The 131,951-nt window shown below is 39.2% G+C and overlaps 3 protein-coding genes across 4 annotated transcripts; 2 read left to right on the top strand and 1 right to left on the bottom strand.

The window, feature by feature from the left end:
- The first annotated feature begins 16,555 nt into the window (after positions 1–16,555).
- On the top strand, positions 16,556–50,606 carry SLC9A2 (solute carrier family 9 member A2). The gene is made up of 12 exons (XM_058831716.1): positions 16,556–16,965; positions 22,433–22,896; positions 28,154–28,404; positions 34,940–35,157; positions 36,537–36,739; positions 39,273–39,362; positions 40,645–40,715; positions 42,154–42,315; positions 42,900–42,996; positions 43,922–44,053; positions 46,005–46,095; positions 48,111–50,606. Exons 1-12 carry the CDS (start codon positions 16,680–16,682, stop codon positions 48,479–48,481), a joined length of 2,436 nt encoding a protein of 811 aa, XP_058687699.1. The 5' UTR covers positions 16,556–16,679; the 3' UTR covers positions 48,482–50,606.
- Positions 50,607–54,868: 4,262 nt separating this feature from the next.
- MFSD9 (major facilitator superfamily domain containing 9) lies at positions 54,869–63,907 on the bottom strand. Its single transcript, XM_058831730.1, has 6 exons — positions 63,464–63,907; positions 61,436–61,523; positions 60,132–60,175; positions 58,809–58,938; positions 58,198–58,407; positions 54,869–57,675 (listed from the first exon to the last, which is right to left on the bottom strand). The coding sequence occupies exons 1-6, from the start codon at positions 63,905–63,907 to the stop codon at positions 56,888–56,890; spliced, it is 1,704 nt and encodes a 567-aa protein (XP_058687713.1). The 3' UTR covers positions 54,869–56,887.
- On the top strand, positions 63,870–92,225 carry TMEM182 (transmembrane protein 182). Of its 2 annotated transcripts, none has more exons than XM_058831753.1 (5): positions 63,870–63,916; positions 73,041–73,140; positions 74,554–74,652; positions 83,026–83,163; positions 91,165–92,225. In XM_058831753.1, the coding sequence occupies exons 2-5, from the start codon at positions 73,122–73,124 to the stop codon at positions 91,386–91,388; spliced, it is 480 nt and encodes a 159-aa protein (XP_058687736.1). In that variant the 5' UTR covers positions 63,870–63,916; positions 73,041–73,121; the 3' UTR covers positions 91,389–92,225. The 2 variants fall into 2 exon arrangements, with proteins under 2 accessions (XP_058687736.1, XP_058687727.1); XM_058831744.1 differs by lacking the exon at positions 63,870–63,916 and adding an exon at positions 72,292–72,650.
- The last annotated feature ends 39,726 nt before the right edge of the window (positions 92,226–131,951 follow it).

Below are 131,951 nucleotides of genomic sequence, written 5' to 3'. Positions count from 1 at the left end.
AAATGTCCTGGGGTGACTTTATGATGCTGAATTGTATCCCAAATCATCTGCTTATGCTGGATATTGAGTTCTGTACTTTTAAAACTAGATCTGAGAGCAAAGCCGGGGAGAAGGAAAAGCGGTAAAGCAGTGGAATTTTTTCATGGCTGTATTCAAAACATAGGGATAAGAGCTTCAGCTTGTTCTCATGTGCTGTGCTGTCTGCAGCACAGACAGCAGGAGAGAGCTCTCCTTTGGTTTTAGCTGGTTTTTTTAGTTAGGTGAGGTAGAGAAGTTCCACAGACTGTGGCTTTTATTTATTTTTTTGGACCTGTTCAGCCCTGCTCTGGACTAGAAAACCCAGAAAAACACTGTGAGCTCGCACCTGTGGTCCACCAGGGCCTGGGAAGTGGCATTCCAGCGCCGGAAGGACTGGGAGACACTCAGTGAGCTGAGAAACAGCCATGGACAACTCTCTCTGAACTATAGAGGAACTTTCTGAATTTGCCATCTCTTCAGAACAGTGAAGGTTTTGTCATTTATTATTAATTTTTTATACTTGTGAATACTTTCCTTGTTAAATAAGCAGTTCTTTCCACTTTTCTAGAAGGAGGTTTATCTTCCGAACAGGTGTGGGGGAGGGCTGCTCAATTTTGCCCTTTAAGGAATCATCCTTTTGGAAGTTGCCTTCCAAATTTGTCCCAAATCAGGACAGTAAATTTCCTATCACAGAAGCTTGGACTGGTGAGAAAACAATATATAAATGCAAGTCAGTTTCCCACATATATTCAGCTTCAATGTTACATGATGATGAATATTGATAATATTTGCTGTGGTGCACAGTGTCTTCCAGGTGCTGCAGGTAGGCAGAGCACAGACAGTTTAGTCCTGGGGCATCCTGAGATTTATGCCACTGTTAAAATCCTTTGTGTGAGGTAGAGAAACTTGCACATAAAATGAGCCATATGTACATATAACACAGGAACAGTGCCAGGAACAAGAGACATTGGTTCCTTGACCCCAAGTTTACCTTTACTTCCCTTTAGCCTTCAGGTTCTGACTGAAACCTATAGAAAGGAACAAAAGAACAGGCTGAAATTTTTCATTCATCTCACAGCACAAAAAAGGAAACAATTCACACAAATTTTTTGTGCTCTGCTTCAAACCTGACATTGGGACTTGCTGCTTACCAAGACTCACTGTCCTAAAACATGCCATAAAATTTTGCCATACTTAAGATAATTAAGATAATTTTTTTCCTTGTACATTCACTGTTGTTCCTTTCAGAAAAACTATATATGTTCTGTATGTTTTGCTTAGTTCCAAAAGCTGGTGACATGGTAGGAAATGAATATAATATGGCAAATACACTTTTTCTTGGAAAATAGAACAGAAATTCTTGGAAGCTGCTCCTCTTCCATTTTGGTCTGATGGGGATGGGAAGCTGGAGATGTTTAGCACAGGTGTTAGAACTAGGACAAATCTCTTAGGCCTAAAGACACTCAGGGCTAAGGCATACACAGATGCCACAAGCCGAGTTGCCACATTTGGCAGAGGAACCACAGAAGCACTTTGCTCCCTGGATCAGAGCTTAGAGAGGCCCCTCAGGGCACCTTTAGGGCAGCTGGACAGAACTCCTGGGGCTGAAATTGTTGGGGACCTGCTCAAGGCAGCCAATGGCACTTAGGGCATAAACCCTATGAACATGTGGATGGCTACCTTGCAGTGACCTGAGAAACAGCTCTGCCTCCACTGACTCCAGTGATTGCTTAGACACATCCCCCATGTGCAGACACCTTAGTGGTGAGCATATGGATGCAGCTTACTGTGTCTGAGCTAGTATTCCACTGACCTGATGCTTTTGGCACTTATGAATGAAAAGTGTCCTTTCAAAGAAAGGCATTATGACTGCTTTGTCTTTGAGACAAATCTTCTTTTTCTCTTCAATAAATTAAGCTATTTCTACATGTACACATAAAGCATATATACACAGATATAAATATAAATATACATATATATATATAAATATATATATTTAACAGTGTCTCACTGTGTGACTGTGCAACTCCCACATTCTCTCAATTTCTAAGACTCTCTGTCTGCAAATGTACTTGACTCTGTCAGCTGTAATGGCTTTAGTGATAGAAAATTGCAAAGTTCACATTACTGCAGCCTCAGGTGGACCCTTTGGCTTGAATTCCACTTAATGATAAATATTCCAAAATCATTCCTCATCATTTTCATAAGCAGGCAAACATGGATTCAGATGAAAGTGATGACGCTGACAAAAGTCTTAGAAATTTGAAGGAGCTTTTTCATGAGTTTTTTTCTTATTTTTCCATGGTGTAGAAATGCCTGATACCAATTTACCAAGAACTGCAGAACAGATAGAACAGATAGAATAGCTCAAGGTCAGATGTACATGTCTTGTTCCTAGGTAATGTAAAGAAAGATAGATGTAGTGACCATGCTCAAAACTTCATATAAGCAAGTTTGCATGAATTAGGCTAAGTTCCAAAGCTCAAATGAGCTCATTTGATTATTATTGTTGTTGCTATTGGTGGGGCTTTGTTTTAGTTTGTTTTGATTTGTTGGGTTTTAACTTTCTACTATATGCAAATTTTCCTGTACTAATTTTTCTGTCTCTAAAATAATGGATAAAATAAACTTCTGCTAGATGATATCATTAATTATGCTTTATCTGCTGGAAGAGGAATACTTTCACCAAAGAGGAAAGGAGCTGCAGTGACCTCTGTTGATGGAATTAAGCAATGTGTTTAAAGAGACAAAAAGGAAAGGTGACATATTCAAATCCTCTGATGTAAATCAATAGAACAAAATGTAAGCTGTGCTAATAAGAAACAACTTTCAAGCTGAATATGAAAAAGACTGACCACCCACACCTAACAGCCACTGAAGTCAGAAACCATATCAGGGTAGTTGCCTTTTTAAAATTATTTTTAGAAAATTTATTTTGTTATTTTGTTTCTTTTTTTTTTTTCTTCTGTGTGAGATTAAAAACCATTGGCATAAAGACAGAGGACATAACACAGAAGGGAGATGTGGGGTTTTTTGCAGTGCTATAGTGCATTCCAGGAGTTTATATCACCAAAAGAAAACATCGTGCCTCTATGTATTACGTGATCTGAATTTAGTGACCTGTTCCCCATGCCAGACTGACACACGGTATTCTTGAAGTTTTGAGGCAAAGAGACTTTCCAGTTGGCAGGCTGCCTGTGGAACAAAGAAATATCTAGGAACTGTCATGCCTTTATGACCAAGAATTTGGAACATGTCTTTATGGGCTAGTTCTGATACAGGAAAAGAATTAAACATGTAAATACCCACAAGGATCTGGACCTTAATGCTTAACTTCAAAGTTAGGAGGAGCCTCATTAGAACCAAGCATTTAAGGATTCATCCCTTGTGAATAAAGTTATTGAAATCAATAAGAAAGCTTCCACTAAGAGCTAAGTAGTTTGTGGGAATAGGAGTAGTATGTCCTTAATTTTTTTCACACTTGGGCCTTTGCTAAGGACTACTCAGTATTAAACAAAGACATAAATGAGGGGCAGGGCTTTGTGCTTTTAAAGTTATTTCATGTTTCTGAGCTGCCCAGTAAACAATTGGTACCCACATTGTTTGTTTTTTCCAGGAGCCACAGTGATAAAAATTGGTATCGGTTTCCTCCAGTGTCAGGTGTTATGGTAGGTCTGATTATGAGCACCAAGATGGAATTCTTCCCAGGTATTTCAGTTTGATAATGCCTCCACCAGAGCCTTAGAAGTTGTGGTTTTTTTTAGTTTACCTTACAGAACTACTCCTGTGCCTAAAACATTCTTTTCACAAGAGACAAATGGATACTGCTAATGATATTTCACTGGTATCTGCTATGGTTTTCTCATTCAAGATTTGTAGAGAATGATTTCTGCAAGTGTAAGGAGGGAAAAATACCAAGTACATTCTGGTTTTTATAAAAAATACTAGAAAATGTACATAAAGAAATACCTTTGATATATTGATTTATCTATTTTATAGATAAATATGAACCCAAAATAAGTGCACTAGGATATCATTAACTAGCTATTAATTGTATACTTGGTCTGCCAGTCTAAGAATATCAAGATACACAAAGTGTAAAGAATTAAAACCTCTCCCAGTTTGCATATATTACAGATGCCATAAATATAATGGTGTCTTTATGCAAATTTCAGAGTAAAGCCAAATATTTATAGCTGTCTCTTTGAGAACTACATGCTGCCAGACATTAAGGAAGTATTGATGTATCTTCTATATATAATTAATTATCCTGCTGAAGATCTTCATTGACTGCTGGGAAATTATGTCTGGATATTGTCTCTGCATGAGTCTGGCAAATTTTTGTGCACAGTGGTCAGGATATGAGGTATAGCTGGGTGGTGTGTTAGATCAAAGATTTCTTTGTGTCAATATATCATCATCCTACACAGACCTCTACATGTTACCAATTCACCATGCTAAATATAAACCTAGAAAAGACTATTCCTGGAAGAGTTTATGTATTAAGTAAATTAATTCTATGTTGGAAAACCACATAGAACCATTCTATATAAAGAATATTTTTTTTCTGCTAAATGTTATCCAAATTTGTTGTAAGAATTTTTTTTTTTTAGATTGCTTGACATAATTATAAAAGGAACTTTTCTAATACTGTACATAGTTACAACTTTTGTACTGAGGCTGAAATCACCTATACTCTGACATCTGAGGTAAACCTGAGCTTTGATATGTATTAGCTTTGTGACCTCAGGTATCATTTTAAGAACCAGGTTGTGGCTTGAAAGGAATCAAAATATCTTATTGCTGCTTTCTACTGTGCATTCTTATTACCCAGCATTCAGGATTTATAATTTAGTTCTTTTCCAGTTTAATTTTATAGTGCATTTATGAACAAGTTCCTGAGCTGTTATTTATGTACCAGTCTTTAGAGGTCATCTCTTTTGGCTTATCTTATAGAAGAGAAAGGAAAAAAGTCAGCATTCATCTTTTTTTACATCTGCAAAAGTATCTTTTTCATACAATTATAACTGTTTGACAGGAATTTTCTCAAAGTTAATGAATATCTTTGGATAGAGATTAAAAATGGAAAATTACATCTTCAGAGATGTACTTTTCTTTAAATTACTAGTATGTGAAAACTGTTTTGGAACTTTAATTGCTGCTACAGGCTTACTACAAAATAAACTTCGCAATAAACCCTGGCTGATCCTTATCTATAACCAAAAAATCTCCACACTGGTAATAGCACAATGTAGGATGAAATCATATTTGGATTTGGAATTTTTTTGCAAATGAATTCAAAAAAGCAGGATTTTCTCTTCAAACAGCCCCAAACTTCTCCTCTCTGTATGTAGAGATTATCTGGATCCTGCAGTAATTGCTGGTTTGGTCAATTGCTTGATTTTCTACACTGAGGAGACTTACATACTTTCTGGTTTTGGCCTTACACAGAAGAATTTGGGTATGATTTCTCAGGGTAAGCTGGACAGTTCAAACCCAGAATTTGAGTGACCTCCTGAGTTGGAAGCCAACTTCTCTGCTCAGTGCCAGCTCTGAATCATAACAATTATGCCTGTTTCCAAAAACTGCATCTCTGAACCTGCCATTCTTTTGACCCTTGTGATTTTGGCAATTTGTATCTCTCTGTTCATCCTGTTTTAGTGTGATACAGGTGAGAGAATCCTGAGTCCCAATCCCAGGAGAGAAGGCTTCATCTAATCCTCCAAGAGAGGCAACCACTACAAAGGTGATAGGTAAAACCCCTTATCATCATGGAATCACAGGATTGTTGAGGAGGGACCTCTGAAGGTCATCTACTCTAAATCCTCATCTACGATTCCCCTCTAGTGAGTAGACAGCTGGAAAATACTGGACAATGCACACATCTAGAAGTTTCTTAGAAAGGGTCAAAACTCATATTCCTTCCCACCATTGTAAGAAAAACTTCAGGAAAAGAGGTACATGCAATGAGCCATGAAGGAGGAGGCCCCCTGCCTAGGCTGGCCTGTGATATTTTAGTAGTAGCTGTGGGAAAATGTGGGATTTGAATCTACCACATTTGGCTTCAGATGTGTGCCCAGCTTATTAAGGTGGGGCATTTTTGTGCTCAGTTCTAGGAGGCAGCATCTACAGGCAGTGATTGATGGGCCTGGATAGCACCGGGCAGGCCTTTTTGAAGTGCCTGGTGCTGCTTTCCAGGAGCCCTAAATAGATCCCTAGGTGCCATTGCTACAGGACAGATGAGGCACCCTAAAAAAAAATTATGGTAATATTTTCCTAAGGAGTTGAAGGGTGTTTAAGAGATTTTGGTCTTTTTTAGACCAGCATCTGAACGCATTTTATGTGATGCTAGGGCTCAACTTGAGACCAGTTGTTAAAAAACATGCTGATACATTTTACTCTAGTTCTGTTCCAACATACTTGAATGGGCTCTAAAAAAGCAGTATCTAGAATCAGAGCAGCTGTAACATCATCTGTATCATGAGCTCCATGCCCATATTCATTTAAGAAACCCATCTATTTTGCCTTAAGAATGCTTATGGTCACATGTGTGTGTGGTACTGAGCTAGTCTGGGAATCCTGCTGCTAGGACTGGACTGCATGCAGGATCAAAAATTTGTTAGCTCCTCACTACTGGACTTCACACTTCTTCGAGTTTCAAGGTATTTATTTCTGTGTTAGAAAACACAGGTCAGACAGATTCCTCTTTCCTGTCTAAGGTTTTTCTGCTCCAGTTTATTTCAAACACTGCGGGATGGTGTTTGCTGCCATTACAGGACTGGCAGCAACATGCTGGTCCAGCTGAGATGAGATCCAAACCGCTTATGTGACAACTTTGCTTCACCACAAGACAAGCAGAGGCTAATCACACAGGGCAGATATACAGCCTCTGCACCTCTCCTCAGAACCGGCATTTCCCATGGCACCTGCAAATGGAAAACAGGATTTGATTTACTTCTTTCTAGGTATCAAGTGATAAACCTTGTTGCAAATGATGTAAGAAATCTTGCTAATTCTGTATTTTGGCAGTGTGTTCCTTCCTCAGAAGGTATAGACAGAGTGTCATGCAGGAGGAGTTAAAAAAATACCGGTAGTTAATGACTGTGAATGTAACTGCTCCACCTTTTCTTTCCATGACGCAACATTCCGAGAGAGACTGTTGCATAAGAAAGTAATCAGAGGCAGGTTAAATTACAAGGAAATGGATACAATCTTCTCAATAAAGTAATGCTCTCCTAACATGGCTTCTATGAGTAAATTTGTTTGTTGTAGGCATCGGACACACTTTACCATTCCTCTGCACTTTTCTGTTTGGGTATTTAGGATGGTTTTCTTCAAGGTGCAGTTTCTTGTTTGTTGGGGTTTTTTTGTTTGGTTGTTTGTTGTTTTTTTCCTTTTTCTTCCTAGAGTTTTTTGCTTGCTTGTTTGCTGGTTTGTTTTTTTTTTTTCCCTGTACAGCTTTTTCTCTGATTAAAAAGTATGTTCACATTTTGCTGACCAAATGTAGTTGTGGGATCAAATACTACTGCATTTTTATGGCTTTTAAATGCTTGCAATTAAGTAGAGAACCCTTAACATTCAAGTATCTATGCCTAGCTGAAATTATTTTTTAAATTCAGGAGCAGATTCTATTTGCAAGATCTGCATTCATGAAAAAAGGGAAAAATAATCTCAAATATAGGACTGCTTATTAGAGCTAATTACATGGAGGATATATAAAATATAAATAAAATTATACTCATATCTGCATGTATATGTGCATGTGTGTTTGTGTGTAAATGTATTGATACTAAATATATATAAAAGGAAAAGAGGCTGTTAGTCATTGAAGAAGCAGTAAATTTGTTCTCTACTAAACTGTTAGCATTTGAGAATAATCAAAACCAGGGTATAGATAGTTGAATAGGGTATGGGAGCCAGTGATACTGTGATTACCAAAGGATTGTCAATACTGAAAATGTTCATCAGATCTTTCCAGTGGTATGTATATCTTGCATTTAAAAAGTTTCTCAAATGCTGAGAAAGTTGACTGAAATAATTTCACTGAGACAAAGAAATCTGACATCTTCCTCATTATGCCAATGTGTCTGGTTTTTTTCTGTACCAGTGAGCAACCATTAGTTTGCTAAGAAAAATTTCCACTCTTCTCAAAGCTTTCCAAAGAAGTGTCCACATTTTCCATTCCTGAAAGCTCCTGTATGCATCTTCCCAGTTTAAAATGCCATATAAATCCTTTGAGAAGTTTTATAATATCACCAATTTTTCCTATTACTTTTTTTTTTTCCATTTGGAAAACTCTGATAATGAACATGTTGTACCTATTTCTCAATACTGTTAAATGAATTGTATGGTTCAATAATACTATCTTTGAAATAATGAGAAGGCTCTTTCTAGGGAAAAAAAAAAAAGATGCCTGGCTGCTGCATGCTCTAAGCACTGCAACTTCGCTCTCTTAACACCACACACTGATGCTATTCCACTTTGGAAGTGCTAAAATCCAGGCTGTAGGCTGGGGAGGGTTTCTTGTGCAGCTGAATGTCATACCCTTTATCTCTGGAGTGCAAAGGCAGAATTTAACAGCTGTAGTCCTTTTGACTCTAAATTTAGGACGTCTTTGATTCAGAGGCTTTCTTCTAACAGCCTCACTGACTATTCCACCAAACATGCCTCTTCTTTAAGGGGCAGTGGGAAGGATGGGCTTTCCCATGATATGTCTTACTAATGAATAAATAAATGATTTTCTTTAATTTCTTACCTGATTGTTTTGTGCTAACTTTCCCAAGGATGGGATTAGGTGAAGAAGATTTATTTTTACACATGAATCACAGGAACAATGAACTGAACTAGTTTTTATTGAAAACAAACCACACATAACATTCTGTGTAAAATCTAAAGCCAAACTCAACCAAATCAAGTGGAAAACCTAAATTCACACCAGCTGCCTTTTGGTCATAGAGCCAAGCAGCTGAGATAAGCACTGAAAGATTCCACAAGCATTTAAGAACCTTCTGCAGTGAAAATATGGTGACATAATAGATGCAAGCAATGGCTAATTGACTTCAGTGGGTAAGCTGGATAAAGAGAAGTAATTAATGGAAAACTGAGTAGAGATAAACAAAACACAAGCCAGTGATAAAATGGAATTAATCAATTATTGAAATTCATCTTTCTGAATCCTAGCAGAAAGTTATATATAGTCTATAAAAATTACCATGTATTCTAGGTTCATTTTTTTTCTAGTTAGCGAATGCTTACTATTTAAGTCCTGCATACAGGGCATCAGTGTACAGACAATTCATTGGCAGACCACTGAAGAAATTCACAAACTACCTTTCAGTGCAATTCAAACTGCAAAACACCTTCTTTGTGTTGAGGCTACTTCAGCTGCCAGGAACACTTCCCTGGCTCCGGTGGGATACATACAGCATCACTCAAGACAGAGTCAGCTTTGAGGTTTGTAGAGAATCTAAGGTAGTTTTTTATGTCTTTGCTAAAGGATGGTTCCTTGTAGCTGGTGATGGTGAGGAAACATTGGCTGCATCTATTTGTATTTGGCAGGTGGGTTCCTGGGATAAGGAGGAAAAACAAGAGGGTGTCAGAAATAAAATACAGATGAGAAAGGGGCCATAGGATGAACAGCTCCCTATACCACGTATTAATGCTCTTCTAGTTACTGTCATCAACTGACCTTCATCACTGCCACAGGATGGCATTCTGTAAGCATCCCAGAAGATATTTCTGGACTCCTGTTTCAGATCTGAGTCCACTTAGAAAAGTTCTCATCAAGGGCCTAAATGTGACCAGCAATGCCTATTCAAACCAGCTCGTGTCAGTGAAAGGGGAAGCAGAGTTTAGGCTGTGCCTAACTAAGGATAAGGTGGTAGTTTATTTCCTTCGAGACAGAGCACAGCCTCAACACATTTTTTGCTTGCTTCAGAACTGCTTGAGAAACATTGTAACTGTTTTTTAAAAATGAAACTCCTTCAGGGAAAAAATCCACAACCCCTCAGCATTTTTGAAAGCAGCCCTTGTTCAACACATTTGCGCCATTAATCTAGTGGCAAAGACTGAGTCGGAAATGTAGCTTAGCAGGATTGGGTCAGTCTTTACCTTGCCCTTTGCAAACAGAGGTTACACCTCTATGCTTCAAAGGTTGTCAGAGTTGTAAATATGGGCTGCAGCACTAAAGGAGTCACTTCAGCCTCCAAGTTCAACACTTGAACTCATGGAAAAGCATTAGGAAATATGTTTATCATATCTGCCATGATCTATCAAACTTTGCTTTCAAAGGAAAATTCTCATTGTTGTTGATGGCACTGTAAGGTTAAAACTGGAGGCATTCTTTTAGTCATTAACTTTTTTTGCCCCCGAAGTTAAACATTTAAATTAGTATTTCTGTATTCATGGCTGTGACAGGTGCTAAACTTGAGAACAGTGGCTACTTTTGACAGCCAGCGTGGGGACACAGCCCCAGAAATCATTCAATGACTAAGTGTCCTGGTGCAGAGTGAGCTAAAGAGGGGATTTACTGTTTAAACATTAAACATGTTGTTTAGCTATTAAACAATTAGATTGTTCTAAGCCTTAAGAGAAGGAGGCCAGCCTGTCATCTCAAATTCTAGATTTTCAGCAAATCCGCTGAAATCTGCCCAACAATGTAATTTTTCAGTCATATTCAGATCACCTGAAACAGAAATAATAAAAAGAAACAGTACAACCACTCTCTGGGCAACTCCTCTTGATTTTGCCTGTCTTATGAACAGAAGGGCACTTTACTTTGAAGTAATAGCAGAAATTAGCTTCATGGGTTATTAGTCTTCCTGGGTTATATATGTCCCTCTGGAGCTAGTAACATCACTTAGCTCTCCTGCAGTAGTTTATGACAGGTCCCTTTTTTGTTCTTTGGGATGATATTTAATTCTGATGCCCTGCAGTGCTGCTAAAACCTCTCTGTTATTTGATATGAGGCACAAAAATCTCTCCAGAGCTTCTTGGCTGAGTCTGCTAGAGATGCTTACTCATGGTGAGCAGAGTGCTGTGTACACACCTGCTGGCTGGGGAAAGCTTTAGGAAAAGCCTTCAGGAGAGTGTTCACATGGGTGCAATTACTCTGATACCCGGATTAGCCCTGGCTTTGGGGAGGTGGTTGCCTGTAATGCACGGAAGCAGCAACACGGTGCTCCCTCAGGGCTTCACCCTGGAATAACTGTGACTGGTGCTGTGACTGATGCTAAGTGTGGAGACCCCAGAAAAGCAGAGTTCATCACTCTGAATTCAGCACTTCCTTTATGGGGCTGCCTTTGAAGATTGAAAAAATGGCTATGCTCCTTCCCTCATGTTCTATAGCCAGGCAATCTGCTGCTTCCACTATTCCTGGAGTCCTGGAATATTTGGTGGCTGAGGGTACCTGTCCCCTTTCTCAACTCTTTCCAATTAAATAAAACAAGTTGTGCAGACACAACAGCTAACAGAGCAAGGGCCTTAAAATGGCTAACCTAAGCTCAGACCTGCTGAGCTAAATTGCTGCAATTAAAGTGCCCACATGGGTAAGGTATAATGCCTCTGGTGGACTTGGTTTATGGGGATGGTTGCTAAGCAGTCCTGGAAAGGTCTATGGAAAAACACATCCTCAATGGAATATTGATTTCAGATAATAAATCATTTGATAGTTGAGATAGTCATTCACTAATTAATGGATTTAGAGACAGAGTTATTCCGCCAAGGCCCTGATGACACAGCCCTTATAAAAACAGTCAACCCCTAATGGAATAGGTTTTGAGAAATGATTGTTAACATAATACATAAGCAACCAGAGAAAACCATTCTCAATCAAGCATGTTTGTATTTTATAATCCTTAAATCTTCAACGAGGCTACTTCTACACAAGTTAAAAAAAAATAAAAATCCATGTCCCCTCTGTAGTGTATGTTTTCACTTAACTCCTGGAACATACCATTGCATGTACTAGAGGCAGAGGCTTTCCTTGTGTAATTGTGATTCCCATACAGCTGCGGATGTCAAGACGAACCACCTCTTTGCCTGATATAGCCAAGAAACTTCCTTCCTTTTTCTAATGGAAATACTAGATTTTTAAACAAATTTATTTTAGTAACACACTAATGTATTTCAGGAAGGTGGTCTGTGTTTAAGACTCCTGTGCCTTAGGGGAAAATACTTTTGGGGAAAACTGGAAAAATCTTTGGCTGTTTTGGAGAACTTACTAAGAAGAATGGTGAAATTAATACTTGTATTCTGAACAATGAACACAGATTTTATAATACTGCAATATGGACTGTGTCAGGGAAAGTTTAAAGAGTATGCAAGAGTAAGCTTCTCTGCACAGGGCTAATTTCCATCAAAATAAAACATCAGCAATAGAATATAACTTTTTTTTTTTTTTTTTTTAATCTGTTGAAATTGTCTGTCAAACCAGAACAGAAATGAAAATTACGGACAAGTATTTATTGATGTATTTATGCTTTTCCCTCCAGCCATTTTGATTTTTTATCATATCTAATGGAGAAGACCTATAACATTTCTTGTAGGGGATCCAGTTACTTTAATAGTCATGTTAACATTCCAGAATGCTTCTCTGGTGACCAAGAAAGGTCAGAACATCAGGTATGAAAATATGACTTCATGCTTTTTAGGGAATCCCTAGAATATGAAGCTAAATTTATGATACAGTGAAAATCCTCATTTTTTCCCAAATTACTTATTTTTCTTTTTATTGTGGAAGCAAAAGTTTTGTAACGGCAATAGACTGATCTTTCTTACTAAAAAGATAAAGCTGGATTAATAACCAGAGACAACATACAATCCCGGAACTCAAAGCCATGTTTAACAATGAGAAAATCCCAGTGACTACTCCAACAAAAGTAGAACTAAACTGTCCTAACACCTGTTAACAGTAACAGCTCAAGCTGCTGCAAACTTGTGTGGTGTATCTGCCAATGCCTCCCTGTCCCAAACAGCGCTCTCTGGGTACCCTGGGCAGTCCCTCGCTCTGGTAGCAATTTCCAGTAATAATCAATAAACGGATTAAAAGGTAAGCAAACTGAATCATGTGAGTTAGCATCTTGATGTATGAAGTAACATGCACTTTGTCACGTGAAATGCTGTTAGCGCTGTATCTGGTAGAACAGACGATGCCTGCGAGCGGAATTAGAGAGATGAAAGTGCAGCGGGCGCAGATGGCAGGGCACAGCGCTGGGGGCACTGCGGGAAGCTCCCCTGCGGATCAGCTGGAATCAGGCAAGTGCGGCGTACGTGCTTTCTGTTTGTGCTATCACTGAAATGGTGCGGAGCGACCTGACAGAAAATTGTTCTCAAGTGGAAGCAGATGCATTGAGCTGTCAGGCGCAGAGCCATGACGAGACACCGCGGCGCCAGGAACACACCTTCACGTCTCCTCTACAGCTCTCCCGGAGCCCCCTCCCTTCCCTTCTTGGGCAGCACTGAAGCTCAGGGGTATTTTCCTCTGTGTGGTGCGGTGCCCAGACATGGCTTCAGGAGAAGCTGCTGCTTGCACAGATACATGCAGGGCTGGGCACAGTGCGAGGGGCAGAGGAGGGGAGTGAAGCTGCTGCTGCTCTCACACGGCCTGCCTGGGTGAGGCACAGGTAGTAGGAATATCATACCCCATTCTGCTGTCTTAGGCAAAGCTCTCCCTGCATTCAAAGATCTCCCACCCGTGGTGAAACCCTCAGCATCTGTGGCACCAGGGCCGGTGGCAATGAAAAGCGGCATGTGTCAAAATATCTACAGAATCTTCACAAGCACTTCAGTACCTCATACTATGCTGAGCTCCACTGCAACCATTTCAGCTAGGTCCAGAGTCAAATAGGGTCCACTCCCCTGCTGCATCATTCTGTTCTGTAAAGGCAATTCCTATTCAAATGGTGGATATTCTTACCTATACAATCCATCCATTAAATATATTACTTTGGTGTAATAGTAAGACTATTGTCTCTAAAAATTAATCTCAATTCCCATTTTCTTTATTTTCTCAGTGTTTTGGGATCTGTGTCAATGTGTTATTTCGCTTTTACTGGCACGTAAGTCTCCAGGTTCAAGATTAATGACATCTTCCCCCCAGTTTTTTTATTCCCATTTACCAGCTTCTCATTTTCTTAATATAAAAACAGAGTTAGCCTATTAACCAGACCCAGAGCAGTGTCAGAGCTAGAAGGATTTATGCTGTCTGTGCCCTTTTGAGTTGAGGAGAGTAAGAGGACAAATAATGGCAAATATCTGGATGGTGCCCCAAGGAAGTGTCTGTTTTCCCCATGTGTGGGTGAAAGAACATGACCTGGGTGCTGAAGCATCTCTCTGTCCCTGCCAGAATTCAGCAGCCGTGTTCTGTCATCCTTCACTGCCTGTAATGAACAGGGCAGCAGTGAGGAACATTTTCCATGAGAAGGGACCTTCCTCCACTTCTGTATGACTCAGTCTTTTCCCACTCAAAGTCTTCCTTCCCCTCTTATGGCAAAGTCAAATTCCTCAGGCCGCTCACAAATTTCCAAACATTGGTCTGGCGGCTGGTGCACCTGCAGAGCTGTTGCACAATGGCTCAGTTGCCTGTTCTACAGTGTATTTTGGCTGTGTTATCGGATGGGGGTATGAATTCCAGCATAGATCAGAATCACAAGGTGGTATTAGAGGAAAGGGCTGATGGGACAGCTTGCTCTTGCCAATGCTTGACACTATTGAAGATAAGTCTCAGTTCAGTGCAGCATCCTGCAGGTAGATAACTAGAAAGGATCCTAGGAGAGCAGGTAATGATGCTTTCATAACTGTATTTTTCAGAAAGGTTTTCTTCATCTACAGAAAAGGGCATAAAATGAGGCATGCAAATACCATTACAGATCTTGTAATTTTAGACTGAATTAAATTTATTATTTATAATAAATAGTGCTATCAACTTCACCTGAGGGTTAGACTTCTCTTCTTGTGGATAGTCTGACTGGGACAAGGAGATTCAAAAATGAAAGGCCATTTTCTTTTTGTATTCCTTTTCCATATAAAGGAAATGTCCTCAGAATTGGCAATATTTATGTGTTTCTCCAATATCAGGGAATCTAATAAAACAAATAAAATAAGATATGAAGATATTACATTGAGCTAGAGAGTTAGATGGCGTGTATACTGGTTTGATATTAAAACATGTTTTCCTGATTGAACTGTAAATAAATAAAAACCTTTTTTATTAATATCATGTCTTAAAATTTGTCATTAAAACCACAGGCTTAGTGCCCTTTTTTCAGGTTCTGAAGATAAACAACAATCGCAGATATTCAGCTAAGTAATTGTGAACTTTAACACCCTACAGAAACAGTAGCCACTGACAAATTTGTGGAAAAAACAAATCCTACTTCCTGCTTTGGTTTTATTGGAAGGCAAGAAAGACATGCTTTGCTATAGAGGCATGCAGAATGGTCTGCTCTGAAGATTTTATGAGTTTGAGCTTTGGAATACTGTCTTACTCATAAGTGGTGAAGTCATGAGTAAATCACAGGTGAGATTCCATTCTTTCAGGAAATACAGAAACCTGGTGCTCAGCAGAATCTGATGAAATCAGATCCCCGTGCCTTCAGAAACAGGATTTTGCCAGTCACATGTTCAATATTTGCAACACACACTGACACATACATAAATATATTATCAGTTGTATATTTATATACACAAATATTAGAATATATGTATGAGAAATCATAAATGCTTATACAGTGTGCAATTCTAACTGCCTGAATTAATATAATATATCTCTTAATTAACAGAAATGGGATTGTGTCTATCACGTGTTTGAGAGGGGAAAATATATAGAAAATATATATTATTTTATACATTACATATATAATATACAACCATATATAATAGAGTATAAAATATCTATATTCTTTTTCAGGCATATACATACATATTTGTATACAGCGTGTATTCTTTTAACTCTCCAAATTAACGAAGTTTTAATTAGTGTGAAGAGAATACTGTCTTTCATATATGTGGCAGAAACACCTTTTCTGCATTTGGTAATAGCAAAATACATATATTCATACACGCACATAGCTTTGTAAAAATTACTTTAATTATATATATATTATATACATACACATATATATAACATATACATTCAACGCACATATATATATATATATATACACACACACATTTTCACATACATGTATAGATGTACATGCATGCATATAAAGTCCCTAAATTGCTTTTCGATACATGTATTTAAAGACTATATATGTATCCGCAGGCGTATCCATATAGAGTGTGGAAATACTTTAGTGTATATAAATATATATGCGTGTATTTATATGCCTGCATACATATCCCTCTCTCAGAGCAATCTGCAGTTCAAGGAACGCCCCCCGGCTCTGCCTACACCTGTGCAGCCCCGTTCATCCCCGCAGGTGCTGGGTGGCAGGAGCACAGGAGCAGGCTCCGGCCCGGTCCGGGGGCGGCGGGGGCGGCTCTGCCCGGCGGGGGCGGCCCCGGGGGCGGCCCGGGGGGAGCGGAGCGCCGCGGGCAGCCGGCGGCGGTCGGGGCCGGCCCGGCACGGGGCAGGAGGCGGGGCGGCGGTGCGGCAGGTGTCGGCGGTGCGGGATGGTGGCGGCGGGCGGAGCGGGGCTGTAGGGCAGCAGGGCAGCGCCATGGGCAGCGGCGGCCCCCCGCGCCCCGCCGCGCCTCTGCTGCCCGCGCTGCTGGCCGCGCTGCTGGCCGTGTTGGCGGCGCTGGCGGCCGGCGCGGCGGAGGCGCGGGCCACCTCGGAAGGGCAGCTGCCCGGCGCCGCGGCGATGGGCACCGGCACCCCTCCGAGCCCCAGCGGCACCGCTTTCGAGGAGACGCGGCTCCACGTCTTCACCCTGGACTACCCCCACGTGCAAATCCCCTTCGAGATCACCCTGTGGATCCTGCTGGCCTCCCTCGCCAAGATCGGTGAGCGGGGCCGTGGGGCGACCCTCCCTCCCTGCCCGTACCTGGGGCGCGGGGGCGCGGGGCGGACGGAGCGGGGCTGACGCTCCTCTGCCGGGCGGGATGCCCGGGAGGGATTTGGCTGGAAGAAGTCGGGGTCCTCTCAGTTAGAGGAAAGGTGCGGAGGAGAAAAGAGACGGGTAAAGCCCGGGCTAGGAGGACCGTAAAACTCGGAGTTCACCCGGTGCATGACTGACTTTTCTTGATCGCTGCGCTGTCATTTGAGCACGGTCTTCTTTTTCTTAAAATAACGCCGGGTATAATGACAGTCTCAAAGCAGAACAACGGATCGATGAAAAGCAAATATTTATGAGGATAGAGTATGCCTCTTCCTTACTTTGCTTTTCCACCATTCACTTACCTCCCGAGAAATATATAAAGACAGCACTGTGAGAGTAAGGAAGGCCACCTCTTCCCTCGTGTGGAAAACATTTGCATTGCATAGTTTCACTGAGTTTTATACAGCTTATATGTCATGTTTTTAAGCTAGCTTCTATGTACCAAACAGAGAAATGAGGACAGCATAATAATCTAAAGAATGTCAGGTAATGGTGTGCTAGATAGGTATTTAAAATCCAGTAAATCTCTGCTGAATTATGAACTTTGTATCTTCTTACCTAGAAGATAATATAAGGGCTAAAGCTCTGGGAGCAAAATAAGCAAGTTTACCCACACTACAGTTGTTTCATTCAGAACTCTGACTTTGCAGCACAGAGTATCATAAAAAATACCATCGTGCTCATTCTGATAAAACATTTTTATCAAAGTTAAAACTTTTAACCTCTGCTTGTGACACTTAAATAGACTGTGTCACAATTTGGTTAGTGATCAGGTAATTAGGACTCTGAAAAACCAAAAATTTGTACTCACCTCCTGCCATGTCTAATGTTGTAGTTGGGGGCCTGATCCTTGACCCAAGTAACTTGGTCTGCTATCATTACCTCCTGCAGAAATACTGTGTTGCAGCCATTAAGCAGACATGCACCCTGATGCAAGTGTCTTAATGCATTAAAGGCGCATGCTTGGTCTTAAGTATGCATCTAGGTGTCTGCAGAATCAGGACATATCTTTGAATATGACACACTTAAATATATCATGAACTGTAATAACCAGGAAATGGGGAGTTTGGTAGAGAATTGAGCCGGCTGAGTACTGAAAATTGCTCTGGCTTCTGAGTTTAGAGAAAGCAAAAACTCTTGAATAAGCTAAAACTGTTGAAAAAGTTTCTGTTTTATTAAAGTTTTTTATTAAAAGGGAAGCCACTTGAAACATGTAAACATATACAGACACAATAATATATAATTTCTGTAAAACTATACATTATGACTATCATGGTATTTTGCTAGTGCATAGGCATCTAAAAAGTTTTTTTTTTTTAAAAAAGTTGCCTGACTGCTTTAATTTTTCAGTCTGATTCTAGCAAGTAAGCAAGCAAACAGCTTGAACAGGTGAAGAAACAGCAAACAGGTGAAGAAAAGCACCTATAATTCTAAAATCCTTTCAGTTACACCAAATGAAAGCAAGTGTGGCTAATCTAGGGCATGCTGTTGTCAGTGCGTGTGCGCGGAGCAATGAGGGCCAGATCCAGGAGTGGCCCTAGGTGTGGCAGTGCTCAGCTTCACCACACCTATCTGCAGGCGCCCTGACTCCAGGACTGGAATTAGGAACATCCAGTTCTTGCTCCTGGAGCTCTGTCTGTGCTTATCCAGTGGGTGCATCAGGTAAACCTTCCCAGGTCAGGCTTCCATTACTCCTAAGTCACATTTCACATCAAATTTTCATTGGTTTATGCCTTCTTTTCTATTGAAGGTAGTCCCGATTGGCAGTTTTGAAACACCAAGCTACCTGAATGATGCTCTGCCATGTCCTACTGGTTACTAGGAGTGAGCCACATGTCTTGATTCAAAAGGATGGTGATGGGCTTCCCAACCCATCTCATGGCCTGTGGCCCTAAGGGGAGCCCTCTGAGAGAGGAGGCTCTCTGATGCCTTCCTCTTCTCATTTCCTGCTGGGCAGCACAGGCATCTTGCCCCTGACATGCCAGGCACTGTGAAATCCACCTCGAGACTCCCGCACTGCCCAGGAAACTTTGGTGCTTAATCTGGCATCACAAATTCCTTTCTGGGGCTAGGCACTGAATGCTTACATTTGGCACTGTCAAGTTTCAAACCTTCATGGACAGATCCCTAAGGTCTTTTCAGCCATGAGGAGCTCAGAAGATAGGGTCCTGTGTAATAACAGCTCTCTCATTGTGTGAAAGATCCCAAAGAATACTCAACTGCAGCACCTGGTAATGAATCTTTTAACAAATATGTTTTCAGAGAAGTGCATTTTCACCAGAGCTGACCTGTTCCAGCACTTGCTAATTTTTATAGGGAGTTTACCTGAAAGGATTGTCTGATCCTGCCTGTTACCATGTCACTGTAAGCTTGGTTTAGAGGGAGCAAGAAAGGCAGCATAAGAAAGGAAAGCCTGAGGTTGTCAGGCAGAACTTGAAAATTTTGACCAAGCACATTTTCACAAGAATTTTAGGAACATGGTGATTTTAATTCCAGTATAGGAATATATAAGCACAGTTTGAAATCTAATAGATTGCTTTGAGTGGAATTATTTTATGACTACCTCTACTTATTTTGTATTTTGTGTGCTGGTACTGGAGGTGTGTTACTCACATGTGGATAGACTCCATGAGTATATTAGATGGGACCATTGCACCTGAATATGCTGGAGTCTCTAAGCAGTGACACTAATCTACATAATCCCCATTTGCTTAATTTTCCTTCTCCTAAACCTACAAAATATTGTGTAGCTGATCCAGATTCCCATTATTTCTATGTTTAATCACAAATGCACAATGAGAAGTGTTTCTTCTAGCAATTGAGTGGATACCCTTCCAGCCCTGCTCTCCTGAAAGGTTTAAGCTGTTCAGAGGTACTCAGTGGCATTTCTAGCATCAGAAAGCACTATAATTCACCCAGAAAAAGAAGGAAACTGTGATTCTAAGGACTTTTATCTTGAAACATACTGAACTTGACTTTATATAAGTGTCTTACTGCCATTTTTGCCATGATATATGAAGGATGCTTACTCTACAAGCATCTTCCATACTGTTGAAGCTGAGTCACTGCATAACATGCAGCCCAAGGACAGGGTCAGAGGAGAAGAAAGCAGCTGTAGTCTTGCATTCAGCATGCAAGTCTGAGTATTCCTGTACTGCAGGGGATCTGCTCCCAGGTTGATCCTGACCCCGTGAATCCATCAGAGCAGGGAAGATGTTTCTCATTGGGCAGGGCATCTGCTACTGATTTGACATGAACTGGATTCTAAATCCTAGCTCTCTGCCTTCAAATCAGGAGCCATAGCCTGTCCATAATCACCCATGAATACTTTTCATGTAGGCAGGAAGTCTTCCAGGAGTTTTGATGCTGTTTACATGAATCAAAAGCATATTTAACTTAGTGGGAGGCTTTTCATTATCTTTAAGAATGTGGTGGTATCCCAAATCTCTGAGAGGCTATGAACTTTCCAGAGTAATTTGTAAAGAAGAAAATATTTTAGTTTTTTATTTTATTCACAGTAGACATTTCATTGCCATTGTATTACAACAGGTTGGGATTTTTTTTTAATTTTTTTGTCAAAAGCTGCATTTACAAAATTTTCCTTCTCTTGAATTTTTTATTGAGGAAATGATCTAAAATTTAATTTGATGGGTTTAAAACCTACTTACTCAGGGGAAACTTCCTGACCATTGTATTGGAATTGTATTTCTGCCACTGCAGAAACTAAGGTGAATCATAAAATGTTTATATGGAAGCAGCTGAAAGGTGAAGAGTCAAGTCTCCAACTGCAAATTCTTGGTTTTTCCAGGATCATTATCTGTACTGCCAATGTAGGACATTGGTGATTCTGGTTTTGAAGAATGGCAATGAGTTTGACAGTCCTTCTAATGAGTCACATAGGCTGTCTTTCTAATTAAAGCAGTCTGTGTTCATTCCAAAAGGAAAAAAAAATGCAGCTTGAGCTGCTTGCTTTTAAAAGTAGCTTTAATAGTTACAGAATATATAAGTAAAAAGTCCATAGATTAAACCAACTTTCCTCTTGCTCCTTCTTAGCCATTTGTTTTCCTAATTACAAGGTCAGACTTTCTTTTAACTAGGAAAAAAAAATCCAGGGTGGAAGGGGAATTAACAAAATAGATGTTACAAGATACATAACTCTGAAACTGGGAAACTGGATGTAAACTATACCAAGATAGCAGTAATTTAACTCTTTCAACTACAGGTGTGATTTTTTACTGAAATAGTTCTACTGAAATAGACGCCCGTTATTACCACACCCAGTGTTTCCGTGCAGCTCCCATTTAAAATAATTTAAATGCTTTTTAGTTAGGCAGGGATTGTGGGATCTTGTGGGTGTGGATCAATTTCTATATAATTATATGGGCCAAATATAGATAAGGAGGAGTCTGAAAAAGATTGGCATCGCTGGGACCTGGAATGTGACCTTGGTGCATAAGGTTGATCATTCCATTAGATTGGCCAGAGTAAGTTCCTTCAAAACTTTTCCCATTCATTACCAGAATTGTCCTTACAGCAGCCATCTTCTATAAGTAATTGGAATCTTTAAATCAAAACTGCATGGCTTTGAGAGTTTTAGAAGGCTAAGTAACATTCAACCACTAAAACCTCATTCAAAACCTTTTAAAATTAATTTCTTCAGTACTTTGCACAGACTTTTATGAGAGAATCCTGACTACTACAATTCATATGATACAGAAGAATGAACATAATAATACAGGGTACAGCTTATTGCCACTTTATGAAAAACATGTTGATTCTTGTAAAATTAATTTGGAGGCTCCACTAAAAATAATAATTCTGTCTGTAAATGCTTCGTCCTGGTGGTAGGGGAAGTGATCATGGGTGATGGGGTGGAGGTCACATGTGCTAGTTCCCTTACTAGCTTGGAGACTCTAGAAGTAAAAATGAAATGAAAGTACTCTTTAAACTCCTTTGTGAAGCAGTCCAGAGAGGAAGCAGTGGTTAGTATGATGGTTTTTTTCTCTATCTAGATGTAATTTACCCTAGAGAAGTGTTTGGATTGTGTTTCTGGAGGTTTCCACATTTTAACAAAAGCCCCACTGTTTTACAGAGAGAACCCTTGCACACAGTTGTTCCATCCAGCCTAGCTGTTGAGTGGAATGTCTCTCTAGAATTTCTCTCTCCATCAAATCAGTTGAATTAACTATGCTAGCCAACATATTTGCCTTGACCCATTGTGGATGTCTAGTTCAGTCTTTGCAGTGAAAATGAAATTGCCCTGCAATTGCTGTTTGTTTAATATAGAAATGACAATAACAGAATCCAGAATAATCTTACGGATTCTGTGCAAGTAACCATTTCCCTTTCTTGTGTTTGAATTTCCTTTGAAGGCTTTCATCTCTATCACAAGTTGCCCTCAATAGTACCTGAAAGCTGTCTCCTTATTCTGGTTGGATTGCTTCTTGGTGGGATTATTTTTGGAGCAGAGGAGAAGTCCCCACCTGTAATGAACAGTGATGTGTTTTTCTTGTATCTGTTACCACCCATTGTACTCGACGCTGGATATTTTATGCCAACTCGTCTGTTCTTTGAGAACTTTGGTACCATATTCTGGTATGCTGTTGTGGGCACACTCTGGAATGCCATCGGCATTGGAATTTCCCTGTATGGAATTTGCCAGATCAGTGCATTTGGTTTGACTGATATCACTTTGCTGCAGAATTTGCTCTTTGGCAGCCTCATTTCAGCTGTGGATCCTGTGGCGGTGCTAGCCGTCTTTGAAAATATCCATGTCAATGAGCAGCTTTATATCCTGGTGTTTGGAGAGTCTTTGCTGAATGATGCTATAACTGTGGTAAGTTACTTGATAAACGATTAATTGATAAAAATTACCAATGATTGTTTACATGCCAGTCCATTGTGTCTCTTTGTATCTGGTTATTACAGTTTGCTACTAGATGGAAGTCAAGGAGTGCTAGTGTGTCTAATTCTTTAAACTTTAGATTTAGAAACCGCAATAGTCTTACTACGTGAGAGTAATGGACGCATACTTACTGTAGAGATTTTACTACTGGTCACTCTAGTTTCTGTATCTTTGTAATTCTATTACTTCTATAATTTGAAACTATAGGTTTTCCTCACCTGCAGAAATGCTGTTGGACAGGAAAGGGAAAGGGCCAGTTGTGGTGTGTTAATGGGGAGGATGGAAAATAATGGAGACAGCACAAGACCTTACTGGGGTTAACATTTTGCATATGCCCATCCACTTGGAACTGCCCTGGAACCACCAATACATGTATCCCAGGCTACAGATGAGATAAAACAGCCACCTGGAGGCAGTAATTTCTAATCATTAACTAGCTGAACTGGGGTTGTGGTGCTGACCTGAGGACAGCAATCTGCAAATTCCATTATCCTCCCCAGTGTCCCTCATATGTACCTGATGACACTGTCTGGGGTATTACTCCCATTTATCCATGCCTTGAAATCCTGCCCTTGCCAGCCGTGTCCTAGCATGCTTCCTGTTTTGTGAGACACAGAAGTACAGTTTTTCATATGCTGGAAAGATCAGAAAGATTAATGAATTGGGTCTGCACTTTCCTGTCTCTGTCCCTGGCTTCTTACTCCCATCCCATTCTATGCAAAATAGTCCTGTTTTCCCCTTGGACTTTGCCTCACCTGTTTTTCCCTTTCCATGGACTTTCCCTCCCCTGCTTAACACATGTAATAATTTATTCTGAGCCTTGGTATTGATAAATTCCTGTGTGTGTGGGGGAATACTATATTATTTTTTTCACTTACAGTGCATGCTTTACCTGAATCTGTTGCTATCCAGTCAGCTCAATCACATCTCCTCTTACAGGCTTGCCTTAAAGCCTAGCTTTTCTCCTTAGCTTGCAGTTGGAACTGCCTGCCAATGCTAAACTGGTACTTTAATCCAGTCCTGTAAATAAATAAGTGTGCACACTGAGATTCAAAAGGCTTAGCAGTTCAGTCATGGCTGGGTCTGTCTCTAGTCACTCTAATGGCCACTTGTGCTATGGATGTCTATTCATACTTTTTTTTTTTTTTCTGGGGGAAAAGGATCTGGTTATTTAAAACTTATTTGGTGAGCTTTTACAACCAAAATCACTTTTTTCAATGACAAAGTCAGCCACTGGGGCAGCAGTTAATACAGCATGATTTGTTAGGGAAACTCTGCATCCTGATCACTGGCATATTCATATGTGCTATTTCCCAAAGGCAAATTTCTCTAAACCACCATTTTTATAAGGGCTGGCATGGCAATTTAATGTGTTGCTTTCCTGTAGGCATCAATATTGCCTTCTCTGGAGATTTCCTTATGGCCTGCCTCCCTAGATGCCCTAACCAGGGGGAAGATAATCTGAGCAGTCTGTAGGGACAGTCCAGTAATGTACTGTCCTTACATATATTTATGAAGGAGTGGAAGGAATGTAGAGTACCTTTGGTCTTCCTATCGCTTAAAGGTAGCACTTGGACAGAGATCAAGTTGTTTCCACATGCACAGAATTGGTCTGCTAATGGCTCCTTGTTATGTTTTTGCACACCTGCAGTCATGTGATTATACCTAAAATGTGACCCAGGCTGTCACACAGATTCCTGGGGCTGTCCTCAGGGGACCTTGCCTTCCCTGCCCACAGCAGATGCTTGCCCTTGCCGGGCCACTCAGCCCTGTGCTTGGAGGAGGTGATGTTTTGTACTCTCCCTTCCCCTGCCTTTCTTTTACAGGGAGCTGACAAGACCAGCAACCAGCAGAGCTCAGAACCTTCCAGCTTTCATCTTCTGGAGCCCTTGAGTCCCACCTGCCCTGGCAGGGGCCTGCAGTGGGAAGTGGGGAAGTAGGAAGGGAGTTGAATGCAGGTTGCCCATCTGTGGAAGCTGTCTAATTCCTGTGGCCATTGCAATATCAAAAAAACAGGGCTATGCAGATAGGCAGAGCAAAACAGAGTGGCTTTATTAAATGTGTTTTTATTAGAATAGCAGTGTCGTCCGTGCTTTCCAGAGAATATGCTCTCACACCTTCATTTTGTACACAAAAAAAGGTGTGTTTTCTCAGGAGTGTGAGTTCTGCTGCCTCTTTCAGGTTGTCTGCCATGCCTAATAGTTTTATGATATGTCTGTGCATTTGAATGTTCTTTTTCCCCCACTGGTGGAATTTGGGAACTTGATTTTGGCAGAGGACAATGTTTGACAATTGGATTCTTGATCAGAGTTGGTGCTTTACTGAAAAATTGAGTCAGATATAACGAGCAAGGTGGTAACAAATTATAAGATCACAGCTGAGTGTTAGCAGTTCGAACTCCAATTCTGGGCTTAAAATCAGAAAGAAGGACACAATATCATTATAATAATACTATGCCTATGTTAGAAAACATTACAACAGTACTTTGTACTCTGAATATGCTGACAACATTATTTTAGAGTGCTTTAAAGTAATATTAGAATTCAAAACTTAACTGAGAACTGATGAAAATAAGCAATTAGTGTTTCAGAGATGCTCTGAGACAAGATTAAAAAGTGATCAGTGACTAATATTTCTTGGTGTGACCTTCAGTGAGTTCAGCTGAAGGCTATTGAATAAATGAAAATCTTGAACTTCAAAAAATCCCTCTGTTCTCACACCAAATATATTAAAAATGTGACCAGAGTTGGTGTTTGGTGCACCTGGAAGTTTAGAGAAAGCTCAGTAAAACTGAACTGCTGTAGAGTAAAAGGGAAGCGAACTGATTTTGATCTCATTTGCAACAGTGTAAATAAAAAACAATAGGAATGAGGTTAAAGTCCTTCTTCATGACATTCCATAGTTGTAGCTGCTGCTTTAACCATGGCTGAGGTAGAAAGGAGAAAATTGCTTTTCTTCTTTCAAATAATTTATGGTGTTAGACTTGATATTTCTGAGGATGTCTCCATGTGGAGCAGCAGGCTCCATTGTATGTGCAGGGTGAATACTTTGCTGTGAAGATGAAGTGACATTATGGAAAGGCTTGGATAGATCAAAATTCTCTGCTTCTTTACAACAACCCTGCGGTTTTCTTACTTTAGAGACTAGCCTGGTATATTTTATAGTTACTTTTTAAAATATGAAAATTACTATTTAAAACTCTAATTAAATAAAATAATAAGCTTTCCTAATATGTACCAAGAGAGTATTTTGCCAGGTCAAATTCTGTAGGTGTCTTAGAGAAAAACACAAATCTGGGATCGTCCCAAGTTTCAACAAATGACTCAGGGAAACTTTGCACACAACACAAGTCAAAAGTATTCTTCAGACTGTGATTAATGGAGTCCTGGGCGTCTGTGGAATGAGAGGTCCTTGTAAAGTGACCAGCAGAGGCACTCCTACTGTCAGTAGGTTTAATTCTGGTATACTTCTCTCCATGCAAATCCACAAGATCCGCAAATCAAAACAGCTGGAAAAACTGGAGCCTATGACATTACTTTCCTGTCCTGCACACTACACAGTAGCAAGGAATGGGGAAAAAAAGACTGGGAGACTGCCTCAGAGCAGCAAGGGGTTTGTCCAGAATGAAAAACAACACTTCTCCCAGGTGGACTCATCCTGAGAGCATCTTTATTATCAAATAAATAGTTAATGATCCTGCTCTTATTGCATTTGCTGCTTTGTAATGAAAATTGCTGGTGACCATTCTAGGTTTGATTTAACCTTCTATTTTCATGCTTGCTCTGGAATATATTTTCTCTTTTCTGTTTCAGTTCTTTCCTTTCACTTAGCCCAAAGGACCCATAATAAGCCTTGTCTTTGCATTAAAATTTTAGTTCTGTAAAACTTACCCAGTTTGGACTAAGAAGGGCTGAACAGCTTATGTTCTGTCCTGTGAGAGAGAACAAGGCTGCAAACATGAAAAATCCTTCCACAGCCGCTACTTGAACACCTACTTTGTTGGCACAGTGCAAGTACTGATAAAACATTGTTCTCTCAAATAGCATTCCTGATAGAGAAACCTGTTTGGTGTACTAAGAAGTCCAGAAAAAAAGCAGATATTTAACTCCTGCAAGCTGTCTAAGATGACTGGGCTTTGCTGGCTTAAATCTGTGAACCCACTGTGAAAGGAATAGGTGCCTATGACCAAAGTTAGCTCTGAACAAGGGGACAGTGTAGCCACTCTGGTACTGCAGGGCTGGGAGCATACCTGCAACCCCAGGGAATGGTTAAATCTCCTAAGTGGATCTGCAGATGGGGCAACCCTTAAAAGATTCTTTAAGAGTAACTGATTCCATTGGTTTCTGTTTTGGAGAAACTAAAATACTGGATATTAGAGAAATGTGGAGTTTAAGTTGTTCTGTTTCCTGTATAAAACAAAAAGAGTCTCTGGCTAAGAAAATGTGATAATCTCATTGACCTAGTTTGTTTTGGAGGATGGTTAAAAATACTTTGAAAATTAAACTGGGAAAACACATGGCAACAGGTTTTTTAATGGCAATGAAATCCAAATCTCTAGAAATACTCAATATTTTGAACAGTCTTTAAGTCATTGGGTTCCTAATGGTTAAAATTTTGAGAAAGAACATTGTCTTAATGAATATCACATCTCTTTTACTCCTTGAGGTGGTCACTGTCCATCCCCAGCCCCCTCTACATTCCCTCCTACCCTAGCAGTTTAGATGAATCTGTGGTCTAGTTCAGTACTCTATCTCTCAGTGTCACGTAAATCAAACAGATTTGAAAATAACCTGGTTTTTCACTGGTTATGAAACTGGGTTTATTTTTCTCGTTTTGTTTTATCTTTTTAGTCTGGGGAAAATCTGAGGTGGACATTTGTCGAGAAATCAGGAGCTCTGTAAATAAATGATTTTAAAGAAGAATTAGATAGATTTATGCTCTTGGCACAGGTTAAGAAATCTGTCCCATTTTCAAAAATGGGAGTAATTATATTCATTTGTCTTTGTGTATCTCCCTGATATATATGGATCACAAGTAATATGCTAGACATAAATAACAGCATATCTAAAAAGCAAATTCAAGATAGATAGAGAAATTAAAAGTTCAACATTTAAGCAGAGGAACATAATGACATGAAGGGAAATTAAGAATAGTTCAAAAAGATAATGTGCTTTCTTTTTCCTCATAGGTCCTGTACAATTTGTTCAAGTCTTTCTGCCAGATGCGCACAATTAAGGTTATTGACATATTCGCTGGGATTGCTAACTTCTTTATAGTGGGGATCGGTGGAGTATTGATTGGAATCCTTTTGGGATTTGTAGCAGCCTTTACCACCCGTTTCACCCATAAAATCCGAGTGATTGAGCCACTCTTTGTCTTCCTGTACAGTTACTTGTCATACATAACAGCTGAAATGTTTCATCTCTCGGGCATCATGGCGTAAGTACCCCAAACTTCAGTAATCTTAGCATCCAAGTAAGAATGCCAAAGGAAATTGGAGAGAGGATCAGATTTTGCAAACTTTGCCATGTGGCATTGTTCCACAATGCATGGCAGAGTTGCTGGCTTGAGGATTTCCGGCCTCTTCCCTCCCGCTTCCACCCCATTCTCTCAGCTTGCCACCACACCAGCTGTGTCACTAAAACTGCTCATGGCATCTCATCATAAGCTGTATCTTTGAAATGTTCCAAGTTAAAAATATTCACTTGTATTTTCAGTGGGCTTATTTTTAACCCAGGTCACTTTGGTGACCTGTGTCCTAATGTGACCCTTCAGCTAGTCATAAGGGCATGGGTGAGGAGTGGCCCATGGTGATGTAGGGGCAATGGTGGCAGGGAGGGAGTGGCAGTGGTAGCAGGGAACTCCATGAGCTGCCTTCATTTCTGATGCCAATATATTGTGAAACTGTGTTTAACAGTTAGTCATGTGAGCAGCCAGTAGGTACCATTCAATGAAGACAATGTATATATATAAATATCATTAAGGCAAACTTCTGCTGGATTAGAGGCACAATAAGGATTGGGTGAATGTAAAATTTGCAGTCCAATGGTAATATAATCCTATAGTTTAGTATCTTGATACGTGTGCCTGTGTGTTACAATGTTCTCTGTATACATACATCATCATGTATAAAATAATATTTTTCTTCCCACTTCCAACAGATATAAATATTTTCACTTCTGGTTTTCCACTGCTTGTCTTCAGTAAAAAAAGAGCACAGCCTCTCTCTTCACTCTGTTTATACTATAACAACTTCAACATTAAAAAGAGCCTTTATGACATTTGAGAAAATTAAATGTTTTGCTCTGGTTCCAAGTAATATTTTTAAAGTCAATTTTCTTTAATGAATTTTTATTGTTCTAGTGGCAAATATGAGTCATTCAGGCATGAGGAGCAGAGCTTTTTGTGTAAGCTGAGATGTAACTGCTGAGTGTCACTAATACTCGATAATACCTCACCTGATTATTATCTTTCAGGCAAATGAAGATAGGTTTAATATCACAGTCATGCCAGTATAAAGTTTTCTGGGGCTGGGAAGCAATTTACAAGGAAATTTATGGGTGATGATTTCAGTAGTATAAAAATATGCCATGAAACAACAGGGGTTGGAACTTTAATGTAAGTAAAAAATTAAAGATTGCATTGGTTTCTTTCTCTGATATGAGCCTAAATAAAGCAACATATGCATCCACTTTGACCGAGTTCATAAATGTGCCATCTCTTTTCATAGCTTCTATTCATAGCATTTGTGTGGTTTCTAGTTTCCTCCACCTCTTAAGCCAAATGTCCTTGACATCCTATGATCAAATACTTAAAGGGTTTCTAAACCAAAAGCGTGTGGCTAAACTGTACATGGAAAAAATTGTGGCAGTGTTTATGAAAACACTGATTTGGACCTGCTGCATCCAGGACCCAATGGAAAGGGCATGGTGGATCTGCTGGTGGGTCAGTGGACCCACCACATGCCAGTGCCTGCCACCAGCACACCAGTGCTTCCCACAGCACTACCAACCTATTCATTTTCGTTTGTGCAGTGGCCTCTGAATGGGTGCAGAACAGAAGAGGAAACACAAAGTATTTTTGCCCTCAAACAGCGTGATAGAAAATGAGTTATCTTTAAAATGTTCTATCTGTTTTTGTCTCTAAGCATAATTTATAATAGCTGACAGAACTGTGTACAGCAGTAACATCCCAGCTGGGAGGGAAGGGCTATCTGCTGCCATGTAGAGTCTCAGCTGCTATAAGCCATAAAACTCATCCCCTTCCAGCAGTGCTGCTGACAGCCTTGGAGCTCCTGTGATCTCTGCATCCCCTTGGATTAAATCTACCCCGTTCTTGTCACATTTCTTTGGCCTTTGAACTACAGAAAGTAATTTGCTCTGTGTCACAGTGCAAAAACACACACCAGTGTGGAGTTCCCTGTTGTTTTCTGCAGCTACTGACTCGTGTAAGGATTGCTTGAGTCTGATTTACAAGTCAGCCCTCCTTTGAGCTGGTAGTTGGAGCAAATGACCTTGGAACGTCCCTTACAACTGAGATTATTTATTATTTGCTTCTGTGGCCATTGACAGTTCAGCCTATGAGGAATAATTGCCTGGTCTCCCCTTTTTTACCCATATCCACATTAGCCTGTTAAACTACTGATTCCCACTTCTTTCATAACCAGGTTTATAAAGATGCTCAGTGAGACCTTGTCGTTACATGCTGTACCATACTTTAGGGGAAGGACATGAGCAGGAATGTACAGTGTTACCAAATAAATAAGATACTTACACAGATTGTCTCATTCCTGAGCAAGTAGGAATTCACTGCCAGAGGAATAGAAGGGAATGAAAGGCACTTGTCCCTCTTCTGATAAGTTTGTGTACTTATTCTAAGGACAACGCATTCTTGAAATGTCCGTATATAACCCCTGCACAGGTTACTTGGCTGAAATAGTGAAGGGACTGAACCATGTCCCTGTGAGCTGCAGTGAGAAAATCCTCTTCAGAAGGAGAGGAAAGAGTTTCTACTGTAGCTAGAGCTGGGCATGAATGAGGATCCCAGATGTAAAACGTGCAGATCCGAATCTGAACTTTTTCCACTTGTTTCCATTTCTAATTATAATGCTGCATTTTCTGCTTACTAATTTCTCATAAAGGCTGTGAAGTAGCAGAACTTTTAATACTTTTTTTTGTTTTTTTGTTTTTTAACAATGAATTAGCTGGCTGAAAGGAGCAAACATTGAAACTACTGTAAATTTAGTAGGTCAAGGAAACTTGAGGATTGAACCCAGTGGCCTAGTTTATTGCAGTCCTGACAGAAACAGTACTGTTTATACAGTGAGACTTTTATTCTTCAGAAGTACAGAATGTTGCAGGTTAATTGCAATGAAATTTTTTTCCCTTCCCCTTCTTGACCAAGACAGCTACTCAGGTCACAGAATTGGAAGCCAGAATTAATGCATGTGGATTAGAAATGTAAAATAAAACACATCTAAGCTTTGTCTTTGATTACTGTGACAGTAAAAATGGAGTTTGTGAAGAACTTATTCTAATAATGTACATTAAGTCTTGTAAAGAGACATTGATTTTATATTAAATTCTAGCACTATATCCCCACACAATTTTCAAATGAAGGAGACTTCAACTTTTTTTCTAATGTAAATAAATACTTTAAAGAGATACCTGATTCAAAGTGAGCAGTGATTAGCTGTGGAATATTACTTACCTGAAGAGTAACATATCATGTGCGTCTCAATTTCTTATAGCATTGAACCAACTCTTCAATTGCTTGAGACTAATTGAATGAATGCAAAATGTGACTGAAAATAAGAGTGTTGTCCCTTTAAATTCTAGTGGTTAAGCATGTTTTAAGTTACAGCTTACAAGGATTCTGATTAATCTGGTGACAGATTCTTATCAGACATCTATTTACAGCGTCTCCATTACCTCAGGTTCCAAAAACAAACCATGTCCAGAGCATGATTCCCCATTCCCCATGCTGCAGGGCTTTCCTAAATTACTATAATCATGAAAACTATTTTATTTTAAGAAGGTAATAAAAAGCACTGCGTGTTTTGTTGTGCCTTTGATGCAGACCTGACTGTCCTAATGCTTCAGGGCACTAAGCTGCTGCTTCAGGACTCTAAAATGACTGTGGGCCTAGAAATGGCTGTTTTCCAGCCCACCCACTGCCTTCTTGCTCTTTTGTGTTTGCTGCCCCTGCACTTGCCAGCTCCACTGAGTGTGCCATTGGCTGGAGTAGCTGGGCTGCATCAGACTTGTTACACTTGTGCAGATAAGCAGTGTACACATGGGAGAGCTGTCAGTGCAGAGAAGAGATGGTTTGCCACTGAGTACGAGGCTTTTGGAGGGTCAAAGTGCTAAGCAGACTTGAGAAGATTTGTGCATGTACTTTTGTGGTTGATCGTCAGAGCTGTGTGCAAACTGAGGAACCTGGGAGTGTTTGACAGCTTCTGGGCTTGAGTGTATGTCCTGACCAAGTTGCTGCTTCTTGTCAGGAGAAAATCCATGTGTGTGTCAGGTCCTGTCCCACTTTCTTGGTCGGGCACATAATGTGGGATCTGTTGTAAGTCCCCAGTCTGGGTGACTGTAAGATCAGAAAAAGGAGGAAAGCTGTTAGAAGCATCATCAGTTTGTCAGTATTGGCAAAAAATTCAGGACCTTTGTTATCCTAACCACATACTCAGACTACAAATGTTACCTTAACTGCTGAGTGTTTCAGGGAGAAAGCTTGCATGTTCATGAAATCTACTTTATATCTTCCACCGTTTATCTGTGTAACCAGGATGAGCTCTGCTCCCCAGGCAGCATGCTACCTGTGGAGCACAGAGGATTGTTCTGCTCAGGACCGGGCTGAAATCAGCTGACAGCGAGGAGAGGGCTGACAATTATATCAGTACTAAATGTAGATGGGGGTGTAGGATAGTCTTAGTGAGGTTTTCCTCCTTCTTAGACTTGGAGTTTGCTTAGGGTTAGAGCTAGTCTTTGCATGTCAATGGACATTTTATTTTGTGCTGACTAGGTCCTTCTCCATCAACAAGTATAGGTGGACAAAAGTGCAGGGTGAAGGCCAGGTTAAATGCACTATTCTGCCTGTATTTGTAAGACACTGTCTGCCCCATCAAACTGCATCTGTCCCATGTGATATGTGATACATCACATCCTCTTTCTTGGATTTTATTCACTCTGATGTATGTTCAGGGCCTCTGCTGCTTGGGAGAGGTCAGTAGAGTACACTGTGTCCTCTCCCAGTGCCCACATGTCCTCCCAGAGTTGTCCCTCAGAAGTACTGTTGCCCAGACTCTTTGGGGATAGATGTGGCTCCATGTAAGAGAACAAAACTTCTAGACAAAACTAACTTCAAATAATCAAGAGAAATGTGTTCTGTCTGCCAGTGACTACAACCTGAGTTGCTGCTACAGAATCCCTCTTGCAAAATGCAAAGAGAATTCACTGCATGAAGGTCGTTTTGAAGTTACTGCTGCTTCTGGGATTCCTCCTACTTTTATTTTAAATCCCTTATTTAGGAGAAAGAGCCCAGGCATGTGTGTTCATAATGTCTGTGGGGTTTTTCTGAGCTCTGTCCCAGTCTGCCTTTCCATGTACATTCACATTCAGGGATGTTTGGTTCAGGGTGGTTCAGAGATGGGGCTCTTGGCTTAGAGGCAGGACATGCTTAGCAGAAGAGTTTTTGCAGTGAAATCTCCCCAAAACTTGGGAGATTTCAAGAGAAATTTTCAGAGATGCTGGCTAACCTGCCCTTCTCCCCCATGAGAGAGAGAAGTGTAGTGATTTCAGCATTAAGAAATATCCCCTGTGTTAGCAAATAATTATGTCTGAAAACCTGGTGTAACTGGAATAAATAACCTTAGACAAGTGGCTATATTCAGAAAGACAATGTAAATGCATCTCTCTTTGTTTAGGTTTAGTGTCTGTTTGGGTTGGTTTAGGTTTGATTGAAACCCCATACATGGATTTGTATAATATTTTTATCTGGGAAATCAGAGCAGATATTGTTGCCTGAGACAGTAGAACCAGGAATGACAGCTGTTTCACAATGTACCTTTCCTTAGGTGTCTTCCCTGATAATTACTAGACAGCCCAGACTGTCCTTCCCTACACTGAGACACCACCTTGAAGTTATCCTCCAGCCAGCTCTGCTAACTACCCTTAAACTTGTAAATGTGTAGCTGAGTGGTCCTCAGTACATCCCTGTACTGTAGTAATGCCATTCTTTGCTTTTCCTGAGGATTAACAAACTCTGTTTACTAACACAGAAAATGGACCTGTAGATGCATTTGCAGTAAGCCCTTTCTTTTCTCTCATGTGGCAGCTGAGATGTCCATTTCATTCATTTGTAGATGCTTTAAATGTGCAGCAGCAGCAGCACCAGTGTGATTTCTCTTGGTGTTTTTCTCCTATTCAGCCCTATCTGCAGGCAGAGCAGTCCTAAACTGGTGAAGGATGACAAATTGTCTGTAGCCTTGCTGCTTACTTTGCTTGGAAAGAGGAGCTGGCTACTGTCACTGCCATTGAGGTGGGACAGCTGCTGGTAGGGAAGGAGGGAAGTCCTGCCTTGCACCAGGATATGCACTTTCCACCCTGTCTGACATCCCTTAGCAGCAAGAGATGCACCAACTCCTGTTTTCCAAGGCTGTCCCTGTCTCTCCTGATCTCTGCCCCTTGCAAAACAGAGTTGGATTGACCTCTGCACAGATCATGTGCATTTAGTATGTGAAAAAACTCTCCATACACTGATGTCTTCTCAGAAAACTTCCCATTGCAGAAAAAAACCACATTGTGCCCAAAATTGTAGGTTCATCAAGCCTGTAAATTTGAGATTGTTTATGGAATAAATTATGCTTTGCATTTTAAAGAGAACTATAGAAAATGAATAATATTATGTAGATATAAGAGAGGCTAAAAAAAAACCCAAGACAATGAAATATGGGATAATATTTGACTTTCAGGATTACATCTTGTGCCATGACCATGAATAAATATGTGGAGGAAAATGTTTCTCAGAAATCCTACACAACGATAAAATACTTCATGAAGATGCTGAGCAGTGTCAGTGAGACTTTAATCTTCATCTTCATGGGTGTGTCTACGGTTGGGAAGAACCATGAGTGGAACTGGGCCTTTGTTAGCTTCACCCTCCTCTTCTGTTTAATCTGGAGGGCACTGGGTAAGCAAGTCAAAGACTATGGGTCAGTATTCTTTGCAAGTGAAATGTTTTATCTCTTTTCATGTATAAAATGCCAAAACTTAGATACCCATTAGTTTCTAGAATAGTTTTTGTATTAGTAACATGCCCTATATCACAGGGTCAGCTTCTACCTTTCCCTGAAATGGAACATAAAAATCAGTTTTGCCCTGATCTTGTTCACCTAAAGCAAGAGGCAGTCTGCTTGTTAATCACAATACATATATTTAAGTAAACCGTTATTTACAAATAAGCAAATTTTGGTAAAAAGAATTAGCAGTCATACAGTAATTAAAAAGGTTGTGTTTGTTTGTTTGTTTGCTTGTAGGATTTTTTGTGGGTTTTTTGTTGTTTTTTTTTTCTTTTGTTTTGTTTTTAATGTATGTTTACTAGCTTTTTGATTTTCACAGTCATTGACATGAATAGTATCAAACCAGGAAATGTTGTAATTGAAGTGTAAAAAAAAAAAACCCTGTAAGAAACTGATATCCCTCCTGAATTTACAGTAGTAGCTCTTTTTCTTTTACCTAGAGAGCTAAATGCAGAGCAGACTAGTAGGTCTTAAATCTGCTCCTGTCCCCAGCTTCATCTCTAATGATTCAGTCCCTGCATGTGTAAAGGTGGGTCATGCTCTAACCCATGTCCAGCTCCCAAATCTCCTTTCGGAGCAGAAAACTGGACTTTTTTCCTACTGCATCTGCAACCCCACAATCAATACTTTATGCTGAAAAGTAGCCAAACAGCCTGATTGCCACCCAGCTCTTGAACCCCATGCTTTCTCCCTTCACCTGCCTTTATAGCTTTACTCCAATCTTCCACATTCCTGGAACCTTTTTCCAAGGTACACCAGCATGCACTGGTGTCTTCGCCCCCCATCCCAGGCTCTGCATCCCTCCTGTCTGTATGAGTAAAATTGAGTGAACAGGAGTTTGCAGGGTTCAAAGGACAGGTTGGTGGAGGGGACAGACCAGTTTTCAAAATCACCTCAAATTCTGCTAAAAAGCAAGTAGGGATCTTGGTCTATACTGACACAGGGGATTATTGCTGTTCTAGAGGTGTAGACTGGCAGATAGCTGTCTTGTGGTGATCTATTAGCTGCTTCATAAATCCAGCTGACCTGAAGTGTTTAGCTCACTAAGTATGTTCAAAATTACGTTCTTAAGGCTTTTTAATGTAATATTATGGTATTTCAAGCTGCTAAGTAGTGTTTAATTTCTACAATAATATATATTGAAGAAGCAAATAAAAGGTAAGAAGCAAATTGAAATGTTTTTAAACAAATATTGGCATCATGTGTAAGCTGTGTAATTTAAGTTTCCTTTTTTCCCCTTCCTCTCTGTATTTGTGTTTCTTTCCCTCAGGTGTTTTTGTTCTGACTCAGATCATTAATGTATTCCGGACAATACCTCTCACTTTTAAGGACCAATTTATTATCGCCTATGGAGGTCTCAGAGGAGCAATTTGTTTTTCACTTGTATTTCTGCTTCCTCCTGCTGTGTTTCCCAGGAAGAAATTGTTCATCACTGCTGTTATCGTGGTGATATTCTTTACCGTTTTCATTCAGGTAGTACCTTTCTTCTCCTGAACTTCTTTCTCAGACAGGCTGTAAATAAGCCATGGGTAGAAAAACAAATGTTCTAACTTACTGTAAGGAACATACTTGAAAGTACTCACCATAGTCAGAGTAGAAAAAGTGTTATGCATACCACAGGCAGGTAGCAAAAGTATGCCAGAGATTAAGTACTTATGCTAACGTATAAGTAGTATTAAGTATTTAGGACTAGTGAGGTTGGAGTACAGACAAAAGATAATCTGGATACAGTTTCAGCACTAATTCCTTTTTCTAGAGTGTTTAAACTTGTGTGTTTACTCAGGAGTTGTGTTGGATATAGTGCACAGTAAGCTAAAGACACTGAGGGTTCACACAGGTGAACTGGAGTCTGGGTGTGAGGAAGTGATGCTGCAAACCAGCTGGACATCCCTAAAAAAGCACCAGGTGCGTGTTAGGACACAAAGAACTTGTTTCTGATGATCACCTGGACATGGAGGCCTGGTCAAGGGTGACCAAGAGACTGAAACCTGCAAAATGTAGAGGAGACCAAGCCCATCAAATAAACAAATCAGACTAGTCATTATCCAGAGCAGTGAGAGAGATATGAGTGGCTATTAATGAAATTTTGGGTCTGTGGAAAAAAATACAGAATTTTGTTGTTCTGCCTTTTACATGGAGAAAGGTGCATGTGGGAAACAAGTATCTTTGCTCATGCTTTGGAAAATGAGCAAGGTGGAAGTCAGTTTGTTGACTTTAAGTGTGAAAACTAGTTTTGAAGGAGAGAATAATTCAAAATATGGAGATAAATGGAATGTGCTATGAGATGCAACATGATTTATCAAAGAAAAATCTGGTATCATTCTTTCAGGATGCAATTTATTTTCTAGAGTAAAGTCATTTAACTGGACTATTGTAAAATCTTTGGGGAGGGGGCTACAGAGAAGATTGTTAGTATAACTACTCATTAAACTGAGATTTAGATTGACAATAGGATGACTGTAAAATGAATGAGGAAGGAGTTTAGTGTTCTTCCTTTAAACAGAAATAGAAGCAAATGGTCCTTTGGTTCTCTAGTCCTACCCTGTGCACAAAGCAAGGCCACCCTCAAGTTGGATCATGTTACTCAGGCCATGTCAAGCTGAGTTCTGAATAAATTGATGGATGGAGATACCTCAGCCTCTCTGGGCACCTGCTCAAGTGTTCAACCACCCTGGCCAGATAATAGGCTAACGAGATATTATTAAAGGAATTCCTCAAGGATAAGTTAATACTCTTGTTCATTGACTGTGGCACATAAATGCAGGAATTTTTGTTGCTTGTTTCTTGACGACAGATTTTGAAAAGTGTTCTCACGGTGACAATGAGATAGAGTATCCTGTAGAAGGAACTGAGAGCCAATATGAAAGGAACAGAATGAAACTGAACAGTAATGTGTGCAAACATGTTCTTGCAAGGACTTTCTTATTAGGAATTTCTCTTGTGAAATGGGAACCTTTGATTTGGGAAAAAATAGAAAGGGGAAGAAATGCAGGTGTACTAGTTGGTAATGGGGTGGATTTTAAGTCAACAATACAGTGGGGACAGAAGAAACGCAAATCTGATCTTAGGACACCCTGAGACAGGTATTTCCATTAGAGCATAGTGGCACGTTCTGGAGTGATCATGGTAAGCCTGTCATGGGAAAGGAGACCAGGATGCCTTGGCCTTAGCAAGATGAAGGAGAAGACGGACTATAATTACTGTTTATATGAGGGAGTGAACACTGTTTAAACTAAAAAGACAAATATTGGCACAAGAACAAAGTGGTACACAGTGACCATGATGCAATTAAGAAGCAGCTTTCTAATTATTGGAACAATAAGGTTCAGTATGAGTGTTCCATTATGAGCAATGGGGCAAAGAAACCTAACTACTTTTAAGATAAATCTTGATTCATTTACAAAAAGAAATGTGACCTGGGTGTCTGGGATAGTAGGGACTGAACTCAACACCAGAGGAGATTCATTCCTTTCCCCTGTGCCAGTGTGTCTGTACAAGTAAACAAATTATCTTAATTCTTCCACAAACAATTGTTGAAAACCATTATATCATTTAGGCATAGCCAAACCTTTTTGTTGTTTCTCTGAGAATGGCCAGGCAAGGATACATATTTACAAAAAACCTTATTTTCATCATCTTAGATATCAATAATATAACTGTTTCCATATCTTTGAATATCTATTTTGGAAATAATCACCAGAAATGAGGACTTTGCATGTTCATTTTGAAATTTCAGGGAATCAATTTATTAATTAATGTTTTTCTAACACATAACAAAACTGAAAAAAAAAAGTTTAAAATTACTGTAGATGGTGTACGTGATGTATTCCAGATAGGTTCTGTTAGGCTGACCCTCTTGGACCTCTCAGTTCTAGGATGCCCCTTTCTTCCTCCTGTTGCATTAATGGAGTCTGAGCTGACAAGGACCTCATAGCTAAGTGCAAAACCTGCTAATCAAAAGAATAAATTCACTTTTATAATTATTGTGTTCTTTTTTTCTTCACAGGGAATAACAATTCGCCCACTAGTGGAGTTTCTTGATGTCAAAAGGTCAAATAAGAAGCAGCCTGCTGTCAGTGAAGAGATTTATAACAGGGTATGTTGGAGCTTCAGTATCATAGGTGAAAGCCTTGTATAGATGAAATTCCTAGTCACATTCAGACAGACATTCAGCATCAGTATTATGGAGAAGTTGTACTAGATTTCTTTTTGATAGCTGTTATAAGCACAATAATTGTAAAGTTTATATTTAACTTTTGGCAATTACCGAAATTAGTGTTACGTATAATTATTTTGGAATCTCTCACTGTCTTAATTGTTCAGATCCAGAAGTAAATTAACTTTCTGTAGTTTATTTCACACATGATATATATTTTTTTTTATAATTTGGCTCCATCGGAAAACCTTTGGCTTTATTTAATTACATTATACTGTATTTGATTTAATCTAGTTAAACAAATGCAAACTTCTCTTAAACACACTCTTAAACTTATTTAACTTTTACATCATCAGTCTTTTTATGGATATATGTTCGGTATATGTGTGTCTCCAATTGTTGCAGATTATTAGCCATGCATCTTCTCGAACGTATTTCTCCTTGCAGCTTACCTGAGGCAAATGGTTTGAAATTTCCAAAGTGAGGAATAGTAAGGGCCACATTTGGGAAAAAAGCCAATCTAGGCATCTGCAAGTGTCCTTTTAGAGCTTATCCTTTGGACATGTCTACCGGGGTTTTTCCCTGAGACTGAGAGGCCCCTATGATGGTTCCTGAATTAAAGGCAAACATGCTGCCTCTGGGATCAAGTGAGACCTTAGCTGAACTGATTCAGTTTTTCATAATTGATAATAGACTCAGGAAGAGTGTGTTTCTAATATTAGGTGGGCAGGATGCTTTAAGATGATACAAATTCCTAAAATAGGAGCTCAGGACCTAGTGCTAGCTCTCAGTTCTGTGTGTGCATCCTGAGGAGCTGGCACTGATGTAGGAAGCTTCTGTCCACTGAGATTCTCTTCTCCATAACGTCAGGCACTGTCAGGCCTGGGGAAGTTCCAGGCATAGCAGTGAGTGGTTAGGGAATTTCAGATGAGTGAAAAGATGGGAAGAACCTTTAGTTTCAGACAGGAACTGAGCAAGATTGACACTGAGGAAATTAGCAACTAGTTTCTGTCCTTTTGTGGCTGTGAGCTAAGGAAGATTCAGGGGAAAGAAACAGATTCTGTCTTTGAGCTTGGTTTGGACTGCTTTTGGTAAAACTGAAGCATTATCCTGAGTTGTGAGTAGATGTTTCTGTTTCAAAGTAAGGTGGAAACTAATAAGGTCTAAGGACAAGCCAAGTGAAGTTTTTAAGTTTATGTAATGAACCAATGTTTTCCTTCAGTTCTTTGACCACGTGAAGACTGGAATTGAAGATGTGTGTGGACACTGGGGTCACAACTTTTGGAGAGATAAGTAAGAGTTGCATTTGAAACTCTTTGTTATACAAGAGAGGCTGAAACGGCTCTGCAGCAACAAACAAAGGCTGTCGGGCATCATATTTCATTTTCAGCATTTATTCTTGAAAATGTATGGTTGTTTTTAGAACATGTGGGTTTCAAAGGGAAACTAGAAAAACAATGTCTTTTACTAAACCACAAGCAAGTACAACAGAGTGTCCTGCTGGGAAGAAAGGCAGCTCTCTGATCCCAGGGTGAAGTATGGTACCTTCTGAGGTTGCTTGTTTCTGACTGTTGCAGAGCATTTCCTGTGTGTCTGCTGAGCCTTTCATCCCACCCAGCTGTCTTCCTGCAAACTGTATTTCTTAGGGCAGTTAAGTGATGGGTTAGTTTCCTATTTGAAGGTAAACATACAAAAGCTATTGGATTTCTTCTAAAAAGATCAAGGCAGCAGCTGGCATGAGATACATGAGAGATCCTAATGGCAGGCAGCTCCTCAGGTCTTGATGGTATTACTTAAGACTTAGTATCAGTTAAGAAGATTACCCCTGGCATTACCTGAATAATTGAAATTTTTACTTTATCTGCTGAATCATCATCATTAGGTTGGATCTAATTCCTTTCACACCCAAATTCTTTAGACCCAAAGCATGGTCACTGCTCACCACCCTCTAGTCTCTGCTCCAAGAAGAATTTAAGTTTTTTATGAAGAGAGAATAGCACCAGCAGGAATGGCTGAGGAGAGCCCTCTCCAAGTGACTTGGGGACAACACAGTGAGGACAATTTCCTGACAGATGCGTGACACTGGTACAACTTCTGTTTACTCAGCCTGGTTCTCCTCCAGTCTGTGTGAGATCTTTAATGAAAAGGGTGCAGAGCAAAGGAGAGTCCCACCTCTTCATGACCTTCATACCCAAATTCAAGAATAATTTCAGAATGTCTGGAGGGCAAAATATTTTCTGACAAACAAAATCAACACCAGCTGTAATCAATATTTTTTCACTAAGCATCCAAGGAGGTGCAGTTGCTTTAGAGAAAGGAAGAACTTCTAAAGTTTTACAAAAGCAGGCTAAAATTTCAAAGAAAAAGCAGTTGATGCAAATTTTGGCCTTTTACTTGTTATTACAGTAAATATTTAATGTTCTCTTTTCCTTGGTGAAAACAGAGAATTAAAAATAATATTTTCTAAGAACATAGAATACCTAAAAGCTTAAAACTGCTTCTAGGGAGACTGCCCATTAACATATTACCTAAAACACAGCTTATGACTGTCTATCTGAAGTAAAGCTGAAATTGACCCTTTCTTAGGTTACTCAGCATTAGGTTGTTAACATGAACAGACACATTCCCTGACAATAAAGTCCTTTAAAATTTCATTAACTGGAATATATTGGCTTTCCTTGACTATGCACAGTAAAAATTAACTGGTTGGGCTGGTTTGCCTCACGTACAGGTTTAAAAAGTTCGACAATAAATACCTGCGAAGACTTCTAATCCGTGAGAACCAGCCCAAATCCAGCATTGTTTCTTTATACAAGAAGCTAGAAATCAAGCATGCCATTGAGATGGCAGAGAGTGGAATGATAAGCAAGGTCCCATCATCGGTATCTCTCAGGTAAGCAAGCGATGCCGGCATGGACAAGCGTCTCAGCTGGGTCACACACTTTATTCACAGCCTGGGCTGTCGGCAGAATAATCACTTTGACTTAGGGTACTTCGTGTCCTAATGTCACCAGAACAGTAAGAGGATGTGAAACAAGAGCCTTTTGCCTGTAGCTTCAGGTGAAGTGCTGTGTTTTTCCGGGCTGTGCAGTTTCACTGGGACAGCTGCTCACTGGAACATTGATCTGCCATGTAGGGCGGAGGTGGACTTGAACATGTGCCTGCCTGTCTGCTGAGAATAGCTCACAAGGGAACCCTGAAAGGCGTTTAGAGTAGCACCTAAGTACAATGGACAAATTATTGTAATTTTTATCACATTTTGTTTTCTTACCACAGATTTAAATGAAATCAAGATTTCATTTCTGCATGTTACATTTTCACCTATTTTGTGGTTGTTTTGAAATGTTGTTTCCACCTCTAACAAAGGAAATAATTGAAATGTCATTCCTGACCATTAAAATATAAACATTCTCTCTCTCCCTCCCTCTCTCACCCTCCTTCTCCCCTATTTTCCTTTTTTTTTTCATTCTTCCACAGTGACTATCATGAAGGAAAGATAAAGCCCCTTTCTCCCACTGAAATGGAAAACATGCGAGAAATATTAACAAAGAATCTCTACCAAATACGACATCGAGTAAGGATGAACTTTTGCCTACATAAATATCCCACTGCTCTTGTAATATACTGATTATCTTCCTAACACATCTTTGAGCTAGTACATCTGCTCCACCACATAATAGCAAATAATGCTCTTATTTACTTCTGTTGCCTTGAATCTATATCTTGTCATATGTACAGTAGCATATTCACATTCCTTTGTGTAAATACTTACTCAATCTTATACAGTTGATAAGGCTTAGTGTTTTTGTCTTATTACCTCTCATGTACCTGCAGCATTAAAGTAGGATCATAGGTACCAATTCAAGCCAACATTGTCTTCTTGTATCAGTATATTGGTCACTGCATGATATGGGATTAGATTTTTTATTTGCCTCCAGTTGTAAAGTTGTTTGTATTAAGAGCAGAGATGATGAACTGGAAAAACAGTGAAATAGAAGCAAAAGGACATTTCACATTTATTCTCCTGTGGCTAAGTAGTTTGAATGCCTGAGCCCTTGGAAAACATTCAAAAATTGAGCAAGCTTCAGATTGCTGGAGGTAAAAATGACTTCCCTCTAGGGGACTCATCACTTTCAAATGTGTGTCCTCTACTGACATACTAACCAAGCTACTACAGTGTGGGGGTAAACATGGTAGTAAGCCAGCTTTTTCCATTTTGTCTTTCATTATAAATATCAGCAGGTTAAAAAAAAATGAACCAAAACCAACCAAAAAAAAAAAAAAAACCAAACCCAAACTAAACAGGTGGCTGTGAAGCAGATAAATAAAAACATTCTTGGCATAATTATTGTTCTTGTTCTTAATCGTCTGCAATATGACCTTGTTCACAAGGATTTATGATGCTTATTAAAGCAAAAAGCCTATTTTTCCTTGTTGATATAGTCCAACACATTTGACATCATGCTTTCCAGGCTGTGATCACTGCTTTTCTATTTCAGACAATGTCCTACAACCGACATAGCCTGGCTGCAGATGCAAGTGAAAAGCAGGCCAAGGAAATTCTGATCCGTCGCCGGCACAGCCTTAGGGAGAGCCTGAGGAAAACCAACAGCCTGTCAAGGGAAAGACCGGTACTTGCATTTTGTGGTGTTTTTTTTGGTTTTTTTGTCTGTTTTTATTTTTTTTTTTAATTTTAATTTTTATTGAAAACTACTCTTTGTAGCTAACTGTAATGCAGAAAAAGAAATGTTCTGAAATGCAGGAAAAAATCCTGAATTTGGAAGACAGCTGCACATGTAATATCACACACCGTGAGTTGTACCCAGGAGCCCCTTAATTTGTGTTGACACCTTCAGCAAAGGTTCAGTCTTGCAGAATGTGATATGGGAGTGGGATCTGCTGCCATAATTTTACCTCAGAGAAGCTAGAAAGGCTCTGTGCACAATGTAGATAGGATCAGTAATCTCTATCAGTATTTTGATGAAATGTGGATGATTAAAGGTTAAAAATGACTTTGAGATAGAAAAGCTACTTACAATAAGCTCCAACATATAGGGGAGGACTTTTGACCACATCAGTCAGAGCAAACTCTTCACTTGAAAAATATTTTATGCTCTTTAGTATTCATAAAATACTAAATAATATAATAATATATAATAAAATAATATAATAATAAATACAGTCAGGCTTTCAGATTTTGACACTGGTTAGGAAAACTCCCTCCACTTACAAGGATTGCTGTGGCATGATAATATTTGGCTCTTTGAGGGATTCCTGCAGTAGTAAACTTCCAACTGTACTGGAATGGAACACCCTAATTAAGCAGGGAAACTTATCCTTTGGGTCATATCAGGTATCAAAGAAATTAGCCATCTTGTGTATATGTATTTTCATGTTATAGGAATAATTAGTGACTGTTGTCTTCATTGATACAGTTGTCCTTCAGCAGTCCCAAAAGGGCTGTGTCTCATAGGTGATCATTACCAGAGCTACTGTGGTATTAGTTATGACAGTGAGACTGTTCCTGAATTATTTTTTTTTCCTCTCAACCATAGTTACATATATTATCTTTTTCATACAATTAAATTATTTACTGTGTGGAATAGTGAGGAGACTCAGAAGGACTTTTGGGGCAGGAAGAGAAAAAGGATGTCTGATAACTTTTTAAAACACACTGGCTATAATTTTAAGAATAATTATCCTTGGGTAAATCCTCCACAGAGGGAAGAGGAGAAAGAGGAAAATAATAAAAATCCAAAGAGGAAAAATCTTTCAGGGAAAATAAATTTCCTTACAGGTTCCCTTTGGGTCTGCCACAAGTAATGGTATGAGCAGAGGAGAGCTGGTAGACTGTAAAGATTTTAAAAATCTTTGTAGCAGATGTAAGAAAGGATGTCCTTGAGAAACTTTTGAATTTTAAAAAAATCCAACTTGTCCTGGAAAGTACCTCTCATGTTCCAGGAAGTATGAAGTGTGGTGTGTTCCCAGACCCTTTAAATCCTGGTCTGGGGAAAACAAGGATTTTATGCCCTGAACTGGTAAATGATCATGCTGGTGCCTGACTTCCTCATCAGCTGCAGTGTGACTAGTCAGCTGTATAAAGCCATTTATATGTATAAAGCACTTGCTGGATCAGAATACAGATTAGTTCTTGAGCACAAGCTTCAGTCTCACCCAAATTTTTTGCAGCTGACTAATAAAAAGTTTTAAACAAGTTTTAAACACGAAGCTGCATGAAGTGCCATGCTTGCAGCATTTTCCTTCCTTAGGAAAACCTGCACAGCCAAGGATGAGATTAGAGACCATACATTTATTAACCCTGATCTCAGAGGGCATATCACTAGGCTTTCATTTGATTAAACTGCTTGAGATTATTCAGTCTTTACCCGAGTTAGCACAGACTTCAGCCAGCAATCAGCACTGAGTGTGTAGTAAAAGATCACGTATTACCTAATCTGAAACTACTCGCCAGCCCTTTAGCTACATAAACCTGTTCAAGCCTCAGCTGTGTATCTTAACATGCATTATGCAGGTACACTAGGCTGCAGTGACTTAAAATGTTCTGGTTTTCTTTGTATGCAGGCTGCAGCAAATACTAAAAGATTCCTTTCACTTCCTAAGAACACTAAACTCCCAGAGAAACTACGAGTGAGAAATAAAACATCTTCCAGAGGTAATGAAATTTTTCTGCTTTTCTCTTACTGTGCTGCAGTCATTTTGCTTACATAGAAGGAAGGTTTTTCCAGGGATGATGTAGAGAAATCAGCAAATTAGAGCATTTAATGCAGTGTGTCCTAAAGCAGAAATGTGAGTGTAGAGAAATGCCCTGACCAGCAGGGTTTTGTGGGGCTTTCTCACTTTCTATTCCATTCTGGCATAGTCCTCCCAGGACATCTCCTCATGTCAGCAAGCAGCAGCTGCAGTTCTGCACCAGGAACACTGCCATGGCTTATTCTGCTCATCTTTATTCCATAATGTCCAGATATCTCTCCTGGATTATGAGCTATTTGGTTCTTTTCTCTCTGGGGCCAGGGTAGAGGACACTGCTCTGAGAATCAAACCAGAGAGGGTAATGTGGACAGTAGATCTAGTTTACTGTTTTCATTAAGAACTCAAAATGCTGTGGTGTACAACCAAATTGCAAACTTTTTTCCCCTGCCTAAACTCACAAAGGCTTTATATTGTAGTTCTTGAGTTCTAACAATAACAAAAAAAAAATCTGTTGGAGCACAAATATTTGATATGAAAACTTTTCCAAATTCTATATATTCCTTTTGATTGTTACTAGTTTCATTATCATGCTTATATTATACTTGGGAGCATTTTCTTTATGGCAAGCTGTCATCAAGTTCTCTTGCTGGGAAGAAGAAATCTCTGCAGAGTTGCTAAAATTTCCTGATCTCCACCTCAATTAGTTTTCCACTATTCCAAATTAATTTAACAATAGACTGTGTTTTTGTCTGTTAATGATATCTTTGCTCTCCTGAGTGTAGGATGCCTTTTGTTCTGTAGTTAATCTGCAGAGGTCACCTACTGTCACCTAGAATTAAAGAGAAAATATGCCTCCAGATTATTCAATTGTCAAAAAATATATTATTTGACATATTTAGAAGGGAAAAGCCTGAAAACACAGTCTGATGAAGACCTTCCTTGATATATAATTATCTGGGTGAATGGACAATTACATGGTGATATGTTTTGTTGACCCCTTCCTCACCTTTTTAAAAGAAATAACATGAAGGCTACTAATCTTAGTTGTTCTTATGGCAGTTGCACAATACACAGTTGTTTACTTATATATATTCAAAACATCATATCTGATTTAAGGCTAAGAAAAAATCTGAGGCATTCATAAACTGTTGTTAAAATTTTTATCAAATGACTCAAGTGTGCAAGTTTTGAGGAAGATGTTAATTCTTTTTAAAGAAGTTTGCTGGGGAAAAATATATGCACACGTGCACATCCAGATAATCCCCAGCTTGGTTTACCTGGCAAGGATCATTTAAGGGCATTCTCTAAACAATTATGCCAGCTTTCCCTAGAGCATATTCTACCCTGCTGTGAGTGAGAGGACGAGTCTGCAGCACTTGCAACCTATAAGATTTGCCCTGTTTGATTCTGTTTCATGTCCTGCATTCAGCCTTATTAAAGATTGGATATTTCTACCCATTGACATTGAGAGATCCTCTGCCTGGTAGAGTATTGATGCTCCTTTTCCAAAGTCAAGTTTCTGCAGCCCCTGTACATGTTGTGCTCTGGAAATGCCTCTAGGTTTAGATTGCATGACATGTGAGGCTGAGAAATCTAATTTTGGTATCCTGCTTGGATATAAGCACAGACTAGACCCTAAGATCAGAGAGACAGTTTTTTTTCTGCCTAGAGAAGTGGAAATTTCCCAGAACTGGGGAAATGTCACTTCAATCAGGGGAGCTCTTGGCAATCAAGAAGCAGCTGAGTGAGGCCTTTCTATAAATCACACTTTTGAGGATAGAGATGTTTTTAAGTTAAATCTATCCCCTATTTTGGCAGAGTTAAGAGGCTGTTACTGGGGCTAAGAAAGCACTGAATATAGAAAAACATGAGGAAACTTTGTTCTGTGGCTGCAAGGGCTCAGTGTGCTGTTACTCAAATATTCCTGAAACAGTTATATTCTACACCTAAAACTATACTTTTGTTTCCAATTAACAGTGGGTGACAGCAGTGACTCTGATTTGGATGCTGCTACCACAGTGCTCAATCTAAGGCCCAGAGCAGGGAAAATCTTGAGAGAGCAGAGACTGAGACAACAGAGGCCACTACCTGAGTTTAGGGTGGAGTGGAAGAACGAAGTTGATGGGAGCCAGGACGGACGAGGAGAGCAGCAGGACCCAAGCATCTTGCCTCAGCCATCCATTGGGTTCAGGCAGCCACTGCTGACGAGACCAAGATTTGGCACTTTGAGCAGGGAAGATCTGACTGCAGACCACGGGTCAGCAAGACCCATGCCACCACCACGGTTAGTTAGGCAGGCATCGCAAGGGGACAGGCAGAGAAATAAGCCTGAGAACCAGCCTTACTGAACATAGCCAAAGGAGAACTATTGATAATAAACCATGGACATATTGAACTAGGATTCTCAACTATCTGATCAGACTATGGGATCCATCAAAATAACAAAACAAGCCTCAATCTGGGTTTAACCACTTCCATTTGTGTTAAATCAACTCCATTAACTAAGTGAAAGGAATGCTGGAGCAATTGCAAAGTTAAAGACATTAAAAAAAAAATCTCTTTTTTAAATAACTTATGGAAATGCTTTAATTTAATTATGTTATTTCCACTGTTAAAATAGTATTGAAATGTGCCTTATGATACCATCTCTCATGGAACCAAGTCATGAAGGTTCAGTACCCAGTTTTCCATTGAAATAATTGTTGAAAGTCCAGTGATGAATGGATTCTTTAAAAATACCCCAAACTTGTGTATCATTTCAGATTTTATTTATAATCAATAATACTCATTTTAACCAGAGCTTCAACATGAATAACACTGACAATTGCACAATGCACCTATCAAATAGACTTCTAAAGAAGAATAAATGTATTCCCGAAGCCTAGTTTGTGTGAATACCTCTGATGCAGAAAAAGAGGAAGAAGAGAAGAAACAAGCTGCAGGGGCAGGACTGCAATTACAGCTTGTAAAAAGGACTTGCAACAAAGACCTGAATAGCTTGAATTTTTACTTTCTGAATTTTTGGCAATATGTTACCTTTGAAAGGTATTAAGGATCACCAAAGAAAAACTGAATTACCTTGGCTTTCACTTTCTCAGCAAGAACTGAGAGCACTTAGCAGGACACCAGAAGGCCTAAAACCAGAAAACTTCAAGTGGATAAATAATGTTCGGAATCAAAATTGCTTTTTTGCACCTTAGTTACTTGGTTGCAATGTAATGCAAACACAGCAGTAGAATAGTTGCAGAGCACTGCACTTAGGCAGAGCAAGCAGTCTCCTGTTTGAGTCAGGGACCACTGAGACTCAAGAAAGCTCATTCAACTCATGCTTGTGACGCTGGTTAATTTGTTTTTCTTTTTTTTTCCTCATCTGTAAAAGGGGAAAGATAATCTTTACTTTGTCTGAGCTATGCACTCCAAGGAACAAAACTGTTCCATCTAATTTGCTTCTACAGAAAAGTAGCACAGTGGGGCCCTGGAATCAGCTGAAGTCACTGTGCACCTTAATAACATGGACTTCTTGATCCTAGCATCAATGGTTGCCATTTGAGGGTGTATGGGAAGGGAGGGTACATTAAAATAAATGATACTTAACTGTAGCTCTCAGGAATTTGCACTTTCTGTCCCACTTAATCTAAATACTGAGCTTGCTTTAGCACAGATACACATTTCAGTACAATGCAGAAATAATTTTCTTTCTACTTGTTACAAAATTGATAACTTTCATTGAAGAATGTACACTGTGAAATCATAACTTCTCTTTCATTAGCACATTTCTAAATCTGTGGGCAATAAGATTAATTTTTTTATTTAAGCTTGTTTTGAAAGAACTATTAAAAATCAGTTTCCTTTTAAATCCACAAAGTAGATTTCTTTCAAATGTTCATGGGTGGGGGCTGATAAATGGGGATGTAAGGGTTCCCTTCTTCTAACAGGATTTCCAAAATATTTATTTCATGTATGTATTTGAAATATCAAACCTTCCTAAACTTTTCCCTTAGTACAGGTCCTTTAGACTTTTTCCTTTGTTCCAGCTGTGAAAAATTCTGCTGTGTGGCAAATGCAAAGTCTAAGCTGCAGAGGAATGGCTGTGTGAACCCTATAAATCTCAGCCAAATGTTCATGGCTATTCTCAACAGATGATTATTGTGTAAATCAATAAATACTTAGCTGTCCTCTAATGATCATCTCCTGGTTGGAAATAAAATTGGGTTCAAGCAAAGCCAGCAAGTTTTAAAAAAAATTCAATTTATCTTTCAACAGGAAAGTACTTTCATCTGTAAAATTGTCAGGGAATGCTATGTCACTGCATTATTTGGATCATGTTTGAATAAGAAGAAAGCCTCGAGTTTTGATTTCAGTTTTGAGACAACATCCTCCTTACGGATCAGACTATTTAGACTAGCTGTTTTATATTAAGCCGATCTGAAATCTGACCCAGTAAATAAATAAATGTGAAATGTTGCACATCAACATTTAGTTTATTCTCCATGGAGTTTTCTTGTTCGTGTGCTGGTAATGACCAAGCACTTGGCATCTATCTGGGGAGAGCTGTCTTTCATTTTTTTTCCAAACAGTTGTTATTTTTTATGGCACAATTTTAAATAATGAATGCAGGTTTCAGGAACACTACTGCTATGCTGGTTGCCCATTAATGCAGGGCATGCTCACATTATTTGTGCTTAAAGTGGTGCCCCATAGTACAAACACATCAAATTGAAGGTCGTTTTTATGAAATATAGTCTTAAGCTCTTGGTGCTCCAAAACATGATAATATGTTTCTACCTTTCCAAAACTCTTTGAAATCCATAGAATTCGAGCATCAAGGCACATCTCCAGCATGGTCACGCTGTGAAGCAGAATTGCAAATCTCCTGGGACTTTGTGTCCTTGTGAGTTCCCTCTGCCTTCCTCACCTCTGCTATTCTTCCCACCCTTTTCAGGCTCTTTTCCACCACTGCTGAATCAGACCCTTGCCATGTCTGGGAACTGATTTCTGGGTCCTCTCCTTTTCAGTAGCAATGACAGCAGCAGGTGACACAGGCATTGTTCTAGTTAGCCCTTATCATTCAACTCTTACTCTAGTTTGGGTCAGAGGTTTACCTTTGTCCTTTTCTCCTTTTCCTTTTCCTTTTCCTTTTCTTCACGTGAGCACTTTTTTTGAGCCAGCAGAGGAGACACATGCTTCATGTTGTATCAGTGTCTGCTAGAGAATGAAATGCCCAATAAATCTGTCCTCGAGCACCATCTGATGGGGAAAGTCATGTATTGACTGAGGACAACGTTCTTTATCAAGGAAACCAGATCTTCAGCAGTGACTGGGAAATTTGCCAAAGCCACATAGAAATATTTTGTTACCAGATGGACTCCCCAGTACACTGTACTATAGATATTTTAGTGCATTTTTGATGAAGAAAGCCCAGTTTTAGGGAGAGCATGAAAATACAGTTCCACTCTGAATTAGGGTTTTCAGGATTTCCCCTTCAGTTTCTGAGAGGCCTATAAATTGAAATAGGATTAGAAAGTGGGTATAACAAGGCCTGGAGGAGATAGACACCCAGTTACCTTTTTTAGGCAGATACTTGAAAAAAACCCCAAGAATGATTTGCCAAAGAGCTAAAATTTTAAGGGCAGTCCTACTTTGTACTAAAGTATAATGCAAATCCCACTGAAACCAGTTCAACAAAAGAAAACCTTGCTGCATAACAATTTAAAATTTTGAGAATATCCTTCTGTACTAAAGCCACATAGAAATCACATGGAAAAACAAAGTTAAATTTTTTGCCAAAACAACATGCCTGCAGTTATGAAGGGTATCTTGGGCTCTCTGGAAGCAAACACACTGTACCCTGCACCAACTTTTTCAAGAGCTGCCAAGTCCACCAATTCCAGACATCAGCTGACATTCCAAGAAATGCTTTAGCTGGTCACCATTTCCAGAATGGTCCAAGTTGTGTCAACATCCTCCAGCCCTTGAAGAAAAGATGAAAGATTTTGAAATTGGATGTTGGAATGGTTTTTGTACCACAAGAGCTCTGATCCAATAAAAATATCCTTGTTAATGTGCATAAATATGACACCCTAATTGCCACAGGTTTTGTTTCAAAAAGTAATTTTTTGCCACAAAAAGGAAAAGAAATTCTGAATACTTCAGCTTACTTCATTTTTCATCTCTGAGACCTCCTATTTATTAGATATTTGACAGAATGGAAGACTGGTTCTTACTCTGTAGCACATCTCAAAAAAATAGTTCTTTGGTGCTGAGATAAAAAATAATTAAAAATTTGAATTAGTTTATCTTTGTAAATTAAACCAGAAGTTTTTCTTTTCTTTTCTTTTTTTTCTTTTATTTTCTTTTTTTAAAGACTTCACTTTAAAGTAAGCTATATACTCTTGCATTTCTAAAAGCAGTCTGACCTCAATTACAATCATTTGATTCTCAAAGTTCAGGTTTCATAACACTCTCACAAGATTCACGATCTTACAAGATTCATGATCAGATCTTTGTGATTTAATCTTCAATATTATAGCAATAACAACACAGGCAAGTCTTCGGTTTTCAAATGCCGAAGTGCCAGGCTATAAAGGATCATTTACCCAAGGGTATCCTACAACACTCGTAACCATATTGGCACTGTCAGCACCCACAGAGGTTCCCAGGAGCAGGAATGTAATGGCACTACAGAGAACCTGAATTAATGATCAAGCCAAATCATAAACAGCGCTTGTCCTATTTTGTTGCTGCATTATCTGCTCAGTAATCAACTTGCTCTCGGAAGATGAGAATGGTACTGACCTCTGTGATGGTGCTGCAGAAGAAAGAAAATGACAAGAAATGGAAGTCTGCAGAACTGGTGAATTGGGTTTGCATGGCAATGTTTTGGTAGCAGGGGGGGATAGTTGTGGCTCCTCTGAGAAGCTGCCAGAAGCTTTCCCTTTGTCTGACCGAGCCAATACCAGCTGGCTCCAAGATGGACCCACTGCTGGCCAAGGCCAGGACAATCAGTGTCTAACAACATATTAAAAAAGGAAAAAATAAGTTCTTTCACAGAAACAGTTGTGGCCAAAGAGACAAATGAAACAACCCTGCAGACACCAAGGTCAGTGCAGGAGGGGAGGAAGTGCTCCAGGCTGTGGAGCAGAGATTCCCCTGCAGGCTGTGCTGAAGACCATGCTGAGGCAGTTGTGCCCTGCAGTCCTTGGAGGTCCACAGGGAGTGGATATCCACCTGCAGCCTCTGGAGGACCCCATGTCGCAGCAGATGGATGCCCAGAAGAGGCTGTGAGCTCATGGGAAGCCCACACAGGAGCAGGCTCCTGGCAGGACCTGGACCCATGGAGAGGAGCCCACTGTAGAGCAGGTTTGCAGGCAGGACCTGTGACTTGGTGGGGAACTCACACTGGAGCAGTCTGTTCCTGAAGGACTGCACCCTGTGGAAAGGGACCCATGCTGGAGTGGTTAGTGAAGAACTGCAGCCCATGGGAAGGACTCACATCGTAGAAGTCCCTGGAGGACTACTTCCTGTGGTAGGGACACCACGCTGGAGCAGAGGAAGGACTCATCTTTGAGCAGCATCAGAAACAATGTGTGATGAACTGACCGTCTCACTCATCTCCCTGCACTGCAGCAGGGGAGGAGGTAGAGCCTGGGAAGGAGGGAGGGGTAGCAGGAAGGTGTTTTTAGAATTTATTTTAATTCTTATCCTGCTCTGATTTTGATTGGTAATAAATTCAATCATCTCCCCAAGCTGAGTCTATTTTTCTTATTACAGTTATCAATGAGCGATCTCTCCCTGACCTTAACTCAAGTCTTTTGTTAGATTTTCTCTCCTTTCCCCTGTCCAGTTCCAGAGGGGTGTGGCTTTGGTGGGTACCTGGTGTGCAGCCAGGGTCAACCCCCCCACAACTGGTATGTTTATAAAGGATCTCTTCAGAAGTACACAGCCTACCCCAACAGGAAAAAAAATCCCTTAGCTTCATCATTTAAAAGCAACAAAATCAGTATGTATACACAGCCTCTTCAACATGAGCTGATCAAAACCATCAGAGAAGTCACTTACCAAAGGGAAAATTTTGAAGGGCAAAGACTAAAAAAACCCAATAAACCAAACCAAAACCTAACCCTTCCTACAGGCCCAAGAAAACCAACCCAAAATAAAGTAACAGCAAGCAAGAGAAAAATCTTAATTTGCAGTGGTTTGCTGGCAGAAATTGTTTTCCTTTAGTCCATATTCAGATCTGGTTTGTTACAGTCTCCTACAGAAGATACTACAACCGGATTCAAGAAACAGCTGTGTAATTCAGTAGTTTGCCCACTACACTGTAGCCAAAATTAGCTGCAACTGCTCCTCCCTCAAAAGGGGGAATCACATCTCTGTATCTGCAGGAATGTCATTGACTCTTCACTCTCTGAACTTGCATGGTTATAGCAACTAAGAGGCAACACAAAGGGTGCAAATGTGGTCTCCAGGCACAAGGAACACTAGCTTTAAGGACTTCATCTCAAAATTGCAGAATTCTCCATTTTATATGATTTCTTCTTTTTCATTCACTGCCAAGCCACTTCTTGGTTGAATCCTTGGTTCCTGCACCCTTTATGAGAAATGTAGGTAAGTTCAAATTATTTTAACCACGGCTTGAGGAAAAAAAGTAAAGCATCCACTTCATATTGCCTTGAACACTTATATTTTGTGTTGTAGCTTCAGCAGAGGAAGATGGGGAAAAAACCACAGCGACATAATGATGTATGTGGAATGTCACTTTATTTCTAGTCCTTAAGGAAAATAAAATAGTGCAATTTTTCTGTACCTGAACAGAAATGTTTCTGTGGCACTTCAGGAATCATTTTGGCCTCCAAGAAGTAAAAATCTTCTGTAAAATGTGTTGCAATGTGTCCCCAAGACCACAGGCTTCCACAGATTTCTCAACTGTGAGGCTTTTATAACCAATATTCAGTAGGGTATGTATTAGGATAGATGTTCACAAAGATTAAATCAGTGTGGCAGTTTAGAAGGGTAAATGTTATGTTACATCATATAACCAACAGGTATTGGAAAAATTACTAAATCACTCATACATATTAATTTTTGAAGCTTTTTTTTCAACCCTTTTCCTTAACCCCTTGCTAAAGATGCAAAACAGAATTCCCTTACTTACAGAAGCATGGTTTTAGGTCAAGAAAACAAACAAACAAACAAACAAACCTAAAAGATGGAAAGAAAGAAAATAAGAAATTTAGTGCAATAATGTTTTGGGCATCTACCAAGAAAGGCAAGAGAAGGTAAGAGACTTGAAAATGCCTCAAGTTCCTAGGGACAAATGAAACACATAATACTGTAATAAAAAACTCTGAGGATATGTACTGAAATCACAGTAGGAATAAGACACTGATTATGTCAATAAATAAAATTAAAACAATTCAGAGGTTCCATATATGAATTCCTATGGTGCTGCCACTGGAATCACTGAGGTTTCAAAAAGTATTTGAATGCTAGTAGGCAGTCGAAAAAGGTAAAGAAGGAAATGAAAATAAAAAATGACCATTCATGACTCACCTGAAGCAGGAAGAGTGTTTGCACTGATGTGTTCAAGGAGGTAACTAAATTGTACAAAAACCCCCTAACCAAACACTCACATAGCTGACTTTGTACCTTCATCAAGTAATATAATGAAGATCATAGAGAACATTATCAGAGCAAAATACATTTTTCCCATGTTTCATATGAAATACAAACAATGCTGACTGGCAAGTAATGAGCTTGAACAGTAAATAGCATAGGAACGCTACAACTCTGTTCAGCTAAGCCATGCACACAGATGAGGACTAAAACACCAACAAACCCGTATTTCTCTTGTCACCAAAGTGTGATTTATGCCTGAGATGAGACAGTATGCATTAATCCAGTTCCTTGAACTACTGCTAGATGCTCCTTTACACTTTTTACAGTCATTTGAGAGAATTAAGAAGGAAATTTTTCTTAAAATGAGGGTAGAAAGTTGCACAGGAAATATAAATAAAGAAATTATGACATAGTTCCTCAGTAGAAACTATTACTAAACAGAAGCCACCAGTTCAAATTTTGATAAAACTTAAATTCAGCCTCAGTATCAGTCTGAATGGTCTTGTATTAATCTCAGATTAGGTTTTCTAGTACATGAAGTTAGCACATACCCAATTCTGTTACTTGGGAAAGACCAGGAATCAGCAGGGTTTGCATGATTACCCCAAGGTGCCTAACCATGGTCTGCAGAAAGTTTTGTGGAAAAAATATGCTACACTGCTATACAAAAATCACATAAGCAAACATACTATTATATAAACTACTGTCACAAAAGGCAAAAGAAAACAGACCACAGCATAAGAAATTAAGGCCAAACACAGCGCAAATTCTCCTTCTGATTACATAACAAAAATTCACCTTTGATTACCCTTTTTTAACCATCTTTCAATCTAAACACTGTTTCAAAAATGAGCTACACGCAGGATTTGTGCGTTTCCTGACATTCTTTTTTTCCCCTCCAAAAAGGTTAAAAATCCATTTTAAAAATCACAACTGGTACAATATAGCAACATCTGCCCCTCTTAGAAATGTCCTAGTGGTGCCTGTTAGAATAACATCTGTCTAGACTTAATATCCCTGCAGCAGAAATACATATATAAACTTGCTAACGTGGGAACATGATGTGCTTTAAAAATCATGTAATTATTGTACAAGCCTGGCAGATGAAAATACATCTGTGCAATCCAAAATTTTGACTACTGATCTTTTAACTTCACACTTCCACGACTACAGTATTTTTGTTTGTTTGCATTCATTATCACAATAGCAACTAATGCTAGTCCCACAGCTAGACTTGGAGGGCCACAAGGACTGAACTCCTGAGCAATTCCAGAAAGGAGTGGGGCAATAATACGTCCCACTGATGTCACTGACTGTCCAACACCTAGCAGTGTACCGCTGGCCTCGTTCCCACCAACGGTCAGTTCCAGATCAATGATACAGGTACGGCCTATAGTAGTGGAGAAGGCCAAGAACGTGGAGGACAAAATGACCATCCATATGCTCAGTGCTGAAGCATACAGGAGAATCAGCACGCAGGTAAAAGTGCTGGAGTGCAACAAAAGTCTGTAAGTGTTGTGATGATAGAGTCTTGTTATTGGTCCAAGCAGACAACCAGCCAGGACTCCAAGTGCACTGCTATAGCTCATTAGGTATCCAGCAAACAAAGGTTTCACCCCAAATCTCTCCTCCAAGGCCAGAGTAAAATTACTATAGTACAGCAGGATAGCAACAGACATCAGGAACCGCACTAAAAATACATCCCACAAATTAGAGCACGCAATTCCTTTAATCTTCTTCAGCACTGTTGCAACTTGGATCCATGGAGACTGGAAAAAACTACTGTTTGTCACAGCTCTACTAGTTGCTGATTTCAAGTGAAGGTCGTGATTTGATTTTGCTGGCAAACTTTTTGTTCCTTTGTCTTGGTAATGGCCCCTACTGCTAGTGTTTTCTTCACTCCAGGGTAACATCCAGACAAGACCTATATAGATCAAGAAATTAGTTGATTTCATTCAATTGCATCAACTTTACATGGAAGACATTAGTTTGATTGTAACAATTTAAAAAAGATACTTCAACATACTTGTCCTTAAAAAATTTGCAAATATTAAGTCTAGTGTTATTCATAGTATCGGTTCAATTTTAAATGCAGTGAAAACAAGAAAAGAAAGCACTGAAATGCCACACTCACACCATATAAACAAATCTAATGGCTAAAGCCAAAATTCTGATTTCTAGTCTTTGTCTTTGCGCACATCAAAAACTCCTATTTGTGTCTGAATGTAAAAGAGATACATGCAAAACAAAGGAGAAGCATTTGGAGGATAACCGTTTCAAAATTTCCATCCTTCCACTCAAGTTCAAATTCAAACAGTAGTATTGGCATACTAAGTATTTATGCCATAGATGATAAACACACTGAATTCAAGGTATTACACATGGCTTAAAAGGACAAAATGAAGAATGAAGAGACCCAAGATGCAAAATGTGACATGCAACTTACCACCATTCAGAAGGAAGATAGAGGCACAGATGAAGGATGTTTGGTAAAAGCCACCTTCGAACTCTGCAAGGTAGCCACCAACAACAGGTCCCAGGATGAAGCCCACACTGGAGGCTGCATTGAAGCGCCCCATTACTAAAGGGCGATCCCTCTCTGAAACCAGGTCAGACAACAGGGCTTTAGAGATGGAAAGTGTGTGTTTGAAAATACCTGCAACAAAATATAAACAAATCAACAAACATGTATTTTTCAGTCCAAAAAAAAAGACAGATGCTATCTCCACAACAATGGTCCAAATAACAATGGTCCAAAATTGTATGATTTCTATTTTTAAAGTTCCATTAATCACAAATTTTTTCAGTGCTAGAGTGAGCAGCTTTGTGGGATTTAGATGCCTGGTGGGTTAAACCTCAACATTTCAAATTATTTTCAGGAAAAAAATCATGAGAATTCTTACTCTGTAGAGACTTTTCCAACAGTAAGTTTCAGTTGGTGCTACTGGGTGATGATGCTATGCAGCCATCCATCCATTAACCATGATTTCTCCCGTAGTAATTCTCAGGCTGAGACTACACAGAATTTAAACTGCAAAATGCCAAGCGTTTACATACCTACAGGGACTCTAGAAATAGCAAACAGGAACACTGTGGTGGAATTTCCAAGGAGGAAGTAACCCAGTGCACTGAGAAGAATACAAGCAAGCAGGGAATACCGTCTTCCCACTATATCACTCCAGCAGCCCTTTCACGAAGGAGGAAAGAAAGATTAACTTTTTATAATAGTAAACTATGTGCAGTGATCAATCAATACATCTACATTAAATTGAGAAAAGAGGTCAAAGGACTGTCTATGAAAGCCTAATAATCTTATTACACAACATTCCTAAGTGCTCAAAATCTGGAAGTCACAAGCACAGTTCTGCCCGGCTGGCAGTCTACCTGCCAGAACTGTGATTCCACTTAATGTTGTGTATAGGGCCTTTTTTAATAAAAAAATCTCCCTTTTAAAAAGACAGTCCTGCAATAAATACCACAAAACATTATCAGTAGAAGCCTTCTAACAGCCTTACCATAACCAACCCCAAATATTTGCTTGCATCACTAAGGCTGCTATGTATTAGACAATTGTTTAAGGTCCTAAAAGCAATAATCTTGGCTATGAAGAGTTTGTCATCTGAGCACAGACAGGTAAGAAGTAGTTTGCAGAGGGCAAACAGAAAACTTGCATTTATCATGTTTATAAATCAGCTTGATTCCCAAGAGGAAATATCTTTTTAAGAAAGTAGACAATGGTTTTGCACTTTGAAGAAAATGCCACAAAATTATAGCAGGAAATTATCCCAGGTGTCCTGCATAACAAACCCTGAAACAGTTCTTTTATGAAACTTTCTCATAATCTGTTCTCTTCAAAACTAGAAAACTAGTGCCAGGGTAACATTAGGATATTAAAAAATCTATAGCTAATAGAAAACCAACCAAACAGCAAAGATGCAATGATTAATTTATACCATACAATGAATTACAAGGCACTGCTCATTAAGGGAAAGCAAACCAGATCACAGAAGGGCTGACTCATGAGAGTCATGAGACTTACGACTCATCAGACTGCTTTTTGGATAGGCTACTGCTCTACTAGCACCAACACTAGAGGAGACAGCCCTGTGTAACTCAGTACTGTATCTGAGCCCAAATCTGTATTCCAGTTTTTGTCTAAAAACTGTATTCTGTTTGGGTCTGAAAAACCTGTCAATTCCCCATAAACAAAACCGCCGTTTCTCACACAAACTGAAAATTGGTTCCTCCAACGAAAATGCTTCCATGAACACTTTATACATTTTCAAAATGTCAAGAAATGCTATTTTTAACCCCACCCTTTTTCCCCCCTACAATCCACAGAAATATCAATATGCTCTGGAATGCAATGTTAGAACTCACCACAAATGTGCTGGAAAATAGCTGCATTACACCATAGAGAGATCCTAAAACAAACAAAACAGCAGTGTTAAAAATTAAGCTTTTTTTTTTAAAATGAAAACTTTACAAAATTTTAAATGATGAAAAATGGGAAATTATGAGAATAGTTTACTAGAAGAATGGGAAGAGGGAGCAAGACAAACCAAGGGTGGAGTTTAGCATTTAATAAAGGAAATATTTTCAGAGAATAACAAAATAAAAAAGTGCTGAAAAGTTGTAACACTGTGTAAATTATATTGCTTTGTATGGTGTACCGAACAAAACAGAGCTTGGCATTTATAACTGCTTTCTGAAAATCAGGAGAGAATTTCCCTACTGGAAAGGACTTTCCACTTGGTGCTTCAGTTTACTACAAGGCATCACTTAAGCCCTGAAGAAAACACAGATCCTACTTTCTCATTTTGGAGGCTAGGAGTTTAGCAGCATTTAGTGATAGAAAAGAAGGAACAAAGAGAAGCAGAGAGAAACATCTGTCAGACTTTCATTTACAAGAATACACCTCAAACCTATCTTTTTTCTAATGTTAAAAATCAAAGCAGACTGTTGAAATGAAAACATATTTCTGACTAGCTGCTGCTTAAAGCAATACTGTCAACTCAGTGTATCAGAATTATTTCACACAAAGTGTTAAATAAAAAAGCAAAGTAATAAAAACTGAATAACAGCTTCCATGTCTGGGAATAAAGAATATATTGTATCACTCCAAACCATAAACAATACCATAAAAGGTACTTTAAAGCCACAGAACTTACCTTAGCATTAAATACTTTAAGATAAAATTCCAAATCTTCAGAATTTACTTGTAAACACTCGTAAAAGTGAATAAATATTTTGCCAAGACAGCTGTAAGGATTTTAATCAAACTGGGAACAATCATGGACATTGGAAAGCTTTGGAGAAGCAGCTGCAGAAGTACTGTTTGCAAAGTGTAAATAACAATAAAACTACAAGGAACACCTTTGGCTCCCTAAATTGCTAAGCTGTGAACTCTTGGATGCTGAAAAAGTAGCTGTACAAATGCTTCTGCAAGACTTCCTTGCTCTTTCCAATTGTGCTCTTTCCCAAGCACATGTTTTTGGCTACTGTCAGTGCCTGAGTTTGGACAGGTCTCTGGGTCTAACACAGTATGGCTGCCCTTACAGTTTTACTTGGAAACTTTTTATTATGCTATTAGCAAGGAAGAATTATGCTACAATGTCCAGTTTGCAGTAAGGCAAAATCCAGGCCTTATCTTACTCTTTCGTAAATCAAGTACTGCAACTCACCTATGATTCCAGCCACAGTATGACTTGCTCCTAGAGATTTGATATGAAGATTCATTAAAGGAACAACCATGCTCACTCCAAATAAGTCCTGAAACCAAGGCAGGAAAAGTTTTAGTAACTTTCACAAAAAGACAATAGAAACATGGCTTAATAACAGTCAACATTAGAAATAAATTTAAAAAAAAAAAAGAATTTTCTCCATATCAACACAAGGTTAAAAGAAAATTTCTCATATTACAAAAGACATGAACTGAAAGGTAAAGTATTGCCTTACAAAGGAGTTAAACCTATGAAAACATCAATTCTCTCCCCCACTCTAGATACAATCCAAAAAAGAACATATATATTTCAACATTAAACATTCCTTTAATATATATTAAACTTCACCTGTTTAACAAGAAAAGTACTTTGTACCAGTGCTTTAAATTCAAAGTGGCCTCATTTCAATCACTTAAAAATACTTTTCATTTGCACAAAGAATGTGTATTTTGAAAAACAGTATTTTAACCCAACCACAGTGGGAAAGAAGATACAATAGATCTAAACCTACTTACAGCCTGCCTTTGTGTATAGCTTAAGAAATGTGACAAGACAGAAACTCGAAAAAAAAAATTAATAAAGGCAAAGCATAACTGAAAAACATTTTGTAAGAGGAGGGTAAAGGACACTGCCCATCCTGAGAAGTACAAGGATCTCCTACTCATTCCTTTTGCTTTATTACTTTTTGTTAAACTTACCACATTGACCCAGTAGTTCTTTCAGTACTACTACAATCTGGCACAGCATCCAGAGTCCCTTGGAGATCTATTGGAGCAAGATCACCTTCCATCACTGACTGCTTGAACTGAACTAGACTACCTCAAAGACTGATTAACTGTACCAATGTGTGTCACTAAGTGAGTTCTCACAGTCTGTCATTAATTATTTTTTGATGGCTGAAATTGAGGCTTACAAGGTTAGAATCATTAAATACATTAGCATGAACAGCATGAACACTTGCAAATATCTTCAGTAATATAACCTTAGGTGTCATCTGTGAACCAGAAGAGAGGTTCAGTGACCTTGTTCAGGTTATCAATGGAGACATTAAAAAGTACAAGTCTCAGACTATACCCTGGCAGTACTCGACTGTCACATGCATGCAGGCAGACCAAGACCCCCTAGCCACTATCCTCTGATGGGTAGTTATGTCTCATTCCACCTGCAATTCCTTTTGTGGAGTGATAGATACGCTGTATTTATTTGTCTGGCCACAGGAAGTTTGCATCACCACACCCTCTAAAAGGACACTCGGCTGATTTTCTTGTGTGCTCCAGCTCAGTGTCAACAAGCTATTTCAGGGCTGGATAACCACAGCGTTTAAAAATCTGTTAAAAGGAGCAAAGTTCTCATGCATGTTTCCCTGGGATATTTGCTCCAGGACACAAACCACCTGGGTTGTTTCTACTGCCCAAACTAAAAGTAGGTATGACACTATCTTCACATTTCACAGTGAAAAACTGTAGTCATTTTGTACTCATTTCCCAAATTGTCACTTTTAATTTCAAATTAATTAAAGGACACTTTCCTGAGGCTCAGGAATCTCTACAGAATATGAACTTTTTTAAAAGTCTGTCCTTTCAAAAACAGACTTTAAAAAAAAAAACAAACAACAACAAAAAGAACAAATCAAACAACCCCTTAATTTTAGGGGTTTTTTTGGGGTAAATTTACAGGAACCACGGGTATTTCAAGGAAACAGGGAGCAGCTCTCTTATAAACACCAAGGCAAGACTCAGCTTTTCGGGTGCTGCGCTATTCCCTGGCGCTCACAGGATAAAAATCCGACCCGTGTATCGAACTGCGGGCTGTTTACACAGCACAGCCGCTACACACCACCAGCGCCACAAACACTGGCGTTCCCAAGGAGCAGCTGCAGCGATGCACCCCCGAACCCAGCAGCCTTGGCCTGGAAAGGAGCAGATTCCCGTTCCGGGCGCGGCCGCCCGCCGCAGGCCGCGCGGGGCGGGCCCCACGGCCGCCGCTTACCAGGAATCCCACCGCGTAGAGGCACCGCACGAAGCGGGCGGACGCGGCCGGGCTCCCCGCGACCCTCCGGCCTCCACCACCCTCATCCTCCTCCTCCTCCATGAGGGCGGCGGCGCCGGGCCTGCGCAGTGCCCGCGGCGCGGCGGAAACGGAGAGGCGGCGGCGCCGGCGGCGGGGGAGAGCCTCGGGTGTGCTTCGTTTGGCACGGTAGCCTTCGTATGTCCTCTTTTCCGGGCGAAGATGAGGAAGAGTACGGCTCCCTGCCGAGCCGTCCGGATCCCTGCTTCCACCCTCCCACACACACCTCTGTAGGACTTTGCCCTTCCTGCCTCTTGCGTGTTTGTACGGGAAAAAATTTGTAACCCGTCCCCTTGCGGCCTGAGGCTCTCTGGAAGGCAGGAGTAGCCAGGTGGAGCCGAGGGGCTTTGGAAACAAATATGCCATAGGAGCACGGTAATGGATCCCTTGCACAGTTCTTGTGGTTGCTGTAGAAAGAAGGCTTTTTGGCCCTTGCACCTCCGAAGCTGCCTATCCAAGTGGAAAGCGGCCGTCTCCCAGCGCTGCTGCTGTTCCTCGGCCACCTCTCGGGCTCAGCCCGGTGCCTGCATCAACTGTTTCTGGCAGCAGTGTTTTCCTGCCTTGTTACTTGGCTTGTGGTGGTGGTACTGAGCTAAGGAAGAAGGGCATCCCTCTTCCTGCTTAGCAGGTTCACTGCTGTGCTGCGTTTTTGTTAAAAGTCAGGGATAGCTGGAATTGTTGACGACTAGTATGTTGTAAAGCATTTGCATCCAAGGCAGTGAAACTTCATAAATCTTCCAGATGCACTGGTGGAAACGATTGTCACATGCAAAATGTGACCAACCGACTTCATGTTGGAGTCAGAGGTGCTCTTTTATATAGTTGCTTGGTCAGGGATCAGTAAAACTTCTGCAGTTTTAAATACTTTTAAAAATGTACAAGGGAACAGGAGATGCTTTAATATGTTTTTAATTATCAGTAAGAAGAAACTTGAAAAATGTTGATGACTTAATGGTTTAAATGTTAGCATGAGTTATAAAGTTGGAGAAAGATCATTCAATAACTGACAATAGCATAACTTCAGTTCTATCTTCATGTTTTCAGAAGAAATAAATATCACAGGGTTGAGAATCTTTTACAGATTTATGTCACAAAAAAAGAAAAAGGGGAATTTGGTTTTACTTACAATTATTAAAAATTAAGCTAAAAACCCTCAAAACACCAAATTGTAAAGAAGAACATATTTCTAGATAAGCAGCTTATTTATAATATACCAAAGCAAAACTTAACTTAGTATCTGCATAGGGACAAAGATGTTATCAGAGTTCAGACACGAATAACTCAGTTGTTTAATGTCTCGGTGGCTGTGATGTTTTTGTGTTGGGCTAACCAATATAACCTATTAATTTATCTCTTTGAGGCAACTTTGAGTAACAAATTCTCTCAGCAAGGTTTTTAAAATTCTGGATACAACACTAATGGAAATCAGTTGCACACAGTTTCTCTGAAATCGACAAAATGGTGACAAGATGCTGAAATATTAGAGCATCCTGGGAATTGCTGCTACATTGTCTGCTCAATATTGTGCTAATTTTATCCTTGATCGTTTTAACTGATAGAAGAAATGGAAAGTGCCTGAAAATTTATTAGAAGAATCTATTAAAGAGGTGGATGATTAAAAGATGTTGCAAGGGTTAAGGTATTTTTCCTGTGGTCTGAGGGACATTGACTTCTATGCAAACTCTGAGCCCAACTGAAATTTTTAAAGTTTTATGTGTTAGTCTCTGCCATAAGTCTCTGAAACCAGTTAGCTATTTTTTTCAGGTTCTGAAGATCAGAATGATCGAATATGATGGGGACAAAGTGTTGCACGCAGGAATATTGAATTCCCTGGCAATGAAAACCCTTAGGTTTTGTATGTTATTTCAAGCTATCTCCATGCACAATGACTTGTAAAGCAGAGAATAACTAAACTTTATGACATCAGTGCAACTGTTCATGGAAAAAGCAAGCAGAGAACACATAGGTATCTCTTCCTTTAACAGATCTCTTACTGCTTTTTTCCTGGCGAACTTGATCATATTGTTAAAGAATTGTGAATCTTACATGCTTACAAAATTTACATAATATATAAGAAAAAGGCATTAATATATATATAGTGATGGACAAATATCTCTGTTACTTTTGCACTTAAGGCAGATGATTTCAGCTGCATCATGGTTCCCACTCATGTTCTGTAATTGTGATTACAAATTTTAAGATAAAGGCTCCCAAATAAAGAAATCTTAAGATAAATCTTCTCAAATAAAGTGGTTTTATGACTGATAAGGGAATTGACTAGCAATTAAAGGAATGAAATACAATGAAGACCATTTATCAGAGTCATAAGGAAAATAGACCTAGTCTAATATCTTTGGGAGCAGAATTACGCAGTTGGTTGATTAAAATGATATTATCAATATAGTACACTTACATTACTTTAAGGTGTTTGACTTGTTTCTGGATGATTCTTAAAAACAAGGACACAATAGTTACTCAGAGTGGCCAGCAGCATGTGTGTTCAGAAATGCCTAGATGATACTCTTACTTCTATCTTTTTTTTCTGTGACCTGGTAGTAGCAATTTAATAAAAATTGTTAATTTTATGGATAATGCTAGAACCAGGAAGAATATGCAGACTATTGTCTGACATAATCAGGCTACTGTGTTTCCATTTTATGTAAGTAATATGAGTGTGAAGAGCATTATGCTAGAAACAAGGCATGAGGAGGTGCTTGTTGTGACAGTGATTATGATATGAACTTTGTAGTCCTAGTAGTCAGCCAGTAAGTTTTTATTGCTGTTTTTTGCCACCCCCCCCTCCCAAAAGTGCCCATCTTTTGATAAGAAATAGTGGAACCAGAAGTAATAAAGTGAGAAAACTTTATTATATTGGTACCAGTTTCTCAGTTTGTATACTAATGCAACATTGTGTCTATGTCTGCTGCCCTAATTGAAAGTAAATTTTGCATAAATAGAGAGGGTTTACAAAAAAAAAAAAAAAGAGAGAGACTTTAATGGCAGAAGAACCATTTTTTCCAGTGTTTGGCTGCTGGAGATCAGATTATCTGCAGCCTTGTTGGGCTATTCTTGCCTCAGATTATGAACAGATGGAGAACTAGTCTGTGATAGAATGTCTGAGATTCAGAGTTGCTCATGAGGGAAAGGGGTGAGGAATCTTGAGCCTTTTAGTGAAAACATCTAAATATTTGGTGTCACCTGCCATGCAAGGGCTGCCAAGCTGCAGTCTGCAGCTACCCTTCCTCAGCCAGCACTGTGGCTGTGTGTGTTCCAAACCCTGACATAGTGAAAGCACTGATGGAAGTCATCTGAAATCTAATAAATTTGTTTTAAAAAAGATCCCACCATTACTTCAGTAATGGAGAAAATTTTAAACCTTATAAATTCTTAAATAAAGTTTGTAAAATACTTATTTGAAACAGATCTAAGACAACTACATTGATTTAACCCAGTAAATGGAATGTATTCTTGAATTCCTGCATTACAAATAGGTAAGGTCAGGACCCTCAAATGTGCAATTTGTGATCAAATTTAGTGAGTCTAACAATGACTTATTTCATTCTGGTTTACTGCTTCAGATCATTAGGGTAACTTCAACAGTCATTTCAACTTTCCATATACAAATTGAGCGAAGTAGAAAAAGTTACAATCCAGTGGTCCAGAACATTTTAAGAGGTACTTGTAAATGAACTTGAGTTTGGAATCTGCTGTTAATCTTAAAGACATTTAAAGTGTAATCTGAAAGATCTGCAAGTTTAAGGAATGTGGAAAGAAACCTTTTAATTGGTGCCACCCTCAAAGCTGTAAATGAATCAGGCTGGTATGTCAGAGAGACTAAGAAAGTATTTATGAAGCAGCTTGTTAAAGAAAGGAATTATTTCAGGCATTGGGTCTGCTTCTTCCCTCCTGGAGTTTTTCATGGCAGCATAACTAAGGCCACATGACTTTTTGTGTTTCCTTCAATTAATGTTTAACAGATAAATATATTTGAGATGGTTTAGATACTATTGATCCTTCTCTAGAGCAGAAGGTGGCTGGGATGACTCCTGTTGACCTCAGTCTCTTTTGTTGTGTATTGGAGTACCCTTACATCACACACATCATTCCCTGCTCTCTGTGCTGGACCCTGCCCAATCCCTCACCAAGTCTATGATTTTATTTATTTAATTAGTTATTTTAAGGTCAGTGGCTCTGTAGAAGCTGGAAGGTCACAGAAGGACTGAAAGGCTAGTTCCTCAGGCTTCCTGAATAAAGCCAAAAATATCAGAAAGTGCCTATGTAGTAACTGGAAGGTGTTACAGCCTCAGAGTGAGATTCATAATAGCATCCTGCGGAAGGACCCATGTAAGGCAGCAACAAAAATGGTGAAGAGGACTCCAGCTTTTAATTTCTGACTATTTATGCATAACTACTTTCATAGGAAACTTCCTGGAATACCTCCTATAATTATGTAACTCGTTCATTTCTGTGAAAATTGCAGTCTGTGATTGTGTGACTTGTGGTCTGATCTGCTATAGTATTAAGAATAATGTAGTCATATCTCAAACTAGTTATTCCAGACCCTCTCTTGGTCAGCGAACAAACCAAACCAAACCAATAACCCACCAACCAAAGTAATTGTACTTTTAGGGCATGGCACTGAGGTGGTCATCCAAAGAAAGGTCAGATGGACTGTGCTGTAAAAGTCATGGATGACTGTAGAGGAAACCTGAAGTGACCAGCTTAAAGATAGACTCCAGCCACACATTTATGGACAAGGTGTGTGCAGGTGTGCTTTGTAAGGTGTCTGTCTGGCTGTTTGTCTGCCTGATACTCTGCTGACAGGTGATCGTGTTGGTGCAGTAGGTAACATCTGCCCAGCTGGGGAAGATGGACAGCATGAGGATCAGAATCAGTGGGTGAGATACTCCCATTACTGTTCAGAACAGTAAATGAGCATTGAGGTCTCAGAAGGACTCTGAGGCGGTTGCTGAAATTGTTTCTTGGTATGTAGCGAGACATACAGCCAGTTCTAAAAGGCTGTTTTTAGATCATGGACATATCTGCCAGCACAGATAAGGAGCTGCCTGCCAACTCCAAACATACGCACCCGACACTTACTCAATCACACAAACATAAACAAGCAAATAAACAACATCCTCTTCCCATAAATATATTTTTTTCCCCTTCAGATGGAAAAAGAAAAAAGAAACAGTCTGCTATTGTTTCTTTACATTTTTTTTCCTTTTCTATTTTTAAATACAAGAAGGGGCTCAGATACTATGTTGAAGCTGGAGCTATTATATGCATAAATAAAATATGCAGATTCAGGGCTCAGTTTAATCCTATCTAGCTGGTGAATAAAAAGAAATAAAATAAAATAAGTTTTGCAGCTTTGTTAAATGAGACTGGAATCCATCCATTATGTGGGTCCTTCAGTCTTCACACTACATGTCAACAAAGTCAATGAATGTTGGGCTTAATTAGCCAAATTGATTGAATATTAAAGCTGATTTAATTACTTCATTGTCATTATAGTAGAGATAAATTTGGCTAAGTCATTTTGGTTTAAAATTACAGTACTGCAAAAATTTAGGAGTTTTGAAAGGAGTTGGGGAATGACTTTGTTTAAGATTCAGAATAATGATTGTTTTGCCTTGGTAAGCTTGGCTCTGTTTTCTCTGCCTTGAAACTTTCTTTTATGGAAGAACCTTCAGTATTTAATTTAATTAAAGAAAAAAAGTACCCTGAGACTTTCTTTGAGTATTCAAGTGGTGGATAACATAATTTTTAAGCTGACATAACAAGTCTTAACATGGCTTCTGATTCATTCTTGACATAGACGGGCATAATGCTGGCCATGTTAGAGTATTTGGAAGATAACACTGCCAGAGAATGTGCCATAAATATAAAAGAGAATAATTAAATTAGATCCTCTCAGGATGAACATGCTAAACTGAGACCAGAGTGCATGTACAGTATATTAAAAATAAATACTTGCACTGCACAGGCAGTAATTCAGCTGTCATTTGAATTCAGTGAAACTTTCCATGCAAACTGATTGCAGTGAAGAAACTCACAAGAGTAAGTTACTCTCATGCAGAAACAGGTTCACAGAGTCACTGACATATTTCTGTCCTGAAGCCAGGTAGGTGTAACATGACTGGAACTAGCCATTTGATATTTTTTGGTTGTTTGTTTTATTAATTGTGGTTCAGTAGCTGAGAGAGGTGTCTGGAGTTCTCTTTTTTCTTCTAATTAAATGTTGGAAAAGTTCACTGTTGTGATATTATAAGACCTCCCATTATTTAGGATGAGCTAAGTGGCATAATGTTAAACAGTGCATCAGAACTAATTTTTTAATAGATATCGTGAGGGACTTCATATAATGGATTTGTTTATGTTGTGACTGTATATCTCTTTGAATTTCACTGTATTAAATTCATGAACTTTGGGCCAATGCTTTCTGAGGCTACCTACACACCAGCAAAATGGTTGAGAACTCCAGCTCACTGAGCAAGATTCAGTTGCAGATTTAGACCTTTGCCTTCAGACATCTCCATGTGAAACACGGATCTTTGCTGCAGTTGATCGAGGTCTGGCTAACAGAGTGAGTGGAGCCTCCAGGATGGCCTGACAAGCTAATGGAGCCTGGCTTCAGAGGCAGCCTGGGTCACACTGGTGGTGTGAACCTGGCCTGTAGCTGTCACTCAAGAAAGGTGTCAGCCTCCTCTAAGTCCCTTGTTGTACCTGCCTGCCCAATGTAGATATGTAGATGCCTTAGGCATCCTGGAGCACCCGACTCTGGGAGGTGATGGAAAAGCCACCGTATCCCTCTTTCCAGGCACGATTTCAGTCACCATCATGTGGAGTCCTAGTGTCATCCAAGGGGAGAGGGGGTATCTAGGATCCTGTGTGGGGCTAGCAAATAGTTTAACAGAGGGGGAAATACACCCTTCTGGCATGGCAGCTGAGAGCCAGCAGGATACTCGGGAACTGGCTAGAGCTAGGTGTCTGCCTGAGTGACTGAGCAGAGCCCTGTGAGTCTAATCTAGGTTGTGATGAACTGCTCTCTGGCTCCACTGAGTGTGATCACTATTGATCATGATTGAAAGACATTTAGCTTATATGAAATTGTAAAAATTTGGACATGTTAGTGCTGAACTGAATCCTACTTTTTTATATTTTTTTTTTTTTTAGACACATTAGAATAGAATTGAACAGAACAGAACGGAATATTTTCTGGAGGGGACCTACAATTATCTATTCCACCTGCCTGATCACTTCAGGGCTGACCAAAAGTTAAAGTATTATTCCAAATTGCATATAATAATTTTTAATTTATTTTATAGCACATTCTATGTGTTCTTATTTTTCCTGATTTTTTTTTGTTTTCTTTGATATTGAAAATAAAACATCACTTTCCAAAATTAGGTTTCCAAACACCTCCCTTCTGCTGTATCAAAATGAACTGCGTCAGTGGCCGTCAGGAAAAACAAAAATGACAGAAAGAATCTGTTTGAATATTCATTTGCTGCTCTGCATACACTGAAACTCTGAAATGCAAAAAGGCCACAAAATATTAGATGTGCTTGTGTATGAAATTAGTATCAGGTTTGAATAAAGTATGATTCATAACAAATGTGCATATGATGTAGGGCAGATTGTGTAGTGGTATAAAAACCACTGAGGAGGACACAGCACCAGTTCATCTGTGTAGAAATGAAGAGAGGTGGTAGAAATAGTGTCTCTTTTCCCTTTCTGTCCTCAAGCATGCTGATGCACTGTCCAAACCAATACTGGCATATTGGAAGTAGGAGTCCTGCTGGAGTCCTAAGTCTATTGCCATAAAATGTTGTGATAAGTGTTTTCTGAAGTAAACTGGCTTAATTCTTCTCTTGAGCCCAGCACTTCCCAGTGTGTGGTATCAATGGAAATTCTTACTCTGGTGATAAATAATTCCAATGAAATTTTATTGGGTAAAGACTGTAGGATCTGTTACATGTTATACATTTCTATAGAAGCATGCCCTGTAAGCCATGAGAGATGACTGGGAACGCCTGCTTGAAATGAAATTAAGTTGTTGAAAAAGTCTTTTTCTTGTACAGTGAGTACTTGTAATTTAAATGTTTCACCTCATCACTTTCCAAAATGGCCAAAGCATGAGTTTGTGAAAGCGTCTTCTTGTTTTAAAAATATTGAAGTTTTTTATCAGGTGCTTGAAGGAATTTTTAATTGCATAAATTTTTGATATATGCAAAAAAAAGATGCATCTGAATAAATAAAAAATTTAAGTGTTTTTGTGTTTAGTGTTGCTAAAGTTATTACTTAAAAGGTAGGATGTAAATTTTTCAAGATAACTGTATATTTATTATATAGGATTTTTCAGAGGCGTGTCTTCATTTTGGCTACCATATTTTAAAAGTCTATAAAGAATCCTCAGCCTTTTTTTGAAAACTTGACTTATAGTAACTTCCAAAGTGTTGCAAGTTTTCTGCTAGTAGCTAAGGAAACTTTCACTACCAGGCCTGAACTTTGGAAGTCCTTGCTACTACTGTGTGCTCTGTAACACTGCTCATGTAGATGGACAGAGCCATTGCAACTCCATCTCCACTGAGGTTGATGCACCAGCTGCAATAATATTTCAAGTCAATCCCTGATTAGTTAGGGGAAGGTCAGCTATTTCTGACTGGCCTCGCCCGGACAGCGAAACAGAGCAAAGCTCTGCCATCAGTGTCCTAAAATAGAAGGCCCTTTTCATCTGTCAGACTTGAGTCAGCCACATGGAACACAAATTTGGAGACACAAATCGACTCACAGGGAATTGGGAAGAAGGACACAGACAGAAAGTCAAGCGAAGAGAAACTTCTTCAGATATGAGCTGTATTCTCCAAACAGTTTTTTAGTTACTTTCACAATTTTTATTTTTTTTTTAATTTTACTGCTCATCTTTTACAGTGGTGTTTGTTTGTTTTTAATAACTTCAATAATGAAACTGAGTGTGGGGATATTTTTCGGAGGCTTCTTTGCAGCTCTGGGTGTTTTGCTTTTTTTGGTGGCATTTGGAACTGATTATTGGCTTCTTGCTACAGAAATAGGAACTTGTTCAGAAGTACCTGAAGGTGCTGGGGTTAGTATGAACTTTTCATTTATAATGAGAATTATATATATAGAATTTTTGGATGTGTTTATTTTATAAGAATTTACTTCTGCATATACTTTTGAATATACTAATTTTGACCTTCTGGAGGCTTATAAGCCTACCACAAAACCTCTTATAATCATTTGTAATCAGCTCTAAAATGAATTTTTATTTTGTGATACTACTTTTGCAGTATGATATTATTTCAAAAGAAGAATGAATGTTTATAAATGCTATAGCTGACCTAAATTCTGACAGGTTGTGTGTCATTATGATGGTGGTGGTTTTTACCTCAACATCTAATTGAACTTAATTCTTTCAGCTGTTCAAAAATTGTATGATAACGGCTTTCTTTTTGTTTTTTTCATTCTTCTTTAGGGAGAGAAGGCCACTTTCCATCATGAAGGTTTCTTCTGGAGGTGCTGGTTTAGTGGAAACGTAGGAGATAATAATGCCAGCATGTGGAATTTTTGGTATAGTAAGTAATGTTTCTCTTTTACATTATCTACAGTAGTTTGTTCTTAATACTGTTGGGGTTTGGTGTGTTTTTTGTTTTTTCTTCTGTCTTATGAATCATTAGATTTCACATGGCATCTTTGGGGATCAGGTTCTTTAGCTACCCTAAAATAAATTCTTGACACACACTTTTGTAATCTGTACTATAGGAAACCCCAGCACAAAATGATACAAGTTGAGCTATCAGATTACACTGTGATTGTTATGGATGCCCTCTTAACTTAAGTCCATTCTTAGCTACACAGTCTTTTACCACCTACTGTTAAGGTGTTGGGTTTTTTTTTATTTTATTGTTTAGTTGGTTTATTTCTGTTAAGTAGGGAAAAAAGAGCTTAGTGGTTAGCCTGGTCCATGAATTTTTGCTTGGAGAATTTCTCCATCTGTTCTTAACTGACTACAAGTGGGTTAAGAAGGGAGTGGGGAACTCCACAGTGAAAACAGTGTGGGACACACCATCTCCAGAAGAGCTCCTTTACTACATTCATAGGTGACCCATTGCTTTCTTTCACTACATCCAGGATTCTAAGATAGAATTCCAAGACCAGATAGTGTTTTACAATCAAAATCTCTCTTTAAGAAATCAAGAAAACTTCTTCTCCAGTCTTTGACACTTCCTCTGAGGTAGGGAGCTCCCTCACCTTATTGCAAGATTTCCATAGTCCTTGTGAAAAGCAGGTACCATCATACAAGTTTCACTTCAATAACCCATATTTTCCTAACTATATTGCTTTGTCTTGGGTGGAAAATGTACTATTCGCTGTAGTTGATTTCCTCTTGTTATGCATTTGGAAAATTATGTGGTCAGGAATCTGAAATTTAGATGGGGTTTAAGTTATAGTCAGGCTTTGTCTTTTGCCAGGAAGAACTTGATATTTTCAGAAGTATTTAATATAAAGGGTGAAATTACCCTTTTCTGGAGGATACTCATTCCATATACTGGACTCATATTGTGGACATTGTAAACTTTCTGAAGATGCTTGATATTTTCACTGTTCTTTCACAGAAGAAAAATTGTATGGATTTGTTTGTTGAGTTGGTTTTTCTGCATATGTAATAATGAGAACATAATTTACCCTCAAATGAGAAAGGTACATATACATAGAAAGGCACATATATGCAACACATATAAATTGCAGTGTGCTTTCAGCAGGGGTTATTTACTGTCCCAGAGTACAAATTGGAATTGCTCTTTAAGGAATATTCTTATTTGGATAACAAGAATTGTATCTCTTACTAAACCAAATTCACTGTAAGCTGTTGCCTAGGAAAGGACCTGAAATATTGACCTATGAAGCTCAGTTTGCCCATTTGAAGAACAGACACACAACATTGCTAAGGCATTAAATACTAATCTTTAGCTTTCTTTCATTTTTAGCCAACCAGTCACCTTCTAAGAATTGTACACATGCTTACCTGTCCCCATTTCCTCTTCTGCGAGATGAACACAACTCAACCTCCTATGACTCTGCAATCAGTAAGTATTGTTTGGTGCAAGTGAATACAATGCCTATAGTTTCAAGAAAACAATTTGTATGCTTCAAAATAAAACAGCCTAATCACTCTGCAGAGTTTAACTAACAGAATTTTGGTATTTCATACTTCTCATAATTTTACAACATGCATATTTAAGCCACTGTTTAACAGAGCACATAAAGAAATGCTTAGCTTTAAGCATAATGGCAGAATGGAGGTAATTTCTGGGGAAAACAAAAAAAAAGACATTTCCTTTCTAGTGTTTTTTATTTTCTTCAGCATAGTAAGTATCTTTCTTGGACTGAATGCATTAAACAAGTACTTCTTGTCATGTATTTCAAGAAAACTGGTTTTGGTTGGATTCTTTTATTTTGTTTTTTATTTTGTTTTATTTTGTTAAATAAATAACCACATATAGAAATGTATTGCATTTTAACTTTATAAGGAAGGAGGAGCAGAGCCTTGATGCTTTCTAAATTTATTTAACTGACTCAGATATACTTCATTGAGAAACTCTTGTAATGTAAAGAGATACATGTAAATATATATTTATATACAATGAAAGACAAATATTAATAGAAAACTGTATGTTTGAATAGTGCCTAGAAATCTCTGTTTTTAGACACTTAGAAACTACTTAAAAATATCAGGTATATTTAATCAGATTAAGAGCTTTACGCAAACACATTTGAAGTAAATAACTTCTGATACCTATTTTGTATGACCTTTTACACAACCTGTGATGTGTGCATGCTACATGTCTCTGAGCTCGCTGACTAAGGGACTTAAGTGATCCCTTCCTGTCATGAAGCTGTAATTATGCTTTTGCTAACCTTGAAGTGTCTTTAGAATCCAATTTTTATGCTGCAGACATGAAAAAGAAAATAAACTATAATTATAATGGTTCTTTTAATCTTTAGAAATTATGAGCTGTTTGTCCAGGAGGAATTCAGACCTCACCATTCAGAGATCTAATCTGTAACTTCACAGCACATCTAGAACAGTTTATCTTTCCATTTGAAAGTGACAGAGTCATCAGCTCCTAATAGCCTAGACAGAGTTTGTATTCCACTGTTCACTCATACATTCACAAAGGTTCCTCAAATTATATTGCATGATTACACAGAAGTGGACAAACAAAGAAAAAGGAAAGGAGAAGGAATATCATCAAAAGTTTAATTAATTTTAGTTAATGTTTGCCAAAAGAACCACAGCTCAAATATAATTTTCCTATCTATATTTCATATTAGGAGATTAAAAGTAGGCAGAACTGTCCTATAGATGCTGGCCCAGGTAGAGTATATTCAGAGCCATTCCTGCTATATAAATAGATACAGTTGGATTGCTTTCGAGCTCATTAAAACTGAAGAAGGTTTGGGTTTTTTTATGCCTACATTTCATTTTCAGCATCTAAGCTATTTACTAGAACAGATATGATTGTTCAAGAGTCTTTCACTACTTTTTATGAAGAAGGTTATGTCATCATCTCTTCTGTTAGTTCAAAACTTGTTTCTGCTTTAGTCTAGTTTGACAATCCTGCTCATGATATTTGTCAAACAAGTTTTAAAAACCTTCGGCTGCAGTTGCTAAATTAAGAAATACTAGAAGGTTATCCTCTTCTTCTTGACTCCCAGTGTGGGAAGTGGTTCTCTATAAAGCCAGTGGAAAAAGGCTCCAGCTTGGTTTCATGGACAACAAGATTTCATCTATGATTTGTATATCCAGTCTGTCTGCATCTAATACTTTGCACCAGCTAAGCATAGAATAAAAGGGCACTACCAAAAAAATGAGGTTATTGTCCCGGTTTTTTGGTTCTGGTACTGTTTCTTGATAAAATATTACCATTTTCATGACTCATAGCTTTCTCAACATATTCTCTTTTGAAGATGATAAAAAGCCCAAATCTCCTCTCTAGGATTATCACTGCATTTTTAGTGAGTCAGTCAAGTTCTATGTTAGCAAGATATAACAAGCTAGCAGGAATTTTTCTGTCATCTTCATTTGCTTTATCATAGAAAAAGAAACAACTGAATAAAGTGCTTTAAACTTCATTGGAAAAATCAAACATGTATAGAACACATTTTCTAAAAATCTCCAAGTTACTGCTCAGAGCACTATTATTTTTTGAACAAACAAAGGCATGTGACTTTTTAACAGACTATCTGCCTTAAGAGACTTTTGGATCTTATCAGAGGAATTTGAATTTAACTTTAGCCCCTTTTGCAGTTCCTTGCGTGAAGACACTAAGTGTGTCACTATCCAGCTAGAAGAGTTCAGACAAAGATAAGTTGCCTGAGGAGCATGAAATCTCTGATGCTTTTTGAGGTCAATGTCTGGACCAAGTTCTCTGTTGACATAACTTCTTTGGCTTTAGTAGGAATTTGGCTCAGAGCTTTTCTGGGACAGAATTCAAAACAGGATCACCTATCCTCTCTTAGTTTATTTACGTCTTTTTATATGCTGGGTTTGTATTTGTGTTGTAGTTCCCAAAAATCTTAAAGCACTGAGGACGGGGAACTCTATAGTGTTTCAGTGTGCCTTACAAAGCTTTAGACCAAAGGCTCAGTTCATTCTGATGTACAAACCTAGACTGTGAGCTCTTGCTGTCAAGGACTACAGCCTTAGATAGAAATGTAAAGACAGAAGAGCCTATGGGGCTGCTTATATTGAAGGTTTGAATGCATGCTTTAATGTAGGAGATCTCTTTAAATCATTGTTGTTAGATGCATGATCAGCTTCAAAGGGTTAGCTAGCACTGCTTTGAAAATACAGAAAATTTACTGTGTCTTTTAATCATGGTTATAATGTTTTTGTGCATTCATTGGTTTTGTTAAATATCTTGACAGAGTGGGGAGGACTTCCCCTAGCTGGTGCTAGTGACTTTCTGTGATGGTACAGAGGTTTAGAGTGACAACTTTTATAGTGTGCACCTCTTAAGTTGACTTAGCACCTCATTGTGTTGCCAGCAGATTCATTTTTATGATAATTCACATACGTAAGTGCAATAAACTACAATCTAGGAATAAAAAAAAAATAAATTAGACCATGCAGTAGAAATACCACAGCAGCAACCTATATATTTTAAAATAAACATATATTTGCATAATCATAAGCAGATTAGTTGCCCCATCAGGCTATTCTGAGAACATAATATATAGTACTTTAATATTAATTCGTTACTAGCTAGATTGATGCATAATATCATGTCACTAGATTACTTAACATTGATGTTCAAGGGTTATCTTTCTTAAGTTCTTTTACTATAGGACAATACTAGGCCTGTTTTTGTAAAATGTGCAAAGTTCTTACTCATGGAAATAGTCCCGTTGGCCATAGTGAGATTGCTAAGAAAAAGAAGTGAAAAATCTAACACTTAGTCACTAATTCATTATTTTTATTTTTGAGTGGATTTTTTTTCAACTTAATTTGGAAATAAACAATAGTTCCCTAACTGTTGTAAATCATCCCAACACCTTTTGAAGCTGAAGTGGAAGCATTTTAATGGGGCAGCACTGGCACATTAGTTTAATACTCAGATTTTTAGCCACTAGTATTTTTTTTCCTGACTATTAGTATCTTATTTTGTCCATCACTGGGCACATTGCCAGCATTTGATGTAATGCCTAATGGATAATGCACAATGTTTATAGGACTGAAGCAAAAATCTGATTCAGCAACTGTTAAATCTGAAATGGTGAGATCAAATTTATTGGCAGGTTTTTTAATGGGTTTAAATTAACCTAAAGTTATCTGGAAAATATCAGCAATGAAATCTGAAAATAGAAGCTGTACAACTGAAATGTTACCAGCAGTCTATTTCTAGGGGAAAAAACTGCTGTTATGTAATAGTCATATAATTGCCCACGAGAGATTGTAATACAGTACATTTATAAGTGTGATCTCTGTAGTCCCCCAAGCAGCAATAAAGTATGAAATATTTTAAAAAGCAGTGTGAATCCATCTTGTGAATATTGTATTTGTTTTACTGTTAAAGTTATTTTTGAAAAAAATAAATTATTATAAGGGATAGCAAAGGGTGCTGAATGAAGCTGAGAAAAGTCTTGCAGTGTTTACTGTGTTGCCAGGTGTGCCTCCTGTGTTGCTGCTGAGATAGGTGATTTCATTAACAGTTGTTTATCTCTTGGTTGAGATCAGTTCAGGCACTTTCCCTTTCACTGTTTTGGCATTGTGTGTGGCAATACTCTTCTCAAATGCATTTCAATATCTCTTACATTAAATAGAGCGGTAAAAAACCCACACATTCCAAAATACAATCTACTGTCAGATCAAAGGAAATGCTCCCTTTCGGATGTGATCTTGTCTGTAATAGTTCAAGGAAACTTTTCCAAGTTGTTTTGCCTACCCCTGTGAATTTTTATGCAGCATTTCAAACACATGTTTCAAAAAGCTTTTAATAATAATATTAAATATAATTTATTATATTTAATATAATAATTCATATTGATTTTAAGATTAAGTGGCTGGGGTTTTTATGGTAGACCGCGGTACTTATATGGACTGATGTCTGTGTTTTGAAAAAAATTTAAGTCAGCAAGAGCAGTGAAATACTTGGTATGCTTCCATGATGCTGCTGTTAACATCTCCAGTAGCGGAAGGGTGTTGCTTTGTGACATTAGCTAGGCTGTTCCTGAATAACAATTATGGAGCTCCAGAAGTGTCCGTGACTGCTACACAAGTGTGTTGTAGGTGATACCACTCTGTAACTTTTCAAATATATTATTGCTTCTCTTTCATATCATGCCGCAGTAACATCTTAAAAAGTGAATTTTTAACTTCAGTTTGTAATAAGTGATGGGATATACTATACTAGATATGAAGGCTTTTGGTAATTTTCACCCATTTCTCCAAAATTTGGTCCCTTGCACAAACCCAGATACTTCTAGTTTTCAAATAATGCAGAAGTCTCTAGAAGGATCTAAATTAGGATCTTCAGAGGGAAAAACAAGTAGCAAGGGAAAACTACAGGTCATGCAGTTTTAGAGGAATATAATGTTCCCATACAGGCCTGATGGTGCAGTTGTGTGTACTCCTGTTTTCCGCTAAGTCTATTTTATTTTTAGGGCTGCCTGTCATTTCCAAGGCAAATGTTGTACTCAACAAAGGGGCAGCTTACCAAGATGAGTTACAAAACCTTCTGTTTAGCACTCTTGCAACACAGAGCAATGGTATCTAAGATTTTAAACACTGCAGATATGTTTACTTTGCACTATGCAATAGTGCTTGTACTTTAGTTTTTCTGTTGTAGGAAACACTTGGAATAATGTGTGTATTTGAGGTAGGTAACTAACATATCTGTGAAGTATCTGGAAGACACAAAAGTACTTCTTGTCATCTGGACCAGAACATGGGCTATCCTATGAAATACCTCAGTGAGACTTGAAATTGTGCAAAGTTTTTTTAGCACTTTGTATAGATACACTTTGTATGGGTTCACTGAACCATTGTTTCCTGAAACAGACTGGATCACAGTGTCAGCCCTTTTCATGGGATGTAAAGAGGAGTGATTCAAAGCAGAATCTTCTGTTGCATTTTATCTATCATTGTGTATCTCGACCTCAGAGTAGCAAGGTCTTTGACTTGAAGAGTAATTTCATTCTTAGGAAGATTTCATTTCAACCAGCTCTTTTGTGTTCATCTATAGATGACAGCTAAGCTAAATGACAGCAGTAGGCCTGAGTTGTAATGTTGAATGACTAGCCCTGCAGAAATTGATCTTGCCCATCTAGGCAGAGAAGATCGGAAATGTGATCTGAGCAAAAATGGTCAGATTATAAAGTGAAGCCATCTTTTCAGGAAAATTATGGCTTTTTAATTCTCCTACAAAAGTAAAAGTCTGAGTGGGCGTAGGGCGTTTCCTCAGACCTGTGCCACAAATGAACCAAATGACTTTCTGCCTTGCAGATTAGAGGGGGGTAGTATTTTGCTTGAAAAGTCAAAGATTTGTGAGCAGACTTTGTACCTGTCAATTACATTCTATTTTTCAATTGATGCTTAATAACTGAATTAGCTTGGTAAACAAATATTAGGATAATCAGACTTTATCCTGATTATTTTGAGTAAATAACTGTTTTGGAGAAATAGAATGGAAGTGTCTGTCAGGTAATAGCTAGGTGAAATCAATATTTCACACATAAAGCATAAAATAGTGTTGGAGCAGGGAAACAGCTTTTCTCTTGTATTATTACAGAGAGGTTGAAACAAATTTTCATCAGTTACATTTGTACTTCTTTTGTGCTCTGTTTCTAATTTGAGTATCAAATCAAGCTTTTCTCATGAAATTTCACTAAAAGCAGACTTCAAAGCTTCCTGTATGAATAACAGGTAATGAAAATGGATGTTGGTTTTGTAATGCTGGAGAATCTTGTGCCCTCCTCCATTCAGAAAATAGAACCACTGCTCCATGGCTTAGGTGACTGACCATAATAATATACAAGAAAGCTTTTTCAAGGTCCATTTTGGCCAATATGTCCTATTATGTAATATGACTTTGAAGTACCTTGGGCCACCCATGTAAAAGAGTTGGGTGGTTATAGATTGATTTAGTAGTATTAGGCTTTAAATGAGGAAGTAATGTCCCATGGACTTGGAGTCTGCAATGAAGCTTATCAAAGTAGCCCCATGAGTAAAATAATATGAAATTGCTTCAGAAACCCTAGACTGAAGGACTTGAGAGATTTACCTTTCTAGGTCTCCATTCACTGTCCACTTGCATAAAGTGAATCATTTAACTATGTGTTTAGCTTTAAAAAGGTGCCTAAATCCCATAAGAGGTATAGTACTTAAAGCAAAACACACATTTAACTGCTTTGCTGAGCCATAGCCTTATTTTCTTACCTAGTATTCCAATAATTTTTTGTTTATGTGGAGGCTTGGATGTGAACCAAACCACAGTTTAACCCTTCTGCCAGGTACTTTCAGACACATTCATCCTTTTTATGCCCAAATCTGCTGATCAGTGTGGCAGAAAATTATGTCTCTGAATGTTTGCCTGGATTAAAAAGGGTGTTATTTAAAAAGTGTGACTAATGTAATGTGGCGAACGTGATCTAGCTAATACATTTACAAGGCTGGTGATGTATACTTTAACTTGAGTTAAACTGGTCAAGTTAAAAACCATAGACTTTTGGAATACATTAGTGGGAAACACAAGCTGCTAATGCCTAGAGTGCTTTCAGATTTCAGATGAGAGCAAACCTGAATTATTACTGAATAGGTGTCTCTAACAAGCTGTATGAATTTGAATCTTTCAGGATATGAACCAGTATAATAGTTGCTTGGTTGTGTTTTTCCATAACAGTAAGTAGGTGCTGTCAGATGACAAGTGGCAGTTTCTTTTGTGATACACTTTTCCTGACTTGCCAGCTGGCTTACATGCTTTCCCCGAGTTGGGTGGAAATGTTTTTCACTGACTGAATTGTCAGTGCTTTAAGATTTTCAGATCCGACGATGGAGATCTTTACAACTCATAATTTTACTAATGGGTTGTGTTAATGTACCAATTTTTAAATTCATGGGAGAAATTTATGTCACTCTTGTAGCATTTGTAAAATGATGACTTTGTTAAATGGATGTGCAATTAACCAGCTAAAAACTAATTGTTAGAAAGACTCTTTTGGCCAGAGTATGTCACAAAACTCTCAGCTCATTTATCACCAGCTGCATCCATTAATTCAGCACTGCTTGGCACTGCCTAACAGGGGCTTCTGAAACATCACATTTTAAATTTAATAAAATACAAAGAGCTTTGGAGCAGAAATAGGCTGGTTTAAGACACTTAGCTGTTTTTCAGAAATACAGTTTACATTTTCTTAGTTTCTCCCTGCTTCTAGCTTAAGTTTATTTCTGCTAAATATGGCTATATATAAGGAGTATTATCCAGCAGTAAATTGTAAAGAACTTACAGATTGTTATTGGTGATATAGTCTGGACACTAAGAGTGTCAAGATGTTGCAGGTCTCTGCTTCTTCCACACAATTTTGGTAAAATAATTGTATCCTGTCAGTCCAATCATTTATCCCAAAGAATCACTGCTATAGCTTTGCTGTACCATTTTCTAAAGAGTGTCACTTTGGTCAGGTTGCCATCTTACAAGGTTCTGCTAAATATTCAGCAGATGGATTTCATTCAGAATAACTTACATGCTGTTTTCTATGATCATTAGATAAGGACTGGTAATCAAACCTATTTTGATCCACAGGATATATAATGTGGATAGAATTAGAAAATAGAATTAATGTTTCATTTGTTAATAAATCAAGTGATAAGAGAAGGAGGATGGAAAATCTTTGTTAGCCAACTTGGGTAAGCTCTAAAAAGCATTGTATTCTTTTTCTTCCTTCTTCCTTTTCTCCAGTTTATCGAGGTTTCTGGACGGTTCTTATGCTCCTGGGAGTGCTCACTGTTGTGGCAGCTAGTTTCCTCATCATCTGTGCAGCTCCTTTTGCCAGTCACATTCTATACAAAGCAGGAGGAGGCTTTTTCATCATTGCTGGTGAGTATCATGTTTGCTCAGTCAATTATAGAGTAGAAAGGATGAGTAATTTCTTCCATTTTCCTTAACCAAAAATTATATCAATCATGGTTAAAAGAAAGAGAAAGCATATGCTTCTAGCCTTTGGCTTGTGGAGTACTTGTCCTGGAGACAATTCTTTGCACGGTTATTTAGTCATGAAGCTATTATAAAAGCTATTTTTGGGTTAAGGTTGAGAAAAAAACAACAAAACACATCCAGGGGAAATAATGGAATTACACTGCAATTTCAATCTACTTTTTTTAACAGGAAAAAAGAATGCATATTTAAGAATGTTGCCTTATAGGATTCTCAAGGGCTTTAGCTAAGGAGAGGGTTTTGTCCTTTATCAGTGATGCAAAAGATGATTACAGTGGACTCTGAAGAAGCTGAGAGACAGAACACATTTACATGACCAATACAAGAAAATGCTTTGGATGTGATAGGACTAAACAAAATAGTTGTCATGTATGAGTAAATAGGAGTTCTGTGAATGAAAGATAACAAATAACTGAATTCCCTCCTTCCTCATAACCCACACGTACGGCGGAGAATGCATCCTCCCAGGATTCAGCTGATATGGACAGCTCACTGGCAAGCTGTTTGCTTAACCTTGGAAAGTCTGTGAAGATGTCACACTGGCGTGTAAGATATAGTTATGTAGGATGTAAATGACAGTATGTGCTCCACTGCTGTTCTCTGTGGTTTAAAGCCTGATGAGGGGCAGCCCTGTGAGAACATATTATGTTACAGGGCAGAGCCACCTGTGTCTGGGCTCTCTTTTTGCTTCTTATACTGACCCCCTGACCTTGCTTACCCATTCACCTCTAAGCTCTTCATATGCAGCTAGTGATCATTATTCCCTTCCAAAGGACTCTCAGTGAAGTGTGGGAAGTATTTTATGATATTTTAGTTGAAGAAAATCCTGCATACTTACATTTTCTCTCTTGAGAATTAGTCCTCCACACTTTTAAAAGACATACAAAAAATATTCATAGGCTGTTGGAGATTCTAAGATATTTCTGTGCTTTTTGTCACTAATTTGCAGGGCAAGAGCCCATGTGAGTCTCGCTTTTTTTCTGCATTTGTAATGCATGAAAAACCTCAGCTGTCACTAGAAAGTAGCAGAAGCTGTTTGAGAGGAAAAGGACACTTGAAAGATGTGGAGCTGATGGGCAGAGGTGCAAAGCGATGCCTGTGTTCTCCACTCTGGGTCAGTTCATCTGCCCTCATTTAAGCAGGTGAAGTTAGATCCCCAAGCCTGTGTTAGCCTCCCTTGGCTTCCCTAGGAGGCCTGCAAGAGGCAATAACATTCATTGGCGGTAAAAACAGTAGGTATGTAAGAAGTCCCCCAGCTGGGGATTCATTTCATACTGAAAGAGGGGCCTAATTGGATCAGATGAATGTGCTGTGGAGAAGCCCTACACCTCTCTTTCCTTTACTAAGAGAATCTAGAGAGACTATTTACGTATGTGAAGTTAAGTGAGCTTTATTATCCCAGTGTGTGACCTTGGGTCTGTGCCTTTGCCCCTTTCACCCTTTGTCCCTATAGAGCAAATGGTTCTTCAAGGGAAATCCTGATTTTTTACTCCTCTGTATGTAGCATGTTTCAACTTCAGCACTGTTCTCAATCAGGGATTTAGAAAAAAGATATGTTATTTTTACTATTACCATTACTGTTGTTGAAAAGCAAAGGTCTTTAGCAATATCCTGCTATAATTTGTCAAAAAGTAATGTTGGCAGGAGAAAATAGGACCCATTCAGCTTGCTCAAGACAGAGCAAGATAAGATAGAATCTGATGCAGAAGAGGGTGATGTGCTCTACTATGCCCCTGCTGCCCTGATCCCTTCTCTGTCCATCTCCTTCAGAACTAGAGAGACTGTTCATTTACTGCCTGCCAAATCAAAACAGGCCATGGAAGGATAGAGTGATGAGAAGTGGTACATATTTATCACTTCTCAAGCTTGTGATCAGGATGCAGCCAGGATGTGCATCTACTTAAACACAGACCTAATGCGAAAATGAAAAGATGTAATGTGACTTAGATTAATGGGAATTAGATTTGGTGAATTTAGAGTTCTCCTAAGACAGAAACCAGGTTGTTTTGATGAAAAAAATAAAAAGGAATTATACACATTATTTTGAAAGAGCCTGGATGCTGTCTTACCACAAAATTCAAGTATGTGTTATACTGTAGAGAATAGTCTTCTGAGAAGGAAGTTAGACAAGATGATTGCTCTTTGGAAGTTAGGAAGAAGATGGGGAGATCAGTCATTTTCCTACTAGCATGTGTTAAAAGAAAAAGTTAGACGAAATAATTTTAATGCCTGTTATTGGACAGAAATATCTTTATCTTTTTGCAACCTTAACTTACAAATTAGCAGCAGATAAAAGCTCACCCTCAGCTGAAGAGTACATTGTAGCATGATCTGCTGTGATGTCCTAGGGTTCCAGAAGTAGCTGAAGATTCTATTGGGAATGAGAGTCACACCAACTGTTCAGCCATCTGAAAGCTGTTTCGTATGAACCAACTGCTTAAATTTCTATTGTCAACAGTAAGAAACACTCAGGTGGACACCTCACCTTCTCTGTGATAAGGCAGATAGACTTGCCTTTTGGAGACACCCATTCAAGAAGCCTAAACAGAGATCCTGAGTGACACAAATAAATACACATAGAAAAGGACCTCTTGTGGCAATCAAGTCTGATAATCCCATTTAGAGCGGGGTTGTCATCAAAGTTAGATCAGGCTGCTCAGAGCCTTATCCAATCGAGTTTTTAAAATCTCCAGTAACTGATATTACGCAGCATCTTTGGGTGCTTGTCACAGTTTGACCAACTTTGTTGTGAGAAATGTTTTGGTTTTTTCCCTTGTTTTCACCTGATATTGCCCTTGATGCACTTTGTGACTATTACATCTCATCCTCTCAAATCTGTAGGTCTCTGAAAAGTCTATCCCCATCTTTTCTATAATTCCATTTAGAATGAAGACTGGATTCTTCCCTAGACTAAAATTCCCCTGCTCACTCTGCCTCTACTTGTTCTCCATTAAGCTTTGTGGTGGCCATCACCTACCTCAGTTTATCACTATCTCTGTTTCACATGGGGACCCCAAACTGGACATAGCTTACCACATATGATATCACAAGTGTTGAATAAAGGGTGATATTAGTATTTTCAAGTCTGATGACTGTGTTCTTTCTAATGCAGCTCTGTATGAGGTTAATTTTCATTTCTGCCAGACATGCTTGAACACATAAAGGGACCATACTTTTACTTTAAGGAAATTGTCTATGATCAACATTAGATTCTTCTGGGCCCCTTTGCCCTTTAAGGCAGTCTTTGCCCTTCAAGGCAGCCTTTCTTAGGATCTTGCATACCAGTTCTCTGCACTCATTGAAGTGTATTCTCCTAAGTTCTGGATCTTACCTTCTGTATTCCTCCTTGGATATTAACCTTTGCCATTCCATGGCCATTATAACTACAATTAACACCATTTATCTTCTTCCTCACCCATTCTTCCTTAATTGGGAGTAGCAAAACTTTGTAACCTTATTAACCACCTGAGGTCACAGGTGAAACTACACCTGCAATACCTGTGGGGAAATGTGAGTATCAGTTCGATGATACCCCAGTCAGTGACTTGAATGCTGCCTTTGCAGCCTCATCTCTGTGTCTACAACATCAGAGGATTGTCCAAGAACAGCTACGGTACTGAAAACTCTAAGAAGCCTTATAGTTGCTTCAAAGGTCATAGGAAAAGAAGGGAAAGCTGCCATAAAATGATGTTGTAGAGAGCCTTCAATTAAGTCCGTAACTACCTTGTGCCTCTTTCTGCCTGGTGGTGGTGAAAACTGTCCTCTTGTACTGATGCCAATAAGCAATATACCAGGTTGTACACAGAGCATTACAGAATCACACCCTGGTGAGGAAGCAAGATTAGAAGTATGACTGCTGCTTCCTGCCAAAAGATTGAAAAAAGATGGTACTTTAATTTGACATCCTAGATGAGGATAAAAATCTGTTTTCAGAGACATGTACCTACTCCGATAACTTTTGCATGGGATCCTCTGCATGTACTTCAGCAGAGAATGCCAACCATCATTTTTAAATAAAGGTCACAAGAGGCCTGAATTCAGGAATCTGAAATAAAGACAAGAACAGAAAAATGCATTTAATAAAAAAATATACACACACGTAGAAGTTTTCCTCAAATGAGATAAAGAGTTCTAAACTTCCAGGCATAAGTAAAAAGCTCACATCATTCTTTCCAGCACCTGTTGTCTTCACGTCTGCATAGTAAAAGATTCATGCCATAAACAGTCATTCACCATTGACAAGTGAAAGGCATTTCTACGTGGGAAGAATCAGTACTAAAGGCCAGCAAACTGCTTCTTGAATTCACAGACATTTCTAAAGGTTCCGTATTCTTTCTCCTCTACAATATGCACAAGTATTTGTTTGAAAGAAATTCAAAGGAATGAATGTGAAAGACAGAAAAGAGTGACCTCAGAGAAGTCCGTGTCTTATCACACTGAACAGAGCTATGTTTCAAACATGTGTGTTTATAAAAAAAAAGAAAAATAAAAAAAGAGACAGAAAAAGGAGTAGGAGGGAAGTATTTATTTGTCTTAATCTCTCTCAGACATATTTCATGTTCTAGGAATAATTTCCCCCATCATTATTGATTCATGCAACTGCTGTTCTATTTTTTATTCACTAAAAGGCAAAGGCAAAAGGACGTCTGCACTCTCTGAAAAAGGTCTGAATGCCAAAAACATAGAAATATATCACAGCACACACTGTTCCTAAAAATATTTACTTCAAGAAATTGTGGATTTTTTTCAGTCTCAGTAATTTTCTCTTGGAGCTTGCCTCTCAGAGTTCACGATATTCCCAATAGATTGCCAGTGCAAGACTGCAGGAGCAGATTTCTCAGGATAAATATATGTTCAGTAAACTGTCTCAGCACTTAATTCCCATGAAATCATAACTCTGTGAAAATTAGACAAAAGGAGTGCTAATGAATGAATACTGATGGAGGCAACAGGACATGGTCAGTTTTTACTTAGCCTGATTCTATTGTTCAAGATATTTATTGAACAAGCTGAGTAATATACCTATTAATTAGTCTTCATTAGCAGGTGATGAGAACCCTTAAATACTCCTTTAGTGCCTTAATTAACTAAGAGGGTTTACATACTCTTCCTTTCTTTTTCTTACCTTTTAAAGGAGGACATTTATCTCTGCTTGACATACATTTCTTCTGCAAATTCCCATGCTCCACAGTTTGCCACTCACAGGTGTAACAGCTTGCTGTGAAATCACACCTGATGGATGATAGATTCCCTGAAGTTGTTTCACCACTGGCAGCACTGGCTTGCTATTTTGCACCTACATGGCGTTGATTCTAGTTTAACCACCTAGGTGTTGCTTCAGAGTGCCTGAAAGCAAAGGATGCCCATTTCTAGATTAAAGCACCTTTGATGCTTTGTTTTAATGACAGATGTTTTTGACTAACTGCTTTACATAACTTTGCTTCTTCTCAGGATACCAGAGGGCTTTCCAGGTCTGCAAGGCCTGGATATACTTACCTGCTGCTATAGTAAGGAAATATACATCACTACTTTTTGTAATTATTATTGTTTTGGACTAAGTTTTCCCCAGTGTAGAGGTTAAATAGAGGACTAGTTTGAAAATGCATAGGCACAGCCAGTTGAAGAGGTAAATTCTAATGTCTTTATGGATTTTGCCAGATTAGTAATGTATCTTTCTAAATTTTAGGGCTGTATTTTTTTTTTTTTGTTTAGGGTCTGAAACCTTGAACAAAATATATATATATATATATATATATATATATATATATATATATATATATAACTCTGCTTATGAATTTGTCCCTGAATCTTTCTACTTTTTTAAATCAAAAGTTACTAGCTCTTTTTTCTTCTAATTTTCCTTGTTGCTTACATTATCTGTTATCATTAGATGTTCTGTTCTAGGAATCTCCTGCTCAGTTTGAATTATATTTGAAGAGTCTTCAATTTAATTTCTCACTCTTCATGGCTGGCCCTAAGGCGATCCTTCTCTCTGATTGTTTCAGTGGTTTTATGTTTAATACAAGCACGGTACTAAATTCCATCAAAATTGAGTTTTACTTAGGTAAAATACTTTCAAAATTGAATTTATGCCTTTTGGAGTTGAGTGTTGGGTTTTCTCAAACTTTGTTAGGAATTTGAACCTTAGCAAAAAATGTAATCCTGGAAGTGTATTTCATACACATGAAATGTGTCTGCCTCCTTCTTTATTTAGTTTTTCTACTATTATTTCAGCCTCCTAGAAATTGAAGATCCTTTGGGAATGTTTTGATTATGCCTCAGCTTAACTACTTCAGCCCTTTTTTTGTTCATCTTCAAAAGACAGTGTTTATAAGGATTGAACCATGAAGTCTCACCTGTCAGATGTTCAGGATGCATGTAAAGATTTTACATTTTGTCCATAAAGCAGTAACAGGAAGATCACCAGATTACCAAATTAGCTGATGCATCTAACCTGCCTGGTTTTGTGTGCATCGAGTGAGGGAGTGAGGACAACAGCTGTTCCCTGGTAAATGGGCAGAAAGTTTGGGGAAAGGAGGTTGTGAGGCAGCATCTCAGGTTGGGGATGGGGAAAGGTAACCATCAAAGGTTTCCAGGCAATGTGGATATGGAAGCAAATAACTGGCCATGGGTGCTTACAAAGTGCACTTGTAGGTTTTGCCACAAGTGTCACATTTGTTCAAGGTTACATTGCAAGTATTTAGCAGGATGGAGAAGAGACCACAAATACCTTTGACTCACAGCCTGTAGCCTCAAGTTTGGCAGTGAAGTGTTCCCAGGACTGTGCCCTGACTTGTGTTTTAATGAGGCACATTCTGGGATAAAAACATGACAGGGTAGTGTCCCTCAAATATTTTAATGTTGGAATAGATGTTCTGCTGTAACTGTGCTGTGACAGCTGGAGCTCAGGGAGCAAATGGGTACAGGCTGAAGCATGCGAAAAATTTAGACTCGTGCCCTTGGTCCTCCAGCAAATCTTCTTCTGGAGCATCTGTTCTGCAGGCTTGTGTTTCTCAAGTGTCCACATTCCTCTAAAGTGAAATGAAATATTAGGAATGCAACTGATACTTTGGAAAGCACTTTCTTCTTATATCTCCTTCTGGTATATAGTAACAAGGAGATTATCAAAATTTGTAAGGACATGTGCTCCTATTACTATCGTGTATAAACAATTCGAAGGCCTTTCAGAGGAGTGGTTGGGAAAAGGCTGTGAATTATGTGGTGGATTAATTTCAGGAAACTGTCATATCCAATTTGAAGTTATTACTAATAGCCTTCTTCATAGTTATTATTTAATTATTGTTGGGTTTTGTTCCTCTACCAAGAGCTTCTTTTCTAAATGTGGATGATTTTGAGTTAAATAATTTGAATTTTTATGCAAAATATTTGAGTAGAATACTCTGAAGTTTTGTGTTCCAAACACAGCCCATTTCATAAGAATAAAGAAGCAAATGCAGAGAGATGAAGATAATAGAAAGATTTCCCACTCCTTTCTATATCCATAAGACTGATAAAAAAATTTCCGGAGTTTGGGAAGCAAAAGTACATTTTTTTTTCCAGATTCTCCCATTCCATTCCCCTTCCTTCCCCCACCTTGATCCCTGAATTCAAAACAGTAAATACCTGCATGAATTTTGTCATCAAAGTCTGCCTACCAAAACCAGATATCTCCTTTGTCATGGGAGTATGCCTTTCAGTGCAAATCAGGAGCAAGATGGAGGTAGTGCTAGTTAGAGGAAGCCAAAGGCAACAATTATCCACTGGTGGCTGGCTGTGCCGTACTGACAGGACCTCAAGCATTGATGGATTTTTAGGTAAAATACATTAAATGCACCCAGCATCTGTCTCACACTCTGTTGTTAAAACCTGGTGTTTCTTTTCCAGGTGTCTTGTTTTCGCTGGTTGTCGTGATGTATGTCATCTGGGTCCAGGCCATGGCTGATCTGGAAAGCTACACAAACATGAAAAAAATGGATTGCCCAGACTTTGCTGTTTATGTACGTTATGGCTGGTCATTTATGTTGGCTCCTATAGGAGTATTTTTTGCTTTGTTAGCAGGAATGCTGTTCTTGTTGGTAGGGCGTGCCATTTATTTACACTCAGACTAGTCAGATGCTCCTGAAGCTTCTGAATACAGCAATACTTGTGAAACCTTGTGACAGAGTAAACTGGAACACAATTTTGTACGTTATTACCATTACGGTAATCCTAAGTGTGCAGGCAGACTTCTGGAATTTCTTCTATTAATTGTTTAAGGGTGAAGGACACAGAACTCAATACAGTAAGAAACCATGTTTAGTCCCAACTAGTTGTTTTTAATTCTTTAGAAAGTACACTTGTGGTTCTTCACATTGTACTACTAGCAACATTTTTATAGGTTAACAAACAGAAGAGGATAAATTTTTTCTGCAAATAAAACATGAATTGGCTCAGATCAACATTTTATACATTTATCTTTTAGCATTTACACACTGTACTTCTGTTTGTAGAGAATGGCACAAGGTAGAGGAGAAGGCAAACATTCAAACACAGTAATTCAATCTACCTACTCTCCTGTTTTCCACTACTTGCCTTAGCTTTAATGGCAGCAAACATGTCTGCACTTCATAAAAATAGAGTGCAGTTGTTCATGCAGCATCCATAGGAAGAGGACAAGAGAGAAGACAATTGCCATGAATGTGTAAAAGCTTAACTGTTCTATTACCCATTTCTCTTTTCTGTATGCATTTGAAAGCTGTATACTTCTGTATTCTAAAATCCATGTGTTGCATTATTCTGTAAGCCAAAATGCCATATCTGAAATTCTGCCAAAATTGTACTTTGAATTATAGCATTAATATTTTAATTAAGTTTTAACCCTTTTATTTTTCAGTGGAACAATTGGCTGCTCTAACAAATATTTTCATGGTTGTGTAAAATTAATTTTTTATTAAAAAAGATTTATTATCAAGACAATATCTAGGACATGTAAATGTGTGTCTTATGCAGCCTTCATTTTCCCACATATTAAAAATCTGCATTATAGACCAAATCCAACTTGCCTACTAGGCTTTCTGGAGAAAGCAATGAGCCTAGCTAAGACAGCAGGGAAGATGGATTTGGTTCTGCACTGTAGGAGTGACTGGTTCTGTGTGTGCATGCACATCTGTGTAGAAGATGGGGTAAGGATGAGACTGTATGCATGATATGGAAAAGATGGGGTTGAGTTTTAACAATGGGGAAACTTTGTCTGGCATTGGGCCCAAATAGAAATTAAATCCATCTAAGAGTGTGCTGGTTTTCACTTTGTAACTCAATGCAGAATAGTTTGGGGCTGATGGGGAAAAGTAAAGGCTGCATGTTGGTTTGTTCTTGTTCATAATGCTTAATTCCACAGCTGTTACGAATACTGAAAGCATTGCTAAGAGGCAGGGAAGGAATGCCCACAGAGAAGATGTGGTGGGCCAGATTGGATGTTACTTCCATTTTGGGAGGTTTTTTGATTGGAAGCTTTCCAGCCTTTCCTGCTACTTATTTATTTTTCCCTCATCAAGATTAGCGTTATACATTATAGAACAGGAAGACAGCAAGAGTGGGAGGTAGGGAAGCTTGGACTGTGATGTTTAGAATAATTACCAATTCACAAAAATATTTTTATTGGCAAATAACATGGTGTTTTTAATTATTGTGTCAGAGAGTATGATGGGTGAATTTTAACCAAATATTCATAAGCTCATAAATGATAGCCATCCGGAGAACATTAGGGTTACACCATTATGCCGTTGGTTAGTCAGGAAATGCTGAAATTAACCCTGCTTGTTGTGCATATGGTATTATATTCCTGCCCTTAATTACACAATCACATACTGCTTCTCAAATAATAATTCTGTTGGTATTTTCCCTCTTTACAGTCTAGGACACTCACTGGTAATTGTGAAGATAAACTCAGTAATCAAGAGTTATTGACTAGGTACCCCCTCCCAAACCCTGTCTGCTTCTCTGCAGGGGACAGTTCTCCTCCACAAGAGCTTAGAGGGGGCAGTATGTTTGAGCCACTTTCTTGCAGCTTTTGGAAGCTGGAGGAATTGAGAGGTGCCTCAGAGCTGGACTTCTTCCAGCAAACCCAACCAAGCATGTGTGCAGCAGCAGCTAATAAACTCTGCAAGGATTGAGCCAAAGGCTCTTGTGGTGCCCTTAATTCAGCCCATATGCATCTTCAGAACTCTCTCCATTATGCAGCTAAATTAGTAACACTTTTGTGTGCAAGACATCCTTTCTTGGAGGCAACCCTTTGGGTCAGACTGTGGATGTAATGGCTGTTGAGATCCAAGGTATTTCTGAGGATTCCCTTGGAAATATCTGGAAGCCTTTCCAACACCAGTAGAAATTTCTTGAGTCCTCATAAATTTTTCACTCAAACTCATACTTTGGCAGCAGTCTGTAGCTCTATCAATTTGCTTTAATTGGATTCCGTCTTAGTGGCAGAACTGAAAGTCAGGTTCCTTCTGAAATGGTGGGGTTTGTTTGCTCCCTCCAAAAAATGTATGTAGGTAAGCACGTGATATGTAATAATTGCTGCAGGCCAAAGAACGGTGTTAAGGGTGGTGGGGAGGCATTTCTGGATGGATATTGCCTAAAAGCACAGTGTAACTCTTGTTCTTCTGATTTCATTAAAGGGCTATGTGCAGGGGAATGGGTTTGTAAGAACTTGGGGAAGACAGGCCAGCTAAGGAGACTTGCTTTGTGGCATTCTTCCAGATATGCTTTTGTCTAGAAAATCCTTGGCAGGGATGCAGGGATTTTCATGAGAGCTGAATAAAATATTGTAAAGAGGATTAAGTACGCTAATCAAAATATTCTGTGAAATTGGTCAAAGAACTGTGTTCCTCACAAATCCATAGGAGTTTGGGAGTTTGGTTGGTTTTTTTCCCTTAATAATTTCCTAGCTGGCTTAATAGCCTGTGATCATATTAGAAGAAAAGAGATTTATTTTTTAAGAAATGTGTTTGGAAGAGTGAGGAAGAAGAGTAAATAAGAAGCATTTTCTGATTACTTTCAATCCATTTGTCCAGTGCAAACATGGCAAGGACCATGACTGCCCACAAAGGAGGCAGTGTGAAAATGAAGAAAAGGAGGTGAGAGAGGGAGAAAAAGACAGGTGAGTGTCCCTCTGTTGATTCCATCTGCCAGCCGTCTGTGCAGCTGTTGTTCATCCCTGGGGCATGCACCAGTGCAATGGGGCAAAGGCAGCTATGGACAAGACCAGTCAGAAAAGGATTTGCCCCAGTTTGTTCTTTTTACTTATTTGGATGGCTGCTGTAGGTTTCACTGGAACTGACCTTCATGAAATTTGTGGCTGTTCATTAGCATTTACATAAATGAGGTAAAAGTGAGAACACTTTTTTCCTCTGAGGAAATGAAAAAAAAGGCCTGCTTTATTTCTCCTCAGGGTGCCTACCTGCTGCAGCTGAGACTGTACTCTATAGTGTACTAGTAAACTGCTAGTAGGACAAGTTGTAAGTAGTGTCTGTTGCTGTCTTTATTCTTGCAAAGTCCTGGCTGCGAAGTATGTTGTGCTTATTATCTTTTAGGAAGTCATATTGAACATCTTAAATGAGCTATTTACCTTCTGATGCAGCAGCTGGCTCTCCTCTGGCTCTCCCGTTTCTATTTCTCCTTTTGGCAGTGTGATTCCGAGGCAGTGAGGGCTAGATAAAGTATGTTCACATGAAATTCTTCTGTTAACTTACAGCAAGTCTGAACTGATGCAGCTGAAGTTGGTGGAGACACTGAAATTGAAAACAGAAGTCAGTCATCTATAATCAAAAGTGACAGAAGGGTTGAAGAATCGCAAGTACTTACAGCACCACTTTTCTCTCTGTGTCCCTCATTCACATTAGCAGTTTAAGACCCAAGCTGGTCTGCCTTTCCAGTCCTTATGTGCGTTATGTACCCAGGAGATATGTTTCTAATAATGGTCAGGAGAGCCATTTGACTTGAAGGTAAGAAGGAATGGAGGGCTGGCAGCAACTCTATATTAGCCATCTCCAAACTGCACCTGATTTTCCCCTATGTCCCAAAGAGCCCAGAAGGGCCTCATAGGCTGCTGCAAGGCTCCGCATTTTGCTGTGAGGATAAGGAGAGGGCTTGGAGTAAAAATCACCCCTTGTTACTTGCTGTAGATCTGTTCCTTATCTGTTCCTAAAATCTGGCAAGGATGGATTTGATACAAACTAGGGAGGTGGGGGGATGGTAGTAGGATAGGGGTGGGAGGTGGAGCGCGGCTCTGCGCAGGGAAGGTGCCTTTCACACTGACAGGCAGCCACTCTGTACTAGGTTAAATCAAGGGAACAGTCTCAGTGGTGTTACTTCACATTTGTCACACTGTTACTCCCCACCTTGTACCCCGGTACCTTAGGAGATCTTATCTGAACTGACCTGGACATGGTTCAGGTTTTAAACCAGTGGAGAGAAAGAGCTTAAATTAATGCATCTCTGAGTTGGAAACACATTTAAACCAGGAAGAAACCCAGAAGGATAATGAAAAACGTTCCCCCCTCCTCTTCTATACCACATCAGATTGACTAATCCTCTGTTATGTGGCTTTACTTTGAAACAGATCATTCTCGTTGCAACACGTTTAATGCTGCCAGCCACCACATGGTTATTTGGCAGCTATTTAAAGCTCAGATCATATTACTCTGTCGCAGTGCTAGGCACCCAAGTTCCAACTGGTATACAACTGATCTAAAGAGAAATCAGCTTCAGGTTTTGTTCTCTGAAATTAAATGTGACGGCATGATCTCTATGATCCTTTTTCTCTCTCTCTTTTTTTTTTCTTTTTTTTTTTTTTTCTTTTTTTTTTTCTTTTTTTTTTTTAATGCATTATTACTTTTTGGAACAGCATTTTGCTAGCACCACAGGGGAAATTCAGTTAGGTTGTCAGCCTGATATACTGTATTATCAGACACGTTAGCTTTTCCTTCCTCTTACATTTGCTTAAGAGCTTATAAACCACAGAGAATAAAAAGTGCTAAATAGAATGAAATGACCTGTCAAGGGTAGATATAGTATTTGTGAATGACTTAAAAAAATTCCAGCAGCTTCAAGCACTCCAGTCTCACTGACTGTCTGCGTTATCTTGAAATTTGGCGTCTTTCTTTATTCCTCCAAGTAAAGCTCTTTGATGGTCATTGATCTTTGATGATTCTGTCTTGAAAAGGACTAATTTTGTCTTCCCATACTCAGTCCAGGGTGAGATTTTGTAGCAGGAGAGGATATCTTTATGAGATTTGAAATAGATTTGAAACCTGCTCTTAATATTGTAAGACTGATCTTGAATTTTACAAAACATCGAACAAAGTCAAGAAAAGCTAGTCCCAATTAGAATTAATCAATAAATACACTGTATTTAGTAGGGGATTTAGTTATTCTATTAATGGAAAATAGGAGAGTTTTCCATGGAAAACAAAGCAACTGAAGCCATGCCCAGCTCATTTTGAACTCTGATAGATGTATTAAATTCAGAAGCTGGAGTGACCAGCTTGCATTTAGCCTCTCTCAGGAAATATGGAATAATGCTTTCAAAGAAGCTCCAGTAAATCTTGATTAGGAAACTGAAGTTTTTAAGTAACCCTTTTTTTACTCCTATTTTCTGACATCCTGCCCATTTGTATATCATCATCCTCCCCCCTCCCCTCCCTCCTGCAATTATGAAAAAACCTTTTCAGTGTTTAAATTTTTGCCCTGAACTTTAAATAACAAGTTGCTAGTCAAAGCAGTATGTACAGCATATTCCTGTATGTTCTGGGACTGGTGCTAAGTAGTTTGCTTCTTTGGCATGTACATCACATAATCCAGTACAAGAGCACCCTTTCAGCCTTCCCTGATGAGCAGGCTTTAGCGAGTGAAGTGTTAAGCTTTCCTTGAAGCACCTCATCCTTCGAGGCACTGATGTGCTGTGTCTTACATGTCCCTCGTGCTAAGACGAGCCTGAGCAGTTTTGTGAGCTGCTCCAGGACCACGCCAGGGTGCGGATGTGGGACAGCTTAGAATGCAGTCTCCAAGACATGTCTATGTGGACAAGACACAGCAGTCTTGTGTGCATGTGGACAAGTAGCTTGAAAAAGTTATCTTAAGTACAGTACTCTGTCAGCTGATGGTGGCTGTCCCTGTGGTATGGAAGACAAAGAGAGGGCCAAAGAGAGAGCAATAACCTGGATTATGCTCTCTGCCTTCCCCACAGAAACAAGGCTTAGTGCTCTGGTCCTATCAGTGTAGCTCCAGGTGTCTGCTATGTTTTTGAAGTTGCACAGTGCACCATCAATTCATGGGTTTCCCCATGTTAGTTGTGCCTGGGGTAATGAGACTGGTGGGATTCAGAACAGAATGTGGTAAATTGTAGCTTTTTAGCTGGATTGATACACTACTATGGACAAGCTGTTCAGAGTTGCATTTTTCTGGCTACTCTCTGTTTCTACAGAGAATGCAATCCATAGGAGGCATTTGCTTCTAGTACCTATCAGAAAACAAAAGTTCTAGCCTGATTAAAAGGAAAAGCTAACTCCTATCAGCTTAGTTTTTCTAGCTCTACTGAAAACCTAGGAGTACCGTATTGTACAAATGATGCTATAGAAGTCTGTCACAAGACAGTGACATACACACTCAAAGACGGGATGGTGACGGTTCTATTGCGTAAAACCCTCTTAATAAATCTAACCTGTGATTCACACAGTGAATATTTCGATAACCTTTCTGCAGTAAGAAGCATTACTTGTAATTCATATGTATGGGAATATTAAGTAATTATCTTCCAATTATGAATTGCTGCAAAAAAGCATGTCTGACATTTTTTCTCTGCAGAAAAGAACCCAAACAAATTCTGTGCATATTTCAATGGCAGTGAAATACTCTTCAGATTGCCCTTGGTAATCTGTGTCCATATCTCTGCTGCTCCAGTGTAACAAGCACATCCATTGAAGACTCTGCATGAATCAGCTATGGGCTCTTTAATTTAATTGAGAGCTTCTGCAGTCAGAGTAGGAAGAAATTAATGAACTAGAGAGTCCAAAGCAGAAGCCCCACTTAGAAGTTAAGGCCCTACATCTTGGTATCTGAATCTCTTTGATCAGCCATTTGTTTGGGTTATTTGGTGAGATCCTTATTCCAGCACAAACAAACTGCCTGCTCAGTTGTTGTCTATATGCCTATATGCAGGAATACCAGTAGATGCAAGAATTGTCTAAAAAATGTTCAATAACAGAAAAAGATAGGTCTTTGATAGAGCAATTTAACAAAAAGCATTTGGCCCACACCAGCTTTTCAGTGCACCTGCATTCTGCTGGTGAAGAATGCCAAAGGTGTGGCTTTTAACTTTGGAAAGAACACTTGTAGTGTATCAGCCTCTGAGCTACTCCAGCGTTAAGACAAATGGTTGGCAAAACCAAACTCCCTTCACGAGACTGGGACACCTGCCAGTTTCTTCCTCTGTGAAGGGGAGAATCTGCATCGTGTTTGTTGAGATTTGTATTTGCTGTTTATCTAAGAGGGAGCGTGGGTGACATTCACGTCCCCCCTGTGCAACCTGCTGCAGACAGGAGGGAACCCCAAGGGGATAAAAGGCGCTTAATTTCACCTGGCCGCTCACAAGGGCGGGCTGCCGAAACACGGCGGCCTCATTTTTGGCGAGGGGATGTGCGGGGCAGGGGCGTGTTGCGGTGTGCGCCGTGGGGCCGGCCGGGCCGGGGCGAACCGCGGGGTGGCCAGCAGAGCCGCGGGGTCCCGGAGCGGTGCGGGGCAGAGACAGCGGTGCGGGAGCGGTGTGGGAGCGGTGCGGGGCAGAGACAGCGGTGCGGGAGCGGTGTGGGAGCGGTGCGGGGCAGAGACAGCGGTGCGGGAGCGGTGCGGAAGCGGTGCGGGGCAGAGACAGCGGTGCGGGAGCGGTGTGGGAGCGGTGTGGGAGCGGTGCGGGGCAGAGACAGCGGTGCGGGAGCGGTGTGGGAGCGGTGTGGGAGCGGTGCGGGAGCGGTGCGGGGCAGAGACAGCGGTGCGGGAGCGGTGCGGGAGCGGTGCGGGAGCGGTGCGGGAGCGGTGCGGAGCAGAGACAGCGGTGCGGGAGCGGTGCGGAAGCGGTGCGGAGCAGAGACAGCGGTGCGGGAGCGGGGGCTGCAAGGCGTCTGGCGGCCACCGGGGGGCTTCATTGCCCCTCGAAAGGAGCTCTGCCGGGAGCCGCTTCCCGGGAAAGCGGCTTGTTAGCGCTAATGAGAGCCCGGCTGTTCTGCTCCCGCGGCTCAGCGCTTACTGTTAGCTCGGGGTTTAGCCATTTAAAGGTATCTCGGCCTCCCTGTTTATTTTGAGGGTCTCACGTCTGTCAGCTTTCACCGAGTAGAGACTAATACGCTTAAGCACGTTTTACCCTTCGCGGGAGCCTGAATAACAGCCGAGGCCATTAGTGGGGCAGGACGGCCCCAAATGCTGGGCTGAATGCTCTTTCCAGCCTGCCAGGCTCCTGTGACTGCGGTGCTGCTCCACTTTTTGCGGTAAATGGGTGCTTCAATAATTTCTTGCTTAAATAATTATCCATGAGAGTAATACATATTAATAACTATAATACATTGGGGTTTTCTTAAACACTTATATTCATTCATAAGACCTCAAAGTGCTTTATAAATGAGGTCAGTGCAATTAACCCTATTGAACCACTGCTGTGAGGAAATTCCAGATGTACCCATAAACTGATGCTGTCACTTGGCATCAGCAGGACAAATGGTCCTGTTTCTAGCACCTTCAGTCCAATCTGGAATCAAAACCAAAACAGCAGAAAGCTTCCGTATTAGATTTTTGGTCACAGAAGCTGCCATTGCCTTGAAGGGAGTAAGGAAGTAGCCTGGAAGAATTTGGGAACTGCCCTGCTGTGCTTAAAGTGGTTGGGGATCACCGAGGAACTGGAATAAGGAAAAACAGCAGTTGGCAAAAACTGTAAGAAGTAGCAGTGAGGAGAATGAAGTTTCTTAAGTAACACGTAGCTTAGAGAGCTGTCACAGTTTTTGAGAGACTCCTGCCCTTCCTTGGAGGAGAACATTCCCAGTGATCTGAAAGAGTGAGGGGGCTAAAGCCCTAAAAGGAGGCCTCCTATTTTAGAAATGTCTCTCCACTCCATAATCCCTCCACTTTTATAACATTTTCTACATATGACATTATACGAACTGCGCAACTGACAAATCCTTCATTTGCATTAGATTTAAGTGGCTTCCCTCCCATCACTCCTCACGGTTAAAAATACATTACAGAAATTACTATCCTGCCTAGGAAAATGTGTGATGACTCTGGTGTCTGTCGTTTATTTCTAAAACATTTTGGCACTTTTCCTCCTGAGTTGTCTTTTCCCTTCAGCTTTGAGAGGGGGAAAGGAAAGTGCAGGGTTAGGGCAAGATTTTTCCATTTCCCTGGTTATTGTATGCATGCATTGCAGCCCACATGCCAGGCATGATGGAATCTAAATGCTGGGCAGGAACAGTGAATTCCTCAGGAGGAAAGGAGAATAGAAAGCACAGAGAAGCCACAGTTTGGGCTGCCATCACAATGACCGTATCAAATCAGACCAGAGGTACTGGCCCAAGATCTTTTCTTCCTACGCTGCCCAATATTTACAGAAAGACTGTCAGTAAACAGCAAGTGGAGCATGACCTTTCCTTTCATATGACCTTTCAGCTCCTGCAAGCGGAAAAATTCAACCATGCTTTTTCACCTCCTTGCTACATGGGCTAAATTTGGCCCTCTGCATGCAAACAGCCCTCTGATGTTCTTCACTTTTTTCTCCTGCAGGCCTGCAGCTGATGCTCCAGTGTCTTGTCTCAGGGGCTGCTCCTGTGGGGTGTTTCTAGTATTAATCATGCTACAGACATCCGTTTTCCCTCTGATAAGAGCCTGGCTCAATCTGTAAGGAAGGGAGGGGAATCAATCTGCTTGATTGCCGTAGACCCTTCATTTTGCACTGCTCAGCCCCTTGCCAAGCAGAGCAGCAGGGGAGTCTCCGCTCAGTTGCTCCCAGCAGGTGTCACTATGGAATGGGAAAATGCAATTCCAGGGCTGGGAAAGAAGTCTGGCTGCAGGCGGAGCATCCTCTGACACTGCCGCCGAGGTAGCGCGCCACTGTGTCCCGGAAACTTTCATAATTAGATCTGAAGCAGACGCGCTGCCACCCTCTGCTTTCCCTCTTTTTTTTCCCTTTCATTGCAGCAACGAAGCGGGTTGGGGGAGAATTTGATATTTTTTTTTTAGGCATTGCTTAGCAATGAATGCAGAGACACCCATCTCCATGGATCACTACCCTGTGTAGTAACACAGCACAATAACGTGTAAAGTTTCCAGAACTGTTGGTAATTACTGATAAGCCCAGTTCAGCTCTCAGTAACATACAAAGCTGGGTAAACAATGGGAGGAAAAAATTAATTAGAGCCCATGTTTGCTAAAGCTAGCTAGTGATTCCATCTGATCACGTTCCTGCTCCTTTTATTCCCTTTGCACAAACATTTGGGTGGTCGAGTTTTTCTAGCACCTAGGTGTGCAGGGGGAGCTTTAGTCTGTGCAAATAAAATGTCTTTCTCTAAGGGCATGGGCCCTTCTACCAAGTGCTTGCCCATGGTCTGCCCTTGTGTTTGCAGCTGGGAAGGAGTTTGGATGCCTGAGATGGTAGAAGTCAAATGATCACCTCTCCCAAGCAATACTGGGAGTCTATACATCAACAAAAGCAATGGGGTAAGAAAGAGGAGAGGAAAAGAATGAATGGGAGACAATGGGAAGGACTCTCATCTGGAGATATTTCACACATATCTTGACCCCAGAGTACCTTTCTACAGTATATCTTCTGTGATAACAAACACAGACTATGTGAAGAGACAGAGGGGAATTCGCCATCTCACAGAAAGTTCCTCTTAGGCATGCTCTGAACACACTGTTGATGTGAATATTGGGCATGGCTTGGATTGCCTCACTTTCTGGGAAATCTGAGGTAGATCCAGTTCATAAGAGTTTTATCCCAGTGGGAAGGCTCAATAAGTGCTATGCAGCAGCTCAAACACTGCATGGGCCCTGGCTCCTCATCAGGGACTCAGATAACTTCTGTGTGTGCAGGAGGACTGAGTCAGAAGATGCTTCCAAGACTCTAAAATCCATGCTGGCCTTTACAACTGGTTGAGCCCCCTCATTATGGTAGGTCTGATTTACTGGCCTCAAAGAAAGACCATTCTTGATAAGGTAATCAGAGCATATGACCACCAAATGTCCCTTCCAGCAAAAATAACTCTGTAATTCTATTAATGTGGAGTTGTATTTACTTATTCATATCCTTGAACAATGCCCTTATTTTTCCTGCATACCATTTACCAGTTTTATGCCGAAGCAATGCCTATTCTTGTGCTCTGCCATTCTCAGAGATCAGGAATGTGATCAGGATGAATGTGACATCTCCTCAACTGATTATAAATATTGTGTACATCTTTCCCTCTTCTGCATCCTCAGAGAAACTCAGGTAACTCTGTGGGTGAGGACCATGTTTAGTCAAGGATAAACAGAGAAAGGACTTGAGTGCCCTCAGCATCATCTCACATCTCCATTCCCTGAAGTGCTCCCTCAGAGTCAGTGCCATCAGTGATTTATTCAGATTCGTGTAGCAACCAGGTCAGGCAGTTGTAGGTATGGTTTGATGTTCTGCTGTCAATGAATAGTTTGGTGATACCTGGCATCTGCTTAGGCTCATAATGTATTTCTCCTCTTGTGAAGAAAGGCTTGGCAGATGGATCCATAAAATCCTACACTTAAGTGCACCTCTTTTATTGCTGTTGTTCATGCCCTGGTATGCAAAGCTGTGTTTTATGGGGTGTTGGGAAAGGCTCAGATCAAAGCTAATGTGATTTACCCATGATACCTTCAACAAGAAGAGGAGTTCAAAAGGTAGGAAATCATCTATGAAGACAATCAGACTTCACATATCTTTTCCTGCTGGAAGACAAAAACAAAAGGGTTCTGAGCAGGATCCTGGTATCAGCCTCTCACTTTTCCACTAATGTATTGGACAGCAAGGACCCCATCTAACTTATCCTGCAGGGTCTTCCCTTGGCCTCCAGCTGCAAGTATCTGCCCTGACAGTACGCTTTTAAAACAAACCCGCAGTGTGTGAATGTAAATAAATTCTTCCCTCTGCCTATTTGACATACTTTCAGGAAAGAAAATATCCCTATGTTCTAATTTTTTGTTTATTCTGAATACAGTTGCTGGATGTAAGCCATTCTAATTAAACTGCAAACTTCTTTTGTAGAGAGCTCAGATGTTGAAGAAATCTATGTCAAGCATTACACAAGTCTGTATCATTTGTACTCATATTTTTAAATTCCACTGGCACAGAAGAGTAGCAAAAACCACCACCAAACTCCAAAACAAGGCCCCCAGATCTGTTTGCTCTTGCACTTTGGCTGTCCCTGGGGTCTTCATGGAATTTACAAAACCAGGAGCAGAGCCTGACGCAGGGTGTCAGCTGGCAAATGTGGGTGGTACTTGGGTGTCAGATAAAGATTCACTTAGAAATGCAGCCGAGGAGAAGGAAGCCTCCTTCTGTACCCAGCACAGCCCCTGTAAATCAGGTGTCAAATTTGATACCATGTAGAGAGCAAGTGCTTGAAAGTTGTTCCCCGTGCACAGGTTACAGAGGTGGTGCTGCTTTGACATACTGAATTGCAGTGGATGTCCGGCAGAAGACCCTGAGACACTTTGCTCGCTGTGCAGTAGAGCCTGGGCCATCAGCCAGCCGAGCTGCGTGCACTTGCTCATGCTCAATTAGCAGGTTCAGGCTGTGCATGCAATCCACACTGACTGCAGTGCCAAGGCACCAGTTGCCCTCAGCAGCTAATAACATAGAACTGCAAAGTGCAGTTAATTAAGTAGGTACAATTAATTCTGTAGTGTGTTCCCTACATGTGAAATGGTGTGGTTTCCTGCTAGCCGTGTAGGTCGTTGCTCCCAGGGTGGGTTCAGGAGGCCATGACTAACACCAAAGATGTAAAGTCTTCTTTTGAACTAAACTCTTGGGGAGTTTGGACTTTTGTTGGTTTTTCTTTGGCCATCTTTGACATCTTTTTGCCTTCTAAGCTAGGATCCCAAAGATCGAAATAGTAGTTCTCTGCTGCTGGAAAACAGGCTAGCGTCAGGATTTCTGTGAAAGCTTCCTGCTGGTCACTCAGTGCCATCCGGACCAGTGTTTTTTCAGTGCACTTAAACACACAACAGCCTAATGCAGAGATTCTTGGTTGGCTTCAGTTGTTTGCAGAGGCAGAGAGCTATGACTTATATGTCCAGAGGATATATGGGAAACACTTCAAAAATAGAAAGGCTCTTGTTTTATAAGCTTCCAGTGAGTCCCCTATCAGAGAGAAGCATGTTTTCCAGATTGTGCATTATGTTTGAAGGAAGATTTGTTACAACTGCATTGTTAGTTTGGGGTGAAGAGAGATGCACTGGTGCTTTATAATCACACTAAAAATCATTAAAGAAAAAACAAAATCAAAACAACATAGGAGTAATTTCTGAATGATTGATAGTTGTCTGAGGGCAGTGTATGAGCAAACCTTGCTTTCTCCTCTGTCTCTGCTTGCCACGGTAAGTGTTTGGCAGCATCTGCCATTTGTCTGGGTCAAGGTGAAATATCCATTTTATTTTGAGGAGGAATCAAGCATTTTTACAGTGCATCTCAGTTAAAATTTTGTTCTTAGGTTACAAAGAAACCTTTACTGCCACACTGTAAATGAGGTGTAAGTCCACTGAAATAAACTCAAACTGGTTTAAGCAGAGACCAGAAAACACAATTACATGTTTCTTTTAAAAGGAAAGAAAATTTAAAAAAACCAACTAACAAACCAAACAACAAAAAACAGTGAAAGATAAAAACAAAAAGACAAAGACAAAAAAAGAAAGAACAAAAGACAGTGAAAGATAAAGATGTATTTGAATGATCTGGTAGTTATATCTACCAGTTATATCTACCAAGAACCACTCATTCATTAATCTATTCTTGCTTTGCTGACATTGTTGAGCAGGTAGAAACCAAACTCTTCCAACCTTCTCTGTAATTTGCTGCCTCTCACCTGATTTCCAGTTTGGAAATCAAACTTAGCTGTCCCTCTGCTATGGACATTTGAAAGGCTTCTGTTCTGTTCCCTTCCTTGAGCTGGCTTCCAGTTCAAATGGACAGGCCAAATAGGAAAGGTTTAATTTGTAAAACACAATTAATTCTATAAAACAGAATTATTAATTTCAGGAGAAAACAGAAGACCATGAATTCTGGGTACTGGGAATGTCACTTGCAGTGACAAGGAAGGCATCCAGATGCTGGTGAGAACAGATGGACTCGTGAAGGACACAGCCCTGTGCTACTTAGGTACCACTGGTAGAGGAATAATTGCCCTGCACACATATCTCAGATGTCAGGAAGGCAAAATGTCTGACTGCAACAGTCTATGGTCTGACATAGAACAAAACACAACAAAGCTAGGCGGGAAAAGAGCAAGAATTAGGGGAACAGTAATAAGATCACACAGTAAGTAACTGCCTACATGCACAATTAGATGGTTCCAAGCCATTTTAAAGAGGAGTTGTGTGAATAATTGATTTTTCAGTTCACTGGTCAAACTGAAGGAAAAAACCATTCATTTCGGATTGACCTGAAGCATAAAATTTTATTGGCTTTCTCAGAAAAATTAAAAAAAAAAAATGTTAGGGAAAATGATTTGGGGTTCAAGTCAAAGTTAATGATTCATTCATTTATTTGAGGAATTGAAATGCTCATTAAGTGCCTTTTAAATTTAGAGAAGTTTAGAAATAACTTTTAAACAAAAAATTATTTTTTTGAAAATAAGGGAAAAATATTGCGAAAATATGAAAATATTTTATCTTTTTTTTTTGAAATTGTGGTCCTTTTCATTCAAAATTATTAGCCAAAGTCAAGCCAATTTCAGAAACAATTTTGACCTGACTTGTTTGCCTAGTACCTAACAACACTGCTTCCCTGTCCTTCAACTCTTCTTTCACAGGACAGTGCATTTGTTGGAAGGTAAGCTGTAAACAAACTCTGAGGGAAATGATGGCTTGATTTTCAAATGAGGATTTTAAACTTACTTTTGTTGGACATGAACAACATAATTCTAAATCTATTCCTCTATTATGAAACTAAGATTAGAAAGAAAATATTCAAGTGAAGAAATAATTTAGGTTTTATTTTTAAATAATAAATAAATAATTTAAATAAGGCTTCACAAATGAAGAAAAATTTACTTAATCAGTCCATAACACCCACTATTGGCAAAATTACTCATCACCAGTCCTGAGGAAAAAAAAAGAATAAAATAGCCTGTGGTGTCAGAGTATTCAGATAAGTATCGTGGGGTTTTCCCTGTAGTTGCAAAGTCATTATTCCTGCGGCAAGCTGGTGGTTACCCGAGGTGCAGAGGGCAGTTTTGGGGTCCTGTGTGGAGCCGAGGGTGGGTGAGATCATTGTCTGGTCATGCTGACTGCCCAGGTGTCAGCTCCCAAGGCTGGATCTCTCTTTTTCACTCCCTAAGGAAGAGCTGGCGTGCCTCCTGTGGGCTGTGCTTTCAAGCTTGCTCTTCTTCCTGCAACAGTTCAAAGATCAAAGAAGGAGCAGAGGCTGTTTCCCAGGAGCCAAAAGACACCCATTACACAGACCCTGTGGGAGATGCCTGGCAAATGATCAGAATTTAGTGGTCATTTTGTTTGGTAGCCAGTTTCTTCCAGTCCTTTAATATTCATTACACTGAAAATATTTTCTGTCTTATAAATACCATCTACTCTTTATTGGTTGTCTCTCTTAAGTGTGCTTTATTTCTGCACATTATACTTCATATATACACTTGAAAGTTCCTGAATGGATGATGACTTCTATTAGCTGAGTAACTTTGAGCAAGAAAAGGAAAGAAGCTGTCTTACAAGACCACCCGTCTCACCTCTCAGAATCACTGACCTGGTATATTTGGTGCCCAGGGCCTCTGTCTGGGTCAGGGGGTGATATCTTCGCTCACTGTATTGACCTCTCCTCGTGTGGTCTCAGCAGAAGAGCACAGACAGTTATTTATGGCTCTGAAGCCTAAGCAGCTCTCCGAAGTGAGGACACGATGATCTAGTTAGGTTACAGAAAATAATGGGCACTATACATGTGCTTTGATACATTTGCTTTTTGTTTGATTTGTTTGATTTGTTTGAAAGCTTCTCGTTTCTTCTCCCTACTGTCATTTTCCTTTTTTCTCTTCCCATTCCCAGTTCAAACCTGACTTAAAGAATTTATGAGGGAGAACCAGACCCCAGAACAACCACTGATCTTAAGGGGATCAGGTTTCTTCCCATATCACTCTTTCCTTTGGGTTCTGCTGAAACAATTTATTTTATATTAAAAGTTTATTAGGGACAACCAGTTTTGTTTTTTCTTATGCATTTCTATATTTTTTTTCCTAGAAAAAATGGAAAAAACCAGTCACACCAAGATGGATTCATAAACCAATTAATAATTATAAAAATAATGTCCTCACTGTCATTAATGACCACACTCTGGTATTCTTTTTAAGGCAACAGATCATCCTATCATGACTTCTGTAGCTCTCTGTGCAAACGAAAAAAAACAACCAGCTTCTCATGGTGTATAAAGAAATTGAAACCTGTTTATTTATGACTGGGTAAGAATGAGCTGCCTCATTAATGTGGTATAAAATGGGTATAATTCAGCATTCTGTACAATCCTCCATGACGTGTTGACAGGTGCTGTCATGCACTATCACTTTTAGGTTATTGCACTCTAATAGACTACAATTATAGCTCATTTAATATGATATGACAGTGGGGAAGCACGTGCAAGGTTACAAGCAGTTACACTCACAAAACAAGCTGGTGGCAATGTATACAGCTACAGGTAAGTATTGCAGGGGACAAATCCCCTTTCCACCGTCACAGAGCCCAAATGTCTGCGGCTACAGGTCTTATGCATATAGTTCTTGCAATGAAACATTTGTGCCTCACATTTTCTCTTATTTTCCCCACAAATGCCAGTATTACTGCTTTCAGTTGTGCCTCCTAATGTTGCTCCAACAGTTGAAACCACAGCAGGGGGTGGAGTAGACTTGAAGAAAAGCCGAAGCTGTAAGTAGCACAAGATTTATAACAGTTGGCAGCCCAACATCTCATCTCATACAAACAACTCGGTTTCCTTTTGGCGGCCTGCTGTGCCACTAACAAGGCAGGCTACAAAATTCACCCACTGGGTGATGGGGAAAGGCAGCACGAAGCACAGGCCAGCATCATTTTCATATGGTAGGAGAGCAGCAAAAAAGTCGGGCCCCGCACATTGATTTCAATCATTAGAAGGGAAAACTGCAGAACTGGATAGAAACACTGGATAGAAATATTTAAAATGGGTAAGAAACAAAAGTCCCCTGAGGGGACTTAAGATTTCTCAACAACATTTCCAACCCGAGCATTGCAGAGTTTCGCCAGGGCAAGTTTCGCACTGTGGCCATGTAGGTAGAATTATAAGCCAAAAAGATGCCAACCAGTCTGTGTTTTTGTCTAAGCCGTGTACTGAAGTGAGTGATTTTGCTACTTTCTTACCTGAATTGTGTTTCAGATATTGTTTTAAATGCTGAGGTCGTAGCTATTCTTGCACACTGAGCAACTGTATGATATATTCCCTCTGGGAGTGGCCACACACTTAAATTCAAGGGTTTAAATATAAAAACGTAGACACTTACTCTGTGCAATATTTCGCACAGAAACCCAGCTTCCTGGCCCGTGCAGCCGTGGTGCCTCGACAGCTGGGTCACGCCATCTGGGTCAGGACGCCGCCTCTCCGTTCCACGCACCCACAGAGCCTGAGTAACACTCCTCAACCGGTTTGTAATGAAACATCTCCTTTGCATTACAAAGAATGTGCATGTTCGCTGAAACTCTTTCCCCATCAGCAGCAATCATATGCTTGGCATACCTCCTGGAAGAGCACACACGCTCTTCCTCTGCTCCTCTTCTGCTGCACGGAAGGCTCAGCCTGGTGAGCCGTTGCCTTCCTCGCTCCCTTCCTGAGCAGCCTCATGTCTCTGGAATTAATTTTTCCCTGCCATTCCTTACACATTTCCAAATTTCCAGCTCCCACCATGTTGTCAGTGTGTCTGCTTTGGCTCCTGCCATGGGCTCAGTGAAGGAGAAGGGAGGTAAATCTCAGGTCAGGTCCATGATGAGGCTTCTGCTTCTCTGCCAGTGGTAAATGATTCCCAGCCAGCCCTGTGTGCCTGAAAGTGGGCTTTTCTCAGCACAGCTACTTTCCAGGGGAGATGTCTATGTGCATTTCAGCTTGATCATCCCAGCTTGCTATGTCCCACGGACTTGCCCAAAGGATGCATAGTGGAGCCATTGTCTCATACCAACCCTGTTAAACTAACCGTGCCCTTTGGCTCTTCAGGAGATTGCTAAAGAAAACAGCACAAATAAGTCCTCCTCTAAAAATGGTGGCATATTATTTTGCATTTTTTCTTGCTATTTTCTGCCTCCAACCCAAGGGAAATACTGAATTAATTCAGTATACTGGGGTGCTGGAGAGAAAATATGAGAAGTGCTGATATAATCATGCAACACTTGCCATTTAATATTATTGCCAATTTGATGCAGGACTCTGAAAAATTCCTGTTACTGTTTGGGGAAGAACCTCTTCGGCAGACCAGAGACAAAAATTCTATGGTTCTCTCTGACAATCTTCCATTTAATGGCACTCTTGTTTCCAAATTCTCCTACAATAAAATGTAAGTTGTGAATAGTAAGATAATATTAAGATAAAACAAATAATATCTAAATATTTTGACTATATTCATTAGTAATGTATGCTTTTAAAAGAAAGTTGATCTCATGTAACAGCTATCAGTCCTTTTGTTTGTGACCAATCTCAAATCTGATAGCATTTTTTTCAGTTGTAAAAGTAATAAAAGTATCAAAGCTTACATTAGTATACCAGTAGTGTGACATGGCTAAGGTCTATAAGAAAGTGTGAGTGCTAATATTGTCATGATAAAGAAAACTCTGCAGGATAAAAGCTACAAGCAGTAGCATCTATTATGCTCCAAACAATATTGCTACAAAAAGGAAAAAAAAAATCCCCAAACCAAAAAGAAAACAGACTGAGGCTGAAGGGACACAAAGGAGCAACCTTCACTGCATAATTTTCTATTATTTTTTCTTGTTTGGCATGAAAAGTTGTCTCTGTAAACCAGGCACAGCTGGACCCCAAGCTTCTGCCTCTGATCAGTTGTTGGTTAGCAGGAGCTGTATTATTGGGTTGGTTTTTTTTTTTTTTTGTTTGGGTTTTTTTTTGTCTATACCTGAATAAGGATTTTTTTCACTGAGTGGGAAGGTTAGGAAGGGGACTAAGGATTAATGCTCCTTGAAATAAAAATCCAAATGAATTTCTACAATTATCTACTGAGGTCTCCTGAGGGTTGCCACAGATGGCATGTGATCCTCCTGTCTTGGATGGCACCCAGCACCTGTGGATGGAGCTGAGGGGTGGAGGGAGCAGTGCCAGGAAGAGCATTAGACATGGAGATTTTCTGTAAACTGGTTGTAAAACAGTACCAGCAGCAGAGTCGCTGTTGCAAACTTTGGTGATTATATAACTGCTTTTAATACTTCATGCTTGTAATAAGCAACCTTCTTCCCCCTTGTCACCGTTACTTTCACAGTCCTGGGAAAGCAATTTATTTAGTGCCCTTTGCTTTGTAAAGAAATTCAATTGTGGCTGTGTGATTTTAGTCAAGTTTTCAGGAAACCATGTGTTTCACCCTGCTACTGTAGAGTGATTTCTAACACATTTCATAAATTTCATTATGAAAGAAAATGTCAAGTAGAGAATTCAAAGTCTTCTTTTTTGTGTCTGTCTTCATGAACTGCTCACAGTGGATAATGCCATAACCTCTACCGGTATAATGGAGCATTATCAAAGGTAGACATTCACAAATCAACAGGGAGGTAGAACCTGAAAGGCTTTTTGTTTTGTTTTTAGTTTTGACAAAGGATGATCAGCTCTTTGCAAGAACCTCTAGGTTTTAGGCTTTGTTCTTGACTTGATAAAACCATGATGAAGTGGTGAGTGTTAGCTTTTTCCTTTTTGTTCCTAAGAGCTATGCCCTATATTTTCTGTATGAACCAAATATCTGGACCTATGTATGTGTGACAGAAAGAAAGTCTGGTACATTAGTGGGGATCTTTTTTTACGACATGAATAATTCTTCTATTTTGTCCTTACATACGGAAGACTTTGGTGGTAACAAAGTAATGGTTAGAGATATTACATATTTCAAATTATAACTTTGAGATTATTGAGCAGTTTTGGAATCAGATTCCCTGTGACATTTTATTCCTTGCTATACTCACCAAAATACTGGGAGTCATATTAAAATTTTTCTAGTTAGAAATATTTCTTTTTATGCACCTTCCCTTCCCTTCCCTTCCCTTCCCTTCCCTTCCCTTCCCTTCCCTTCCCTTCCCTTCCCTTCCCTTCCCTTCCCTTCCCTTCCCTTCCCTTCCCTTCCCTTCCCTTCCCTTCCCTTCCCTTCCCTTCCCTTCCCTTCCCTTCCCTTCCCTTCCCTTCCCTTCCCTTCCCTTCCCTTCCCTTCCCTTCCCTTCCCTTCCCTTCCCTTCCCTGCCCTTCCCTGCCCTTCCCTGCCCTTCCCTGCCCTTCCCTTCCCTGCCCTGCCCTGCCCTGCCCTGCCCTGCCCTGCCCTGCCCTGCCCTGCCCTCCCCTCCCCTCCCCTCCCCTCCCCTCCCCTCCCCTCCCCTCCCCTCCCCTCCCCTCCCCTCCCCTCCCCTATCACCTTCATCTTTCCTTTCCCTTCCCTTCTTCCCTCTCTCTCTTCCTCTCCTCTCTGTCCACTTCTCTTTCCTCTATTTTCAATACAAATTCTGTCCTTCCAAATTTATAAGTGACAGCGCTGACAACTAGAATATTTACTGGAAAAACAAGAACACACAGCAAGACTTCATGATTCTATTTCTCATATATATTTCTTTATAGGTTGTGTTCTGCAGTATTTGGTGCATGTGTCAGTGGAGATGAAAAGATACTTTACAGGGAAACTGAAATCTATTTCCAATGTCATTGCTATAGCACAAAATGGAATACTATGAATGACAGACACTCAGATTTCCATAAATGTGGATCCTGTATAAGCAAAATTCTGAAGTGATTTTTATTTCTAATGTCACCCTTGGAGGCTCTGCAATGTCATTCTCATTTTTGTCAGAATAATTATATTTAATTTTGGGGTTTGGTCTATCAGAGGTCTACAAATTTATTTTATGAGTTAATACTATTTTGTCAAAACCAGACAAGAAGCAATCATTTCCCTATTTCCCTTCTATACTGTATGGACAGCCTTTAATGGTTAAAATATTATGGAGAGGGAGGAAGAGAGAAAATGTCTTTTATGAGTCTTTTCCAGTGAGCACAACAGTCTTTGTTTGCCTGATGTGGAAGAGCGGTTGAACCCTGTGTTGCATGAAGACCTGAATACCTGCCAGTCAAAAAGGAACAGGTTACTCAGTGAGGTCTTGGAAGTCTGAAGTGTGTGTATGTGGGAAGCTACATTTAGTGATTTTTCTTTAGCAGCACGTTATGTAGAGTTTCAAAATGAGATCAGTCAAGTCAAACCAACCTTCGACGTCCATCCCAGTCTTTCTTTTTCATTATTTTTTTTCCTCTTTGGACATAAAACACTTCAAACAAAAGTTCTATTAATAAAGCTCTAACCACAGATTAAATATTTCTGCTGACATTATTTGACTGATAATATCAATTTCAAAGTTCAAATTTTAATAAGGTATTACAAAGCATAGGAAGAAACAAGCTAATCAAGCCAAGTTTCATATTTCCCCTCTTTGTATAAAATGATAAGTGAATTTAAAGCTATGCTTTGTCTCTTTAATATCTGCTAAATATGGATGAATTACTGAATATATATTTATTCTTAGCCTCATTTGAAGGCAAATATTTACAAGGCTTTTCTGTTGTAATCTGATTTTAATATCTCAACTGAAAATGATTCATAACATGTGGCTTCAAATACCCTGTAGTTAAAGAGGCCAGAAATTAATTAGCTGATTCTAGCAAGGGTTTCTTGGAACTGACCTTGAAAGAAAAAAACAAAAAAAACCAGTACTGTTTATCAGATCATTGTACATTGTTGTTTCTTGTGCAAAGAATTTCAGGAGAATATAACAGAGAGTGGCAATAACTTGGTATTGATCCTTGGTACTGATGTGCGTGTACATCCTTTGGTTTTCTGTGGCCTCTGTAGTAGGGTTTCAAGGGCCAACTATCTTCTGTCCTTTTGGAATGGAAGTTGTTCAGACAGGCATGGGCATGTGAAATGTGTTAGTGACTGTTATGCAAGCAATGGGAAGCACCTCCCTTTAATCCCTTGTCCAGATTAAAATGCAGTGAGTGCGGAAATATTTGCAGGTCCTTTTTTTCTGCATCTTATAAATATACTCAGGAAGCCATCTGGGAACAGAAATACTCCCTAAGTACCGCTGACCTGAAATGCAAGTGTCTTTGTGAAGTCAGTTTCTCTCCTTCCTTTTGAAAGACAATCTTGCTGATGCTGACTGCTAAAAATAAGGACGCAAAATCTTTTCCAGCATCTGGAGTTTTCTGTGCTTTAATCTGTTCATTTCCTTATGTATTGTTATATAGGTATTTCTGTGCACACTCTGATTAATGTACAAATATATATTTTACTCAGTAGGATTAGAGTCAAGTGGCCCTGATTCTCCACTTCCTTGCAACTTGCATCTTTAGCTATAAGTGTAGGTACAACCCTTTTAAGAACTGTCATTTTATAAGGAGCTTTAGGGAATTAGATTAACTCTTGCTTTGCCATTTTACATATAGTCCATCTATTGTGAGCTGAAAAAAAATATTTCCTCTGCCTTATTTTTTTGTTAACTGCTTTTCTAGAAACCTGAACAGTGGGCTATCTTCTGTTCCATTGAAGCATGTTTCCAAAGGATATTGTGTAGTCCAGGACTTCCCTGGGACAAGAGCATTCTTGCAATTGTGTAGATAATATAACTGTGTAGATAATATAGATAATAATTGTGGGGATATTAGATAGGCATTTACAACAGCTAATTGCTAACCATAAAGGTGCAAATAAGGTGTTTAACAGCCCTTGCACAAACCACTGTCAGACACCTTCAATTCCTGCCACGAGTGATTTGCAGTGTACTTGGGGAGGTCTCCAAATTACAGGGTATATTGACTTTGTGTTTTGTGGTGTTTGTTTGCTCTGGACAATGGTTCATTCATCTTTGCATTAAATTACAAATTTGCTTTGCTTGTGTCCATTCTCCTCCCTTACTGTGAAACTGGGAATCACAGTATGTGTGTTGTCCTTGGTTGCTACAGCCAAGTTACCTCAATGAAGTTGTGTCAATGGCAAACACTGCAATAGTAAGTGCTCTCATATAATCCTGTATTAGGGTTTAAATATGTATAATCTGCATATTTCTCTCTGCATATAACTCTCCTATTTGCATATTAGGTTGGCAGTAATCATCCTTGTAAGAGTCAAATATTAAAAAATATTTGACATCATTTCTCCAGCAGCAATGAGCCTTGGTTTGTCATGGGAACAATCTTCATGATCATCCTGAGTATGGCAGGAACTTGGTACCAGGGTACTGATTCAGCTACATTTTCAAAAGTGTGAACCAGCTCAGGAAGACTCAGGATTTCAGTTTTTCACAGGAAAGAAACCAGGACAAGGTTTGTGTATTTAACTAAAAAGGGATATAGCTTTAGCTCCAAGGTTTGGGTTTTCTCAGCAACTCAGCACCTGCTTTGCTCTTGATAACATTCATTTGTTTCAAAAAAGCTGGTGGAATTTGCTCAGTGTTAAAGCATGAGAATTATGTATGTAAATACACACTCTGAGGTTTTATCTTTGCACATGGGTGTGTATGCGCATGCAGGTGTGCTGTGTGTCTCTAAGAGCCCTGAAGGCCCCATCTGCAGGCTGACAAGAGTGTGTGCTGAGGTTCAATGACGCTGATGAAGATGAGGTGATGTGCACACTCCTGGTATCTGCCCAGTGTGTCATTCATCTTAGTTTGTTCATTAGTAACCTTTCTAATAAAACATAAAAAAAATAGGGGTACTTGCAGGACTTTGCCAGTTTGGTGTTGTCCAGTGTTGCATTATTATGACCTGAATTAATGTATTTAGTAGAAGTTCTTATGGCAGTAATGGGAAAAGTCAAAACCTTGATCCTGCCCCATATCTATTGAAGGGTTTGTCTTTCAACATGAAATGAAGAACATGAGGGATTTAAGCCCACTCTTAGCACTTTGGATCAAGTTGCATCTAACAGGAGAATTGCATTTTTATCAATGAATGGGTTCACTTTAAATAGCTCTTCCTCTTTCCACAAGGCTAGACTTTTCTTGGTATATAATTGGCAACTTTTTGTCTTCTCTTAAAAGAGTTTATGGAAGCGCAAGATACATTTTGCTTAGGAATGAAGTTGAGGTCCAGTTTTAGGCAAGCTCATATGCTTGGTTAAAAGTTGTACATTTGCTGTTTAAAAGTTGCTTTTATATACAATGCCACATATTGCATTTTATTAGTGTGATGTGGTCTATCAGCCACAGGAAAGACAGATTGCTCTGAGCAACAAACAACTGCTACAGGGCAATATGATTTGTCAGAATCTTACTTGTAATTGCTGATCCTGAGCTGAGCCAAGGAAAATGGAAAATTATTTGTGCCCTCCTTTTTTTCTTTTTGTAAAAATGTCAGACATTGATGCAGAAGTCTGGACTCCTAATTTTTCACTCCTGTTGCTTTAACAAAATCAAGGAAAAAGTGTTTTGAGTGAAACTTTCTGTGCACATACTACCTGTGGTTTAGGAATGGCCTCCTCACTATAGGAACCACATCCTTCCTGTCTCATAATAACTCTTTTGCTCTCATCCATAACACCACCATGCAACTTTTCCCTCTTCATTATCTTGTGTAGTGGACTTACAGAAATCCCTTCTTTACCATACAACTAGATGACCTAGGCTATAAAATGCACATAGTGTGGGAATACCAGAGATCTTATTGTGATCTCTGACCAATGACTTTCTGCTGAGTTTGCTGCTGCTGTATAGCTCCTTTTTCCCTAACACCTTCCTGCCTACTACCATTACCAACATAACTCAAAAACTGAAACCAAACAAAAAACAGAAGAAAGTGTTTCTTTTTAATGCCTTGAAAATCAAATTTAGAATCACTGGATGGTTAAGATGCTTTGAAAAAGATAGCTCCAGGACACTACTGAATTAGCAGACCAACCCAAGGCCCTTGCACAAAGTCTTCTAGTTTATGATTCCTCGAGTGCTCTGAGCCATCAGGTATTAGCCAGTTGTGCTACAGAGTTTACAGCATAGCATATACAATTCATGGCCTGTTATAACCATAATCCATGTTTTAATGCTTTGTGTCAGGCATTCCTGCTGCCCTCTAACCATTCTTTAATAATAAGACAAAAGTGATATTTTAGGGTAACAGTTAATAAATAATGTGACTTATCCAATCACACCTTTCACTAAAATATTATTATCTTTTGACAGGTTCATTACTGTAGAGACATCAGGGACTGATGAAACATTGTCTAATTCTACCACTAGTACATTTTCTGTAGTTGTCTTTCTTTTAATTTAATTCTCCTACTCTGAAAGCATACTGTCCATTGCAATTATTGAATGAGCATTTAATCTAGCATAACTAAGGCATTTTAATCTTTTCTTATGGAAAAACGATTAAATGGTCATAACATTGTTATGATGTGCACTCATCTACTCCTGACTTTGAGAATCAAACTTTTCTCCTTTCTGATAACCAAACCTCAAGTAGGACTTTAGCTTTAGTGCAGCATGCCGACTGCCTGAGCAACAAGAGGACTGTTATTTTTTTCATAATATTTCAGAGTCAGAAAAATAATTTGTGGTTATCAGCCACTTTTGCTAAGATTGTGTCTGGGCAAATTCTGCGTATGTTGGTGCCCTTTGCTAAGTACTATTGAAAATAATTACTGTTTCTTAGATTGGACATAAATGAATAGTAAAAATGCAAAAAATAACAGACTGGAAAAAAACAAGAAAAAGAAGTATGCTAAAACCACTTCCTGCATACTCATGTGATCACGTGCCAAGAAAAAAACATTTCTTGCAGTCTAAGTGTCCTTTTTGTCTGACATTACATATACAAATTTAATGGGAAGTGGATTTCAAGTACACAAATATACATGCAATAAATAATAAGCTTTTTTTCAATTTTTGTCTGTAAAATTTGGCTAGAAGCACAGTTCATCCCCAGCAAAAAGGAGATTGAATAAGAAATCCATCTCATCTTATTAATAAAGAAATTAACCATCCCAGAACAAAACAGCAATTCTCAATCTCTTTTCTTACTGAGATATGGCTGCTATCTGTCTAGGACAGGAGTTTCTCTTGACATCATAGAAAGGGGCAGTAAGTTCATTGCTCTTTCAGAACATGCTGCAATCTCTAAATTCCCCTGGAGAGAGTATATCGGATATCCACAGAGTTCTGCTTCAAATCAATTCGCAGACTTGAAAAGATATTTTAATAATGGGTAGAATTGTGAAAAAGAAAGCTAAATTTAACAGTGATTTACTGCTCACTCTAGTCTCCAAGATATCTGTTTTTTACTATCACTATTTTGCTCTTAAATAACTAAATATGAAATGTTATAATAAAGAGGGATATGTAGCACCTAGCTTTCTACCCATATAACAAAAACCCCCCTAGGAATTCAGTCACTATCTTTGCACAAAACCATAAGTAAAGTCATACTTCTAAATTCAAGGAGAAAATGCTGGTACGTTTGTAACAGGCTTTAGCACTGACATTCTGGTTGTCATCATTCAGTAATTTTTCATCCTAAACAAGAATGAAACATCTTAGTCCACCCTCACAGGAAAATACAACTGTTTACAAAAGCTATCTAATATTAATGTTTTGTTTTTTCATTTAATACAAATTTTGGTTTGGAAAGGTGGTGAGCAAATGGTCAGTGTGAGTCAACTGGTGTAGAAGACCAGCTGTGCATTCAGTGATTGTTGCTATTGCACTAGAGATTATAATGCTCCAAAGTTCAGCAGAGGTAGTAATGGCCAAATTGTATCAGCTCCTAGCCTCCAGAAACATCTTTTAATTTCTTCCCTAAATTCTTAGCTTATGGATTTGGCAGTCTTTTTTTAAAAGTTACTTCATGAACATATTTATTGCCATGCTAGGCAGAAAAAGGGGGTAAATTCTTATTGCCATTGAAGGATTTATCTAATATTTCCCTTTCCTGACAGATACTGAAAAAAATTGCTCTTCTGTGAGAGCAGCCTCATCATGAAACTGGGTAAAATTTAACTTTAGCAGAAGCTGTAGAAAATTCTCTTTAATTTGAAGAAAAATTTTCATAGGCAACTTCTTTCATGCTGACAATGTAAAGTCTGAAATACTTCTCTATTCCTACTAGCAATGAATGGAAAAGACTACTTCTGTTCAGTTTTGAGCCTGCTCAGTCATTAAGAGTTTGCAAGTTCAATTCAGACTTAAAGGCTACAGTGCCTGCATGCTACTAGGAAAAGATCAAAGCATGGAAAGGAACAAACACCTCAGTCATGTCACGGAGGAAGGACACTTTGCAGGCTTGAACATCTACTATGGTATTAGTTCATGCTTTTGATCTTTGAAAGAAAAGGAAGGGTGACCTTTAAAAACATCAGGGAAGATGTGCATTAGCTTTGCATTAATTGATTTCTTAAAACCTAAAATGATTATGAAATAAGCAATCATTGCCTATATCTACTCTCCCATTAATACAGAGAATACATCTGCTTTTAGATCCATGTTGCATTTTTAAGCAGAATAAGATCTCTCTTTATGAGCTGCCTAAGGGCTTATCAGGAAAGGGAAGACTTGCTAAAAAAAACAAGCAGGCCCTCTCTGGCAAGAGCTCTGGCAAGGTCAGTATCCCAGGTGTCTTCTTTCTTAACATAGAATAGAAAAACAGGAAAATTGTTCACAGCATCTGGTCATGTAGCTGGAGAACATGCTTCCTAGCCATGGCCACTGGAGAGTTCTTGCAGCATTCTGCCCCAAAGTGTGGCAGAGAAACAGTATTTCTGCCTTGTAATGTAGTGGACAGAATTTCTGCATTTTTTTTACCATTCTCTTCAGGTAATCAGTGGTCTTGATCTTTCTTTCATGTCTATGATCGAAGGAATGAGGAAGCATCACTTATATTTTCTTATGTTGAGAGATGGACATTGGTGGGAAAATGCTAAAAGAAGGCTGTCACTCATCCATCTAGCTCTCCACTGTTTCTCACTCAATTTCTAAGGGAAGATGCTCTGACTGCTTCTATCATTCTCTACAAAGCCAGTCAGGGACTGGGTGCATCAGCATTTTATTCCCAGCTCATAAGCATGCTGTTGAAACAAATCTGTCCCTGGCTCTACTTAACAGTTTGGTTCAAATCATTCAAATCATTCCCTCTCCCATTTTCCCATTTCCCTAAGTCACTTCCTGAACTAAGAAAAAGCTTATTGGCTTCTCTTCTAATCATGAGACATGCATTACATTTATTTGACATGACTCAAAAAAGTTTTCAACTGAAACCGGCACTTATTTGCTAAATATATTGATTCATTCAAACTCACACTTTTCAAAAACCTGATAAATTATCAGTCTGTTCTGAACTTAGCTGTATTAAAACTATCACTATTTCCAGCAAAAAATAATTGATTGCTTAGTAAGCTAGAGTAATTTACTGTAAACTTTGGTGAAAATCTGAGACATAAAGGAAATATTTTAACTTCTTTTAGCAATTTTTTCCCTGATTCTCAATGTGGGAAAAATTTCAAAAAGCTGACATTTGTCCCAGCTTGAGGATGAAAAAAATAGAAATCTAGAAATATTTTGCTTAGCAGTAAAGCCAAATGGTTAAGAGCAGCTAAACGCACATATGGCAACAAGATCATCTCCTGTAATTCAACCCATTAGTGCAAGAAATTTGTTCAGACAGGTATGGAGTTGGATTCTCATTTATGTTTCTGCCAGCCCATTCTTATCCAGCTATAAAAAAAGGTCCTGAAATGCTAACGGCAAATATAGCATATGCTCCCAATAAAAGGTGTCAAAATCTTCTCGCTTCCTTACACCAAATTAGTATCTGTGTGTGTGTAATGTACATGTATTTAGGCAAAACCTGAGTCTCTTTTCTGTTTATTTTCTTCTTTTTTTTTTAAATTGTTTTAGGTTTTTTTGTTCTATTTTATTTTTTATTATTTTATTATTATTTTCCTCCATCTGAAATTAAACAACTTAACTTTAGAAAAGCCACAGGATGATTGTAATATTTTTACAATATTGTTTCTGAAACAGAATGAAAATCAGTGTATTCTCTATTTGTACGTGCTCCCATTTTCCTACAGGGAAGTCCCTGTTTTGACAATTCCTTCTTATGCAAGTTTTAAATCCCACTGCCTGGGAGACACTTCTTCATGATGAAGCCTAAATACAATCACAGATTAACATCTTTAGTGTCAAAGGGGTTTTTGGTAAGGGTGCTCATTGGTCAGTAAAATCAACAAAAAATATGTATTTATTTTATGTATCTTATTCCAACTTCTGGCTTTGTGGACATTTCAGTATCTTCATCATCATTTTTACATGTTTATCCCAGTTTCCTGGAACACTGCTGACAATTTACCTTGACAAAGGTGAAGGACCTCCTAGTTCAACTGTCAGGTTGTGAAATACTCTGCATAGGGATGCTGTGTGACAGGAGGAGTGGGAAACAGTATCCCTCTGGTCTGTTGAGGGATTTCAGGTAAGTCCCTTCAACTCTCTGTGCTTCAGACACTGTGATACTAAAGCACTCTACTGTCTCTCTAAAGCTCTTGCAAAGGTGGATACTATTTATGAGGAACATTCGGTAGACCTGGTACACAGTCATGGTCATTGCAGATGGCAACAGCAGTATTGTTTCCCAAAGGGAATCCTCAAACAGAGTTGTGGTGCTTACAGTGGGAAATATTTATTTCCAAGGTAACTCTCATAGTTTGGGGTTCCTACAAACTCCATCTCCAAGTTTCAGCAAATCCCTGCCTTCCAAACTCTGTACAGGCAGGTGATATTGATCTTTTACTGTTAGAAGTGTAATACTAGAATACATTTATTGCAGAGAAGCCAAATAGGAGAAGATAAAGCACTTGAAAGAGTTAGATATGGAGATCTCAAGCAGTACACAATGCTAGGAACACCCCCCAATGATTTATATTATCCTATAAAAATTTTAAAATTCATAAATTTTGCTAAAATTCAACAGAAGTCATAGAGCTCTGATATTGTGAAGGAGAATGAAGTGGCAACTGAACAGTGGTTAGTTCTAGTGGCTGAATTTTGTGTATTTATATTCAAAGACTAACCCTTCTTCTGACCTTATATTCTCTGTAATAAACTTCCTGGCCACTGCAAAATTAAAGGCTGAGCTGAAAATAATAAGGCTTCCTAAGCCCTTTCTGAGGAAATTATCTATCTAACAGAGTAGTTTTGTTTAAAAGGTAGCTCTGAAAATCACAACGAAAGTGTTTAAACACATTGCCAAATTGTTCCATAGATATATCTCATTTCCTTTTGTTTGTTATTTATTTTCATGTTCAACAGCCTACTATCATTCAGTCTTTGCCCTCAGGTTTGTTTGGGAACACGGATTAAGAAGACTCTCCCAGGAGTAGATTTTACTGTCAAAACCATCAGGATCTGTGTAAATCCACTGCATATGTTTTAGGGGACAAATTAACAATACTATCTAAGTCTTTTGATAATGCAATAGCTAGCAGGTATGCATAAGGAAAAAACCACAAGCAGTATCTGACATTATTCAGAGTCAGAAAATGGTTGTTTAAACATAAGAAGATGTTACCAAAGTTCATCTGATTTTTAGTGCCTGAGACCACAGAACAGCTAAGAGAGTAAGTGAAATTTTTGCAGAATATAAAGATTTTTCTGGGTAAGAGGCTAGAATGACAAACCACATGCATTTTCTGAGGTTGTAGAAGATTTTAACTGGCAGAGATGATGTATATTACATATGTATCTACCTTCAGTTTTGCCCTAATGCAGCTCTCGAGTTGCTATGTACCTTAAGATTTTAGAAGGCTGTCTGCAAAAATGTTTGTGAAAAGACTCCCAACCAAAACAGTCTCAAATATGTTCACCACATGAAACCAAGCAGGCAAGAGAAAATGACCACAGGAACAGTCAATATTTAGCCTAATTTTGATTTTTTTTGTAAACAAAACCTCTTCTGACTAAGAATGTCAAGAAATATTGTCATTGGTGCTATGGTAAATCACTGTGAAGGTATTTATATAACACAGGTCCCTGACTCCTGCTCTAGCCTCTGGACCATGCCAGTTCAATGTTGTTCTGCTTTCTCCTGTTTTTTTCAGAGAGCATCAACTGTGTTTTGGCTTGCTTCCCAGACAATGTTTTTCCAGAGCAGAGATTTTGACCCTCACTAGAGACAAAGACATTCAAAATAAAAATAAAAAGGAGGTAGAAAATAAAACACTAGAGATGCAGGCACAATAAGAAAATTTTGGGTGGTTTGAATGGTAGACCTTACCACTAGTGTGACCTCTAAATTTGTCAGAATTGCACATCTCTAAAGTTTGGTTATGTTTTTCATGGCCATTACTTATCCTTGGGATGTCTTGGCTTTGAATACCAAATATTCTTAAAGATGAAAATATTTTCTAGCTCCCCAGGAGCAGTCACTTGGGTTAGTGGTAAAGGCCCCTATAGTAGCAGATAAGAGATACTTTGCAGGGTCTGCTGAATTTACCCAGCAAGAATTTACCAAAAATGTACCTTTCTTTTCAAGTGCCTGTCTCTGGAAAGACATTAAGCCAGATGCTTAAGAGACTCTTCAGATCAAGTTGTAACATTCTTGAATTTACATGCTTGGAAGCCTAGGACAATCTGGGACTTAGGTGAAAGTTCAATGCCTTTCACCTACAATCTATGGACTGCATAAAATGATTTTAAAAAGGATTAAATGCCTTCCACTCATGTCAGGAAGGAACAGAGAGGAACCCAGTCCAGTGATAAACACTGACTAAGAAGCCCCTCAGACAAGAAAAGTCAGTAAAATTGGTATGAGGGATGGCCTTCAAATGACTTTTAATGGAAACCCCTAGCTGATCCGGTGCTAGGAATAACAATGATCCATTTTGTTTAACCTGTGAAGGTTCTGTATATATTTCTGTATTAATTGTCTTCTCCATCAAAAGATGCCTGCTGGCACTGCCAGCATTTTGAAGCATGCACACGGAAACCAGACACTTCCAGGCCTTTGTCCTTTGCTTTTGTGAAACCGATGCTAGCATTAGCAATGTGACAGAGGGAGCTGGTGTAGAACAGTACAGTCTATGGGCAGCTCAAATGCACTCAGGCTCTTAACATGTGCATTGGTGTAGGAGGATTGGAGTCAGATGAGTATTTTAAAATTTCTGATTGATGGATATCAGTGTGGCATGGAAAGGCAGTGTCTTGGCTTTGTTTCTTCATTAGGGAATATCATCGGATCTTAAAAGTAGTATCAGCAGGAGACTGCTGTGAAGTTAGTCCCCTGTACAGGGTAGACAAAGGTCCCTGGTTAGAAAAGAACGGCTACAAACTGTAGAATGGGCTGGAAGAGGAGTGTGATAACCTGCAAGGAATGCTGCTGTTGGCTCTCCAGCTCACAAGATGTGCTGCCAGTCCTCCATTTTCCACCTCTCCCTTTTTGCTCATTCCAGTTGCTAAATTTCCCCCTTCCTCGGTGTCGTCAGTCAAGCCTGTCAGTTCTCTTGCGTGGCCTTTTGTGCTCATTGATCGGATGCTGCCATCTCCTCCAGTGTCCCAGTCCGCAGCCGAGCCCTCCGAACCTGCCTCTCCTACTCCCGCTCCACCAGCCCCTCGCTACCCCTTACCCTGGGCTGTCAGCATAATGAGGGCTTGATTTCAATACTTCCCCTCATTTCTCTGTTCACTGCTCTGCAGGTTAATGCAGATTCCAAACTTCAACAAGCAGCTGTTAAACATGTCATTAACACTGCTTCGGCTGCAAATGAAACTCTGCTATTGGGATTATTCCGGGAGCTATAGTTTTGTGATGAGCTTTGTCAATCACAGCTGACCTGCTGTGTACAGAATGAAACTCAGATTATCTTCTTTCTTCCTCAGACTCTTGTCATTTTTTCACAAAGAATTACTATTCTACTCCCCGAAAGATTGATTACTTGCACAAATAAGAGAGTCTGAGACATTAATACAAAATTCACAGGCTTTTCTTTATCTCAAACCTGCAACTCCCTCTACATTTCCTCCTGGTAATTATATTAGAATTGTGTACACTAGGAATTGCCATCTGATTATTATGAAACTAGTTTTGTCATGACAAAAATGAGCTTAAGTCTTGTTTTTTTGGAAAATGATCAGTACAGTGCACTGGATGAGAGAGAAGGAGATTAAATCCAACTTGCTTTCATCCATGAATGCTTTCATCTCTTTTTCAAACACAGGAAATGATTACCACTGCTATAAGCTGCAGTTCATATGAGTGAAAAAGGATAAGAAAATATTGAAAATTCTGTAACCAACAGTAGGACATAATATAGGTCCCTGGTACCCACTGAGAGACATGTACTTTATTTTTCTATTCTGGCAATGTCAAGGGTTTCAGATTTTAAGAGTTTCCTTCTACTGAGGTGTCACTAAGTACTGGAGAATATGTTAATTAATTTGCCATTTCTCCAGGTTAGGATTTTCTTTTATTGTAAGACAGTAAAATATTTTTAAAAATTTCACTCATATATCCCGTCCTCATCAGTCACTTAGTGAACCTTACTCATTTCTTCCAGTAATTCTGGAATTGTTGAATATCTCATAACTGATCCCAAGCTGTCCTTTTTTTTTTTCATAGTTTTTGGAGAATATTTGTAATTAGGAAACATTTAACATTGGTCTGTGAGACTGAATTCAGTTCTTTCATGTCCTACTTTAATACATATATCTAAATGCTGATTTGATTTCTTTTTAATTTCAAAAGTGAGGAAAATGCTTAACCTCTTGCACAGCATTTTGTCTTTTACTGAAGCATCAATCCCAATGAACTCTGTCCTCCAAGTAATAAAACTAAATACTTGGAATCAGAAGCCACTTTGAGCAGGGGATATATTTAAATTTGACCTCACCTCCTCTAATACTGCAGTCCAGTAAACAAAACCATTTCAGGTTTCATTGCCTTTGCCCAGCAGATTTCCCTTTACAAGCCCTGTTGAGCTTCTGCTGAAAAATATCTCATGGTATTATTTCCTTCAAATCTCCATTTAAAGCATTTGAGTTTATTAAATGGTGTGTTCAAATCAGTAAGAAATTCAAACCCTCCCTGGCAACTAAGCCAGGGAGCTGCTAAATGTAAGGACATGCTCAAAGTCAGATCATCACTTCATGAATCATGATCACACCCAGAAAAAGTGAAAAAAAGACTGTAAAGAGAGAGAGAACATGTTTCAGGGAGAGAGGAAAGGAGCCAGCAAGAAAGCAGCAAGCACAAACTCTGAATCCAAGGGATAGACCAGGATGATGAAGAGCAATGAGTTGGTGAAATCTGGGTTCCTCTTCACTCTGGGAACTGGAACTTGAGCTGCTAATTTTCTTCTCTTTTAACCCTTATGTCTAGAAGAGAATGAAAGGAGGAGGACGTGAAGTGTGGAGTGAGTGACAAAATGCTCACCAAACAAAACCCCACAATTATTAGTAATTGAATATTTCATATTTTGAGTCATTCAAGCTCTATGAACCCCAAATAGCACTTTTAAGTATTCAATTTTTTTCTCCATTGACTTTAATTAAGTTTGCCCCAGGCTGGCAATCCTGATGAACGTGGAAAAGATTTTTTATAAAGAAGTAAGCTTTCTACTAGTACATTTTTTTTTCTTTCTGAAATCATCCAGCTGTTATTTAAACTCAAACTCTTATTATGTCATCAGGTACAATCTTAGAAATATAAAATACAGATATATTAAACTACTGCACCATAAATATTTTCCACTTGGTGACTGTGAAAATTACCATATCATTTCCTGATTTAGATATGCCTGATGAAACCTAGTATTAGTGATAAGTGACTGTATGTATGGTAACTTCTGTGTAGGGACTAGAATCAAATGCTTTAATGATAGGATTCACATACATATCTGCATTAATGCACCCAGTCTCACATTTTCTTCTTCTCTGTCACTTAACCAGTACTACAGCCTTAACAGAAAAATATCCAAAATGACCATAGGGTAAGACCATTTAGAAGCAAGTTTTCCCCATTATCAGTGACATTCTTTCGCTGGCATACAGTGAATTTATTGTGTCCTCCAACTGTTGAACTCACTGACTTAACTACTCTTGATGGCAGTCTCTCTTGTCAGAGAAGCCATACAAATCCATGCTGACTCCATTTATCCCCCTATCTGTCACAGAAATACAGCCAGTTTGGTGACTGTGATCTTTCCCCTGACATGTTAGATATTCCAGTGTTAAAGTATGGCCTTGGAGCACATGGGGGTCTTACAGAAGCAGTGACACAGGTATGTTGAAAAAGAACTTTCTTCATTTCAGTGAGTTGTATTTACTGTCTAGATTCTCTCTCAATACTCTAACAGTTGATTTCAGTCTAGATATACTGATTTATACTGGTGGTGAGCTAAGATTTAAAAAGCACCATGATCTGGAGTGTTAGAAAAACTACAATTATGACAGAGTGAGACATCAAGGGGAAATAATCGCTACAGTCACGCAAAGTTCACTATAGACACCAAGGACGGGCTTTCATGTGGTTGCTGAGACAGTGCCAAGCCCAGTGCTAAGGAAATAGGTGGAATATTTTTAGGGGTCCTAAGAACCCCAGGCTCCCCAAGGTAATGGTGTAGACTAATATGTTAGAAATTGAGCCTTTGGGTGACTGAGAAATTCCAGGGATAGTTTAATATGCTGAGGGCTTCAAAGGTGGTGCTGGTGACAGCATATCCTGGTGACTGTCTTGTAATGAACAGGTAAGCCTCTGTTTCTTGCAGCACAGAAGGCTTGCTATGAAGAAGTATTTTCTCTCATAGCCTCCAAAATTAGTCTTGTTTTACCTAGTATTTTTGTTGAGATAGTTCAGGAAATAAAGGGAAACTCTGTGCTCCTGCTGAGATGCTTGAACATTACTTTAGAACTAATCTGAACAACTCTGCCCCTCTACTCTTTTCCATTTCAGTCCATCTGCTGCAAAGGTTCAGCTCTTTCTGTTTAAATGACATGGCATATCAGCAATCACTTCCTCTGGAGATCAACATCAAACTCTTCATTTCTGACCATATGGAATAGCTTCCTCATGGGCTTCTGAGACTATGGATGTTTTTTATCCTTGTATTTACAGAACTGGACTTGCCTTTTCAATCTTTCAGTGACCCTTTTGGCCAGATTTATGCCTGACTGTGTTGAGGCACTGACTCACAAAGGGGAAATGCATATTTTCACATAACCCAGCAGGACTATCTGCAATAGGACCACTTGTTAAGAGCATCCTGAATAGACTCCTCCAGAAATTGCCAAAGCTTTTGCTGCCAGAACTTTGTTACAATGAGCCAGGCAATGGGATGTGGTAGGGCGTTGGGATTCCAAAATGTGGGCTGCATAGGCTGGCTTAGCAAAAAACTGCTTTATGCACAAGTTCGTGAGTTATGAGTGCTTCTCTTGCTGATGTGGGAGCAATCATGGTATAGAGGCTGTGGAGGGGCCTTCTGCTACAAATCCTGCTTTGTGCTGATGCTGCATTAGTGGAGTATTAGTAGTAGTCAAAAGCAGAATCAACTTTGAGTGGGTGGCTTTGCAGCTTATCCATATAAACTCAAATCCATCTCTGTACCAGTCTGAGCTGATACCCATATTGCTATTAATGCTAATTAATTTTCATAACAAGGAAAGCCAAGTTATGAAAGCAAGCCCAACACCAAGCCCAGCATTGGGCTGCCTTGTTTAGGAATTGTCTGTGCAAGACTGTGGGTATTTTGCTCTGGAGTCCTCGGACATGTAATGCCAAAAGCGAGTATGAAAACCTCCTGTACCATATCTTTCTGAATGATTTTAAAAATACTTTATTCGTGGAAATAGGGCTAGTTTCTTTCCTTGTCCAAAATAGAAGGAGTTGGATGGTCCCAAAGCCCCCCTATTCCTTTTTTTTAAGCATTCAGGAGCCTGAACATTCAATTTCTCATCTTTTCCCACCTTTAAACTTTTAAGATTTAGTGGCAGTCAGCAGCAGCACAACTCATCCCATCTCCTGTATACTAGGGGGGAGACCAGCATAAGAATCTGAGTTTCTGTTGAGCAAGCAGAATTTAAATGGCCCTGCCCAGGCTGCTGACAAAAATAGATACAAATACATTCAGTGTGAGAAAAGGTGGAGTTTTTTTGCTGTTGCCCCGTGCTGGTTTTGGAATATTTGAAGTTACAAACACTTACAGATCTCATCACACCAAAATTATAAAATGCAAAATTATTTGACTATTTTTTCTATGTCAAAACACAAGATATTAAAAACAAGTCACAGACAATTCTTTTCCTGTAAAGGTTAGGGATTCTCAATGTACATTCAGAGCCATACACACAAGTGCAAATAAGTCAACTACCACAGCTATTTAATCAGGAGCGTTTGTTGATTTGAGCAGAGCCCCTATGCTGTGAAATGAAAAAAGAAAACCAAATTTTCTTGAGCAATCTTGCTGTTCCTGCTTCAGGTGCTAGGCCATTTCACTAAAGCAGCTCAGACGAGAATGTCATTAGTTCCTAAGCCCCAGGTGAATTTGCCACTGTTCCACATGATTAAGCCAGATAATTGTGTGTTGATAGCGAATGTGGTTGGTGAAATACAATTTCTAGGACCTTCCTAAACAAACACAATGTAGAAGTGAGTCAAAGTGCTGTCATTTCAGTCCTTTGTCACAGGCTTTGCATTTGCAGACATCTCTGGTGAGGACTGGCGAATAATTCTGTGACATGTCACTGTGCTCTTAAAGGTGACCTGGCTCAGAAAGTGCATCGTACATCTTTTGGCATGCAGCTTAGGTGAGGAGGGGGGAAAAAGTCCTGGATAATGTGCATGAGCAGCACAGACTTCTAACACTAGTCCATTTAAGACTATGCATGCTGGAGATTGCTTTGTCTTTAAATAACTTTACAATTCCAGACAGTACTTTCAGAAGTGATTAAAATGCCACAGTAACGTGCAATTATATATCCTGAGAAACTAGCTGCAGAAAACTTTTTAAAAGCTATTTTAAAAGCTATTTTCTATATCAGGATGATGCAGACCAAGAAAACAAACTTTGGGACCCATATCTGCCTCTGCTGACTTTCTCTGTGACCTTGACTGTGCAAATAAAAATTTGATTTTTGACCCTGATCCTAGAAGAGGTAGAATATAGGTAAATTATTATAATTTTTTTTTAGATTATAGGTAGATATGCAAAGGCAGTGATAGCTTTAGCAGGCACAGTACTACCCCTTTGATCTGTTGGCAAATTGTTTCTGCCCTGGTGCTGTCCTGGCACAAATGTGCATGGTGAAACTCAGCTGCATATTGACTTGGCTGAAATACAGCTTTCTTTGCTCCCAAAGGAAGGTGGTTTATCAGCATATTTAGTTCTCTGATACTGTCTACCACATGGCTCACCAACATTTGTGCAAGACATAAAGGTTGGAACAAACATGCTTAGGACCTTGGAAAGGGAAAAGGGGAAAGCAAAGGGGTTAATTATATTTCCACTGCTGCCAAAAAGCAATTGTCGTTTTACTTGTAAAAAAAGAGAGGCTCATACTCAAACTAGCATTGTTACATATTGTTACATATTGTGGGAGCATCCTCTAATAACTTTAGATGAAAGTGACAGTAGAGATGGAGAGCATCAGTGGACTGATTCTACACACTCACTGCTGGTTGAAAAAAGTGCAAAGTGAGTGACCCTTAATAAATGAATCCATTTTTACAAAAGGAAACAGAAAGAAAGGAACATATGAGAAGCTGAAATTTTTGTTTTACCTATGTAACTTCTCTAGCTGGCAGTGCTAGAAATTATGTATTTTGATTTCTAAACCAACTTTGTTTCTAGTTACCATGTTTATTTGAAGCTGGGAAAGGTGGGACTCTGAGGTTTCTGAGTCAAAGTGGTGCCTCCAAAACACACTGTAAGTGTGTGTTTTCCTGGAGATGCATGTTATTAGCCCACCAGACTTTTCACAGCAGCCTTTAAAATAAATAACAAGCTAAAACATGTATGCATGCATGGATGTATGTGTATATTTCTGCGTGTGTGTGTATACTTGTGTCTGTACCTCACCTAGAAAGCTGTTTGTCTACTGAAATAAGGGAAGGATAAAAATTGGAGATGCAGGAAAAGAAGGCAGTTCCATGCCTTTTTGAATACTGTAGAAATATTTATCAGATTATTATTTTTAGCTCTCTCATTTCATTCAATAAGCAGGCATATATTACGTACAATCAGAATCCTGTGGTATTAACTGGCAGTCCTGGTACTAGATGAGGAAAGGAGTTTTGACTTGTGATTTATGAAGATATTAGATGTTGGTTGTTTATATATTCAAGCTAAACATTTCTACTGTCCTCACCTCTTCTCGAGTCTGTCTTCCCCATCTACCATCTGTCTCTCAAGACACTGAAGGAAGATTCCCCTGAAAGCCCATTTCAGCTTCATTTCACGGCCTGGATGAGGTCTCCAGATAGTATGACTACTGTTTTATTTTCTGAAAGTATTTTTCACCAGAAGCCAAAGCATTGACTGAGAAAACTGTTCTCACCTGCCTTCTGGGTAGTTTATTAATATTCAAAGGCAGGAGAAGAAGCCAGAACGTGTGTACTTTTAGCAAGCAGGTATTGCTTTATCTACAATAAGACAAACTGATCACATTGACAGTATGGCAAGCTGGTTTAAAGCATGTGCTTTCAATTAATTTTAATTAGATTGGAGTAAAAGGAAATTTTAATTTTGATGTAATTACTGGAAACTTTGCTCATTGTATTTTAACTATGTTCCCTGATTCAGGACAAATTAGATTTGGGGAAAAACATCATTGTAAAAGTTTTGAGCAAAGGTGCTCAGAACTGCCGCAGGGATTGATAAGCTCTATAAAACCTAGGCAAACTATATTATGCACCAAGCTGAGTATACATTTAATTAATTTTGGTGAAAAAAAAGGAAAAATAAATTTTTAGTTGTACCCTGATCTAAATTTTGTGAGCATTCCTTCTGCTGAGAAGAAAAAATTCTTGCTAACAAGTCTCTTTAAAGACAACTTTTCAGAGGGAAAGATTTTGGACTGTAAGTATAATTATCAGTATGAAAAGACAAAAGAATTTCTGATTCTTCACAAATTGCTATTAATAATTCTCGAGGGAACAAGACAGATGTAGATCCAAGTGGCCAGAGTCC

Source organism: Poecile atricapillus, chromosome 1 (assembly GCF_030490865.1).
Source record: "Poecile atricapillus isolate bPoeAtr1 chromosome 1, bPoeAtr1.hap1, whole genome shotgun sequence".
Classification (NCBI taxonomy): domain Eukaryota; kingdom Metazoa; phylum Chordata; class Aves; order Passeriformes; family Paridae; genus Poecile; species Poecile atricapillus.
The sequence above is the reverse complement of the archived record's forward strand: the minus strand, read 5'-3'. Positions and strand labels throughout refer to the sequence as shown.

Excerpts from the sequence above, each read along its gene's own strand:
- SLC9A2 (XM_058831716.1), top strand. The coding sequence starts at position 16,680 with ATGGGCAGCGGCGGCCCCCCGCGCCCCGCCGCGCCTCTGCTGCCCGCG. Across the intron at positions 28,405-34,939 it reads CATCTCTCGGGCATCATGGC|GATTACATCTTGTGCCATGA; the intron begins GTAAGTACCCCA and ends TTTGACTTTCAG. Across the intron at positions 35,158-36,536 it reads TTTAATCTGGAGGGCACTGG|GTGTTTTTGTTCTGACTCAG; the intron begins GTAAGCAAGTCA and ends TCTTTCCCTCAG.
- MFSD9 (XM_058831730.1), bottom strand. The coding sequence starts at position 63,907 with ATGGCATATTTGTTTCCAAAGCCCCTCGGCTCCACCTGGCTACTCCTG. Across the intron at positions 60,176-61,435 it reads TACTGTGGCTGGAATCATAG|GATCTCTCTATGGTGTAATG; the intron begins GTGAGTTGCAGT and ends TGTTTGTTTTAG. Across the intron at positions 58,408-58,808 it reads TATTTCTAGAGTCCCTGTAG|GTATTTTCAAACACACACTT; the intron begins GTATGTAAACGC and ends ATTTTGTTGCAG.
- TMEM182 (XM_058831744.1), top strand. The coding sequence starts at position 72,510 with ATGAAACTGAGTGTGGGGATATTTTTCGGAGGCTTCTTTGCAGCTCTG. Across the intron at positions 73,141-74,553 it reads CATGTGGAATTTTTGGTATA|CCAACCAGTCACCTTCTAAG; the intron begins GTAAGTAATGTT and ends TTTCATTTTTAG. Across the intron at positions 83,164-91,164 it reads AGGCTTTTTCATCATTGCTG|GTGTCTTGTTTTCGCTGGTT; the intron begins GTGAGTATCATG and ends TTTCTTTTCCAG.